Here is a 114,958-nt window from a genome sequence, read left to right as displayed (position 1 = left end):
GGCCACAGTGGGCGATCAAAGTTTTACATAGGAATATATAGGAAAAATCTTTAAAAATCTTCTTCTCAAGAACAGCAAAGCCATGATTGGTCATATTTACTTGGAAGCATCCTCAGATAGTGTACATTCAAATTTGTTCAAATCATGACCCCTGGGGTCGGGTGAGGCCACAATGGGCGATCAAAGTTTTACATAGGAATATATAGGGAAAATCTTTAAAAATCTTCTACTCAAGAACAGCAAAGCCATGATTGGTCATATTTATATGGTAGCATCCTCAGATAGTGTAGATTCAAGTTTGTTCAATTCATGATCCCCGGGGGTCGGGTGGGGCCACAATGGGCGATCAAAGTTTTACATAGGAATATATAGGGAAAATCTTTAAAAATCTTCTTCTCAAGAACAGCAAAGCCATGATCGGTCATATTTACACGGAAGCATCCTCAGATAGTGTACATTCAAATTTGTTCAAATCATGACCCCCGCGGGTCTGACGGGGCCACAATGGGCGATCAAAGTTTTACATAGGAACACATAGTAAAAATCTTTTTTAAAAAAAAACTATCTCTTAAGAACAACAAAGCCATGATTGGTCATATCTATATAGAAGCATTTTTAGATAGTGTACATTCAAGTTTGTTCAAACATGACCCCTGGGGTCAAAGTTTTACATAGGAATACATAGGTTAAATCTTTAAAATCTTCTACTCAAGAACAGCAAAGCCATGATTGGTCATATTTAGATGGAAGCATCCTCAGATAGTGTACATTCAAATTTGTTCAATTCATGACCCCCCCCCCCCCCCTCCGAACCACTTTTATATTTAAACTTTTTAACCTTTCAAGACTGAACTGATTTCTGCTTTTTTCCTAGCCATAGTGATCAGGTGAGCGATGTGGCCCCTGGGCCTCTTGTTTAGCTCACCTGAGCTGAAAAAGCTGATAACCCGTTGTATGGCGTCCGTCCGTCTGTCTTTCTCACCGTCCGTTCGTCTGTAAACTTTTAACATTTGAACTTCTGAAGAACCACTGGGCCAATTTTAACGAAAGATACATGTAGTACAAAATATCCTTGGGTGGTAAAAGGGATTCCAAATTGTTAAAATGAAGGACCAAGCCCTCTTCCAATGGGAGATAATCAAGAAACGGCAAAAATAGGGTGGGTCATTAAAAAATCTTTTTCTAAAGAACCACTTGGCCAGAAAAATTGAAACTTAGGTGGAAGCTTTCCGATGTAGTGTAAATTCTAAATTGTTCAAATCATGACTTCAGGGGGTATAGGATGGGGACACAATAGGGAATCAAAGTTTTACATTGAAATAAAAAGGAAAAATCGTTGAAAATCTTCTTCTCAACTCAAAGAACCAATGACTATAAGAAAAGATGAAAATTAGTTAAAATTATATTGAGATACTGTAGTTTGTAAATTTTCAGATCATGATCCCTGGGGGTAGGGTGGGGTCACATTAGGGAGTATATAGGAAAAAGCCACAGGCACTTGTTTCGGTATTTTTTTAACCCATAGTATAATAATAACACAAGGTATCCAGCTCCGAATTACATGGAGTACCTCTCCCCAGAATCGCACTCATTTACACTTATAGAGGAAATGCACTGGCAAACTGAGCTGTTTATTACCATTGTCGTCTACGCTTAATTTATCTACACAACCATATATAAGGCATGTTTGTCTTTTATCTCCGTAAATAGCGTCAAAACTCTTCTCGAATTACACAAAATGGTATGTGCTAATCCCGGGCAGAAATTTTGATTGGATAAAACTCTCAGTGTCTCTAAAATTACATCGGAAAAATATCGTAGTGTTTTTACAGAAAATGAGACTTAAACACATTTTATTTATTTACTGCAAAATATAAACACTGGAATTGAATTTTAAACCCACTAATTTTTTTTTACTTTTGCTCTCTGTCCGGGATTAGCACATACCATTTTACGTTTTGTTTTGACGCTGTTTATGGGGAAAAAAGAAAATAAAGACAAACATGCAATATATGGTTGTGTAGATAAATTATCGTAGAAGACAATGGTAATAAACAGTTTGCTATAGTGCATCCTCTAAAAGTGTAAATGAGTGGGGAGGGGGGTACTCCATGTAAATCGAAGCTGGATACCTTGTGTTATTATTTTACTGTGGGTTAAAAAAATATTACCGAAACAAGTGCCTGTGAGAAAAGCTGTTAAACTCCTCTTCTCAAGAACAGCAAAGCCATGATTAGTCAGCCCGCGGGCTGACTAGTTACGGTGGGATGAAACTGCAAGTGCGCTTGCGTAATTTGGAATTCTGGGAAAAAAGATGTACACGACTTGTTCTAAAGAAACTCGTGCTATTTGCTCCAACCAAAGGGCGTGATTCTTCACAAACACCCTCTAAACAAAGACGTCGTCGTTCTCGACGAAAAATTAAAGAAGAGATTGTTCGAAGTGGGAAATATGATACTATGAAAATATTTCAGTGCTTCTTATAGAAGATGAGAAGTTTATATGCAGAGCAATTTAACACTTGATATATATACCCTCAATCGCCGTTGCAAGTTCACGGATTCGTGTGTATTCCTCTGAATGCCTGATGCAAGACTCCCTCGATCAATACCTTGCATAAGACATGTACGGGTCGGAATTCACACAATAATCCACTTGCACAAAAGGTCCCAAAACAGTGAAAAAAAGAATTTCTTTTCACTTTAATGATGAAAGTTATGAAAACGTCAGAAGATCACTTAAGATGTGTAAAGTCTTATAATTTACACGATGATAGACATGTAAGTGCCGCTTGTGCACGTGAACTGCGCCCACAGGTGAGAAACTGACCACAGTAGAACTTGAGAGAAACTGCGCGGGTTTATAGACACCCCCCCCCTCCCCAATTAGAGAGAGTAAGCGAGATGGAATCCAGTATCATTTTAGGGTATACGTACTGTATGTATAAAATATTTTGAATTTCCAGTTTATTACTTTATTTTGGAAGCAATTCTTTTCTTTCCTAGTAACACTAAAATGAATGCTTAAATTTAGAAATTGAATTAAATATACATAGAGTATGCACCTCTCCCCCTTCCCCTATCATGCATTGCCTCAAACCTGCACGATTAAAAACTTTTATCTAATAAAAATTAACACAATCTAACCCAAGGTCTACCTTCCTTTTAAGCATCATAATCGATATCATTTAAAGAATTTAACAGTAAAATTGAAAATGTATACATTCTTCAACGTTCAATGATTGGGATCATAGTGGCTTTGTTCATTTCTGACACGAACTTTATCTCATGGTCGTAGGAACTGGGGGGGGGGGGCACGGGGGCCGTGCCCCCCCCATAATTTTTCCGATATATAGACTACTACAGAAAACATAGCTTCTATATGTTTGTGCCCCCTCAATAAAAACGTCTGATGACCTTTTTTTTTTTTTTTATTTTTTTTTTATTTATTAATTTTTTTTTGCTTGTCAAGGAATTTTTTTGGTAGTTAATAGTGCCCCTCCAACTGAAAAATGTATGAATGTGCCCCCCCCAACTGAAATTGCTTCCTACGGGCCTGTATCTGATGTCCGCGCCCAAGAGAAATTAATATTGGAGGTCATCATAAAGATCACGATGTACTCTAACTAAAATTATTCTATGCTTTATCATTTATTATGTACAGCATTATGTTACAAATAAGAAAACGACTGGGCGAATTTTAACTTAGACGACAATGACTTTTAATGAACACAACATGATGGATAAAACAAATCATATACCATCACAAAACAAGAAAGAATCTTTATGTATTCCAGTGGCTGACTCTCAGCTTTTTTTTTAAAAGCTAACCTTGTGAATCATATTAATGTGGAAGCATCCGGCCTCTGGTAGTGTATTGGAGGGGGATCTGATACAGAACAGGGCCAAAGTGTTTCATGTGAGCATTGTGGCTTATGGGCCTCTTGTTCCCCGGCTTTTCCTACACCTATGAGGTCACGGTTTAAATATATTAACCAATAGGTATTATAACACGTGACTTCTCCGACCAATAAGCTTGTTGTATTTAATGCTTACAAGGCAAACGTAGAAGGAACGTTTTGTATCGTACAAAAGAAGTGCGTAGTGAAATACATCATTATAACGACGAAAGAAAGAGTAGAGAGAGGTGGTGTTATAGGTAATACAAACTTGGGGCGATTGACAGATTGGTTGTTTAAATAATTTTAAAAGATTAAACTAAAATCTGTTGAGTATTCTCATAATAAAATCTTGCATAATGGAATTCAATTTGGATGGGTCTGGTAACGATGTTAATTGTTTATTAAATAATTTTATGGAAAGTGATATTTTGGTTGATGACGTGATCCTGGGTATTCCAGAAGAGAACGAGTATACAGAACTCTCTCCTAGTCATTCATCGGACAGCGGATACAGTGGAATGACCAGTCCTTGCTACTCGGTGACCAGTGAAGAAGATGGCGACGTTTCTGTGAAGAATGAGGAAATGTCTCTGTTCCCAGACACCCTGGACCAGGAAATCGCTGGATATCTGTCCAGTGACAATTCTAACGATTGTGTCGATATTGTTTCGATAGCATCGCGTCAACTAACCACACCTGTGTGTGATTTTGTGTCTGAGCAGGAAAATGTTCCAAATGTGGCAATAACTGTTAAAGCCATTTCTCCTTTTGAAGTACCAAAAAGAGAAACACGAAACTCAAAAAAGGGAAAAGTGAAAGCTCTCTCAGAAAATGACACAAACCAACAGAAGGTTCAAAAGACTGTAGGAAAGAGGGGGCAGGATTTGAACACCACGAGACTGCCACCAATCAAAGTAATTAAAGTCATTAAAACGCCAGCAGATAGTTCTCCCAAGGAAACGCAGGATCAAATTTATGAAGCAATGGAAGAAAGAAATCGTAAAAATGCAGTCCAGGCCAAAATTAATCGTGAAAAGAAGAAGGCTTACATCAAGAACTTGGAAGATGATGTAGAACTATTAAAATCAGAGAACAAGACATTAAAGGAGAATTGTGACAAACTTCAGATGTCACACAAAGTGATGGAAGAAGAACTCGATTACCTGAGAAGTGTCCTGGCCAATCAGAGTGCTCTCTCAAACCTACTTCAGAACATTCCAAATGTGAAAAACGTGGAACTTTCCTCTTCATTCTCAAGAAAGAGGCAATCTATTGATAGAGATCATGACTATCCTACAAATAAGCGACCAAAGTCGGTATCAGCTGGAGTTTGTCTTCATGTTCACCAGGATAAAGTGTCTCTGGAATTCTGTGCTAAATGTTCTAGTGCTGCTGCCTCACATGGAGAAAATGTGTGAAACCTTGTGATGTGTGAATGAGCAACTTGCCCAAAAGTGCATAAATCTACCATGGGATGGCCAGTCCCAATTATGGTGGTATAATGTATCAAAACTTGGCTCAAATCCAAACAGCATAATAAGGTTTTAAAATGGTTACTTAACTTTTGTTTATTTCACTGTTCACTTTGTTATGCTTGGTTGGAATTGGGCCACAAAGTAAATTTTCTGTAAATATTGGTAACTTTGACAAAAAAAAAGAGAACAAAAAAACCCCCTGACTATACTACAGATCCAACAAGAACTTTCAAGTGGAAGAGGAAACTTTTTTGTAACTTTGATTATTGTTTTTTTTTCACTCGTTTTATGACAAGGTTTAAACAATTACTAATGATTTACAAGTTTCTTTACAGAACAGTTTGGATTTGCACATCCCATCCAAGCTGAGATCTGAAGTCACCATCCACCAGACCACTTACCAAATTTGGTAAGGTGATATTACTGCATAAGGTATTCTGGGTTGAAAGGTTAATCCAGGGTGCCTGAACTATACAGCTTAAGCTGTACATATGATATTATTTATGTAATGTTATTAATATCTTTTTTTAATAAGTCAAATATACGTTGTACATGTATATATATGCAAGATGTGAAAATTGCACTGGTATTGCAGATTGACAATTTTGTAATATTTGTAGATAATAATCATCTTGTTTATGAATTACACAACACTGATCATACATTTTTACCATATTTAGAGAGAAATTGGAATCGTCCTGAAAGAGTTACGGGTCCCAAGAACATCCTTAGTAAAGGCTGGGTAGTATAATGTAAACAGGTAGTAGGTTACAGGTACTGTATGGGAGGTCAAGCGAGGGTTAAAGGGCATTTGGGTATTATGGGAAAGATGTTACTTCTGCATGATATCAAGTGAAAACTATACATTTTTGAATGTATTAAATATGTAGTCAACATATTTTTCATAAGAACATTTAGTATGTGTTTTGTATACATTCGATGAAGTGTAATTTGTAAATATTTTTTCATATTTGACCATACTTGTTTGTATTCTTGCTCTTCATTTTTAAGGGAATAAATGAGTTCCTATGATTATTTCTTATTTTTCTATGCACTAAAAGCTATCTTTTCAGTTGGCCGTTGACTGGTAAGGCAGAGCGATGAAAAACTAAAAAAAAATCGGTGGCAGATCTCCAAAGAACTGTGGCCTGCTTTTGAAGGCTGTATTCGTTTAAAAAAGGGCTACCTGGGAATTGGAAATGTTTCACTCTTGTCCTGGTTTACACAGAGATGGTTTGCACTGGGATGTTTTGCTTAAGAGATGAATTCAATTTTTGAGAATTCATGAGGACATGAACTATGACGCTTCACGCCAGCATATTAACGCGGTTCATGATAAATATGCAGGCCTGAAGCCTTATAGTTAATGTACCTGATGAATTCTCAAAAATTAAATTCATATCTTATATTTACATTATATTTTTGATGACTTGCCTCATTTTTGTCATTCAACGATCTTTTTTTTTTTTTTCTTCTTCTTTTTTTTTTTTTTTTTTGAAAAAAAAAATTTTTCTCTATTTTTTTACTTCATCCCACGGTAGTCCATGATGTCCTGTGTGATTTTTACTTCGCTGAATATTTTTATCTTGAAATATTTAATAGTTTAAGGTGAATTAATGTTTAATATTGTTAGCATATTAATTTTTATAATCTTTTTATATTGATTGGCAAGGTACTTGTTCAACAATAACTTACAGGGATAAATTACAAGCTATGGAGGCATGGCTTATTGTCAACCATGTAGGAAACCCTTTATGGCAAAGATAAAACATGGAATTTTATATATCAGTATGAGAAGCTTTGTCCAATGGGATGGTTTAAGATTATATGAAGTAGGAAGTTCAGGAATTGTGTATGGTCACAAAACTTCTCAAGTGAAAAGTAGAAATAAAGTGTAAAGAACTACTTTGCCTCTTTCAAAAAGTAATCCACCTCAAAAGTAAGGTACTTGAAAAATTCTTTAAAATGTTTAAAACGATAGTATTGATCATCCATAAATGAATGTAATTTAAAGTGCAGCTGACAAACATTCAGACAGTACAACTGAAAATTTCCCGAAAAAGTCCCAACTTTTTGGGAAAGAAAACATATTTTTGGAAATGTCCTCTTTTTTCATGGTTTATGAAATAGTGATAATCCTTATTTTTCTCGATCAAAGACCTGTTGAAAAATGAAAAATTGTTTAAAATCATCTCGTGCAATACCAACAGAGTGAAACATCCTACTGTTTACTTTGTATTGATGCAACACACACCCTATTGTGCATTTGTTGTTTCATTGAGGTTTGTTGCTTAGCATGAAGGCTAGACTAAGTGAAATTTAATACATTGATGCTCAGAAAGTGCAGGATCGTCATTTACAGTAGGGTTACTGAACAACATTGGAATTGAGATGACCAGGCATCTTTCCTACAAGGTGTTATTGTGGTGTTTTAATAGGTGTTCTTATCCTGAAGGTGGCTATTTTTTGTGATTGTGCAACTACATTGTCGAGTTGGGCTTGAGGCTGAAATTGAACATGGTTTATTTCCTTCTAGTCATTGTAACTTTTTGAACAACAATGATGACAAGTAAAATTTTATTCAGATTGATGATGACTTTATGTGGGATAAGTTTGCTGAATGTTATCGAAGAAGTAATTCCAGCGTCATTGGAGAGTATACCCTGGTAGTCGAGAGATTTTGTTGGCAAATAAAAACCAAGCCCGGAGTATATATTATTGGTACATGTATAAGATTTTGCACGATTGACTGTCCAGATGATCTGCCAAAGTTAAAGCAATGATAAATTGAGGTGCCAGTACGGAGGTACTGTATATACTCACCTATAAGTCGGTTGTATTTTTTAAGCTAATATTAGAGGGCTTGACCCTCCAAATTCCAATCTTTTTATAACTTGCCTATAAGTCGGACAAAGAGTTTTGGACCAAAGTTAACTCCAAAAAAACCGACATAGGCGAGTATATACGGTAGTTAAAAAAAAGGATGGACATCCCGATTACTATAAACCCCCAACTTTTCAATGAGAACTCAGAAGGGGGGGGGGGGGGGGGTGACTTTAAATAAATTCTTTAAGGAAGCTGTAAACACTGCACACTAAAGAGTTCTATTTGTAGGGTAGTTTTATTGAGTTAGAGTGATCTGCCCTTAGAAGAAAAATAGTAGAAATGGGAATCTACAGTTAATGGTACAATTTGTTATGAATTAAAGTATTCTTAATGTTATGTTAGGCCAAGATTAAGTAATTGAATACATTATTTCCATTAATTTTCCCGATGCAAGTAAACAACAGTGATTTCTGTTCACAGATAGTTCATTGTCTTTGAACATTTTTCCTGCAGAAATAAGGCAGGCACCCTATGTTGAAAATGAACTAGATACACTGAATATGTGCACCTTTTTATGGTATTTTTTTCTCAAAGCCCAAAAAGCATTTTTCATTAGTGTTTAGAGCTTCCTTAAAAATCTTCTAGGTATGTACGTAGCAGTCAAAATGAGTACATGGTTATGGAGAGCAAGGACACCTTAAATTGTGAAATGCAAGGGTTCTGGTGTTAAAGTCAGCTTTATTGATCATGTACTGAAAGTGCAAAAAATCTTTGAAGGTCTGCTCCCAGGTACATTGTATTAAGCAGACGAAGTGCATTGTTGTAATGACGAACAATGCTACCTAAATTATGGAATTCGTGACCCCGGTGTCAGGGATTCTGATGTGAAGTAGGAGGTTCTGTTGATCAAATGGTAAAAAAAAATTGATATTTCTTTGAAAATCCTCTTTTGCTCCTGGGTAATCAAGATAAACAAAGTGCATAATTATAATGAGCAAGGGTGCCTCCACCTAAATTGTGAAATGTTTGGCGCCTGGATCAGGGAATCTGGTGTTAGGGTGGGGCTCTGTTGATTATGTGAAATTGCATTAAAATCAAATATACATGTAGTTTCATATATGTATGTATGTATTTAAAGCACTAAAAACGAACAATAAAAATTGTCAAATTTTCGGGACGACCTGTCCCTTCCTCGGGACAAAAAAAGTTAAGAAGTCATAAAAACAAAGGAAACGGAGAAACAAACACAACTAGCATTACTACTAAACTACCATACACTAAATATTTACAGTGTTACATGTTTAATTTGAAGTTTGTAAACAGTTGTGAAGAAAGAAATCCGGAGCGCTATGAATTGCGTCCGGTCTATCGGGTGTACTCTGGTGAAGTGCGATTTACATAATTGAACGAATTAATTATCGTTAATTAATTACGACCATGCAGTAAATCGTACACTGTCTTATTCTCTCAAAATAGTATAACTATACATGATAAAAAAGAAACGAAAGAAAGATAATGTGGAAGGGCAATGTTAAATTATGAATTTGGATATATTATAAATTTGGAAATCGGATAAAAGAAATAAACAAAAATGTAGGATGGATGGATATATATATATATATATATATATATATATATATATATATATATATATATATATATATATATATATATGTTGGTTATTACATGAATTTTTGCTTGATAGCCCCCCCCCCCCCAACTTAAATTACTTCCTATGGACCTGACCCGTTTCTGTCCGTTAGACTCAGTAGAGGTTTTGTTTACTGGTAGACATGTTCCAGAAAGCAGACCTATATATCCAATCAACACTGGATAGTAAATTAAATGAAGGATAGTGTATACACTCCGTAAAATAAGATGCAAGAGAAATATCCCCACACCCACCCACACACACACAAAACAAGCTAATTCAGAGAATTTGTGTCCCCCACTTCAGAAAAAGAAGAGGGAAGAAGAACTGAAAAAATCATACAGATGGAGGAAGAAAGAAGGAAACTACTGTTATCATCTTGAAAATGTTATTTGCAATGTTTGAATTTCTTACCTTGACCTTTAAACTTTTGACCTCAAAGTCATTAGGGGTTTTCCTTAGGCCAGAAGGAGTTGTGATATTTAATGAAAACTAAAGTTATCATCTTGAAAATATTTGTAAAGTATGAATTTCTGACCTTGACCTTTGACCTCAAAAACAATACGAGTCTTTTTTTTAATGCAAAAAAGAGTTGTAATATAAAATTTCATTGCAAAAGCTCGGGCTTTTAAAAATATCGCCTGGAAACGAAAGTGATACACATAAAACAGAATGTATGACCTTGACCTCAAAATCAATAGGCGTCTTATTTAGGTCATAGGTAGTTGTGGTTTAAAATTTCATTGCAAAAGCTCAAAGACTAGAGATATCGAATATTACACACAGACAGACACGAATTAATATCCCCCACTTTCGGTGAAAGTGGGCAATAAAAACTGAGGTTATTTCAATATAGATGGACTTTAAAAGACAAACAAGGATAAAAGTTCAAAATACATGTAGATAGATTCTGTAAGTTAAAATTATTCTCAACAAAATACTTTTTTCATACTGATAGGTGTAATTATACAAGTAGCAGATACTGATACAGATTTAAATGAATTTTTTTTTCTATACTTTGAGTTCTTCTGTATACGGAGATGTTGCACAGGGTACTCTGATGAAATCGCAAATTTTTGGGTGAGTTAAATTTTCCTCGTATGAAGAGACCCATGAATTCACGTACCTCATGATGTGTTAATTTGTTATCAAGATTGCAACACAAAATAAAATCCCTAGGAACCAACGTTTACCCCTAAAACCTGCCCTGAGGCCATGGATTTCACATTTTGAAGCGGTTCCCTTGCACATCATAATTAAACATTTAGTTTGTCTATTACCCATGAGCAGAGAAGAAAAGTTTCAAAGAATTAATGCATTTACAGTATATGATGAATAGAGCCCTTCAGGCTTGCCCTAACTCAAGAACCCCTGACCCAGGGGCCATAAATTACACAATTTTGGAAGAGGCGTCCTTGCTTTTCATGATTTTGCACCTAATTTATCGGTTAATACCCAGAAGCAAAGGAGATTTTCAAATAATTTAAAAAACTTTTTCAATATGATAGATAGAGTCACTCTATAAACATCAGAACATCTGAACCTGACACCATGAATTTCAGATTTTTGGAATAGGCACCCTTGCTAATAGTATCCATGCACTTGTCCCATACTCAGGAGCAGAGAAGAATTTATGCATTTTCACTATATGATGAATATAAGAGCCCCGTCCTAACCCCAGAACTCCTGACCTACGTGTAGGGACCATGAATTTCAGTCTTTTAAAGAGGCACCCTTGCTCATCATACTTATGCACTTAGTTTTTCTAATTACATATTGTTTTAGACCAAAACACTCATGTGAAAGCACTCTTATTACTGTAGTAGATCATGATCATGTAGATATGAATGGCTTAAAATACTGATGAAGGTAAACTTACATTGTACGAGTGTACTTTTTATAGACTTCGGAAAGCATTTGACACTGTCAATCACAAAGTTTTATTATACAAACGCGTGTTTTGGCATATTTAATGATACATTTGAATGCATGGTTTTAATCTATCTAATAATTCGTGTACAGAGAGTTAATTACACTAATTGGGAAGGCAATCTATCGGATGAAAAGTAACTACATGTACGTGTATACATGTATTGCAGTTCCACAGGGCTCTATTTTAGACCCACTGTTGTTTTTTTTAAATCCTGTATACATGTATTAATAACTATCTACAAGCACTGTTCAAACATTCTCATGTAAATATGTACCGGGTATGCAGACGTACGATTCTTCACAAGATGTAACAGATAATTCGGTAGAAACATACAGCCATGCAAAGATGTGTGAAGAGATATGTGAAGATCTACAACGCAGTGTGTGTTGGATTGAGCAAAATAAATTACTAGTAAGCATAAATTTGTATAAAACTCAATTGTATGCTTGTTAGGTCTATACAAAGAGCTGACTACATCACATACATCTGAATTTTGCACCAGTTTGCCAACAGTAGCATAAACATGCTTTATAGATTAGTAAAAACTTTGTAACCTAAAGACATATTTATTTATTGAATTCAACATCATATCAGTAAATTATCTGCATCAAAGTCATAGTACTTCATGATATGTCCAGGGGAGAATCCAGGATTTTTCTAGTAAAATATCCAAACATGAAACAGATGTGTCAGACTCTGTCGTATCTTTTATTTCAAGCTCACTGCATGGGATATACATGTATCGTGTCGACATATAAATGGAAATAACTATTGTTAATTGATAATACGTCGTCAATATATCTAAATGTCGAGTTGAAGGCCACAACAAGAGATTTCTTTTTCTCATGTATAAGATTTTGAATAAATTCTGCTTCATATAAATACAAAAATAGGTCTGCTAACAACGGGGCGCGATTGGTACCCATGGAAATTCTAACAGATTAATTGTTGGAAGATCTGGTCTCCAAAAAACACATAGATACTGTCAATCAGAAACTCAAGCATCTTTTTAATATCAACTTCAGAGTACTTGTGTGTACAATCAGAATGTTTTTTAACAAAATAATTTTGCAAATGACCAATGACAAGGTATGTAAATTTACGAGTTCCATTTTTATTGAAAAGGCAGCTGTCAATGAAGTCAAAAATCCTGGATTTTAATTTATTGTGGGGAATCGTAAGTTTTTATGTTATTGATTTTGGTAAAATTTTGTGATTTCAAATTTTCAAAAGTTCTTTGGGGGTTTTAAGTATTCACATCTGATTTACACCACCGCTCCTCGAATATATTTGTTGCACAGTACTCCTGAAGTTTCTCCTTCACTGCTGTTAATATTTTAGTGAGGAGTAAAGAAAGAGGCTAATGGTAGAACATTTACTGGAACCTGCTACATGTATCTCTCTCTCTCTCTTTCTCTCTCTATATATAAACTTTTATCGGAATATTCGGGCGCAAACGGTCGGTGGGGCGAATCGTCAATAGGGGGCGAAACGTCCTGTTACCTTTAAATCTGGTTCTCTTGAGCTGGTCTCCGTGAACTATCACAATGGTGACATGAATGTCCTACGTCGTCCGCTATCCAGCATTTCAACATTAACGTGCTGTAAACCTTCGAATCAGTATGTTTTACTCCTTTGACTTTTGACATTTATAAAATTTATTATTAGGTAATATTGGGAAAAAAATTGTCAGTGCATCGAAGTGAATGAACGATGTTTTAGGTTGCAGACATGTGTCATGTAGGCCAAACGGAGTTCCCTTTATGTTATTTGTCAAGAACAGCGAAGTTATTTTGAATGTCTTTTCGCCTTAAATGCAGATTATGCAATAATTCTGATTATTTAATTAGCAATGTTTTTATATTCTTTAAAAATAGAATTATTACAAAAGGTGTATCTTTTGAAAATCATTTGAAATATTTGTTTATGGTGCTAATATATATCTATTGAATAAATCTTTTATTTATTGGGGTTTAACTGTTTAATGCATTTATTTAGTTCTATCTTCATAATTTTTGCAGACGTCCAAGAATCTATCGTTGGTTAAGTGTGAGTGAAGCAGCTACAGCATTGCGTCCTTTTTACTTTACCGTCCATCCTGATCTCTTTGGACAGCACCCCAGAGAAAGGGTAGAGCTGCAGTGATTTAATTAAGAAATAAATCTGCAATTTCATGAATGTTGCAGGATAACCTCAGAGGTCTAGAAATGTTTGAAATATAATAGCCGAAGCGTTAGCCAAGGCTTTTACATTCCAAACAACATTTCGAGACCCGAGGAGGTTATCCTGCATCATTCACGACAATAAGGACTTTATTAGCTCACCTGAGCCAAAGGCTCAAGTGAGCTTTTCTGATCAAAATTTGTCCATTGTCTGTCATTGTCGTTGTTGTTGGCATCGTTGTTCTTGTTGTTGTCATAAACTTTTCACATTTTTATCTTCTTCTCCAGAACTACTGGGCTAATTTCAACCAAACTTGGCACAGAGTATCTTTGGGTGAAGAGATTTCAAGTTTTTTCAAATGAGGGGCCACGCCTTCTTCCAAGGGGAGATAATTTGTGAATTCATGAAAAATTTATGGCATCTTTCAAAAATCTTCTTCTCAAGAACCACTGTGTTAGAAAATATGAAACTTATGTGGAAGCGTCCTCAGGTAGTGAAGATTTAAGTTTGTTGAAATCATGACCCCTGGGGGTAGGGTGGGGCTACAGTGGGCAATCAATGTTTTACATAGGAATACATAGGGAGCATCTTTAAAAACCTTCTTCTCAAGAACAGCAAAGCCTTGATTATTCATATTTACATGGAAGCATCCTCAGGTAGTGTAGATTCAAGTTTTTTCAAATAATGACCCCCATGGGTAGGGTAGGGCCACATTGGGTGATCAATGTTTTACATATATATTATTATAACAGTAACTTGATCCGAAGAGTTGTATCACGTCGAGTTGACAGGCGCGGATCATCAGATCAAACGAGACGCGAAGTGTCGAGTTTGATCTGATGATCCGCGCCTGTCAACGAGACGTGATACGGCTCTTCGGATCAAGTTACTGTTGTAATGATAAATTTATTATATACCTATTTACAACCAGCAAAATATAATAAAAGGAAACTTTTTAGATCAATTACATAACTTTTATACATTAAACAAACCATTTTGTCAAGGAACTTTTTGATGCGTGAGAATAAAGACGTCATTTTTCTGTGTACTACGTCATCAGTTTCAGAGAGGGGTGATATGGATTCAGAAAACCACAGTGTGGTGATCCGGAACGTCGGATCACACCGTTACGTGATTGCGTAAATTCAACAGTAAAACTGAGTGACAAACAATTGGGTATATAATAAATAGGAATACATTGTGAGCATCTTTAAAAATCTTCTCAAGAACAGCAAAGCCATGATTGGTCATATTTATATGGCAGCATCCTCAGATAGTGTAGATTCAAGTTTGATCAAATCATGACCCTCAGGGGTAGGTAGGGGCCACAATGAAAGTTTAAACTTGTAGGAAAAAAGTCACAGTTATAGTCAAAAAAAATATGTCAGCATCCTTAGTTAGTGTAGATTCAATTTTGTTCAAATCATACCCCCTCCCTTTTAGGGGTAGGTCGAGACCATTTATGCATTTAAGCATTGCAATACTAAACTGATTTTTGCTTTTTTCCTAGCCACAGTCTCAGATAGAGTGATGTGGTTCCTGGGCCTCTTCTTTCTATTCTACTAACAGCTCTAAAATACAGCTGATTGTTTCCTCTATAGAGAGACGAATTAGGTCACCATGTCACGATTACGCTATTCCATTTAACACCAGAGGGTCAATTTTTTTGTTTACTTGTGTATCCATTGCATAGAATGCAGATGATTTGAGCATTTGTTGGGTTAAAAAATCCTTTAATTATTTATAAATTTGTTTGTAACATATATTGATTAATTTTTGTGAATGTAAAAGAACAAAATCAGTTGTTTATTTCATTACTTTATCAGTAAAATCACAGAGTGTGAATGGTGTGAGGAGGTTCGTGGGACAGCCTTACTTAGCTATAAAAGACCGACATTTTTCAGCTGTTTTAGGCATTACACACTCTTTAGACTGCGAAAGATGACACATATAGTCTAAATAAGTATTAGGTTGTACACTGAAATATTCCTTTCAACTGTACAGGTTTGATATTCGTGTTTTTTATTTGATACATGTAAGTTTTTGATGAAGTTCGTGATTTATTGGAGAATAATGTCCGCAGCATTTCTTTGATCTTGGCAATAACTGTGGTAGAATACATCATATCATATATATATATCTATATATATCTATATATATATCTATATATCTATATCTATATATATATATATATATATATATATATATATATTCAATGATGTTTTAATCCTTTCAGATCTTGATATATGGGCAATGCAATGGGTCCATGAATATTATTCTCTTTTGAAAAAAACAATATTACATACACGTCTCTCAAAATCTCCCAATATTGCAACCCCTTCTGCACCTCCCGATTAATTTTCAACTCTGCTGTGTTTTGAAAATCTTCAAATTGAATATTATTTGACCTAGGCAACCACCTCTGGAATTATTGGGGATCCATGTTTTATGCCTTGTTCACAGATATGAATTGTTTGTAGATTTTTGAGATATATCACTGTTATCTTCATCTTTCTCACTGAAATGTTATCTTGTTTCATATAATTAACCAGTGTAAAAAAGGAAATTAGATAACAACTCCAGTGCTTTGTAGCTTCATAGGAATCAACATGTTATAATGAAATTGTAAAATAAGTGATAAGACACTTGATATTCAATGACCATCAATGATTATTACTGAATGCAGAACATTGTAATTATTGTAGTTGCTAAAATTCTCCAATGCCATATTAATGCTAGAGTGCTCATTAAAAATACAGATACAGTGAAAACTGTCTAATCCGACACCTATGAAATCCGTTTCACTGTGAATTCTGACCTTTATTTTCATACCCATTTTACTATTTTCCGTGTTCTTTACACTGTACAGTCCAACATCCGTTCCATTCCGACACAAAATTTATTTCTCAGTGCATGTCGGAATACATGGGTTTCACTGTATCTTGATTAATCGTGAATAAAGCTTTACACATTCTAGTTAAAAATAGACTATAGGATTTTGCTAAAACTTGCACACCCAAAATATGCCACCTCTTTATGAGGGTATTTCCATTTTATCTATGCATATTAATGATATTGGACAACATTAAAAAAAAAATTATTTTGTTTAAAAAACAAATATGTTTAAAAAAAAAGAAAAGAAAAAAAGACATTTAATTTGGTATATGAAATCTTTGTTTTACTTTACTAACAAGTTGATAAATCAACACCATTTGGGGACTAAATTTTAACACATTAATAAACTAGCTTATTTTGAATACCAGATACCACATTACTTGATTACAAACTATGTCATGAATTTTTTTTGTTTTGTACTAGACAACAATTTGGTTAAGTTTTCCAAATTTTCAAAACCTCTCATTCATACTGATATAATTTAATTCTGATTGTAGCACGCCATTTGATTGGATAAGAAATTTACTTTATATCGTATAAATTGGGTTACCTACGTCACAATGACTTTCGTCAAAAAGGTATCAATCCGCCTGACATTATATTTAAATTTTGTACAATTTGAAGTCATTTTTTAAGGGCAGTCTTCTTTTTTCTTACACTAAATGAATGAAAATTAAATTATAAGGAATGAAATTAATAGCTACCCAATTTATACGGGATAAAGTGGGTTGGAACAGTTTACGCTTTTTTATAAACCGCTTCGCGGTTTATAAAGTGTAAACTGCCCCAACCCACTTTATACCTTATAAATTGGATAGCTATTAAATTCATTCCTTAAGTCAAATAGAAGTTAATTCTTCCTAATTTAAGGGGTAGGATGGTCCTCTGCAATTTAAAAATACATTGATATAGAAACTTCAGTTTTGAGACTCACCAGCTGAAAAAATTCAATTCTCCAGTTGTGATTGTTTAACTCTGTCACACTTTTAATATAGACACATATATTGAATCATTCTCCTTAATTTTGAGTTATTTTATTTAAAAATTAATGTAATTAAAAACATTTGGGAAAATGTTTCAGCTTTATAATAAAGGAGTTATAGAACTTATATTTGGTGAGTATTGGCACTGGCAAGCCCATGCATCTTGTGCCAAAATTCACCAATACAAGTTCAGTAACCCTGTATTGTTTAATATCATTTGTTACCTGGAAATTTAGAGACGGCTTTATTTATTTCAGTCTATAAATGAAGATTCCCTAAAGAAACTTCACCAATATATATTTGCCCTCAGAAAACAGGAGAGAGTCTCACCAACCAACCTAACATTTTTTGCCAAGAGAGACACGGATAATTTTAGTAACTATGATCCTGTTAAATCATCTTTTTTTTCAAAATTATAAATTATTTAATGTATTGAAATTTGATTTGCTAGTTAATGTTATATTGTTTTTAAAATCCTGATGTTGAGGTGTTAAAATCCATTAAAATTGTAGAGCTGGTTCTTATATTGAAATGAAAATTTCCTCAATGAAATTTAGTCCTGCTTTAAATTGTTTATTAAACATTTCAAATTTTCCTTCACAGGTTTAAACCATGTAAAAGTTCACTTAGCATCACCCAGTATTCGGGATACTGTAGCAACAGTTCTCACTTCTTGTCAGTTGCCATTGGATTACATCAACACATTATCAGATGTACCCACAACTACCAAGAGAAGGGTTTACCATGGACCTGACTTCGGAGACATTTTTGCTGGACGGAAAGGTGGTGAGGCATTTTACAGAAAAGTCAGAAAACTGAATTTGATGTAAGTGATTGATATGCATGCAAATGTATATGGCATTTTATTTTTATGCCCCATAATTGAAGATTATGGAGCATATAGTTTTTGGTCTGTCCATCCATCTGTCAGTTAATCTGTTTGCAAATCTTTAACCTTGCCCATAACTTTTGAATGGTAGATGCCAGGGCTTTCATATTTCACATGTGTATTCCTTGTGAAAAGACCTTTCTTTGGGTACCAACATTATTGACCTTGAGACCTTGAAATTTAACCTACTGTTGCAAAAATTTACTAAGCTTTAACCTTAGATAACTTTTGAACTGTTGGAGATAGAGCTTTTGTATTCACATGTGTATTCCATGTATTCAGACCTTTCTTTATGTACCAACATTTTTGTCCTTTCAATCTTGACCTTTGAGTTTGACCTATTTTGAAAAACTTTAACCCAGGCCATAACTTTTGAATGATGGGTGCTAGGACTTCCATATATGACATGTTTATTCCTTGTGACAAAACCTTTCTTTGGATTCCAACATTTTTGACCTCATGACCTTAACCTTGGAGTTTCACCTACTGTTTGAAAAACCTGTAACCTTGCCTTTCTTTTTTGAATGGATGCTGCCAGGGCTTTCATACACTTATGCGTTCATTGTGACAAGACTTTTCCTATGGTACTATTAATTTTTGTTCTCATGACAGTGACCTTGAAGTATGACCTACTTTTTGAAAGACTTTAACCTTGGCCATAGTTTCTGAATGGTTGGTACTAGGGCTATTATATTTCATATGTGTATTTCTTGTGACATGACCTCTCTTTGTTAATCAACATTTTTGAACTCTTGACCTTGGAGTTTGACCTACATTTGAAAATTTCAACCTTGTCCTTGAGCTGCCATATTGTGGCATCAGTGTTTCGCAAACACATCTTGTTCATTACTCTGTGAATCAACTGGGAATCACATGATGTATGCTATCTGCCATCAGTATCATCATCATAGATATAGGTGATGTACCTACCATGTCTGCTTGTATGTCAAAGCATCCAGGCTATTTTTCCAAAAAAAGCAGCAAAAAATTCTAATGAATAAATTAATACAAAATTGTTCGATGAAAGAATACAAGTATTTCTTGACTTCACGGTATTCAAAAATTACCACAATACTGCATATTCTTAGACTAAATCTAAACTCCTAAACATTGTCAATTTCTGTGAAAATTGCTGGGTTTCTCCTCCTGGATCCACTGAAAAAGGGGGGGGGGGCTTTATATGGGCCCCCCTCCTTTTCAATCAGAAATGCATCCACATTATTTTTGCCTAGCTACACAACTTGATATGATACAAATGTACTTGTCAATTAATTAATGGTCCACACAGGAAGTGCCAGACAGCTAAAATATATAGCAGGATAAAGATTAAAAAGTGGATGTTTTAATGTTATTATCTATTGACCTTTCTTTCTAGTACATCCTCAAATGATATCAATTATATAAAATTAGGGAAGGTGTAGAAGCCAAGCATTTTGAATTACCAGAGAGATAATTTAGTGGCAGTGTAATGGTCAGTGTGACTTTTTAGCTCACCTGAGCTGAAATTTGTCCACTCTGTATTTTGTCATAAACTTTTCACGTTTTCATCTTCTACTCCAGAACCATTGTGCCAATTTTCACCAAACTTGGCACAGAGTATCCTTGGGTAAAGGGGATTCAATTTTGTTCAATAAAGGGGTACACCCTGTCCAAGGGGAGCTAATTAAGAAATAGTGAAAATTGGGTGAGTAATTTAAAAATCTTCCTTCCAAGAACCACTGGACCAGAAAAAAATGAAACTTTCTCCTTTCTGGGAAAGTGTAGATTCAAGTTTGTTCAAATCATGACCACCAGGGGTAGGGTGGGGCCACTATGGGCGATCAAAGTTTTACATAGGAATACATAGGAAAAATCTTAAAAATTCTTCTCCTCAAGAACAGCAAAATTATGAGTAGTCATACAGTACAATTCGTTTATAATCATAGTTTATTTGTCAAGCCAAAACTTTATAATAAGCGACTTTTATAATAACCATAGTCGGCTGAAATTCATGTCAGACGGCTGACGATACGACGTTTGTGTAAATTATTGGATGTAATATACATCTTACGTTACATATAATTTTGATTTTTTAGGTTTATTTGGAATACAAGTTAACTGACATATCATTTCACAATATTTACTTACTGTTTCCACTTTTTATTATAAATAAATTCACTTAAATAAAGCTTAATACGCTTCAAACTCAATCTTCTAGATCCCTTGGCATCCATCTTGTTTATTTTGATCTACTTTCATTTTTAATTTATGGTCAATTCAAATTACCAATGTTTCGTTTCGTTTCGGTTTTGTTTTGTTTTTGTTTTTGTTTTTTTGTTTTTGGTCACATATTAAATAAATTAACACAGCATGCATTCAAATTGTTTTTTTTATTCATCCAAAGTAGACATAAAAAAATACCTATTTACACTTAATGTCGCCGTATAATTAAAATCGATAGGCTGATGAGCATATGCATTCAAAGCCGCTTGGACAGACTGGTGAAAGAGTTAATTTCACTTAATCATTTCTTAATTAATCGGGTAGTTTTGTAAATGATATTAACTATGAACACTGATCCAGACACCAAGCGTAAGAAAGCTTGGGTTAATATTGACACTAATTTTAGTTTCAACACATTTGGTAAAACGTATTTATTACGAACGTACAATTCAGGATTAACATAAGAAGAAAATAAGTTATGAAAAAAAAAAGAGTTCGTGTTATCCTGTCATGTACTTCATAAAATAAACAGACTCCCTGTCAATCGCTCAGGTAAGTGCACTGAAGTGTGACTACTCTCCCCAGTCTTTCACTATCGGCAAATTTCAAAGTGAAAATCAAGCCATTGTGTATAGACAAGCGACAGTGCATGAACCACAAGTGTAGATAGGTGTTATCTTTTGTTTTGTTGATTGTCCCAAGAGTGAAAAGGTGTGAAAAAAATATTACGGACGGACATTTTCTATTATAGTAAGCGAAGTGTATACTTTTACCTATGATAATAACAGACAAAATTTATAATGAATTATTAAGAAATGGTTTTGTGTTTCAGATATCTATGATAAAAAAAGAAGTATGATATAAAACCGGTATGATAAAAAACGAATTGTACTGTATTTGTATGGAAGCAGCCTTAGGTAGTATAGATTCAGTTTTATCCAAATCATGACTCCCAGGGGTAGGTTGGGGCCACTATTGGCGATCAATGTTTTACATAGGAATACAGAGGAAAAATCTTTAAAATTCTTCTTCTCAAGAACAGCAAAGTCGTGATTAATCATATGGAAGCATCCTCAAATCATGACCTATGGGGGTAGGGGAGGCCAGTGTTGAGTGATCAAAGTTTTACATAGGAATACATAAGAGGAATCTTTGAAATTCTTCTTCTGAAGAACAGCAGAGTCATCATTAGTCATCATATTTGTGTGGAAGCATCCTCAGGTAATGCAGATTTAGTTTTGTTTAAATCATGACCCCTGGGAGCAGGGTGAGGCCAAAATTGAGTGATAAAAGTTTTAGATAGGAATACATACGAAAAATCTTTAAAAATTCTTCTTCTCAATAACAGCAAATTCATCATTTGTCATATTTGTATGGAAGCATTCATCAGGTAGTGTAGATTCAGATTTGTTTAAATAATGACCCCAGGGGGCAGGGTAGGGCCATGATGGGTGATCAGATTTTAAATAGGAATATATAGGATAAATCTTTTCTAGGGAACAGCAAAGCCATGATTAGCCATATTTAATTTAATTCTGGTTGTAACACACTTTTTGATTAGCTGAAAAATTAGTTTATACTGTATAACCTGGGTTGCCTATGTCACAATGACTTGCGTCAAAAAAGTATCAATCCGCTTGATGTTACATTTATATAAAGCATAAACTGCCCCAACCCAGGTTATACTGTATAACTTGGGTAGTTATTAAATTCATTCCTTAATTATTTGGAAGCATCTTCAGAGTTCTGTTCAGATCATGACATCTGGGGGGTAGGATGGGGCTGAGGTAGGGTGGTTCCACAATATGTTATTTTTATTTTACATAGGAAAAATCTGCTGATAAAGAACAGAAGTCTGGTGAGTAGGTGTGTCCCATCGCAAACTTGAAGGACAGAAAAAACAGAGATATTCAAGGTTTCAAGACATTGAGAGTAAAATACTTCTAGAAAAAGTGCTTGGGACTTCAAGATACTCAAGATATTTGTGTTCAAGATACCATATTTCAGTCGTATCAGAATGGAGACAGAGATTGTACTTGTACTTGTCTGTTTAAACAAATGGTGGTGGCCTGTGTGGCGCAGTGGTTAGAGCGTCAAGAATGGAGACAGAGATTGTACTTGTCTGTTTACACAAATGGTGATCGCCTGTGTGGCGCAGTGGTTAGAGCATCTGCTACAGAGTCATGGAGTTGGAGTTGATCCTTATGTCACAGGTTCGAATCCACTGCCGGACGTGGAGACCAGTCCTTTGGACGAGACTCTATAAACCAAGGTCACCTGTTGCAATAGGTGTTGGCATGAAAAAGGTCCCTCACTGCTCAATGACCCTGAGTGTCGAGCATAGGTTAAAATTTGCAGCCCTCCACCGGCAAGTAGTGGGGTCTCCATATGAGTGAAAAATTCTCAAGAGGGATGTTTAACAATATACGAACAAACACAAATGATGATATACTAGTATTTGATATTTTTCCTTATATAGTTGAACTTCGGTATCTTGAACACCGATATGTGGAATACCATGCATATGTTGAAGGTTTTTGAAGTTCCAACCCCTTATTCTTTAAGTACATGTATTTCACCCTGGATATCTTGAATCTTCAAATATCTTGAAGTTTTTCCTCTGTCCCATTGAGTTCAAAATAACAAGGCTTGACTGTAATTAGAAAATGTATTTATTTATTACAGATCATGGTTAAAAACTAATTCTAAAATCTCAAGAAAAAACACAAAGGAGTCTCAAGAATATGAAAAGGATGTTCAGGACATCACAAAGAGGTTGAACAAGTTGGTTGGGGTAAGGGCAGTTAAATGGCACACTAATTGGGGACCGCGTCGGTACACTGCCTGTTTAACCTCACTGGAAAAGGTCTCCGAGAACCACCCAGAAATGGTCAAAAAATATTTAGCTGGTAAGAGACTTTATGTTGTCAGATAAATATGAATTGTACAATGCAGTTATTTCCAATGGTTAACCACATGTACTTGAAATTTCTGCCTATAATAGATTGGAAGAAAATCTTAAAGCATGTGTGATAAAATGGTTCTGATCTCTTTATAGGGAGAGATGTTGTAATCAGTGACAGAAATGGTGTCAGTTTGTCAGGGGAGGTGTGCCTTAACCACACAGATGTCCCACAAGTCTGGCTAATGGTATGTATAAAGATCTGAATTCTTCATCTGCTGAACAGTTTTGAGAGGTGGGTGGGTGGACCCCCCCCCCCCCCCCCCTTTTGCTGCTGTACCTCAACTGTAACTCAACTAAGACAATGACTAAGATATGTTCTGAAACAATCAAAAAATAAAGTTCTTATGAAACTGTTAACATCGTGGTAAGAACATACTTTGCCATAGATTAAAAAGAGGTACCCTTTAAATGCTTCTTAGTAATGATTACATTAAAGGTAATTTTTTCTACATAGAGACATCTTACATTAACTTTAAATTTAAATATACATGTTTATTTCAAGCAATTTGAATTTTAAAAATCTTTTCTTGAAGACAAAAACATCATACATGTGAAAATATTTACATTCATTGAATATCACCTCCTTTATCACATATGAAAACCACCAAAACTTCTTGAGTTATATCTTTTCAATGCATTTAACTTTTGGGTTGGACAAACCAACACTATATATAGCAACATCTGTAATACATGTATAAGTAGAGGGAGCCCTTAAGTTGTAAAAATTTTTTTCTTATTCTTTTGATTTATTTAATAAAACATGTTCAAAACAATAGATCTCTGGGTTCTGTATATTTTCTACTAACATAATATTTTTATACTGGCCAGAAATATACAGGAGACATCTCCTTTTAAGATGCAGTTCAAATGTAGAATAAGGTAGGGGGATTAATGCCCCATGGACATAATTATTTCTATTAAACTTACTTGAAGAATTTGATAGTGCTCTTTAATTAATTATTACTTGTACTTTTTGACATTTCAGAGGCTGACTGCAGTCCCAGCATATGATGCAGTTTTAGAACGTCTTCCATACATGGAACTTGAACTGTCTCGATTATTATGTCACATTAAGATCCGTCGACGGGAACGTCACCACATTGTTATGGCAGAAGAGTATGAACTTTTGTTGAACAAGATTTTAAATACCTTGAGACGGAATCAGGATCTTGTTAGGCGAGGGTTCAAAGGCCGTGACCTTTCTTACTTAGAAATGGTAGTGGAAGGGTGAGATTTTCAGAGTTCTTTTACAATGTAACAACGTAAAAAACAAAACCAGCTGACTTATAAATGATTCTTTTCAGGAAGAGGTATTACAATGTATAAATAAAATGCATTTCAATTCTTGTTCATATATTCATACTTTTAAATTTTTAGTGCATGCATTGATCTTGGCTTTCGCATACAAACTTATTATACCCCCAGCAAACAAAGTTTGGGAGGATATACATGTATAGGAATTACCTTGTCCGTCTGTCCGTGCAATCTTGTCTGGGTTATATCTTGTAATAGAGATTTGAAATTTAAAACTTGATGAATCTCATACATGTACTTGGAATCTCATACTTGATCCAAAGATTGTTTATGACCTGAGGATATGTCATGACCTTGACCCAAGGTCATTCTGGCAAGTTCAAGGTCACTGGCAGAAAAAGTAGGAAATTCTTGAAGAAATTCTTGGAGAATCATTGGAAGCTCATACTTGGTACAAAGATTTTTTTATGACCTGAGACTGTGCCATAACCTTATGCACAAGTCAGTGTGACAAGTTCAAGGTACTGGCAGAAAAATAGTAAAATTCAAAACAGGTCTATAATAATATAATAAAGAAAGATTGGATTTCCATATTTCACTTAAAGATTACTTATGACCAGAGGGTATGTCATTTCATTTTGGCAATTTCAAGGTCACATTTACAAAACTGCAAATAGGCACTTTAAAAAAAATGCAATGGGGGTGTTATTTTGTGAGTTCACTCACAGTACCTCAAGCTGCTTTTGAAGTAATGTTTAATTTTGAATTCTTCTATTGGCAGGTCATCAGCACCTCTGACCTTGACAAATTTGGGGCAATATTTAATTCCAGTGTCTATGCCAGGCTCAATGATTATTGAGTTTATTAAGAACACTCAGCACCAAGCAGAAGAACTTCTTAGGGATTCAATCTCGTAAGTACAAAATAAATACTTATCACCGGGGAAAATGTCATATACCAGTACAATTAAATACTCCATATACGGGTACAAATAAATACTCCATATACTGGTACAAATAAATACTCCATGTACTGATACAAATAAATACCCCATATACCGGTACAAATAAATACTCCATATACCAATACAAATAAATAATCCATATACTGGTACAGATAAATACGTAATACAAAACAAAAGAAGTAACTAAGGAATGCTGTCTTGTGATTTAATTTAAAGAAATACTGTAGATCACCAAATTTTTGCAATACCTTATTTTGGCGAAGTTGTTTTTTTGTATTTATAAGCAAAACAAAATTTTCATGAATTTCGGTTATTGCTCTCTGTATTCTTTAAAAGTAGAATTATATGTGAGAATGAAATTTTCATGAGCAGACGGTCTCGCCTTTACTTACACCAAAATAAAGTTTGCACAAATAAAAAGTGATTTACATGTACAGTACTTACACATAACACCAGGCAAAAGAACTTGAAAATGCAATCTTGTAAGTTCAAATTAAATACATACATATACCGGTAATACCAGGACTCAAGACCATAAACTGAGAACATATTTAAGTCAAAATTTACATTTCAATTATCTTGATCTTTATTAAATCAAAATAATTAAAAAGTTGCAAGTTTGTATAATATTCAAGTTATTGAAAGTTATACTTATTTGAAAGTTTGACTTAAGTCTATTCTCAGTTTATGGTCTTTGAGCCTGGTAAAAGAACATAGGAATCCTTAAAACCAGCAGAACTGAATTGTATGTACAGTGATTCTGATCTGAAGAATTATTGTGCTCAGCTTTACATTTATAGTGTTATTTACTTGTTGATCATAAAAAGAATATTTTACAGAGTGATTTAATGGTTTGTTTTAGTTTGAGGATGATTGAGGATGAGGTGATAGAACAATGTCGAGATAAACTAGGTCTCTGTGACCTGGAAAAAGACCTGAATATTTCCCCCGCTCAGATGACTCAGTGCTGCGAGAGACTGATGGACCGTTCCAGTGACATTGCAACAAACGTGGAGGGTATTAGTATAAGAGTGACGCAGTATTACTCCGTTACAGATGATGGATTAGTGTGTATTCCTTGGAACTGGTCAGACGAGGATTCCTAGTGATTTTGAAATTTGAAATATAATGTAGTGCAGTATATTGTGAAAAAAAAAGCATTTATTAAATTCATAATGATATATTTTAAAAGGCTTTCTTTACATTTTTAGCTCTATTGGTCAGAGACCAGAAGAGCTTATGCAATACTGTAAATTCCTAAATTTACAAAAGTACTTATATCCTGAAATGTCTCTTTTGATGTCAAATTGCGAGAACAGTAATTCGCGAGTGGACGGTTGATCGAGATTTTACATGGATTTCATCACCATAAAAATAAAATAGAGTAATTTTATTTCGTGAGTGATGCTTCTCGTGAAATTAGGCGATAATTAATTCCTTGCGTACATTTAGGAATGTACAGTAGTAAGGTGTCCCCTGTCTGTCCATCTCTTTTTACACAATTTTTAAAAATGCTCCTACAGTTTTGGTCCGATTTCAGTAGAACTTGGTAAACAAGTAGACTACAGCAAGATACCGGTACATAATTCTAAATATAAGTTTATAATTTTGGTGAATGGTGTTGCCATGACTACCAAAAATAGAGATTTTTGTGAATTTCTTTCAGGAAACTTTCAATACAAGATACATAATTCTGGTATTGTTTTTTTGATTTTGATGAACAGTATTGCCATGGTTACTAAAAATATTTTTTTTTTTTCAAAATTCAAAATGCTTCTTCTACTACAGTTTTGATCCAATTTCAATAAGACTTGGTACACTAGTAAACAATACTTATAAACATTTTTATGCCCCTGGATCGAAAGATCCCGGGGGTATATTGTTTTTGTCCTGTCTGTCTGTTTATCTGTCTGTCTGTTGTCAACTTTAACCTTGCCCATAACTTTTGATTGGTTGGAGCTATGACTTTCAAATTTCACATGTGTATTCCTTGTGACAGGACCTTTCTTCGGGTACCATCAAATTTGACCTTTTGACCTTGGAGTTTGACCCACTTTTGCAAAATTTTATGAGACTTTAACCTTCGCCATAACTTCTGAACAGTTGGTGCTTGGGGTTTCAAACTTCACCTGTGTATTCTTTGTGACAAGGCCTTCCTTTGGATACCAACCACTTTGACCTTTTGACCTTGACCTTGGAGTTTGACCTACTTTTGAAAAACTTTAACCTTGGCCATAACTTTTGAACAGGTGGTGCTTGGGATTTCAAACTTCACATGTTTATTCCTTGTGACAAGATCTTCCTCTGGATATCAACTTCTTTGACCCTTTGACCTTGATCTAGGAGTTTGACCTACTTTTGAAAAACTTTAACTAGCTTGGCCATAACTTTTGAACAGTTGGAGCTAGGGCTTTCATACTTTACATATGTAATCCTTGTGACAAGACCTTTCTTTGGATACCAACCACTTTGACCTTTTGACCTTGACCTAGGAGTTTGACCTACTTTTGAAAAACTTTAACCTTGGCCAGAACTTTTTAATGGTTGATGCTAGGGCTTTCATTCCTCACATATGTAATCCTTGTGACATCACCTTCCTTTGGATACCAACCACTTTGACCTTGACGTTTTACTTACTTTTACAAAACTTTAACCTTCGCCCTAACTTTTGAACAATTGCAGCTAGGTCTTTTGAAATTTCACAGGTATATTCCTCGAGACAAGACCTTTCTTTGGGTACCAACATTTTTTATCTTTTGGCTTGGATTTTGACTTGCATTTGAGAAACTTTAATCTTCACCATAAGCTGCCATAGGGGGGCAACAGTGTTTCACAAACACATCTTGTTTTTTATCTGTTTTTTTTAGGTCACCTGAGTCACTCAGGTGACCTATTGCTATCTGTTTTCGTCCGTCGTCGTGTGTCGTCCGTCGTGTGTTAACATTTGAACATTTTCAGCTTCTTCTCTGAAACCGCTGAACCAATTTCAGCCAATTTTTGCATGTGGCATCTATATGTGAAGGGGAACAAAATTTATGAATTTCATGGTCCCTGCCCCCCTGGGGCCTGAGGGGTGGGGCTAAAACCATCAAAATTAATGCAATCTTTAAAATTTTCTTCTTTACTCCTGGACATCAAGCAGTCAAACTGTTGACATGATTGTAATAAGCATTGAGCCCTCTACCAAAATTGTGAAATTCATGGCCCCAGGGTCAGGGGTTCTGGTGCTAGGGCGGGGCTATATAGATCATATAGTGAAAGTGCATTATTTCTTTGAAAATCTTCTTCTCTACTCCTGGGTATTATTGAAACAAATTGAATACATAGTTATGATAAGCAAGGGTGACTCTACCAAAATTGTGAAATTCATGGCCCCAGGGTCAGGGGTTCTGGTGCTAGGGTGGGGCTATATAGATCGTATTGTGAAAGTGCATTATTTCTTTGAAAATCTTCTTCTCTACTCCTGGGTATTATTGAAACAAATTAAATACATAGTCATGATAAGCAAGAGTGACTCTACCAAAATTGTGAAATTCATAGCCCCAGGGTAAGGGGTTCTGGTGCTGGGGGGGGGGGGGGGGGGGGCTATATAGATCATATAGTGAAAGTGCATTATTTCTTTGAAAATCTTCTTCTCTACTCCTGGGTATTATTTAAACAAATTAAATACATAGTTATGATAAGCAAGAGTAACTCTACCAAAATTGTGAATTTCATGGCCCCTGGGTCAGGGGTTCTGATGTTAGGGTGGGGCTCTATTTATTATATAGTGAAAATGCATTAATGCTTTAAAAATCTTCTTCTCTGCTTCTGGGTATTATTTAAACAAACTAAGTACATTATTATGATAAGCAAGGACACCTCTTCCAAAATTGTGAAATTCATGGCCCCAGGGACAGGGGTTCTTGTGCTAGGGTGGGGCTATATAGCTCCTACAGTGAAGGTGAATTATTTCTTTGAAAATCTTCTTCTCTGCCCCTGGGTACTATTTAAACAAACTAAGTACATTGTTATGATATGCAAGGATGCCTCTTCTAAAATTGTGAATTTCATGGCCCTAGGGTCAAGGGTCCTGGTCAAAAGGTGGGGGGGGGGGGGGGGGGGGGCTCTATTGATTATATAGTGAAAAATCAAAATTTCTTTGAAAATATTCTTTTCTGCTTCTGGTTAAAAAGCAAAGAACTAAGTACATGTATATACAGTAGTTATGATGAGCAAGAGTGCTTCTTCCAGAGTAGTGAATTGCATTACCCCTGGGTCAGATGTGCTGGTATAAGGGTGGGGCTGTTGATAATGTAGTGAAAATGCATAAATTCTATTAAATAATCCTGTCTGCTCCTTAATGTTAAGCAGTTAAACAAAGTGATTACTTATGATGAGCAAATTTGAAACTTCTGGTCCCAGGGTGAGAGACTCTGGTGTTTCTCGGTGGTGAAGGGGGGGGGGGGGGGGGGGCTCTATTGATAATATAGTGAATCTGTAGTGAAATGCATTATTTCTTTAAAAATCTTCTCTGCACTTCGGCATATCAGAGGCAAAAAGTGTAAAAGTTGTAATAAGGAAGGGTATTTTTACCAGATTTTTGAACATCTGGACCATTTGGTCAAGTGTTCTGGTCCTAGCCAGGGCTCAATTAATTTGCATTCTACTGAGAGGAGTTATTCCCCTTTGCCGTTTACTTTTGATAATTAATCATTGTAAATAATGTACTTGAAAAATTAATAGAATAAGAGGATTATGCAAGAATTTTTATTGTATAATACAAAAAGTATTTTCATAGTTTTAATGATCATGTGGACTTGTAAGTGATAGATAAATAAAAATGAGACAAAAATAACTTGTCTTATTAAATGTTCATCAAAGACCAAGAGAGGCCAATGTAAGAGATTACAACAAGGAATTAAAATAGTACAAAAGCACTGACAGTTTGTTAATATACTGTATGGTGATAGTGATAAATGGGGAACAGATTAGAACCTAATTAATGAACTGTTAATGAATAGTAGACTAATTATTTTGTTGATCCTGATCACCCTATTTTTCTTGCTTTTGGGCAACAAAGCTTCACCTTTCATTTCATTTTAATTAATACTCTATGGATCCTCTAAATTGTTGTATTGTACTCAGGTGACCGTTAAGGCCCTTGGGCCTCTTGTTTTTTATTCTGATGAATGGTCTTGCCATAATTACTAAAAATTGAAAATTTTGTGAAAGGTTTTCAAACTGCTTCTCCTCCTACAGTTTTGGTCTGATTTCAATTAAACTTTCTACACAAGTAGAGTACACTAAGATACAAATTCTTTTTATAGGTTTTTGATTTAGATGAAAAGGGTGTTGCAAAGGTTACTGAAAATAGCAATTTCTTTCAAAATGCTACTCTTCCTACAGATTTGGTCCAGTTCAATATGGCTATGTATACAAGTAGAAGGTACAAAGATACATTATTCTTTTTAACAGTTTTTTGATTTCAATGGACATTGTTGCCATGGTTACTAAAAATAGAAAATTTTGTGAAATTCTTTCAAAAGTCTACTCCTATAAGTTTATTCTGATCTTATTAAGACTTTTTGTGCAAGTAGAATAGGAATTCTTTATATTGGTTTTTGATTTTGACTATTAATGTTAATCCTTAAGTTGAAAAATCATTTTCCAGAAATTAATTAATTTAGAAAATTGTCTTTTGAGGTGTTTTAGCTCACATGAGCGGAAGGCTTATTTGAGCTTTTCAGGTCACATTTTGCCTGGCATCTGTCTGTAAACTTTTCACATTTTTGATTTCTTCTCAAGAACCACTTTGCCAGTTTCAAACAAACTTGCCACAAAGTATCCTTGGGTAAAGGGGATTAAATTTTTTTCAAATAAAGGGCCACACCTTCTTCCAAGGGAATAATTATGAACTAGTGAAAAATTACTGAAATCTTTCAAAAATCTTCTATTCAAGAACCACTGGACCAGAAAAGATGAAATTATGTGGAAACATCCTCAAGTAGTGTAGGTTCAGGTTTGTTCGAAACATGACCCCCGGAGGGTAGGTAGGGCCACAATACGTGATTTAAGTTTATCAAAGGAATACATAGTAAAAATCTTTATAAATCTTCTTCTCAAGAACAGCAAAGCCATGATCGGTCATATTTATTTTGAAGCATCCTCAGGTAGTATAGATTAAAGTTTGTTCAAATCATGACCCAGGGGGTAGAGGGAGTGGCCACAACAGAAATCAAAGTTATACATGGGAATATATAGGAGATATCTTTGAAAATATTTTTGTTAAAAACAGCAAAGCCATAATTAGTCAAATTAATTGGGAAACATCCTCAGGTAGTGTAAATTCAAGTGTCTTCAAATCATGACCCCCAGGGTTAGGGTAAGGCCTACAGGGATGATCAGTTATACCAAAAAATCTTCTCAAGAACAGCAAAGCCAAGATTAATAATCTTAATAAAGAAGCATCCTCAGGTAATGTAGATGTTCAAATCATGACCCCCTAGGGTAGGGAGGGGCCACAACAGGGGATCAAAGTTATATATGAGAATATATAAGAAATATCTTAAAAAATCTTCTCAAGAACAGCAAACTCTAATTAGTCATATTTATATTAAGCATCAAATCATCCTTTTGGCTAGGGTGGGGCAACAATAGAAGATCAAACATATGGGAAAAAATCTTTAAATATCTTTTAATGCCATGATTATTCAAAGAAAGATAGAAGCATCTTCAGTTAGTGTAGATTTAAGCTTATTCAAATCATGCTTCCCTTCCTTGGTGTAGGGTGGACCCACATATATCACATATATTTAAACTTTTCTATACTGAACTGTTTTCTGCTTTTTCCTAGCCAAAAGTGTTCAGGTGAGTGAGGTGGCCCATGGGCCTCTTGTTCGTATTTTCAAAATATTGTATCAAAGATTAAAATCATATCTCTTGTTAGATAGGTAATTGTAACTTATTTAAATCTGAACAATCTTTTCCTTGGTAACATGATTGATTCACGATTTGGACCTTTAATTTTTTTAAAATTATTTTTTAGTTGGATACACTTAAAATCAATACAATTATTTTAAAAACTTAAGAATATATACAACCTGAGATAATCAAGTAATTAATGCATTTACATGTATTTTTAAATTGAACCCTTTACAACAAATACAGATTAACACTATATTAAACATGTAATTCAATGATCAATAAAATTTATTTTGAAATGTACCCTCTTCACATATCTTTTAGAAAGCTGAAGAAGTACTTTTAATTATATTGTTGTTCTTGAAGACGGAAATTCTGCACTTTTCAGACTTTGTACTTAATGGAAATCTGAAATGCAATTGTCATTCTTAATGACATTATATCTTCTTTTAAAATGTTTCATGCGGGTTGAAGAGATGGATCTAAGTTAAAAGTGAGTAAGTATCCAGTACAAATAATAATATACAACTGTGCTCACCCCAGCAGTCACATCGTCAACTCTTAACTACTGTGCTCTCTTGGAAAAAAAAATACATCAAATCAAATTCACATACCAACTCATCGAATGAATATTCGTTGACATCCCCAATATTAAAGCATTCTATAAGACTTGTTCTTAGATTATTCATTCTGTGATCAGAGATGGGCCTGAAAAATTGTCAAATGTTTTACATAATAATGTTGGCCTCATTTTGCTTTTTTAATTACATTTTTGATACTATGGCCCTTAATTATGACAGAACAGGTGGAAAGGTAGTCAGTGTTTGTTTTATATTAGAGGAGTCAGTATGATCTCAAGAAGAAGACTACAAGTTATCAGTAAGAAAATGGCTTCAACCATTGCATTAAGTTAAATTTGCTCATGTTACAGCTACATTATGGCTGTCAAGTTTTACACAAAGAAAAAGATTGTAATTTTTATTTTCTCATATTGTTAGATGAGTTTGTACATGAATAAAAATGACAATTGATTGCGCCCATGACAAAAGGGCCTTATGGCAATTTTGCTAAAACAGAGAAATAACGTCATAAAGATATGACGTTGCAGACGGTGAGCGTCGACGCAGATTTTTTTTTATCCACGTGTTTTACGTTTTGACACGTCTAGCTCACTTTTGTCGTTGTTCTCAACATTGAAATAATTATTTATTTTCATTTATATCTTTAACTCTAGTCCACTGATATTAATTAAAATATTTAGAATTTTTAAATTATTCGAGACCCGTTTCTTTACTACATGTTATTGTAGCTTAATAATTTATACGTCTCTGATCTGGGCTATGTATTTCCATGGAATTATGGATGTTTCGGGACCGCGATGTTTCGGGACCCCGACGTGCTATATAATAATTAGAATAATATGCTATATCACCATAATAAAATAATTTGTTTAGATCCCGAAAAAAATTAACTCAAGTCCCGAATCGTCTTTACCCAAGTCCCGAACCGTCTTGTTGCTAGTCCCGAAACGTCGTATTAGTCAGGTCCCGAAACGTCGTGGTCCCGAAACATCGTGCACCCTTTCCATGTATAGAAGCTTCAGACAAGGTGATTTTCTGGATAATTGAATATGGATGAACGAATGCGATTTTGATATATAGACATATTGAAGTTATTTGTTAGACACGGGTATATTATCAAAATATCGCAGAGGAAATCGTTTTCCTGTATAAGATCCGCCCCACCATTCTCAACTCATCGATCATGTAAACATTGCAGCAGTGGTACATCGTGCATAAATTTTTGTTGTAAAATGCTTTAATTGCCAAAAATTTGAAACTGATCACACTTCTTCCAACAAAGAAAAGTATTCTTGTAAGTTTTCACAAAAGTACGAACCAGAGACATATATGTCTCTGTACGAACGAATGACAGACGTGATATTAAATTTAAGACCTAAATAAAAACAAGAGAGGTAACTCTGACAAGCGAGATACTAGAGAGGTACCAGAGAGGGACTTTCTTTTTTTTTAACACCATTCAAAATCAACATACTCATACAAATTTGCTCCCGTATTATAAAAAAAATATTTTTAAAAATCTTACTTATCATCAGTTAAAAAAACGTTTTAATTATAAGTATTATATTTATATTTTCTTTAAAAGTATTTTTGAAAGCTCGTGGAACTAGCTGCTGTCAAAGTGAAAGAGAAAAAAAAAATAGAATAAGAAATAGATGCTACATTAAACCAAACTTTCATTTATTTTTTAAGTCTGTTACAAGTGCATCTATTTATTTTAACATGAAATTATTTTTTAAAATAACTTGAATTTTCATTTTTTTTCAGTAATAATGATAATAAATTTAAATAAAATAAAATGAAATTGAACAAAAAATTGTTTCGTCTTATTTTTGTTGTTGCCACTTCCGATGTAAGTACTTGAAAACAAACAAAAACTACCTAATGAAATAAAATTGTTCTAATTTTTCTAGCTGAAAAAAAAGTTTACATGTATGTATACCTGATGTGTGTGTGTGAGAGAGAGAGAGAGAGAGAGAGAGAGAGATGTTACATTAAATCCAGTTTATGAACACAATGTGAAATGTGAAACTTTAATGAAGAGGCGAATTTTCAAAAACACAACAATATTGTATTATTAAAAGAAATCTCTATCTCTTTATTTTTCTTTTGCTGTCTATTTATTTTCAGTAACTCGAAAATATAACATTTTGGTACTCGTGTTGTGCATAAAAAAGTTCAAAGGTTTTAGCTTTATCTGCAGTTTTTAGTCACTTAAAAGTCAAAAATATGTAATCCTTGTCATTTATAGAATCTCAGCATTGTATGTCATTACAGTTCTATTATCAATCTAAAACTCGTTTTCTTATTGAAATAATAATCTCAGTTATCGGTTTAGTATGATATTGCTTAACTTGCTGTTGAATTATGTTGTTATTTCGATTTATTGAAATAAATCTTGTTAAGATCAAATTGTATTGAAACATCCATTGTATAAATTAAATTAAATGCTAAAAATATACTGCACAAAAGACTAAGAATATGTTTGCAAGTTTTTATTTTTGTGGCAGTGCAGGAGACCGAGGAAGAGGGCCAGGGTTATTTTGTATTACCGGGACCTAACTACTGTACAGTGTATCTGTAACACTTTACAAGGATAAGCATATCCAAGTCTCTGGCATGGGGCCAGAATGGAATTTTTATATTGTAAAACTTCATATTTAATAACATTTGAAAACAATATCATTAGAATTTCATACGATAAAGAAGCCGCGAGAAATGGGGGGGGGGGGATTCTACACACACTATCACATAACAATATTTACATGTACCTAAATGTGTGCCACATTGTAAAAATTTGTCATTTAAAAACTCAGCTAGTCAAGGAATATTATGAACCAGTCGCATTTTTGACTGGATATATAAAACTTTCAATTAATTTTACACACACACCCCCAGCCGAAAAAATTCTATTAATTAATCTGCATGTCATTGATTCATAACGACAACATACATATAATTATTTATTTCTTAGAAAAATCTATTTGATATTAATTTAAAAAAAAATGAAATATTTATTTCATTCAAAGTTCGGATAAAATTTGTTGAAATGACAATAAAATACCCGATATCTATTAATACCCAGTGTATACATGTTCTTTTAAAACCATTTAATTTTACAAAATCAGACAAAATCGTTATTCTAGGATGCAATTTTTCTCATGATTAACTAGATTTGATAGCAGTTAAGTTTCCAGTTCCAGGCATGTGGAGCTCATGATCGCAGTTTGTTTTGAAAATGACCCTGCTCATATACATGTACGTAAGGAGAGAGTTCAAGGTGCAAAAATAAATTGAGGAATTATTTCAATATTATTTCAAACCTAACCAAATGACGTATTTGGAGGTTATGGGGTTGGTGGTGGGAAGGCATCCCCCCTGCACACCTAAAATGTAGGAAGATTTTAAAAATACGACAACCCTCGTATGCTATTAAACTCATGTTAAGTACAAGTATTGCATGTTTCTGTCATTTAACTTTTAACCCCCCCCCCCCCCCACACACACACACAATCCAACCACTGGTCATCCTGGATCTGTTCTTTTCATTTCAAATGCATGTGAATTATAATTCATCCATTATCCATTTGTTTATAATTTATCAACCTGCTTACTTAAAATTAATTATTCAAAAATTTTCCTTGCTGTGACTGAAAAAATGTGCATCATTTTAATTTAAAAAAAAAAGTTTTGTTACCACATGCGGGCAGAAGTCCTTCTGATTTTTTGTTTGAAGATTTTTTTTATTGGTCGAATATTGCTTAACATGCAGTGTATCAACTAATTTCCATAAATTGTTGTACAGCGTATACGGTAACTCACTACATTTCACAAATTTTCTGCCTAATTATATTTAGAAAACAAAAACAAAACAAAAAAAAAAAAACAACAAATTTTCACTACCCAGCAAAATCTATTTTATTGTTGTTCCCGATAATTTTTTTTGAAATATTTTTTAACTTCACATTTTGAAAGAGATATCGTTTATACTGGATTCAACCCCCCCCCCCCCCCCCAAAAAAAAGACATCTTGTCCTATCGAGAGTTATGCTTAAAATGAGATGATTTTCGAATGAATTCTACAGGTTTCTCAAACAATTATTACATGAGATAAATACTTTGGTTTTGAGAGAATAAATCGATATTGAACAGAAGCCACTTGCTTCTCGGGTTTTCCTGACATTCCAGCATAGTGAAATGTAAAACAAACAAACAAACAAATACTCATAATTCTATACACCACTACATGATGGATACTAGTTAATACAACTATTTATTATCATATTATACAATTATTAAAAGAGACAATGACTCAAAAATGTTTCTGGAAATGCTCAATAACATACATTTATTACCGTAGTAACATTACAATGCAAAATGAAAGTCATGTTCACTCTGAAAACTTTTGACGTTGGTGCGAAAGTAATATGACGTCATTGTTTACCTGTAAAAGTATCACTGATATAAATGAAGATAAAACCTACTTAGAGTTGACGTAGGGCCATAAAAATTCAGATTTGGCAACTTCTTACCTTGCTCTATTAATATCCATGAAAAACTTAAAATGTGTAAAAATTGCCATAAGGCCCTTTTCCCATGGGCGCAATCAATTGATGATAAATTTAAAAAAACATTGATAATAAAATATGTGATTTAATAAAATTAAAAAAAAAAAAAACAAAAGTAGACTTTCAATTCAGTAACAAAAAAAATAATGACATCATCATGTATATATATGTAACAAAATTAAAAACTTTATAATATTACAAATATTGAGGCTAACAAACCTCATAAAAAAAGGAATAATCTACAGTACACATATCAAAATCAAATTTCTAGATACATGTGTCTTTAAAATATAAGTAATATTTTCAAAAAAATACTTATCTATTCATGCGTTCATTATGCATGTATATGATGTTTTCTAAATTTTGGAAAGAAATATCATGCATAAAATCTCAGATATCAAATATCTACGTATGTGGAGGACATGATATTGTCTTTCACACAAGTTGCTTTTGACTGAAATGTATCAAATGCCACTGATGTATGATGTAACAATAATTGCATGAGGATCCACTTCAACAGGAATGTGAAGGTCGTGAACCATCAAATTTTCAGGATGTCACTAAATGTGACTAAAAGAATTATCTCCCTTAGAAGAACATTATTGATATTCATCATGGAAATGCTACACCATAATAATCATGTCCAGAGGAGTTGAAGCATCGATAGGAGCACAGTAACGCACGCACTGGAATCAAACCGGACAGATTGTTTAGCTTTAAGTCCTAAAACAAATTGAATATATTGTGTTACAGTATTTGAGATTTTATTATACTTCTCTCTGAAAGTACACCTGCATTAGAAAATATGTACCTGTAAAAACTTCAAAAATGGAATATTTAATAAACATGGAGTACTTATTTTTTTATGAAGAAAACATGCAAATACATTGTTTATTTTCACATTCATTTTTCACAAATTAGTCCAAAGTGAATTATAATTAAATGACTATAATATATTGCACAAGTAAACCAAGGTTGTAGTGTGTCAAGAATAATTCTACCTCTTTGGCATCCACAAAACAGACACATTCCAGCCAGGTGTTGAGGAAGGACTCTCCACACACCGCACATTTACTGGCCTGGGCCAACATCTCTTTAATCTGGGGGTAATGACGTATAGCACGACGCAGGTATGACCATCTACAACAGAGAGTAGGTTGTATATTATTAGGGAGAGATAACATTAGAGTTTTTGGCTTGACAAGGACCAATATGTCAGTCAAAACTGTCTATATTTTGAATGGAAAATTTGGAAAAGTTTATTGACAAATCTGGTATGGCATGATAGAAAATAATTTATATGTGACTGAAAAATGGAAGAAATAAAAATTTTGAATAAAAGAACATGGATCAATCTGTTTGTATATATGTTTATGGGATATCTGAAATGTAGATGTAAATTGCAATATATCTTGTCAATGATGAAGTTTGATTACAAACATTCAATAGTCAATCAACCTAATCACCCCAAATAGAAACCAGATATCTTCCTCTTGTTAAATATTTTACTTTCCCCAAAGCATAAACAACATTTAATATTACATAAAGATACTGAAGCATATTTGCAGGCCTGTACAAACAACAAGCATGTTATCAAGAGGGAAAAAATCAGAAAATGCAGTTTGGCAAAGGGGAACAACTCTTGACAAGCATCCATTAAAACATGAGACGTAGAATGCCAAGTTAAAAATATCACCTGTCTTTTCCTCCAGCAGGACTGAAATTTACATATTAATTAAAGAAACAATCACAACTAAAAACAAAAGACCAATAAGCCACAATGCTCACCTAAGCAACATTTCTTTGGTAAATAAATTATAAAGAAAAGAATTAAACTCTTTATAGTAAGGTAAAACTATAATTCAAATGACCTATTGTCAACAATTATTTCTCTCTCTCACTTGTAAATCAATTCAACAAATCACATAAACTTCTGATCCCTTTTTAAGGCCCCAACCTGGCTTCTTAAGGGGGGGGGGGGGGGGGGGGGGTATCGCATATCTGAATGCACACTAGATATGTTACTCGAGGTCCCATCTGGCTATAGATTATCAGCCTATGATACATGTATATACTGAAGCTTTTTCATAAGTTTTGACTTTTCTGGTTTAATGATTTGGGAGAAAAAAGGTATTTAGATGACTGCACCATATGTTTTTTTCACTTGTAGGTAGCTTTTATTTGAAGAAATTTGAATCCCATAGTTTTACCAAGGTTTCTTTTTGGTTGAAATTGGCCTAAAATCTCTGGAGAAGATGTTGAATGGCAAAGAGTTAGCTATCAAACAACAGATGGAATATAACAAACTTTGATCAAATATGCACTCTTGAGCTTGGAGCTCAGTTGAGTTAATATCATCACATATAACTTATACATGTATATATTACAATTGCTTATAGGCAAGTAAGAATATCTTCAAAATAGAATACAATAAACTATTTACCTATCCTTCAGTTCCTTCATTATGTATCTTGCATTGATTTCCTGTGAATAAGATTGAAATCAATGTATTTCATTTTAGAAGCTTTTATATAATTTAATAGAAAAACAAGTTGGTCTATATATTTTATTACCTTTAGTGATAGAACTTTCTCCTCTTGTACAGAGTGGACAGGGATATATTGTAAAAGAGGACCTACCGGTATATATTTGATTTTGTCCTACCTTTTAGTGACAGAACTTTCTCCTCTTGTACAGAGTGGATAGAGATGTATTGTTAAAGAGGATCTATATATTTGCTTTTGTCCTACCTTTTAGTGACAGAACTTTCTCCTCTTGTACAGAGTGGACAGGAATGTGTTGTGAAAGAGGATCTATATATTTGATTTTGTCCTACCTTTTAGTGACAGAACTTTCTCCTCTTGTACAGAGTGGACAGGAATGTGTTGTAAAAGAGGATCTATATATTTGATTTTGTCCTACCTTTTAGTGACAGAACTCCTCCTCTTGTACAGGGATCTGTTGTAAAAGAGGATCTATACATTTTATTACCTTTAGTGATAGAACTTCCTCCTCTTGTACAGAGTGGACAGGGATATGTTGTAAAAGTGGATTTTCTTCACAGTACATCTCCTTCAAAGGGAGAGCACTCAACTGTAAAAAAAAGTATACATGGAAGACATAAGCATTTTAATATATATGTGACAAGACAAAATCTGGAAATGAAAAAAAATAGAAAAAAGACCCACTTATGCATTTAATAGTTAGATTTGGACACACACGAAAACAGTTATTTTTGTTTGTTTCAGATAATTCAAACAGTTCTGTAACTGACACTAACATCTTATAAAACACAATGAATTGTCATATTTTTGTCTATGGGGATGAATTAGTATTGCACTTTTTAAACTACCTCTGTTGGAAATATCCTGAGCTCATTGGCAGCAATATCTAGAGTCCTCAGTTTATAACACTTCCCAAGACTCTACAATAGATGACAGTGTAATTGCCTCTTCAACAAATTGTCTGTATTATGCAACTTCTAACTGAAAGAACACAATCAAACAAATCCTTTCCTTAGAGGAAGTCTTCTCTGTTCATTTAAAATATATTACCTCTGGGAGTTCTCTAATTTTATTTTTCTGTAGGTGAAGTTTCTCTAGGTTAACCAGAAATCCAAACTCCAGTGGCAGACTTGTCAGCTGATTATTGGCAGCGTGAAACTCTTCCAGGCGGAGTAATGCACACATTTCTACAGGGAGCTCTGTTAGCTGGTTATAATCCACAGAAAGGTGTTGGAGACTGGACAATCTGAAGAACCCAATAAATATATCAAAATACAAAAAAGCAAAAATAACTGGAATAGGTATAAATTATTCTGAGCATATAATGCATTAACTTCACAAATTCTATTCTAGATGATCTTCATGAACTCTGTTCTAGATGAAATTCACAAACTTTGTGCTAGATGAAGTCTGCATAATTGATAAAGTACATCACAGCAGAGTTCAACCCTCAATGCACAACATTACTTATTTTAGCATATGCAAAAGATCTTTAACATATCTGTAGGTAATAATTTTGACAAGGTAGCATATAATCATCAGTGGTGTATTTTCTTTTCTGTTTATGTGTAGACTTAAATGAAGTTGAGGACTTCACCAGAGACATGACGCACCTAATAATGGGGGTAGGTGTTGGAGGGGGTTGCATCTCCCCTCTGATTAGGGTATAATGTAAGTCATTTATATGCGATTCAGCCACTATGTTTCTCACAAGGGTGGGATTATTATATTTTTTTAATGTAGACATAAAAATTTCCTCGAAAAATACTCTAATTTTCTCTGTCATATACATGCAAAGCTAATTAAGCTTATATTTTTTTAGTTGACATAACAAATCATGGACATAGTAATGGGGTAATTTTGATTGTCCTGAAAATCCACTATCGCTTCTCACACTATATATGAAAAAGAAATTACTTACCTACATATTTCAGGTGGAAAAGTTTTCAAGTTGTTTGAATTTAGATTGAGGAATGTTAAATTCCTGAGGTTTGCTAAAATATGAAAAAAAATATAACCATTTAAATTGAGAAACAACACTGTATTATCAAAAGAAGCATTAACAATTAATGAATTGGTATATTAAGCAGTGTCTAAAAGATATGTATTTATGCCCATGCTTTCTTGAACCTATTACACTTACTGTATATCAATAATGTGTCGAAATTTACTGTGCTGATCACCAATTACTATGTTGATGAGCATATCTATTTTCTTTTAATGCTACTAGATGAAATCCCGCGCAAGCGCGGGGAATTGAATTTATACCATTACCGACAGAAAATATATCGTAGTTTCTACTGACAGCCTATAGGCTTATAGCAGAAAGAAAAACTTGTTCAAAATCCCGCATGAAGTAGATGTACATGTACGTCTCCACCCCACCACCCCCTTTTTGTAAAAAATTGAAAAATAACAATTTCATTAATTGACGTTTATTATGAAACCTGCTATACTATGTTATGGATATTGTACTTCAGATGCTCTTATTACATTTCCGCCAAGGATAAAATCAGCGAATGTACACATTTTACTGATAAATTTATTTATTTATTTTGGGGGGGGGGGGGGGGGGGTAAAAATTCACAGGTACTTGAGTCTTGGTTCATAAATATGTATGTACCTTATTGATATGTAAAAAATATACTTTTATTTACTTTTTTTTACATATCAATAAGGTACATACATATTTATAAACCAAGTCCCAATTAAGTTCAGGCTGTGTAAAAATTAGCTTATAACGCCCTATGAATAGGCCAAGTATTTGATACAAAGACTGTATTCAGAAAAAAAAACAACTGAAATGTATTGAATAAAACACAAAATTTTACAGTTTTAATTGTATTTGAACAACACCTTATTCATTAATTTTCTCTTTTAATGTAAGCAAGTTTATTACGAAGTACAAATTGTACTTCGAGTTCGTTGCCACGATGCATTTAGTAAGGAATATAGGAATATAAATTATTTATACAAATTTTACCGATAAATTTTTTAGAAAACCTACTACATACATGTAATAGTGTTTCGATATATAAATACATGTATATCACAACTTTTAGTGTTATCAATGATTTGCCATTTTTTCAATGACCATTCACACAAAAGCTTTTTTTTTTATGTTCTTGCAGCTATAATCGACTGGTTTTTTCTTTTTAACATCGGGCTCGATGCTATATGATGTTCTAGAAGCTTCCTTCAATATTAAGATCAGTGAATGACAAAAATAATTTGGACATTTCCCTTTTTAGATGGTTATCACAATCTTTTTCTTTTATATAATTTAAATCAAGCTTTGATTGAATAATTCAGTGTTGACGTTTTATGAAATAAATAAACAATTGCTTGTTGTCAGTTTCATTACAAATTTCCAGTAACCTAGATCCGCCAACCGGAAACGCCACCGTACTCACGTTTTTGCTATTTCATGGCTGTTTATAGAAAATAAAAGTAGACTTTTAATTTAAGGAGGCTGGGGGGTCAACAAATTAACCACAAATTAACCACCAGATTTAACTTAATAATTTTTAGATATGATATCTTAAGCTGTCAACTATCATTTGGCAAAGAAAAATTTCAAAAATTTTAGTTTTAAAATTGATCATTTTCTATATCTTCATATGGAGCTCTTCTTCTAAAGGAGATCAATATAGTCTAAAAATGGCCACAACCCCCCAGCCTCTTTAATGTCCGGTACTTACTATGCGGGTGAAATCTAAATATAGTTTACGGACATCATCTTGTATCTAGTGTATTGTTAATTTGTTACAGGAGTAAGTAAGAACTCTGGTGCACCCGTTTCGGAGTTTATTTGCAAAATTTATTAATTTATAAGTATAGATTTTTTCATACTTAGCACTTTTGGAGACAGTATCCTGAGCTTGTTGTTAAACAGATGGAGTTTTTCCAACATTGTTAGGTATTCTAAAGCTTCTGGTAACTCCTCAAATTCATTGTTTCCTAAATTTAGGATCTGTAGCTGTAGAAAAAATAGACATTTATAAGACAAACGTATGAATATGCCTATTTACTCTTGATTTGCGGCTAAAGATCGCGCAATTTTTTGTTATTGAAACGAAATTTGTCACATTATGTGCATCATCTTGTACTTCTTTCGACATTTTAGAGTTGAATAGAGGTATTTATTTTACAATATTTCAGTATAAATTACCTGAAACAAATGACTCAGTTCAATTGGTAACGTTTTTAATTTGTTCCCGCGGAGCTGTAGATGTAAAATACAGTCTAGTTTACCAATAATTTTTGGGACTTTGTCTAGTTTCTTATTGCACAAGTTTAGCGCTTTTGGTTTACCCTTCAGTGCGGGGATAAGTATCGCATCCGCCATTTTGACGCTGTTTTGTTGCTATACAACTCGAGCCAGTCGAGGGATTGATGCTTGGGCTTATTTTACGTGATTATACATATACTAAACGAATTGCCAAAATGGATAAAAATATACATTTTAAAGTATGGTAACCAAAACATTCCTTGAGAACAAATTTATACACAAAGTGTGTAAATATTTGTTTATTCGAAACCATTTTCACGTGCTGGCTCCTTCTGACGTTAGTTACTAAGTTGTACATATACTCATTCGAGCAAGCATTATTATGTTACGATTTTATTGTTACTTTTAATAATTTAACTTTACTACCCAAAAACGACAGTATAAACAGGAGAACATTTTCCAAGATCTTTTTTCAGGCCCTGATGATCTATTTAAATTGTTGAAGGGAAAATCTTATCGTCCTATTAGTCAAAGAATATATATGATGAGTTTGGAGAACGCGGATAGTTATCTGAGACGACAGCCTAAAAATACGAATAATTCGAGAACGGTATCCACTTTCTTCTGCATGATTTATATATATTTTGTTTTTTATACATAGAACTGTAGCTCTCTGATCGTCCCATTTATTTCTGTTTTGTTGTTTGTTTGTTTTGTTTGTTTGTTTTAAAGTGTTTAGAACTGTGAGCTGCAGCCAGACATGATTACGACTACACGGTACATTCATATTTTTTTGTACAAAATTAAACGTCAGTTACAACGGGTGAATTATTTATATAATATTACCCCTAATGTAGCGTTATCTTGATATTTGTGAAAGATATAATAGTCTAAAAATAATAAATGACAACTTATCTTTTTTCATAAATCTTATCTATTATATTAAATTTCTGTAAAGCGCATAAATAAATGTAGACCATTTGATTTCTGAAAGTTTTAATTATACATTGATAAGAAATTCTGCTTTAATTTAGTAGAAAGTCGTATGCTTGTTATGTTACCCCAAACATGAGAAGACAATTACTAGTTACGGCATAGTCGTTTTTCTTTAGTCTGTCCGTCACCATAGTGTCTGATCAATAATTCTAACAACTTCTGTTGGAAAGTGTTCAAACTTCAGTATGTTTTCTGCTCATGACAGGCACGGCACGTCACGTTCCGGTAGTATCATTTTTGAAGGGGTGCAGCCAGAAAAAAATTGAAAATCTTGAAAATCTTTGACAAGCCCCCCCCCCCCCCCCACACACACACACATACACACAAATGTCCAAACTGACAGTCCTATTTCGGAGGAGGGGGGCTTCGAACTTTTTCCACAAATTTTATTAAAACATTACTGTCGGACGATATGACTATACTGCAACAAGATGGGAGACCAGCCTTTCAATGAACATTTTCAACAGTAATGATCCCCCCCCCCCCGGGATGCTACGTGCCTGCATGACCTAATAATTATTCATGATTCTCAATGAAGGTCAGATCTCAAAATTCAAGGTCATTTGCCAATAAAATGTTTCTGCCATGCATATACTCTCGAACCACGGATTGGAATGGTTCAAACAAAGACCAAAAGGTCTATGGTTTAAACTATTTGTTGTTTTTATACACTTATTTACTTTGTAATAAATCACACCAATGGCAGATTATAAATAATAATATCAGAAACACTTTAAAAAAGACTGCACTTCGATTGTTCAAAATATTCTAATTCAGTTTAAAGTAGTTTTAAAGCAATATTAATTTCATTAGTTTGACATAACATTACACCACTCAAAGTTTTTACTGAAAACATTCCTTTCAATTATGATGCTTTGGTTTATTCCCCGATCAGAAACCTATACAATGGATTATTTTTCTTATTTACATTTTCCTCAGAACAATTTAATACATGTATTGCCAATATTACTCAGTATTCTGTGCAAAATATAAGTACCTTATAAGAAAAAAAATCCATTAGGTTTTTGAGTTAGGATAAAACCCAAGCAATTTTTAAAGTTCCGATTTATATCTTGACGAAAAAAATGAATATCACGAAAAAAAAAAAAAGATTATCCATTAGTTTCTGCCACCATTTGTAAATCTTTATTTTCTTCATCTTTTTGATACACAACACTTTAGCATGTACTAGTTTATTTTTATCAAAATTTATTATGATATGTAAATCATTTATAGAAAATCAACTTAAAATTTTATTTAAAATCACCAATAAATAACAAAAATAGATACATGCACACTGACAATTAATTAAACATTTTTAATACATATACATGTAATCTGACACAACTTTCAGGAATGTGTGATTTTCTGGGTTCCTCCGCGCCAAGAGCCATTTTCTGCTCCGAACTTTTATGTCATTAGCAGGCACTAACTCTGTCAATTGGCAGTTTCGAAAATATATTTGGGAAAATTGTTGAGTACGTTGAGGCTAAAAATCAATCAGGAGAACATGTATTCTCGCAATCCGTTGCGTATAAGATCCTTGCTGACAAATTCATTATGCCTCATTTTGAAAAGGAGAGCGTTCGATATGGAATGTTCTGTTTCGGCCAATGAGATCATTTCTATGAACTTCGAGAGGGACATCAAACCTCGTATAGCTGGGTTTATGTCAAGTCCTGAAATAAGATAAACTTATAATGGACTGATCGTTCAAACATCTAGTAAAAGTCACTCATGAAAACAAATAAATGTTTGCTGCAACATTTTTGCATCTGTCTTGATAAAAAGTTTTAATTCTTTCAAAACCTGTAATAAATACTTACCTGTATGAAAATTAAATGATAAGGCCGCCTCTCCCTCCGCTAGTACAAATGTATCACAGTCGTGGAAGTAGGCCACTGTTTCGCATCTCTGGGAAAGTTTTATCTCAAAAAGGCGGGGGCTAAACTTCATATGGTTCAGGGCGTAGGATTCACTTAGTGACTGCTCGTATCCCATCTTATACAGGTTGAAGCATTTCAGGAAAATGTTACGCATCATCTGTAATAAAAATATAAAGCTTTATCTGTATTATACAAAAAAAACTTATGATTATATCATTTATTCATCATTATTGAAATTTGTTGCCATTGGGCGAACATGATTTATAACATTAATACAAAATCAGAGCTAGATTTAAGGAATATCTGTAGCTGCACACTGAAGAGTTCTAATTTCATAACACATATATGAAGTTAATGAGTAATTTACCCGAAATTAGAGTAAGTTACCCATTGATTTAAAATTGAATGAACTGAAATCTACGGCGCAATACACAGTTAATTACAATTAATTAAAATATTCTTAACATTAAATGAAGCCAAGATAAAGTGCATACTATTTTAACATGTGTTTTCACATACAAGAAAGCGACAGTGATAACCCGTTCATCAATACTTTGTCTTTGAAATTTTTTTTTTCTGGGGAGAATGGCAAGTACCCTGTGTTGAAAATTAAATAGATCAACGCAATATTTTCACCTTCAAGTAATATTATTATTATTATCTCTATATCCCAAAACATTTTTCTGTTGTGTTAATACATGTAGGGTTCTTTACCCGTTCAGACTACAAGACAAAGATGATGCGTGTACACGTATTTCACAAGTTGCTGTTTTACTTTACAGACATATCGTGAATCCCGATCAAAGCATTATCAAAAATCACCATTTTCCGCCAACACAATTTTAAGATAAAAATCCACTCCGTGATACCGAAGAAGGGTTCACTTGCATTGGCAATGGCGACATGAGATACTTGATACCAATGCCTTACCATCTGTTGATAGGGGATACTGCGATTCATCTGACGCAAACAGCGAGAAACACGTCGATACACGCGTCAGAAGGGTCTTAACAAGATCTCGGAGCCACCGAAATATGCCACCTAAACAGGAGACATGTCGTTGTAAGATCAAAGGAAAAAAAAAACTATTTGCATATAACAAAAATCGGCCAGAAATTCATCATTTCATCACCCTTTTGGTAATGTCCGAATCCACAAAATAAATTTTTAAAAAAGCTAATTTAATGTCCGAATCCTTGAATTTGCCAATTTGCCATCTTACAACATCAAAAAGTGGAGGGGGAGGGGCAACCAGCAACTAAAGGAAAATTTACTATAGCAAAATACTACACTCAGAGAAATGTGCCCCCCCCCCCCCCCCGCGTTCTACGGGCCTGACCACCATGAATTACGATTTACATGTATATGATATATAAAAAGACAACAGAATGATATCAATTAAAAAGATCGAGGATCCAGAAAACACCATTCACCACTTGTTCAGTCTTGATAAACAATTATGAAACTTTGAAATTAGGAAAATAACTACATATGTACATAAATGTATTTCAAAAGCCTAAAGCAAGGCATATACACATGTACTATAAGTAGACGACGAGACCGACCAAAGAACAGTGCACTCCATTCTTTGTTACCGTACTCGTATGTATAAACATACAAGTTCTCTCGCCTCAGTTTCAAAAAGAATTCTTGGTTCAAGTTCGACTCATGTTTTTCACTTTTCAGTCAGCTTTTTTGAAATGTACATGGAAACAGTTTATCATACCTCCGAGATAGAAGATCGGGGTTGGTGGTTTTTGGATGGATGAGGTGGGTGTCATGATCTGTCTCTGTCATGCTATATCTGCAACATAGATCCCTGCTGATAATTTAAGACTTAAGAAACTTTTTACTTTGTCAGATGGCAGCTTATGACAAGAGTCCCAGAAATCCCTTTAAGTTGTCTTGTACACAGATCAATGTCACAGGAACTGGAAGTGTTAAATTCGTGTCGTAATCTATGTCTTTGTGACAGAGAAGCATAATAAGCTCGTTCTTGGCACCAGAATAGCCAATGCTTTGTCCTGAAACCGCAAATCAAGTTCATATGGATATGAAGCTTCAGGTCTATATCACAAAGTAAGCTAATGATCATGGGGTGTGTAATGACTTTAAATACCACGGTATTTGGAAGCATAGGATTTATGACTGCTTTATTGTGTTATAATGGAGAAATAATAGCTCATAATATTTTAGTACTTTGCATAAAAGTATAGTTTTTAAGGGTATATGATTACTCGAAGCCAAGGTCATTTAAACAATGTCGCACACCAGGAATTGAATGTGTAAAACTGGTCTTTCTCTTGAATCGAAGCTTACATTTGACATAAGAACTGCTTAAGATCATGTGATAAAGTGCAATTTAACACCCAAAAACATTAGACAAGATCAATGGAATGTGTAATATTTATGTTTGGTCTTTAATTTTGCAAATATATTTTGCAGATAAAGGATCATTTTTCAAATAAAGACTGATTAATTCGGGAGGATGTATCGGGAACCTACATGTAAGTCAAGATTATATGATGGTCACAGATTATCTGCATTTTTTAAAATATAAAGTTTGAGTTCTTTAGGATTTTTTTTTCAAAATTGCAATGTTCTGAATGTTCCCCGCAAGAGTTAGCAGTCCTGTTAATATATCAGTATTAGTTTGGTGTAGGTACATTAGACCCAAATTACAACTGACTATGCTCGGGGACTTCTCTGTTTTGTTCTGTTCTGTTTTTTTTTTTTTTTCATTTTGAAAATAAATAGCAAATGTTATGTACTAATTTTCATATCTGAGAATTAAGTCGACAGTTAGACCATTTTCATGGTAAATGTTTTTACTTGGGAGTAGGACTCCCTAATGTTGAAAGTTGAACTGATGACGTTAATGGAAAGACCACTTAATGATATGTAATACTGTATACAGGGTTATTTTCGCCCCGTGTTATTTTCGAGATTTTACACTTGCAAACAATTTTGGCCCCTTTTAAATTCGCCCAGTCACAATTCTGTTAAAGAAATTATACCGTGTTCTTTGAATTGGTTCTGTTTTAAATTCACCCAACGAAGAGTAGGGCGAAAGGGCCGAAAATAAACAGGGACAAAAATTTCACTCTTTACAGTATATGATATACAGTGTATGTCCTTCACTCTCAGTACATCTACACCTCCACTGTCCTACAGTAATATATTTTGCACAGGTAATAACTTTGTCATTAACTACATGTATGAGCTATTCATAATATTTCCTATTTATTATAATTAGGTTACTTATCAAATTACCATTTTTGAGAGATGGCATTTTTTTATTCTCTGGTATACAGACACGTAGAGTATCAGGGGGTCTGGCACTTTTTTTTCAAAACATGTTTTAATTACTGTTAATGTATCAAATTTTCATTGAAAGGCCGGTTGCCCCCTTTTTTGTAGTAAAGTCAAATCCCCCATGCATAAATGTATTCAAAAAATATTTTTTAAAAAAAATATGTGAAAAGTTGGAACCCATCAAACCCTTAATCCCCCCATAATTTTAAATTTGGACAATTTCTTTCTTTTTTGCTAGTCATATTTGTGTAAGTTGGAAATTATCCCCCCTTTTCAAAAACGATGCTACGTGCCTGGTATACTATTGGGTAAGTGATATTCTTCATCATAATGTTATAAGAAGACAGATAAAAAAAGACATACTTCTTTCAATCATTCAATATACTAGAAGTTACATCGATACTTCTATCAAATTAGTACACCACCAGTGTGGCGATTTAAAAAAAAAAAAAAAAAAAAAAAAAAAAAAAAAAAAAATCACTTGCTTTATAGGAAATAATATTTCAAAATTAAAAGCCGACTGCTTGCCAGTTTTATTTTATAGGGCGTACGTGTAGCATTATCGCTAATGGTCATAAGTATACTGATGGATCGATGCTATCTATAGTATACCTGCTGAGCTATATTTTTTCTCCTGCTCAACACTTCCTCAGGCAAATACTTGTCCTTACCTATGTTTGAGAATCGGAATATACTCATCAGTTATAGGCTCTATCAAGTGAGCCTTAGAATCAAAATAGATCGATACTTACCGATCTATCGAGAATCGTTCTGAGGGCTTTAACTACTGGTGATTCACATTTGGAGATGGCTAGTGATATATATCGATGTTTGCTGTTGCCGAACACTTTGAGACTAAATCCGGGGGAATTATCATTTTCGGAATGATATGCGCCATAAGCTGATAAATCAAATGTTAAATTATGAACTCTTTTTTCTGGAGTGGGAACATCCCTCGCCTCTGTGCGTTCTATGGCTGCGATTGCACCGTAGGCGTTACAGGAATGTTGTTCTGAAAATTCATCCAGTCCAAGCAGTCTGGATGCTTGACCGTTTCTGCCATCACATGCTATCACAAGTAGTCGTCCTTGTATTTCATCCAACTCCTTACACGTTTCTTTGTCAAACTACAAAATAAAAGTAAATGAAAGTCAGTATACCTTTATGAATTCCTTTATCCGTGTTTTATGAAAAAGTTATATAAATTTTGTACATGTACATGGTAAAATAAATAGATTTGTGCGTGTAATAAATTGCAATTTTTTTTAAAATCCAACTTCTTGATTACATTCTAATAAGATACAGTTCCCCTCTAGGTAGTCCAAAGTATCTGACGTTTTCCAGGGTTTTTTTTTTTTTTTTTTACGATTTTGATATTTTACGTGCCATGTTTTCCTGGCACGTAAAATATCAAAATCGTGAAAAAAGCCTTTGAAACGTCAGATACTTCGGACCACCCTCTAGGCAGAACACAATCTCTTGACAATTGTTTATTTACCCTCCATCAAAACCATATATTGTGATGAATTATTTAGCATTCATTTAATTACCAACATGTAACAATAAAATTGACCATCTATAATAAAGAGGTTTTTTCCTCCATGCGGTCAGAGTATAACCACATTAATCGTAATTATTCCCGATATTTCAAACCACCACAAAACCATCAACCTTCTCGATCCTTAATCTTGTCACTTAATTATCCCGTCGCAACGAAGTTGGAGAAGATATGGTAATGTGCTTGTGTGTGGGTGGGTGAGTGAGCGAGTGCATAACGGAAGTGAGGCAAGTAAAAATTCATATCGGGATCGAAGTCCTCTTTTGCGAATTGCTGCTCTGCTTTGCGGTGCCCTAGTTAATCTAACTTTTGCTTTAATAATGTGCTTTTTGGCTTCAAGTATTTCCAAAAATTTGTAATAATATCTTATTAAAAGAAGAATCTTAAACATGAAACATATTTTCCTTAAGGACGACGGACCTAATTCTAAATTTCACGCCACTGCGCAGAAAACCGCGCATATGCCTTGAATCAAATTGACTTTATTATGTATTGCAAAAGATAAAAAAAATATACATTTTAAATTCTTTTAAAGATTCAAACGTTTCCTCTCAATTCAAAAATGTTGTAAATATTTCGATTTATATTCATAAATAAATGATTTATTTGGCCAAGGTATTTTCATTGAAAATTTCCCCCAAAATGTGCCCTACACCTGAGTTTGACATGCCCCCCCCCCCCCTGAAAAATCTAAGCCGATGATCCATTTATTTTTTGGCATAATTTGCTGGTAAATTGTCTTGTTAATATTGTCTTTTAATATGAATAAAAATTCTATTGCAGAATTTTTTTCATGATCACTCTTATACCCTACACTGCCAATTTCCCATTACTTCCTATAGTAATTATCGATTTTCATTGCCAACTTTTGAAACCGCTCCCCATTAAAAATCTACATCGATGACCATATGTTTTTTTTTTATTGATTTTAACTCACCAAAAGCCACATTACCTCATATTAAAATTTGAATAAAAAATCTATTGCAGAAATGAATTATTGGTCCGTCTTCGTTAACAATAAAGCGATGAATTGACCTTTTAAAATGTGTCAAAATTTTGTAAGTTGAAATCAACTCAATCTTCAGAAAATATAGTTTTGTGAAAATGCCAATTTCAAACTTTAACTATAAATGCGTTTTACAACTTAATCGGGAAAACTGAACTGTGAAGCAATTATATAAATGAATACCAAAATCCAAGCATTCCACGATAAAATTAAAATGTATTTTCATTGCATACACATTTTAAAATGCTAAGAAGATAAGAATCTCTCAACTAGAAAAATCTTAAAGAACTCGAGATAAATGTAGCAGACATAAAACCTATATATGACGTCTTCTTGTTTAATTTGTGCTTGTCAGAATTCAGTAACCGGAAGGAGTACGGAATAGGCAAGCTGTTAACAGCGGCAAGAGAACGCACCACTGTTTCAAATAAAACCTGGTTTGATTTTGTCAAATAAAAATATAATAAAATAACATAGCAATGCCTTGTTAATCATTTTATCAAGCTTACTGCTTCATTGTGAGAGCAGCGAGTATGGAATATATTTGAAAATCCTTCATTAATCGAGTGCCCAAAGTTTAGGGCTAAGAAGATTAAAATTTCTGCGTGTGCTTAGAATACTTGTGAATGAAATTGATAGTCCGTATTACTTTAAAATTAAATCTAATACAACACCAATATTAATCGAAGTAACATATTAATCTTCTTTAATTAAGCGAAAACAAACCATTCCTTTTTAATGTACAAACAATAAATGTACGTGTTCAATCCCATTTGTTTTGACAATGAAAACATTTCAGACACTACATGTAACACATATGATGATAAACAGATTTCACAGTTTTTCCTCTTTTTGTTGTTGTTTTGTAAATAACTTCTTTCAGTGCAGACTTTATCTTTCATTTGTCTCGAAATTCTAGTTATGCATGATCACATCGAGAAAAAATAAATTCAATAAAAACTGTTTTTCTGAAGTGGGTTATGTAACATTGAATATTTTAGGTGATTAATGAAATTGATTCGACACCAAAATCTCGGCATGTTTAATGGTTACAGCATATGATTTATGATCAAATATATGTTTTTGACACTTATAGCTACAGGAAAGATTATCACTGTGTTTCAAGTACGCATATGAACTATTATATTGAATACACATAAATATATAAATCTTCGAAAGTTAATATTCCTGAAAAAAAAAAGAACATGTCTGAAGTAAAATGAATTTTATAAATCATTGCATGGTGTCAGAAACATCGTGTGACGTGGATTGATCCCCTCATTCAATAAAACCTCTGCAGACTTTTTTTTTTAAGTCTAAAACACTAACTTATCATATACAGTATATTTAAAAAAAAAAACATATTATAAAAAGAAAATAAATGCATAGCCCAATTGCTTTGATACGTACTTGCTTTTGTTTAAAAAGTGAAAAATGAATGATGATGGAATCGCGAATTACGTAAACATTTTGCTATGGGCACTCAACCATTAATGTAAAAGTCAAACTCAATTTAGTCAGGTTCCTTTTTTTATCTGGTAATTTAAAAGTCGTTTGAAACATAAAAACTGTCATAATATATTTAAAAGCTGAAACATATATATGTGTCTCAGGTGTAGAGTCATTGTAAGATCCTATTTGTGCCCACTGAATATGACGGGCATCAGCAATATATTTCAACACATAATTTTACTGTATTCTTTTCAGATCGACTGTGGGCTAATTGTAGTCCAATCTCTTACAAGTATCTGGAACCAGAAACACGGGGTGTAATTGGTTCATAAATAGTAAGAGTCCCTATACAAAAATTTACAACGCCCTGAATCCTGATAACAAGTACAATGTGGTACCTGCATTTACATCTACCAACACATTAATGTATTTACATAATTCTTTAAGTGATATTTTTTTTTTTGCTTAGAACAAATCAAAATTAATCTTCTTGTAATTATGTGTATCGGACACTGAATTAAAGACGTATGTCTGCCGTAATCACAATTTAAACAAAAATGAGAGATGCCACTGAAATATTGTAGGTATGTCTGGCTTTTAACTTAAATAAAATTTCATCACTAGTAAACTGGTGGCTGGTATAAGTAAAAATAAAATCCCATGTCATGTTTTATACAAGCCTACGTATGTTAGATCTTGTCCAATTCACACTTCGTAAATAATAGTGCACAAACAACCATTGTGTAAACAACTAATGCACTCAAAAATTCGAAGTGAATTGTATCTTCATATCTATTTTGAATTTATTTAAAAGTTTCTTATATAATGTACATGATGTAGTTCAGTTGTTTTTTTCTGATGTGTCCTACAGTTTAATTCTACATCTCATTTCTTTTGAATTTATGTCTATTTGTCTACAGACACACAAAATAGTCCTATTCTGGTCAATTCTTAAGACGCCAAAACATTTTGTTCGAAGGAAATTCAGTATAACAGAAGGTGATCACTTGTTCCCTTAATCTAAACCAAAAATATGTTCAAAGCAAATGAGAAAATGTTTACTCGTGAACTATACATGTACGGGGGCAAGGGTGTAAATTGATAAAATCATTAAATTGTTAGCGATGAAATCATAACCTCTGAGGTACAGTTTATCAGGTTATGAGCTGATTATATACACCTCCAAAAAAGTTCAGCCTTTAATTAAAGCGGTAACGATATTGGAAGTTTGTGAAGGTCAGTCTCGGTATTTAATTTTCCATGTCAGGTTAACAGCCATTATTGTACAATAAAGAATTAGTCGTACAATGCATACTTAGACGTTATGTCTGTACGATTTTCTCCCCAAAGAGACGTGAATGGTAGTGTAACATTTCTGTCTAGCAGTTATTTTAAAGTCTTATGAAAGTAGAACATTTTCTAATACAAGACTGGTACAGAACAAGTAAGAAATGCATTTCAATTTTGGTACGACCTGATACTTTGCATCAAGGCATATTTCATAAAGCACGTATAAGCAGTCTGACTGCAATTATATCGCTCCTCATCGACTGTATAGTTCAGGAAGATGTGAGATTAGAGTTTCTTCAAAGGAATCTCGAAGAGATATTACATCTTATTTAAATATTATCTCATGATAAATGATGTAAGGACTTTCGTAGCTATCTTCTTTAAAACTTCTTGTGTCGAATTACTGTCTTATGAAGTTACTAAGAAAAGGTAATAGGTTAAAGATTTAAATATATACATGCAGATGTACTAGTAGATATACCTTTATAATTTAAGGTTTATCGTATTACAAGTACATGACAAGGTACAAGAAGACAAGAGTTCTTGGAAACAGTCAGGTTAATAAACATGACCAGAAAAAGTTCAATCTAAACAGAAAGAGACAATATATTTCTTATTTTTAAAGTTGTCCAAATTAGGTAGAGTGTAGCTTTACAAGAACCTGTTCGAAAGAAAAGAAAATTGTTGTTACCTTACAAGAAAAGCGCACACTGACCCTTGGAGATGAAAGGTGGTCAAGTATGTACTCCAGAAAAACACCAACTTTTGTTGTGAAACAGTTATCATGGCAACAACCTTCAATGTTATCAAAATCAATTCCACACCTTTTCAGATAATCTACACTTTGGATATCAAATGTCAATTGATATGGGCCATTCAATAATGTTTTTCTGTCTTTTTCTTCGAAGATGACAATTTTTGAAGCACGGTTGGATTTTAATGCCAGAAAAGCAGATAACAATCCCACTGGGCCACCACCTATAACGACAACCGTCACCTGACATAGGGTGCGTTTGATCCTTTCATAGAAAGCCCTCCATCCCGTGAACAATGCCAGAAACAACACTGTGATCAGTATGTTTTGTTGAAGCTGATAATCATGTACAGAGTCCATTGTAGAATTACAAGTCATACCTCAGTTTGAGCTGGTTAACATCATCTATGCTTACAGGTAAGGGAAATCTTCTTAATAGAACCAGGTAATAAGATATTATTGCATATGATTATGCACGTAAATGTCATCCTGTTAATTAAGAACCTAAGTTGATATGGAGTCTCCAAGAAAATAATACCTTATCAATAGGAATCAGATGGTGATGCACGTAGAACCAATATTTGCGGTGTATTCCGTATTCTGACGGTTGGAGGGGACAGTAAGTGGTGTTATCCCGTTGACTTGCAGGTGATCAATCAATAGTTGTAAATAACAGATTGGTCCACCAGGAATTCTGACCGCTGCATATTGCTGCCAGACTTAGAATACAGGTCCGTCTTCCATCCTAAATGGTTTAACACAGAACTGTGATATTACACGACCAACCATTTAAATACACCTTGTTCCTTAAATAAACCACTTGTCGTGTGACTGGTTTTTAACTAAATTGAATATTGACAGATTGTTTGTTTTTATCACCTCTTAATCTGTAAACCACAGGGAAATACAGGAATAAAATACAGAAGAAAGCGCTTCGATGGAGTTTAATTGACAATAATTACCACCACGGAGCTCTGCATCACAGAGATTACAACCAACGTGTGTAGCAAGCACCCATTTCCAGGAAAGATTACACAACAAAGATTCTCGTATCTATTGCTTTGTTCATTTGTTTGATAAGAAGTCCCGGTTAATGAGGTACTTCTTGTTTACTAACATCTATAGCTTGTTGTTTGACGCACGACAAAACTTCTCTGGGTCACATATGGCGACATGCTTAGTGTCGCATACGTTCATTAAATATACATTAATTGTATTCAGGTCGGCTTAATTAATAACAAGAATATTGTATTCCATTATCTCCCTTCATTGATACAAAATATTAAGTTCTATATCGACTTTTATAAAATTGTGAACATTATTGTATGTTAACAGCAATGAAGGACAGAAATGCACGTATATTAAATTGCGTTAAATTTGTCAGTTCACTAACCACTTCCTTACATAAGCTGTAATTTAAGTAAACTGAAAGTAACACGAATTTTAATATAAAAATTGTATATACAATGTTGGTATTCTTATAGACTGTCAAAACTCTAAAGAGTTAATGGTACAAACGCTGAATATATTAAGTTAATGAATTAATTAACAGGTATATCTGACCAATACCTTCATTGAAAAATTAAGTACTTAGAAAAGATAAATGTATGAAAGGTGTTTAAATTAATGATGATATTCATTTTCACGAAACCAGTTCTTTTGGAAATTAACCTGCTCGTTAACTTTATGTGTTTAACTTCTAGGCTTTTCAAATTGGAATGGTTGGATATTCTACTACTGTTTGGTTCAGTATTTTTCAAATTTACATCAAGTTAACTTGGCATACTGTGTTTTTTCCGTCTCTTTAAAACTGAATTAATGTTACATGGCAAAGCTCTCAAAATATTGCTGTTATTTTCCACGAACATGTTGTCATCTAATTCATTTCTATCTCGGTTGTGTGATCTAGACTTTCTGAACGGTATTCAAATTCCAGGGGCCATTATGTGATTTAGATTGAATTTCTCTTGATGCAATGTATCAACAACCGACCATATACATCGATACAAAGTCACAATTAAAGCAGAAAATCCGTAAAAACCTGAATCACTGATTGATGTGGTAGTACAGCGTGTTGAGATGTCAAAATCCTGATCTAGACGTTTCCTTAATACTACCACTACCGCTAATATAAAATCCAATATAATAGACCACGACGTTAGGAAAAATGTCCAACAGCCAATAGAGAAATCCAGGGATTGATATGGAATAACAAGACATAGGCCACAAATCAGCTCATGATAAAAAAACTGGGCCCATTAAGTTGGGATGACTTCCACGTGCCGGGATCTAATACACGGACTGGATATTTACGAGGGTAGTCGAAGCTTCATAAACCTCGTTGAAGCGATTTGATATGAAATATGGCCATAATAAAAACTCCTTGTTAAAGCGTGATAAATGAGAGGAAGACCTGCTTCAGAATGAATAAAAACCTTGATCTTATTTATAACCGTATCTATTTCGATGACAACCTATAAATGTAATCAATGCAGCGTATAATATTTTATACCTGAAGAGAGCCCCTTTTCCAAAGGGTTGACGGGACGTTAACATCAAAGAATCAAACGTACATAGAGAGAGAGAGAGAGAGAGAGAGAGAGAGAGAGAGAGAGAGAGAGAGAGAGAGAGAAAGCACTAAAAGTGACCAACGACACGAACAATTATAATTGTCAAATTTTCGGGACTCTGTCCTGTCCCTTCCTCAGGACAAAGAAGGGGTTAAAAAGTCATTAAAAACAGATGAAAAACATCTAGCACTACAACCTAGCTACTAAACTCTATTTAATCACAGATTTAAATTTTAATGTTAATATCTAATTGATTTGAAATGAATCTAGACCACCGCGAGGCAGATCCGGTCAGTCTGGTCTCCTGTGGCGAATTGTGGTTTACCTAAACGATTGATCATTTAGGTAAATCATATTTTCTGGAATTTCATATAGATCTGTCCTGTTGTATTTTAAATTCAGAGCAAAAACCAAGCTGCGGTGAGCTGCTTATTTTTAGGAAGAACAGTGAGAGATATCATATATATATATATATATATATATATATATATATATATATATATATATATATATATATATATATATATATATATATATATATGCAATTTAATTTCGTAATTTATTTTTTCCACACTAGAATTTCTTTTTGTCCATTAAGATTTGTTCTATACCCCGCTCTCTGTCTCTCTACCACAATCCCGTTAATTTCAGCCTTGACTACTTTCTTCTATTTCTTCATTAGAAAAGTGTAAAATAATGAAAAGCTTACAGAATTACTTCTCCCCTTCACCAAATTGGCAAATTGATGACGATTTAGAGACGAACTCGCTCTGGCAAAATCAATTATTTCAGCATATTAGACCCCACAATTAAGGTCTTGATAAAAAACGAACCTGATGAGAGCACATTGATCAAAAGCCCTAAAACCTTGCTGGGCAATCAAGGGATTTCCTCTAACAAGACTGCCACTGTACCCGCTTCAATTAAAACTACTGATAAAAAATTACTATAATTATTTTTCACTTAATGTATCTGTTTTAGAGTTGTTGTGGTTGACTTAAATTTCATACGAGATGATGTTCGTACAATATCATGTTATAATATCATACAGGATCCTGCAAAATTGGACACATCACAAATGGTTCCACTGACAAAGCAAATTAACAAACCGAGGAGGACAAAACTAGAGGAGAAGATGTCAAGATAAATTGTAAAAAAAAAAAAAAAAAAAAAAAAAAAAAAAAAGAACTCGATATAATTATTTCATGATATTGTACAAACTGACAGCACATTTCCGTGAAGAATTAAAAGTTGATAGTTCGTATTTTGGGGAAAGATATCAATAAAATGAATTACGCCATCAGCGGGACAGTTATTATAAAGATGTATTCCTACATACATGTATATTAACTCTGCATTTATTTACCAATTGAAGGCACCTGGATTATAAAAACCGAAGACATTGAAAATAATTGAATATATATAGTTCATGTGTTTCCTTTATCTTGCATTGTACTGACAAGAAGCCTTCCAATTCTTTGATAAAAAACAAGGACCAACTCGATTAGGAAGAGAGAATTGTTAGCAAGCATTCAGTATTAGCAGCAAGCAATATTTCATAGCTATGCTAGCATTAAAATTATACCTACATGTACCTCATCTACATGTACATATATGGCATTACTACCAAGTACGCTAGTGTTTTTGGATTGATATTTTCGGCCCTCAATTTGGTCCGAGGATGATAATGTCAATTCTGTTACCTTTTACACACACACAGGACAATCAGCCATATTCTAAAAGATGATTTGGCCACTGTGTAAAATGTAAGAGGAGTTCTGGAAAATGGTTTTTGTAAGATAAATAAATGAATGAATGAATGAATGGATAAGTAAATAAGAAATAAATAAAAAGCAAACAATCAAGTGGACAGTTTTGTTTTTCTGACCCGAATTGGCCTCCATGTGAAAATTAAAAGATTCAGTTACTAATTTTAGTGAAACAAACATAAAACAACTTTGAATTTGTCTCTTTCTATCAAAATGTATCCTATAGAAAATAACCGTGCCGTGACAAAATTATACGATGGGCATCGTATCACCCTTTAATTCAAATACTCTTCTTAATGCAGGCGGAGTTCAGACGACGAAAGAAAGATAACTCGATGTGCTATTTTTTGGATAATTTGTTAGCATTTAGAGTAATCTTTCCTCTGTTCTGTAATTTTATTTTACTGACAAATAATGATTCATCAATTTTAAAAATTGAATAAACAAATATCTATGGAATCCGGATAGTATGGAATTGGATAGGGCCATGTAGATCACCATCGCATCATCGTACCATAGAGGTTTAGGTTGATAATGCGATGATGATGAAACGATGGTGCGATGATGAAGCGATGGTGCGACAATGCGATGACGATGATGCAATGGTACGATGAAGCGATAGTGATGACACGATGGTGCGATGACGATGGCGCGATAGTACAATGACGATGAAGCGATGTTCAGTATCGCTCCATCGCCATCGCATTGTCGCGCCATGCCATCATCGTCATTGCACCATCGTCATCGCACTATTGCGCCATCGGCCCTTTAGTCGATGCTCGATGGTGCGATAGTGAACTACTTGGCCCTATCCGGATTCCATAGCGTAGTTGAATACTACCATGATAGCAGTATTTACGTTTGTGCTCGATGTGCCTGTTAAATTGAATATTATATATTTGATATTTGACTAAGTCCGCGAATACTTCCAGATCAAGTAACATGAGAAAAAAAGATGCTTTGAAAGAATCACATTATTGAGTAATCTGAGTACGTTTATTTGAAATTATTTTTGATGAATGTATCTATTTCTAGCATTCAACATGTCGAGCTTTATGCAATTATTTATGACATCATTGATCTCATGAAGACTGTTTATTCTAAGATACAAATGTATCATTGACATCACATTACCGCTCCACTCAATACATTGAAAGACAATTGTTTCCGCAAATACCCCAATGCGATATTTATATCCAAATGATGTTATACAAATGTTCAGATTTTACAGTAAAGACAAGAATGTGCAGGTATTGACTTCATATTATACTGTTATCAGTTCAGTAGATTAGAAAACCACAAAGAGTGCACATCTCTACCAAAAAAGACGTGTCATTGAACTAGGACATTGCACATGTATATTTGATAGCACCTAACAAAGTCATAGAAGTACTGGAAGTCTGAGGTTGAGACATATATAAATGTGCAATTCAATCACTTGGTGCACACGTCAAATTGATTATATTCACTGTATATGAGACATAATTCCGTCGTATGTAAGAGATTCAAAAAATATCAATGCTTCCAAGAGCCTGTATGTTAAGGAGGAAAGAAAGGTTTCAGAAACTCCTGAACATGATTGATATTGATTGATATTTTTGTAGGATTGATATAATTATGATTGATTACAAAGATTGTCCCAAACCTGCAAGACAAGCGTCGTTTTATGGGAATAAGGTGTCACAAATTAATGAAGCTTTAGAAGAATACAACTAGTAAATTTATTGAAAAATATTAACTATTATAATAAATTTATGATAAAATTGAAGGGAATATGGTAAATTACTTCAAAATAGAAACTTATCTTTATCCCCGAAATTATGATTTAGAAATACCCGTAACTTTTTCAAAAGATTTACTAGTTAACGCGCCTTCTCTTTATATCGGGCATTGCAATCTCAAGTTTTAATAGGGTGCATCTGTGCAATTGCTGAAATTTGCAATAAATTTATGATTGTTGCTTCTATCTAATAATTTTTTTTAAAGTTTCATGAATTTATGAAACCGAATTCCCACAAAACGGCACTCGTCTGAGGAAGTTTGGGACAATCCTCGGATAAATCTAAATTTTCAAGGTTTTCAGATTCGAGTGCCAAATAGTTTATAAACTTTAACCTTCCTAAAATTGAAATACACGAATTTATGTTACATTTCGTCGATTACAAGTGATTATAACTATCAGTAGTACAGCATTGATTGGGTCAAAACTGACAATGCTTCTGATCAATGCTCGTAAAGTGCGGAGGTTTTTACGACACATCGTGTACATTTGCATTACAATCGAAGCGGCATTAGTTAAACACAGAAATGTGGATTCTGAATTGTCTCCGAAACTGGAGAGTTCTGTCATGCCAGGGGGTGCAATATGAAACAGGAAATGGACCGTCGAACGAGGCAGATATCATGAGCTGTTGCTACATTAATTGGAAGAAAAGAAAATTGATGACGTGGAATAGAGCCTTTTAGTTTTGGGGGATAAACGAGTTAAATGATGATCGCATTGACAGTAAATTGCAATAAATAGGAATGCAAACCTTTCTCCTTCTGACGGCGAGAGCTGCTTATCAGAATGTATTAAGAATCCAAAGCTTTCTGAATCGAGAAAAGTTACTGTGGGTAAAACAAGTTAATGATAGATTATAGTAAACCTCTTTTCACTGGCAAATAAATATACGATAGACTGGTGAATGAAACTTCATTATTGTTCGTTTAAAGGAGCATGGACACAGATTTGAAGTTTAATTTCGGTACAATTTCTGATATGACTTACATACTGCGAGCGCGTTTCAGACCGATATATTATAAAGACCTGTTCAGAAACTTCTAAAAATTACCGAAACTACGAATTTCGGGCGTGTTGAAATGTCATACATCGTTGAAACTTTAATGAAATAATTTTTTTTATTAGTATTCATTGAAAGTTGGAAATCTGAGATGTATTAATAAACAATATTAAAACTATAACCAAGGGGGGAAAAGTAAGAAAGCAAAACTAACACACCAGTGTTGTCAGTTTGAGGTCAGTGATGCGAGCAATGTCAGCCAATCGAACACACTGGTAACAATAACAGAGCTCGTGCCAATGTTTACAAACACAAGTGTTTGATGTAAGGATATGGAAATTATTGTTCTCATTGAGTACCAAGAATTTTATGCAAGCTTTTAAGTCATTTAATTAATTTTTTTTTCAAATGAATTAATAGAAATTTAAAGTTGTAAACAAAACAGCAATAAAAATGTATCCATTATCACTTAAAGTTTAGATACCTTTATTTTTTTTTAATTGATAACTCAAAGCATCTGAAATTAAGGGGAAAAAATGGTACTAAACTTTTATTTCGTCAACTTCAACTATTTTAAAAATTAGCTATATATATAAAGATCATGTCCAAAGAAGTACTCGACGTGACTATACGCATATCTTAAAACCCCATATTGTACATAGATTATAATATGTTCATAGGTTGTATATCTATATCCTCACATAATACAGCACATATGGAAAACCAAGCATTTATTTTTCATGGAAGTATTTCTGATTTACATAAGTATCAAAAGTAAATGAAGAATGTTTACAGAATGCTATATACCTGACCATTGATTTCCCCACTGATTTCTAGACACTGCGCTAGAGGTCACCACAAGCTACATTCCATTACGTTCTACATGCCAAAGACCTTTGGAAAAAGAGTTTTTTCTCTCAATGAACTCGGGGTATTCATACAGTACAGTGAAAAAAATAATGATACGATAAATTACAAATATGAAGAAAGTATACACATATAGGAATCTCAGCCTTAAGCCTTATATGTACTCGAGACGCAGAAGTTTTTTTTTTTTTTTTTTTTTTGAGACAGGACGTGTCAGGGCCTAGTTCAGCAAAGGGAAGGGCGCAGCTGAACAGACCGAGAAAAAATGAGATTCATTATGCTTCGTTCTTATCAAAGTGAAAACTAAGACCAGCCATCCGATTAGTGTATACAGTATTAATATAGAGAAAATTAAAAAAAAATTGGAAGATGTTATAGAAAAGAAAAAAGAATGATTCGCTGTAAAATAAAAAGCGGATAAAACTTTTTGTTTGATAAAGAAGACGTTGAAAACGTACACTCTCGACAATTTTTGATGATGGACAACACTAGGATTAGTGACACGATTTGTTACTTTGGCTTGTCAACCAGAAGACAGAAAAATATAAATCCTAATTATTGAAATGTTTGAAATTATGACAAACAAAACTATTCTGCAGAAAAAATCTCTCGGAAAAAGGTCTTTGATAAAAATATATATATATATATTTTTAAATCCAGAAGTCTCTGAAGAGACGGTAGCTTTTCTGTTTTTACTCAACAAAGGTAGCGAAAAGTAGTACTTTGGACTTGGCTATGGCAACAGCAATAAATAACATAATGATCCTTGGTTTACTCTCCTTTTCTGTCAAGTTTAGTTGTAATTGGACAAAAACTGTAGCCTTCTGAAAGAATTTCACAGAAATTTTTTATTTTGAGTAACCAACTTCGTTTGTCCAAATCAAAAACTGAAAATTAAAGAGTATTATGTATCGTAGTGAAGTTTACTTGTGTACCAAGTTATATTGAAATTGGGCCAAAACTGTAGGAGGAGTGGCATTTTGAAAAATTGTTTACAGACAAACAGACAGGGGACGGACGACGGACACCTTACTATCGCACTATAGTCTTGGACCAGTAGAGCTAAAAATTAAGGATTTCTTGGTATCTGAACCCAATCATGAGTATCAGATTTCTCGCATAGACCTGACACGCTTACCACTATACCACACAACTCATTAAAAGTATGCGCATTTAAATTTTGTTTGTGTTATGACTCTTGGATAACTGGACTTCAAATTTCTCTCGGAAAGATAGGAATTTTGTGTAATAAAAGTGTACTTTTTTTAAGGTAGAGTGGGCCCTTGCTCCATGTTTTTGAAAAAAATGTATGCTTGAAAAAAGATACTTTGAAGATATACTACAATTAAGCGAAGACCAACTTATATAAATTGTGTTACAGTACTCGTATGAAGAAAAGATCCATTTTGCCCTTCACAAACAAATAATTTTAACACTTGTGAAATTGTTGCAGATTCTGGAGATTTGAATTAAAGTATACACTAATGTTAATATCAAAGCAAATTGTGTTATAACTGAGATTTATTTTTTTAACTCTCTTCTTTGCCGAACACAGGCATTTTTCTCGGCTTTATTGTCCCAAATAAGTACTGCATAATCGAGGAACACAGTTTTCCATGAAATATTACAGATAAAGTGTTCAGATAAATCGAAAATCATTTCTCTAAACATCATGACTTATATGTTGCTAGAGCATTTCACACCGAAATATATTAAAAGTGTGTTAAGAATGTTTTAATCTGGAAATTAATAAAAATACGATTTTCGGGACGCGTTTGATTGATATATATCCTTACATTCTCACAAAGAAAAAATTATCCATGATCCTTAAGAAAAATAGAAATTTTGTTGTGTATTAATGAAAAATATGAAAACTACATCCAGAAAGTTCAGAGTTGAAATGCAAGAAAGCAAAAACCAACTCACCAGTATTGTCAGTCTGTGCTCAGTCATATGTGCAAACTAAACAAATCGAACACATCCGGTAATACATAAACACTAACGATAACAGAGACCTACTTACAAACACAGGTGTTTGACGTGATGTTATGAAGAATGTCGTTGTCTTTGAATTCTTATAATATTCATGTAAGTTAAATCATTAAACTGAAGTTATTTTTTAATAAAAAAAGAAATTTGAAATTGTAAACAATGCAATTGTGTACAGGCCCCAGAATCATGAAACAGACTTTGACTTAAGTCAAAATTTATATTTTTTATAATGTGAAACGAATCTCTTAATATACCGATAACAGTAGTTTAATAATACAATGTTGAAAAATATTTTTAGCTCACCTGAGCCGAAGGCTCAAGTGAGTTTTTCTGATCGAAATTTGTCCGTTGTCTGTCGTCGTCGTCGTTAACTTTTCACAATTTCATCTGCTTCTCCAGAGCCACTAAGCCAATTTCAACCAAACTTGGCACAGAGTATCCATAAATGTAGGGGATTTAAGTTTGTTCAAATGAAGGGCTATGCCCTCTTCAAAGGGGAGATCATTACAAAATAGTGAAAAATTATTGGAATCTTTTAAAAATCTTCTTCTCAAGAACCAATGGGCCAGGAAAGATGAAACTCATGTAGAATCATTGTCAGGAAGTGTACATTCAAGTTTGTTCATTTCATGACCCCCGGGGGTAGGGTGGGGCCACTCTGGACGATCAAAGTTTTACATAAGAATGTATAGGGAAAATCTTTAAAAATCTTCTTCTCAAGAACAGCAAAGCAATGATTGGTCATATTTATGTGAAAGCATCCTCAGGTGGTGTAGATTCAAATTTGTTCATATCATGACCTCCGGGGGTAGGGTGGGGCCATAATGGACGATCAAAGTTTTACATAGGAGTACATGTATATAGAAAAAATCTTTAAAAACCTTCTTCTCAAGAACAGCAAAGCTATTAGTCATAATTATATGGAAGCATCCTCAGGTAGTATAGATTCAAGTTTGTTCAAACCATGACTTCCGGGGTAGGGTGGGGGCACAATGGACGATCAAAGTTTTACATAGGAATATATAGGAAAAATCTTCAAAAAATCTTCTTCTCAAGAACAGCAAAGCTATGAATGATTAGTCATATTTATGTGGAAGCATCCTCAGATAGTGTAGATTCAAGTTTGTTCAAATCAATACCCCCGGGAGTAGGGTGGGGCCACAAAGAAAGTTCAAACTTGTAGGAAAAAAGCCACAGTTAGTCAAAGAAATATGCACGCATCCTTAGTTAGTGTAGATTCAATTTTGTTCAAATCATACCCCCTCCCCCCTTTTTAGGGGTACGTGGGGACCACTTATGCATTTAAGCTTTTCAATACTGAACTGATTTTTGCTTTTTTCCTAGCCACAGTGCTCAGGTGAGCGTTGTGGCCCATGGGCCTCTTGTTTGACTTCTTTAGATTTTAACTTAAGCTTAAGATGTTTCTTGATTCTGGGGGAAGGCCACTTTAAACCTGATATTGTTGCTTACATGTAATATACCAGTGTTTGCTTTTGTGGTCTCTTGTCTATATGCAACATCTCTCGGAAAGGTACATGTTGGCAAACCTAAATGCATTCACGGTTTGTTACTTACGCATGCTTATAAAGTTTAAGATACAAATACACAGATTATTTGATTTATAGACATAACTAGAATCAAGTACGTTTTCCTTCATATTTGTTCACAACAATTCAAATGATAAAAATTTTGAAAACTCTGCATGTTAAACATAGCACACGTTTATGACAGATAGCGGAACTCAAAAAGATGGCGAATCATTGATTAAGAATTGGATTTCGAAGAAAACGCTTTAGACGGTAAACACAGTGTCTCATTTCTCAAATGAGCTATGTCAAGTTATCACGAAATCTTGATAGACAGTCAGTAGCAATGTCAGTAGCAATGTAAATCACTGGGTCTGTGCAGGTTCCTGGGACATTATCAGGCTGTTATCGCCATGTCGCTAAATGTATATTTTATTGAACATTTTAAACTTAGGGGACGACCATTTGATTCGGGGGGGGGGGGGACAAATTTTTCAATTTTTCCGAGTTAGATCATTTATTTTCATGTCGCTGAAGGGCGTACAGTTTGTATATTTCAAAGATGATGGAGGACAGATTATTTATTTTCCTCTTCATTGAAAAAAGTCTGACAAGCCCCCCCCCAAAAAAAAGCCAAATTATAAAACTCCATTGGGGGGGAGGGGGGTAGTAGCACTAGTCAAGGACAGATTATTTATTTTCTTCCTAGTCGAGGACAGACAGATTATTTATTTTCAACATTTTCGAGGACAGATTATTTACTCCCCCCCCCCCCAGAGATTACGGAATAAACTTACTTCACAAACATTTTTGATTGAATTGAAACAATGTGGAATTAAAAAAAAATCTCTCGGGTTTATATTCATTTAGAAGCAATCTCAGCTTAGCCAAATCCAACTAAAAGCATGTTAAAACTATCACCTATATAGCTGGGTAGTGTTTATTATGAAAATGCATGAGTCTAAGACGATCGAGATGGAACATGATGGAAAGGTACATGTACTTTGTATATCTAAAGGTAAAAATAAGTATGGCCGTGACAGCATGGAAGTATATTATTTTATCTCATTAGGATCAGCTTTTATACAGCCTATTGCTTCTTCACAAGAACATTCCACACAAATAAACAATAAATGTGTGGAATTTTTTTGTCAAGTGCCTGTGACATGTTTATATACAGTTGAAGTGCCATACAAAAGTGGAATAGATGTGTACATCTATTTGTTCAAGAGTTGATGCAGAAAAAATGACATCTTGTGTAAGTAAAATTTAATCTACTTGCTTTAGAAGGCAAATAACAAATTCAAAATAATGATGTCAACGAGGCGTATACGATCAAATTACGAAAATAAGGTCTAATATTTGTAGTTGGGGTTGCGCAGTTTATCCAGTATTTTATCAGTATGGTATTTGTTAGCAGTATTTTCTTTTTAAATATGAAAATATATCAAAAGGTAGAGGACCACGACATGAATTAATTCAAAACCCACAGTTCATTGCATACGTTAAATTAGTGTGAATAAACTTAAAGCAGTGAACAGGTACTCTCTGGTGTCTTCTGAGTATTCGTGAATTTACATTAAAATATCCTTATATATCTAGTAAACTCTAAAAATATCCAAACCACTGCGTCAAATATGTAGTTTTCAGATTGATGAAAGAAATCTGTATTTGAAATAGTTTATGCACAAATGTCTATGGATTTCTATCAAGATGGAGATGAAATCACACCCGATTCTATCCGCTTGTACATAGCTGAATTAAACTTTTACACCAAGTCCACAATACAGCTATAAACAATATTTAGTGAAATGCAATTATGAAAGTACGTATTACCAAAGTCGGATCCAGCGCCGGCGCGCCGGGCGTGCCCCCCCCCCCCCCGTTTGAATTTTCTTTTGACATTTTGTTTGTATTATCCTAAAATCAAGGGAAAAACACCTCTTATTTGTTAGAATTCGTCAGTTCCAGGGGGCTTCGCCCCCGGACCCCCACCTGGGCTTTACCCTGGACCCGCTGGGGGCTTCAATGCAGCCCCCAGACCCCCTTCCCCCCGTTATGAAATTCCTGGATCCGCCGCTGATTACTTATTCCAAATAAATCAGTGAGTTAACCCAAATAATTTATTTTTCCTACTAATGAGTCCATGAATATTGCATAATAGTAATTGATTAATGCTGTGGATCATTTTAACTTTTTAGCTAAATAACGTAATGCCATTTGCATTCTGTCCAATGGCACACTTCATACTAAAAATGCTATGAACAACATCACCAGCTTCAGCTGATAGTCTACGAACTTCTGGTCATATTGTAAAGTTAACCCATTCCGATTAGTGTAACTTCTGTTTGTGAACAAGAACTTTTCAAAGGTTTCTTTAGTTCTGTATTTATACGTTGGAACATCAGTTTGATATGAAGAATAGAGAGGAAATGTAGAAATTATTTGTCAACATTTGATTATTGATAGTAATTGTGCGTGGTTAGAATTTAAAATGTAAGGTTTATGTGAATGGCGTCTATTTACAGTTTATTGAACTGCCTTTTTGTATGTAGAGTACAATCTTAGGTGTAGAAAGTAAGTCATACAATACATTGAACTCTGGTAGTCTACATTCTATAAAAATTAAAAAAAAACAAGATGTGTTTGTGAAACACTGATTCCCACGTATGGCAGCTCAAGGCCAAGGTAAAAGTTCAAAAAGGTCAAATGAAGGTCAAACGTGAAGGTAAGGAGTTTAAAAAATGTTTGTACCCAAAGAAAGGTCTCGTCACAAGGAATACACATATAAAATATAAAAGCCCTTGCACCAATCGTTCAAAAGTTATGACCAAGGGTAAAGTTTTTCAAAAGTGGGTCAGACATCAAGGTCGAGGTAAAAAAGTTTTTCCGGACAAATAGACAGACCAAAAACTATATGTCCCCAATCTTCGATTACGGGGGCTTAAAAAAAAATAAAAATAAATTTTAAAGAAAACGTGTACTGCGTTAAGTGGTATTACCACTGGTGTTCACTAACATGTCTTTGAGATAACTTTTATTAGTTCACATTATCTGTTGTTCGCCCGTCTGTCTGTATGCATCCTTCTCACTTGGCCTATTGCAACCAAGCTTATCACAAAGCATCAATTTGTAAAGGGGTTTCGAATTTGTTCAATGAAGGGCCTCGCCCTTTTGAAGGGTATATATACTTTTAAAAACTGAAAGCTGGGTGGGATCTTTTAAATCATGGCCCCCAGCGTGGCAGCAATAGGGGATAGCATCTTAAATAGGAATATATGTTATAGGGAAAAATATTTTTTAAAAAGCCATAAAAAAAATTAATATGCAAGCATCCCATTGTAGTGAAAATTTGTTGAAATTATAACCCATGAAGCTAAGATCAAAAGTTTAAAAAATAATTTTTAACAAAATCTCTTCTTATTAAGGAAGCTCTAAACACTGCACACTAAAGAGTTCTACTTGAAGGGTAGTTTTATACAGTTAGAGTGATCTGCCCTTAGAAGAAAGATAGAAAAAATGGTTGTTTACAGTTAATTATACAATTTGTAATAAATTGAAATATTCTTAGCGTTATATTACATCAAAAATTAGTAATTGAATTCATCATTTCTATTAATATTCCCAATCTAAGTAAACAACAGTGATTTCTGTTCACGAATAGTCCATTGTCTTTGAACATTTTTCCTGCGGAAATAAGGCAGGTATCCTATGTTGAAAATGAACTAAACAGTCCCATATGCACAGCTTTATATAATATATTTTTCTCCAAGTCCAACAAGTACTTTTTGTTAGTGTTTAGAGCTTCCTTAAAGAGCAGCAAGGCTTGAGTCAGAATATGTAAAATACAGCCATCCTCACAGGCACTTGACTTTACATATTTGTCTTATATAAAACAAAAATATAATATTTATATATATATATACATTTGTGGTATCTCTCTGTTATATAAACATGCAGAGAGCAAATATCTTCATACCTGTATGAAGTTTTTCGAAGGTCATAGGTCATTACGTGACCTAATCACACAGCGCAGTAATATCTACATAAAAAGACTTACTCCACTAAGCAATATAGCATGTTTTTTCATGCATAAAAATGTACAAAACACGCAAGTAAAATAATAATCATTTTATTTACAATGTAAACGAGTATTTAATACAGTTCTTGATCGATTTTACATAGAGAATAGAAAACTACGTGTTATAAGTTTCATGTCTGAGCTGCATAGTCTCAACGTTTACCCTTATTTTTCTCGTAGACCTCTGAATGCTATAATTTTTTTTCATTAAACTTTACTCACAATAAATTTGAAAATCTGTTGAAAAATATCAATGTAATGCAATCACGCCACAAACAGCTGACAAACACTGCACTTTGGAAGTTCGGTAGGCACACCTCCATCATCGAGATGACGTTGTCTTAACAATGTAAGCTGTCGCCAGTGTCTCCGTGTCAACATCATAAATTAATAAATATGCCTTACTGAAATCGTAGATTTTATGTTTTTGATCAAATTTTGTACTTGATTTCAAGTTATCTGGTCTGGACAAGTGTCTCCATCCATCCCTTTCCGACCGAAATTCCTCCAACTTTTTATTATCAAACATCGGACGTGTTTCTTGTGTTTTTAACATCGAATATCGGTTCTCATGAATACAAAAATTCCCAGACACCAATATGCTCACTATAATTGATCACAAGTAGCCTTTCACATAATATTCCCTTCAAAACAGAATCCTTTGCTAGAGGAATTTGAAGCGTAACCGCTTTTCAAGCCGATTTACACCTAGCGTAATTTGTCAAAATCTACGACGCACAGTTAGTGCAATATTTATATTCGATTACATTCATTTGTCCGTCTCAAATATATATATAAGAAATAAATAACAAGTTTAAAAACTTCAATGGGAATTGAAGTGGGTCGGTACGTGATCAAATCTTCTGAGAAGGCCTTCGGCCTTCACAGGATTTGATCACGTGACCGACCCATTTCAATTCCCATTGAAGTTTTTAAACTTGTTATTTATTTCTTAAATAAGAAAAAATACGTAACTTCAAGTGCCTGTGATCCTTATACATGTATAGTATACATTGTAGATTGTTCAAATCATGGCTAGGATACGGCCACCATAGGAGCTCAATTATTTAAAAAGAAATAAAATTGTGCAAGAACATTTAATTTAATTGTATTAAAGATTTGTAAGCTAAAATGTAGACTTCAAGCCTCAATATATAAGTACTTTAAATCAAAATTGTTGACATCATGGAATCAAAACTAATGCTACAATAAGGGGATTTCTCTACATATTTAAAAAATGTCAGGTTGTGGATCGTGAGTCTCGTGTTTTATCGTGTCTTTTGCCATCCATTAGCGAGTATATCACTAACGTTCAGTACTAGCATCCAATATTTATCATAAGATGTACCTTAGCTATGGCTATACATGTACATAATAACATATTATCACAATTCATTAAAATGATAATTATTTTCTGTTAAAGGGGCATGGGCACGATTTCGGTTAAATTTTATTTTTCGACTTTTACTGTTTATAATGCTTTAATTAAGTAATTTTAATGGACAGCTAAAATTTTGTGTCCATGCCCCTTTAACATCTAAATGCAGCCCATACCAAACAAAAAAAAACCTTGACAAGCAAAAGAAAACAAGTCTCTTCTCAAGCAAAAGTTATGGCCAAGGTATAAATGTAATGTTAATTTTTTTTTAAAAGTAGGTCAAACTTCAAGGTCAAGGTGTCAAAAATCATACAATGCTGACATTATGCTGTAGTATATCTGGAAAGGTCTTGTCATAGGTAATGTACATGTGAAATATGAAAGCCATATCTTTTCTCACTCAAAAGATATGACCAAGGTTAAAGTTTTTTTTGGTTGATAGACTGCCAGACGGACAAACTGCCAGACGAATGAGATTTAATGTCCCCTCGCTTTCGCGAAGGTGGGGGACAAAAAGGGGGTGTCATCAGATGTATTTACTGAGGAAGCACGTCCATAAAGTAGCTTAGTTTTCTTTTTTTTTTTTTACTATGAATAGGCAAAGGATAACTGCACTTTACTATGGGTTTTGGGTCTTTTTCGATCGCTTCTGTTGCTTTTATATCTTAAACTAATTTCACTTTTGTATATTTACTAAAGAAGTCATTTTAGCACCAAATTTAAATGTTAAATTGATTTTATACTATTATACATAAAAATTCAATTGTTTTGTCCTTACTTCTTCCCAAATATAGAGAATTTACACTTACCTGTCTTTGATTGAACATTAGGTATGTATGAGAGGTGGAGCTAACATTGTAAGGAGGGGTCTAAAACTAGTCTAGATTAATTACAATGATATGTATTTAAAAAAAAAATCCGAGATCACTCTTTCCCATCTCCCTCTTTATTCTGTATGGCATAAGTACACTATTCAATTACAAATGTTTCAAAACGAAATTAACAATATGAGCATGTCCATTTGAGTTAAGAAAATTTTAAATCTCACGTGTTCGAGCACAGTGTCATAGTTAGCACAAAACAAGCTACCTTGCAAGTCACGTGACGGAATTTAGAATTCACAGAGTTACCTGAAGTACGAAATCACATGGTAAACTACAATATTCAGCATGTCACAGCCCTTGATCACAGGTACTTGTGAACAGGACCCCCCCTCCTCCCCCCCCCCCGATATTCAACCACGGGGTTGTTGGGCATTTTTTCACAAATTATATTTATTACACTTATTAATCATGTGTACCATAGGAAAAAATCGTGAAAACCCCAAAATAATAGTTCCACACAAAAATACCACACTATACATTATAAGAGAGACTCTCTTTTTATGTATAGTGGGGTATTTTTGTGTGGAACGATTATTTTGGGGTTTTCACGATTTTTTCCTATGGTACACATGATGAATAAGTGTAATAGATATAATTTGTGAAAAAAAATGTCCAACAAGCCCCGGGGTTGAATATTTCGGGGGGGGGGGGGTCCTGTCCACAAATACCTGTGCCCTTGATTACAACAGAGAGAACTAATGTAAGAAAAAGCAACTTTTCTCTTTGAAACCTTTAGCGCATATTTGTCTATTATCTCCGTTTGACACAACATTAAATTTACTGTGAAAAAGGAGAACAATAGCCAAACATGCACTGAATATGTATAAAGTCGTTAAAAAAAGTGGGCGTCCTCATTATCGTACGGAGATATAAGAAATTTGGATGACTCCCGCTTTGAAAACCGATTCGTACTTCGTTAATACACTTTTATTTGGTGTAATTACGTTAAGTTGTAGATTAGATGTTGACCTTTCCTGCAATTAAAAGAAAAAATGCTTGTTTTGAGAATTTATTTTGTCGCAAATTTCGCATGTCCTTAAGTGCATTCATCCTTTATTGGGAGGGGGTGTCCCCTACCCCAGCTCCTACGGGCCTGAACTGTACTTGATAGATAACCGGGATGTAGAAAAAAAAGGCGGTTCGTGTTGAATGGGAATCGGATTAAAAAAAAAAAGTTTTATTTGACTGTCAACACAGCGAGTCTTTTCTTGATTGATAATCGCGTTCTCACGGAATCTGGAAAGACAGTCAGAAGCTGTATGTATATTATTCGAAGAAAAGGATGCAAATTGTTCCACAACGTTTGTGCAGGTCCTTGAGACGGAACCTGTTATCGAAAATATGCGAGATATTTGCTTTATATTTTGATTGATCTCCGCCAGATATCGAGGTAATAGAGTAAATTTATTTTATGCACGTCTGACAGTCATATCTAATAACTTATCATAGGGTTCTGTGCAAATAAAAGTGCACAATAAGTGCTGCAAGCTTATGGCATTTTAGAAAGGGGTAGGGGGTTGCAAATTGGTTAAGACATGTTGAAATAAAATTGATCAAAACTAATGTATATATATCATTACTGATTTTGTTATAATTTACACTTAAATTAAGGCATTACACTTGTTTAATGACGAACAACATTGCAATATCTGTGAATGAAAATCAACCCGACTGCAAATTTGGAACCGAATACCATCTTCCGCGACCAGTTAATCGGTTAACAAATGCCATCTCTATAGAGATGTTGGATGTATATTGCTGCTGCATATTTATAATCATTACAATGGCACTGAATTAAATTTCATTTTCAAGTGTTTAAATAATCCGTGGTTTCTTGTATACATTGATAAAAACTGATATGCTGACTAGAAAATTGAATTTCTTTCAAACTAATCTTCTCCGACATACCAAATTGCCATTTTGTCGGTACTTCCATTTTAACAATCTCAAGGAATAGACATGAATTTGTGGTGACGAGAAAATGTAAATTGTTTTAGATTGATTGACCATTATCTTACGTGTTATTGTCTCCAAGTAAACTGATTAACACCATTTGCATTCTTCCCAACTACGTTTTGTATTATAAAGAAAGATATCGTGTAAGCATCATCGGCTTTCGGCTGATCCTCTAAGAACTTCCGGTTAAAAGAGAGGGTGTCCCTTTGTCTGTCAGAAACGTTATATTAATAAATATTTCTCCTTTTTGAATTTGAAAGATGTTGCTGTTTGGTTGTTTCTTTGTTTATAATCTTTGAAGACTTGTTTTGTAAATGCATTACAGATATAGCATTATTTTGACATCATATATTACATTCAAAACATGATACAAGAAAGGAATGCATGCAAGATTTAAAAAAAAAAAAGCTTTCTGGGCAAATATATAAAATACTAACTGAATTCTGAATTCTCTAAAAAAGATCCTTGCACGGGAATATCTATATACGCATTTATGAATACATGTAAATGTGATTCCTACGAATGGTTTGAGACGAGACTGTTTTTCAAATTATAGATAATTTGCAATGGTACACAGATTGAGATTCATACTTTTAAACAAGTGTTTGTAAAACACTGATATTCCCGTATTGCAGCTTATGGCCAAGGTTAAAGTTTCTCAAATGCAAGTCAAACTCCGGGTCAAAAGATCAAAAGTGTTGGTACCCAAAGAAAGATCTTGTCTCGAGGAATATACCTGTGGAATTTGAAAGTCCTAACACCAACCGTTGAAGAGTTATGGCGAAGGTTAATTTTTTTAAAAAATAAGTAAGGTCAAGGTCAAATGGTGCCCAACAGAAGGTCTTGACACAAATGATACACATGTACGTGAAATATGAAAGCCCTGGAACCAAATGTTCAAATGTTATGTTTTTTAAAAAGTAAGTCAAAGTTAAAGTCTGATAAAATTTAGCAAAAGTGAGTCGAACTCGAAGGTCAAGGTCAAAAGGTCAAAGATGGTGCTCAAAGAAAGGTCTTGTCACAAGGAAGACACATATGAAAAATGAAATCCATAGCTTTAACCAATCAAAAGTTATGAGCACTTAAGGTTAAAGTTTTTGCGGACAGACAGACAGGGCAAAAACTATATACCCCCGAATCTTCGATTACGGGGGGCATAAAAATGAACGAGTATCTATAAATCTTGCAAAATGCTAATACACAAGGAACTATGCGGATATGATTAAATTGCTTACTGTCGTTTTCATTATTTTTGTAAATCATTTTACACATTTATTGCCTTTCTTCTGCTGAGTGAAGATCAAGGTACAATGTATCTTAGTATGCGCTAGAGAAACCAAAACCTGTACGTCATTACTGAAACATCTATAACCACTTTGTTCAATCCTTGGACTTAATGACATCTACAGATAATCATCTTGTTCAAAGTCACGATTTTATTTTGATGCATTGCCATATTTGTGGTTGCAATTGGATCCCTTGTTTTTAAAAAATACTTTTTTTTTGTTAGAATAATTCATCATTTTTAAATGGAAGCTTGACTTTGAAGTTCACTCGTAATTATGAATTCTATATAAACTCTGTTCATTTTATCAGGAATTCTGATTGATTCGTAATTCATTAAAGCATTAGAAATAGTTATTGCTCCTTTCATTCATTTAGGTATAGGCCATGCACTCTGCTTGTTTAAGAGTGCATTGAAATCCTTTCAGTATTTAGGAGGGATTCTTCTCACGTTTCTTCTATTTAAACATTAATGAAATTTTCATAGATTCAAGAAGACATTATCATTAAGTAATGGTATCTATTAGATTAAATTTGACCGTTTTATTTTAAAAGGAAGGTCAGGTCAAGGTCATTATATTTTTCCTTGACCTTAGGAATGAAAAAAAATACTGTTGCCAATCATGCAATGCCTACTTCTATTTCAAAAGATTAAATGTTTTTCTTTTTGCATAAAAAGATATTACCATATAGGGTCTATCAGATGATACTACCAAACTGACATAAATAATTTAACTTGCATAGATATTGGCTAATCAGAAAAGGAGATATTTTCATACGCCGCTGTTCCGCCAAAAATATAGTCCCTGCTAGATTTCAAACTCAGTTTACCATTTCTATTTAAAGTTGTACAATTATGATGAGGAGAGAAAAATATGATCTTTTAAATCTCTTACATCTAATTATATAAGACATATAACCAAATATACTTTGAATATTTCATCTAGTCAAAAACCAGACAAGAATGCCTCCTTATCGAAAGGAAAAAGACTTGAATCGTTAGGAAGTTTTAAAACGGTTTTCTTTGACCGTTATGTGTTAAATGGATACAAGCAAGTGGTAATTGTTGAGAGATATATGTATACCGATTTACTACCTAGATAGAACGTTTGTGCTTGTAAATAAAAAAAGCATTCGTTGAATTTTTAATTTCAACTTCTTAACAGTAAATTTTTTAAATGCTTCTATTTCTCTCCATCGAGAGTATTGAGTGTGTAATAAATCAGTAACTTCCTTACCTTACATGAAAACTTTGTGATGGTATTTTTGCTACATCGTCGTAGCATTGTCAACATGTACTCCAGATAGATTCCAACTCTAGTGTAAAAACATCTATTGTCCCAACACCCCTCTAAATTATCAAAATCCACGCCAGCTTTCCGTAGGAATGAAATGCTTCTCTTGTCTATGGCGATTTGATAATCCTTCTTAAGATTTGAAATCTTATCATTTGCTTCGTAAATAGTAAGTTCTGAGACCCTCCCAGTACGTAGAGCCAGCAGCGCTGCGGTCAAACCGATGGGTCCCGCACCTAGCACGACCACAGAAACTCGGGCCCTTTCGTGGCGTATCCTATCATAGAATGTTTTCACGGAGGCGAAGAGAAGAACCACCACAGCGGTCATGATAACGTTTGGTTGAATCTGGGGAAAGAATGGCGGTGGGGCAGTCTCATTACAAATCATCTTAGAGTGTGGATTAAGATGAGTCCTGTCCAGAATCTGGTCAGCAAAGTTCTTGAAGGCGTCGTTTACGCCGAGCCAATACCAAACGTGTGTGTATTGTCAAAAAAAACCAAATAGTCATTTTCTGCACAAAACATGTCATTTAGAATTTTTCTACACCTTGTTTAAAATGACTTGTAAAAGCTCTGCTCGACAAAAATCCTGAGATCAATGCTAACGGGAAAGACTCAAAGAGGCTGATATGGAAGAAGCATGACTCGGTATTGAGCGCATCGATTCTCTTCAGCACCACTTCCTATGAGTATATATATGTTGATCTTTAACAATCTGTAAATGTAATGAAATATTATTGATATCTGCTCACTGTAGATTTTTCTTTTGGTTCTTTATGAATATTTACCTGTAATAGTGTGATAGAATCCTGACGTGCTATTCTAACTACTTGATAAACCGTTATGACGAGCAAGAAGTTAATTAATATATCGACATGGAGTAATGAACAACACAATTAGAGACCCGTTATCGCCATCGCCTTATATAGACTGGCTAAACCAGATGACGAAAATAATTGGAACATCATAATTATTGATACTTAATAATAATACAATCTCTACAATAAAATATTCAACATACAAACAGGCATTGGTGAGATTTTTGTACTACAAATACACGCAAACAATACTTATTAAAAGTTTTGCATACACGGCCATATAGTTTCATTTTAAAATGTATTTAAATAAGCGGTTAATGCATTCAAACGTGCCAGTTTATGCTCAGTAAAATCAAAATGAAAACAATGCAGCTTCTGTTTTTGTACTCTAATCACTGAACGACATATTTAGAAATCTAAACTTTAATGTTAAAATAAAAAAAATTAACATTATTTTTATCATTACCCTTTGTATTTTCAAAATGGACTAGCCATGAAACAGGTTATACTATAAGAGACATAATGATTAAGATAGAAAACAATATTTCTGCATTATAAAAGAGTTATTTATATATATATATATATATATATATCTATATCTATCTATATATATATATATATATATATATATATATCTATATATATATATATATATATATATATATATATATATATATATATATATATATATATATATATATATATAACAAAATCTGGTCAAAAATAAATTGTTTGTGAACAAAAAAAATGCTACCGTTCTATTTGGCTATAAAAATTTGAAAGGATACAATCAAACACGTGGAACGTGGAACGAAACGATAAACAAAAGTCGGAATAATGTAAAACATTAATAATGATGATTATAGTAATTTATCGCACATTACAGCTCTTTCATATCGCAGTAGTCCTGAAGAGATAAATTATTTTAAGGTCATTCAGTATCTATAGTGAAGCACATGCTTGGACTCCGGATCAGAATATGGTTTACATCGCGTATTAGGCATCATTTGATAAATCCCCTCCTTTACTGTAAAAGATTAATTAATTAAATCTGACCAATCACATAAAAATCGATCGGAATATTAGCCAATGAAATTGAACTCACGCTTATAGTCAATTTTTAATTCTAATGAAGTATAATCTTTCTGATTTACTAAGTGAACAATATATAAATACTGCATGTAATTGAGGGTATCATTGAATTTTCACCCCAAGAAAAAGCCTCGGTTGACAGTGGTTTTCTTGGGGTAAAAATTTTCAATGTTACCCTTAATTACATTCAGTAATTATATACTGAATGTTTTATACAAATACAAATAAAGGTGAAACGCTCGCGCATAGATTCCACGCATTTTTTTTTTTTTTGAAATATCAACCGTCGTCAAGCATGCAATACTGACTGTTATTAAGTTTTATCGCGCTAAAGTTTCATCATTCAAAGGGTAACAGTTTTTTATAGCATGTTTCACGACGAATCAAATTCAAGTAATTTACATGAAAGTGATGTATTTATTATTATCTAAGTTTGTTCTCGGGTCATACAGACTCGTAAAACTAGAAGATTTGTAAACATTAAGTATCACATTGTGTTATTACATCAGACTTCACCATAATTATGCTAAAACAGTCCTACAAAAAATGACCATTACAATCACATATGCCCATCAAACACTACTCGTACATAGGCGCACTATGCCATTACACGAAAACAGGTCTACAAAAAGAATGTAGGTACATGTAACGTACCATTGCATTATTTACTTCAATACACAACAAGAATGCCACATCTATACACTAAAACAGACCTTCTTGAATATTGCAGTAAACATACCCATACATGACTCTATCAAACAGTTAATTTTAATAACGTTGACAAATCACACATAAAATTGAAAAAAAATAAATCAGTATGTTACATTTTTACACTACATTGATGTTAACACCATAACGAGTACAACACCATAGACGCATACCGCACTATTACATTACACACACATAAGGTCTACCACACTGTAACACTACATACGACTACCACACTATGATATTACTAAGAACACCATCAATCGCCTTGTCCCAACATTTCACATTGTAAGTCTACCACAACTTAACATTAACAATTGGGCAAAGTTTAAAAATTCTATGTTTGCAGTTGCCAACCCATGAATTTTAGAGTGGGTGGGTAGGCAGGTTTTTTTTAAAAATATATTTTAGTTTTCATGTCCTTGTTGGATAACAAATCATAGGGATATTCATATGATGACTAACATAAACGAGCTCCACTTATCATAAGCCAATATTTGATGAAAACAAAAGTAGAAATATCTTTGGGTATCAACATATCTGACCTCATGACCATGGAGTTTGATCTTCATTTGAAAAAAAACTTTAACCTTGTCTATAATTTTTGAACGGTTGCTTCTAGGGCTTTCATACTTCACTTATGCGTTTCTTTCCTTTTGTCCTTCCTGATATACTTTATTTTGACAAATAGAATATACAGCATGACTATAGTCATGATGTATATTTTATTTGTCAAAATAAAGTATATCAGGAAGGACACCTTGGTGCCATTATTTCTTGACCTCATGACATTGACCTTGGAGTGGCCTATTTTTTGAAAAAAAAAACAACTTTAACCTTAAGCTTAGCCATATTTTCTGAATGGTTAGTGCTAGGGTTATTATATTTCACAAGTGCAATTCTTGTGACAAGACCTTTCTTTGGGTATCAACATTTTTTTTAACTCTTGACCTTAGAGTTTCGGTAGAGCTCTCGCTCCGTGATCGGAAGGTTGTTTGTTCGAACCCAGTCGAGACTGACCTAAGTCGATAAAAAATAGGTAGCAGCTGTTCCTTCACCAAGCCCTCGGCATTTTGAAGTGAAAGTTGTGAGTTCTTAAAAATCGAGGCCCCGTGTCACGGTAGGCGTTGGCACGATAAAGATCCCTCACTGCTCAATGGCCCTGAGTTACTCACCGAGTAAAGATCTAAATTTGATGCCCTTCACCGGTATATGGTGACGTCTCTATATGAGTGAAAAATTCTCGAATGGTATGTAAAACAACATTCAATCAATCAATCAATTTAACCTACATTTGAAAAACTTTAACCTTGAGCTGTCATTCGGGGCTTCAGTGTTTCACATCTTGTTAAGGTTTAAAATCTGGTCATATACAGTGTACGGTATTATATTTTATACCGTATATAAATGGCCAAATTTTAAACATTGATAAAAGTACAACCGTTTGCACAGTATGCCAGAGATAGAATTGGCGACAAAGCCACATAATTTCGAGAAAACAGAGTCGTTATATTTTCATTGGGGGCATGGTTATGAAGATGTGTATGTTATCAACGCTTCAGGACTACCATGCACACTATAACATGGGCCCACAACAAAGGACTACCACACATGTATATGTAATTAATGTACAATGTATATATCAAAACAAAGGCCTATCTCACCACATCTTAGGTGTGTCGATTCCTTATACTAACAGACAGTGAGATTATAGACAATATTTAATATTAACATTTTGTCCTCAATGATAAAGCATGTCAGGGTAATTTTAAACATTGTAAAGCTCTAAGACTTGCAGTACACCTTGATAAGGAGCTTTCCTGCACAACGTCTAATACACCCATTGCATTCCAAAATTCGATAGCACCATTTATCTAATTGCATAAAGAAATTAAAGCAGGGTTTATTAAACAAGAATTTGTCGGCAGTAATTTTTTTAAGGTTAAAATTAAACCAAAGTATGCAAATGCTACAAGATTTTTAAAATCTGATGACGAAACTTATGATGACCGGAGAATCGATGAGACAGAAAGATTTACTACCATTTTTTTTTTTTGTCGAGATGAATTCATAAGACAGAAGACAGAAATAAAATCTATACCTAGTGAGAGGTCTGTCATGTGCTAATTTCCACTTTTGTTCCCAGCCACCGTGATATGCATAATCGTTAGATAGAAGCCATTCTTCACAACATCAAACACTGGGATAAGACATCAATTTATAGCCTCGTTAAATCTTTTCTAAGGATTGCAGACTTCACATTATAATGGATTCTCGAAAGAAGGTCTGTCAAACAAAAATGCAGATAAATATACAATTCTAAAAAGTAAACAAAGAAGGGAAACAGAAAAACTTGCTTTCTTTGTATATTTTACAATATGCAGGTGCGCTTTGTCTAGAGACGAGGCATGTGTCTTATAACCCTCTGTAAGTACGATAAGCCATTGTCTCGAATTGTTAGTCGTTTATCGATAACTTACCTACAAGCATTTCAGAGAGCAAATTCAAAGATTTTCTCCGAAAAGAAAATGGCAAGGGTTTGTTATTTTTATATAATCATTTCCGAATCAATAATGCTTTTGTTTACCTACATATATAGATGGTTAAAAAAAATCAACTTGAAAGATCTTCGTCATTCATAAGATTTATTAAAATTTTATACAGACATGGAAACGTAATTGAATCTAAATCAATCAACTAACACACTGAGAGAGAGAGAGAGAGAGAGAGAGAGAGAGAGAGAGGAAATTGTCTATCAAAGATTTTAGATTTTGTCACTTAGACTAGTCATGAATCAGTAGGGTAACATTTTTAAAGATGAAAAGGACCCTGCTCTGGGAATGTCCCATAGTAATCAGTTTATTCCTATGTTCGTCGGATATTTGGTCTATTTGACAAATCTTGATTAAACTTACCCACTTTGCCGTGGGGGGAAAGTGTGCTGTAACCTTGAACCAATTTTTTAGATCGAAGAGTTAAGGTCAGTTACCTTGGAAAAATTACCCTGCGTTATGGCAAGATACTCTCACAAGCAACCTCGCTCTCATTTGAGACCCCCTAACACTTCTAAGAACATCTTGGTGTAAAAACCTTTCATAGGGCATTTGGTCCTGTCTGGCTCATACTTCACCCATAGAGTTCTACTGGGTAAAGGATCTTCAGCGACTTTCAACCAAGTTTCTAGGTCAGAAGCCAAGGTCATAGCAGATCCCTGTGTAAAATTAGATTTTGATTTTGCCTCTGATTACAATCTGAGCATACCAGTATCTCCTTTACCTTTGGTATCATCTGACTCATATTTTACCCAAAGAGTGCAGTATATGGTGGCATATTTCTTCCCCCTACATGCAAGATAAATTATGTTAGCAGTGAGTAAATTTGTAAGTCATAGGTTAAGATCAATGTAGATCTGAGGTCTTTAAGTAAAGTTCTTGTTGTGGGAATTTTTCTTCGTTTTTCTAACCAGGATTTGACTTTAACTAGAGCTCTCGTGAATAAGATATGTGCAATGCCCTTAAACTAAATGTCCAAGTCAAATGTTGCGGTCAAAGCAGACCTCTGTGTAAATTTGTCAGAATTCAATATCAAGCAGGCCTTTGAGTAAAATCTTTGTATGTATGGTAAATATTTCTGCCCTTGGACCATTGTGGTTCATTAATTCTTCATAAGTTCACCGAGAGAGTGCTTTTGGGCAAAGGGTTTGAATTTTAAACAAGTGAAAGGTCAAGATTTTTTTAATTTGTAGGGATTACATGTACATACCCCCTTCCCCCTTATGTAAGTGCATATCTGCAAAAACACTGATTTTATCTATTGCCTCTCTTACTAGGGCTGTATCAATATATTGATATATCGATGCGTATCGATACTCAAGAATGTATCGCATCAAAAAAAATAACTTCCAATACGTATCGGGCAGGCAGGTTTTGTTATAATTCTGTGAAAAACTTGGGAATCCAATCCCCAAAGGTTATATTTTTCACCATGTTCACTGTTTTGAATTTAAATTGATCAATAATGATATGATCATCAAGGAGATAGCATATCTTAGATAAATATATTACAAAATACATGTACATTGACAACTTTATTTTAACATGTTGATTTTACAGTTGTTAAAAGTTTGAATTTGAAGTGTAATTTGATATGACGGTGAGACAAGAACTTCGAAATGGGTTATAAAACAATTAGTTTCTATAAAATTCATGCATTAAATGACTTTTTTGATAGACTTGTTAAAGAAACCAATATATCGCTTACCGCATAATAAAATATCGTATCGTATCTAATTTTTTTGCTCAATACACAGCCCTATCTCTTACAGGTAAATCATTGTACCATTTCATTATCTTTTCACTTACATATAATTCTGGTAGTCATTAACCCAATAAAATGCTGTCTTTAAATCATTATGTTTATTTTTAAAAATCTACTTTTTCCTTTTACTTCTTTCAAAAAAAAAAAAAAAAAAAAAAAAAATGCAAATTGCAATTTTTCTCTCCTTAACATTGAGACAAAAACGTTTCCAACTACAAAATGATCATCTCTATGTACAGAATTTAAAAGTTCCTTTCAACCTAATGTCCTTTACTAAAAGCAGGTCCTTTGAAATCATCATATCAATGACCATAATATGTATATAGTAGGTCCATTGATTATGAAGGACGTATATATAATGAAATATGGGAATAACAAGATTTAATGGATGTACAGTACTCTATATAATAAACCTGTAGCCAGCCTGTATATTATTTCTTAGAGATTGTGGCACTGCATATCTAGCTGCCAGTACATACTTGTCAGACGTTATTTAAGTAACTAGAAATAATATCAAAGGCTGAAATTGATCATTTTCAACATTTCTAGCTAATTAAGTTAATTCTGAGTGAAACATTATCTATCAATAATTTGAAAACTTAAAGTCATTTACAGTCTATAGGCATACATTAATTGTATCTTTAATCTTGCAAGAAAATCTCGAAAAATTGTATTAAGACATATCGGATTTTAAGTGCTCTCTGTCTAAAATGTCTTACATGTACATGCTTTATATTTGAGTAAAGTGATAATAAACTCATCATATTTGAAAAGTATACAACTTAATCTAATATCTAATAAATAACAAAGGATTGTTCACATTCAAAAATGGCTCGGTGCTCATAGTATGTTTTCAAATATACATGCACTGACTTCAATACGTAAATTTTGCTTTTACCTCCGTCAAAATTTTCAACAAGACACTCATCCCCCAAATTTCCATTGCCTTATACAACCAAGAAAAGGTGTCTTTACACATTTTCCACAAAAAGCAACAATTGAGAGAGAGAGAGAGAGAAAGAGAGAGAGCTTACATTGTTCAACTGTATATATATTTTCCTTAGTTCCTGTTTATCTTCATAATTTCTAAGGAATGATAATCCAATAAATAATCTCATGTAATAGCTGTAAAATAACGTTACATCTCAAAAGGCACTCCTCTGCAGAGGGACAGTATGGCTTGTATGGTCGTAAGATGCATGAATGACTTGGGCGATGTTTACCTATTTCTGAAGTAGAAACAATATCCCTGTAGTATGAAGGGGCAACAGGAAATACTCTCTTCTTGTATGCACGCAGAGTCCAGGCAGGAAACTTGTTAAATTTAGATACTTTAAAAACAGGTCCTGTGTACGTGAAGCTTCCTTGTGTGGAGAACATAAATTCATTAACCCAGGGGGACAAGGTGAGGGCCACATATTGAGGTTAAGAAATTAAAATGAAAAAGATAGGCCGGGAGATCAAAATTACATCTAGCAATAATGGTTTTCCCTTGGATAGGAGATGCCATAAAACCATTGGAAAACTAGAGTGTTCCAAGGAACGCATGTGTCCCCTGCTTTGTAGCTTCATAGAGTAAATAATTAAATCTAAGAGTGGTCAACTATTTGTTTGCTTCTAGCATTAGAGTAATTGATGCATTTGCCTGCAAAGAAAATAAATCCACGGATAGTATGAAACTATTTTAGTATCTGACAATCAAAGAAAATATAGTTCCCCAACCCTCAAACGAATAATTAAGTTGAAATTATTAGAAACAATTATTTTTCGTTTTATAAAAACGTATTTTCAACAACCCCTAAAAGACATTTCAGTCTGTCTTTGCTGCAATTGTCAGTCTACACGATCCATTGTGGAATTAACCGATCCCGGGTGCATTTTCATAGCATTTAAATATAAGTTTATGTGATAACTGAATATCATACAGTTTCAAAGTACAGTAAATGTATAATGAACTCATAAACATATATAAATGCTAATTAATATCTAACCCCTGCCTCTCAAAATTCAAAAGACACAAGTAAAATTAAAATGTGCTGGGTATTTTTTTTTTTTTTTTGCAAAGTAGGTCAAACGTCAAGGTCAAGTAGATTGTAACATTGGTATTTTTCATGATGTTTTATGACAAACAGTGCACATGCTTAATAGCATAGACTGACCTCTTAAATGTGAAAAATATGCTGCATATCGACACTAAAAGCTATTTTGAAAAGTAGGTAAAGGCCATGGTCATGGATCACCAGGTCGGCAACCATGATAAAGCCAAACAAAAAAATATGTGTGGTTCCGGTTACACCTCCAAAAGATTTAGGGTAGGTAGGTAGGGAATTTTTTTTTTTTTTTTTTTTTTTTTAACAAAATGATTTTCTCAATTTTTCCAAATAATACTTATCACTACTTTGCAAATGACATTTAGATGTGGTGTGATAATATACTAGTCAATATTGGTAGGGGACACCTACATGCTAGCTTGCTTTGGATTTAACACTAATAATCACTTGCACTATGTTGTGCAAGGGGGCGGTCATTGCTGAAACTAAAACTTAAACCGGAGCCATTGATGGAAATTGGGGAAAATTCCGGAAAAAATATGAAAATTGCCAAAAAAAAAAGTTTAGGGTCGGGGTTATAAAATAGGGACGGTCGGGTAACCGGAACCACACATATTTTTTTATTTGGCCTAATTTACAAAATCCATAGTGCCAAGCAAATTAAATTCATACCTCATACAGTTCTCGAGATATAAGGCGTGACAGACGGACAGCTAGACAGACAGACGGACAGCTAAACGGACAAAGAGACACCGGGCTAAGTGATTCCTGAGTGTCGCTCTGCTCTGCAGGCGAAACAAAAATTATATTGTAAATGTATATATACATCCCACCCCGAAAAAAAATGGCTAAGATTTTAGACTAAGAAACGAATCAACACTCTGCACGAAGTTTCATTTCCCAGTAAGAGTCGTTATATATATATATATATATATATATATATATATATATATATATATATATATATATATATATATATATATATATATATATATATATATACTTTCTGTATTATTAAAAATATTCTCTGCAGATTGGTCATCATCCCGATAAACGCCATAAATTAGATCTAAACGCTTTCCGTTTATTTGGTTTTTAAAACCAATATTGTACACACCCTTTAACTTCCTCTCTATAATTTTCAGTCCTTTAAAACCACACACCCAGTGTCACCCACATTTCTTCAAAACTACTCACTTTAGGTTTGTTTAAGAGATATACAAAGAAAGACAACTTGTAAATTTGGTTTGTATTTCCGAAACATTTTACAGGAAGTATACGGTAAACATATTTCTTATTACGGATCGGATCAATGCAGGACTGATTTCGATAGTTTGACCAAGTTATTAATACATATGTGATCGCATTGCACTCCCACTTTTCTTACACAGAAAGAATTACAAAACTCTTTAATATTTCAAACAGAAAGAATTTAAAAATATCGCTCTCTTAAATATCTAAGATATTTATTTGGTATACAGGCACATAGCATTCTTATTAAAAAGGACAGAGGTCTCCAGAGAAAAATAAGGAAAAAATGAATAAATAAAAATTCTATCTGCATGGGTAGGTCTAGTCAAAGGTACAGAATTCTTTCTTGTATGCACATGAAATAAGCTCGACCATACTACAACAAAAAGTGGAGGGGAGCGAACTTTAAAAGAAAATCTCCATACAAAATAAACAGCGGTATTCTTCTCATAAAAAGTGGGGGTTATGCTTCCGCCGGGGTTTCGTTGGTACCTCGGGACAGTTGTAATGATAAACACAAGGAACAGCCCTAAGTGTATAGTCTCAATCGACGAATGTAGTTATCTAAGATACCATCTCAAAATGAATAGTAAATCATACGCCAAATATTCACTATCAAGTTGAATATAACGCACACATAAACTAAATTAATAATGATGACGGTTAGGAGTTGAATAAGACGGAATAATATCACTGTAACTCTAGTTCACATCCTAAGACCGCGGAACATTAACTGGCAAAATTGAAAATATGCAACTTACGTCGTTTCCATCTGTTACAATGAATTTAGATTTAATGATAGACAATGAAATGGGCGGGTACAATTCGACACGGAATTGGATTGAAATTCCAGTTTGAAATTCATTTTCAATCCACCTCACCTACTCCATCGTTGCAAGCCACGGGTTTTGTGTCCATTCTATTTCCACAAACCCGTGGTTGTCTCCTACAAATTTCTCTCGTTCTCATGAATATTAATAACATATATTCACCCAATGGAATAACATCTGACGTTTCAAGTCAGAACCAATGAAAATGATCAGTCTCTCTTGTATTTGGATGTAACCATAACCACGAGCTGTACATCAACTTCGGTTCGAATTTCCTTTCTTAACGAGTAACGCTATTCAGCGTTTTCACACAACGTCTACATTCGAAACCCTGTATTTTAATGTAAAACCTTGTAAGTATTTTAGAATATACCTTACTCACCTCTGTTCTTCGGGATCTATCGTATTTTTTCAATAAATCTGCCACGCATAGCAAACATGATTTCATTATGGGCACCGCCATTTAAGGACATTGGCAAGTCAGGGCTTTCCGGAGAAAAAAGGTTTAATACATGGGTTTTTTCACTTGTAAAATAGTGATTGAGAGTGATCTCCCGTGTAGAATTCTCTAAGCGGTGAAAACCAGTAAAGCGTATGTTATAGAGGTAAACAAAAGCACGTGTACTTCCTTCAACGGGTAGAATTTTCTATACAGCAAGAAAGAAAAGTAGTAATGGCTTTGTTGTACATTGTATTCAGGGACAAAGAGCAAACAGGTCGTCATTTACCATAGTTATGCTCAGTATGCTGGGAAGGGCAAAGATGTGACATATGCTGAAAGGTAGGTCGACCATGCCGACTGAGAACAGTTCTTTGGTCGTGTGAAGGAATCAGCATTTAGTAATTACGAATAAAAGTTAAAAATAAATCCATGTCAATATTTTTATGACAATGTATTTCAATCAATTCAGTCAATTACATGATAAAAACAATCAACCAGTCACTTGACCAATTTTAGCTGTTAAGGGATGCAACTCAAAAATGATGATCGGTGCCGGTATATCCATGTCTTTTTTCTATATATACATTTTCAACCAAAATATCTAGAAGTCATAAGAAATGAAGTTACAATAATGTATACAATACAAAAACTGTATGAAATAAATGGGTTTTGAAAAAATATTATGGTGAAAATTTATGTAGGTCCCTTTTATCAACATTTTACATAGGAAATGCATTAAGAATTGTAAAAACACTAATTTAACAAAATCTAAAAAAGAATGCTGGATTAGTAGGTAAAACGATCCAGAATATAGCCTATTTAGTACATTTAAACCTACTCAAAAGTTCTTGAAAAATTCTATACAATAACCAGGAACCTTGCCAATGTCCTTAAGCGTACCAAAAATTGCTACAGAGTGATTTCATTGGTCAAGGTAAATCTGGCGTCACTTAATAAATATTCAACGATTCAGTCGCAAGAACGAGAGTGATTGACCCAGAAGAAAAATAATTTCAACTTCGGAGATAGTTTGAATTTTATATAAATCAGAATTTTCTGTCCAGTGTTTTTAAAGAAATTTAAAGGACAAATATCTGATATCTGTTTGGTTTGTGTATGTGTGTGCTGGGGGGGGGGGGGGGAGGGGGGTGCAGAACGATCTTGGAAATAAATAAGAAAGTTAGTTTTCTTTTAGTTTGAACAATCCCTCCCTGTTTTTGTTTGTTAAACATTTTTCTGTGAAGACAAAACTAAAAAAAAAAGAAGAAGACTCTTGTCATCCTAGAATACATGTATATTCTGTCATGTGAAGGCATAATCTAACCTCACAATTTTTGATCACCCCCACCCCCCCCCACCCCTTTCTAGAATCAAATGGCCGTCCCCTGAAAAAAATAATCACTCGTTCTATACTTTTACGTGTCCTTAAAATTATAGGCTAAAAAACTCACATGAATATGAATTTCAAACATGTATTTGGGAATTGAAATTATTTGTCTTTTGGATCATACATTCACACTTTAGGTTTGAAAACAGCTCAGGTGGATTGAAAATGAACCTCAAACTAGAATTTCAATCCAATGTTTTCTCTCGGACGTTCGTGTCGAATTGTACCCGCCCATTTCATTGTCTATCATTAAATCTTTTCACTGTAACAGATGGAAATGACGTAAGTTGCATATTTCCAATTTTGCCAGTTAATGTTCCGCGGTCTTATCTTAAAGCACAATTTTTTTTTTCTACATTGTAATTTACCATCCCAATGACAAAAAAGTTTATTAAGTCATGGCCATAGGAACCGGGGAAGGGGGAGGGGGGCTTTTCGAAATATAGTATACTATAAGAACAAAGCTACTTTATGGATGTGCCCCCTCAATAATTATATCTGACAACATCCCCTCCCCCTTTTTTGCTTAATTGTCAAGGATTTGTGCTTGCTATAGAGCCCACCCAAACTGAAAATATTTGGTTTTGCGCCCCCCCCCCTTAAATGGCTTCCTACGGTTATTTCTGGCCTGTTAATTTTTTTTTACTAAGTATGGGGAAAAAGCAAAGTTATGTTACTATGTCATTATCGTCCTGTACAAGAATTGACTTCCTACATACCATTACATACAATGTACTATGTTTTTTTTCTGATAAAATAAACGCTTAAATTCGTTTTAGTCTTCTTCATTCTAAAGGTTTACGTTAAATGCAGAATTAACACAAGAGCACACCATTTTTATCAAAATATTTTTAAAAAACCATGTACAGCTCATATTGCTTTCAAAAATATAAATGAAAGGTAATTACTGCCCATTTGCTTTCCGTCAAAACCTCTACAAGGATAAATTTGTCAGACTTACGTGTGACTGTGAATTCCTTTCACGGCTGCTTTAGTGGAATTTTGAAATAAAGCACCGGTGAACAGACAATTGATATTTCACATATCAGGAAATATGGTCTTGGAATGAGATCGATTGTAATTAATTTGGTCGGCCGTTTTATCTGAACTAGCTCTGCCTTTTCCATATTCGGTCCGATAAAGTATGAGATTACAAATTTTATGATAGTACGTAATATAATGTTGCTAATTGGATGCTTGGGTATTATTTCTGTGTCCCGGAAATTAAAATTGAAGTGCTCTATGACGATATAATTTCTAATTTTCGGACACCTGCGTTATCCAGCACCATCGATGAAGAGTTGAGACCGGCCACTTGTTGACACCGTGGGCGAGAGATACACATGGCTTTATACTATAAAAATACCAATATTTAATTGATAAACGTGAGATGTTCCAATTCAATCCTCCACTACCTCACCTATCTTTATGATAAGACAAATAGGGTGCAGTCTTTATATCCTAACATCAAAATTACTACAGAACTATGCTTCAGCTTAAAATTACCATTCTCCCATCTAAAGCTGTTCAATGTCTGAAAAAAATCCTAAAATTCGCATGCATGCAGCTTACAATGTGCATCTAAAGGTGATGAGTGTTGATTCAAATTTAATTATAAAATACTAGTACTTTTGTTAATTTCTACATAAAAAACATTCCAAATACCAATAACAAAAAGTCTCATGCAATCATACAATATGCACTTTCTTGTACTTATCGATGTTGGACCCCCCCCTTTTTTTTTTTAGGTCTTTAACCACACACCCCGCGGCGCCCCTAACTATTCATCGAGCTTTTGATTTCGCCCCTCCGAACTTTATTCAGGGCCCAGGATTATGAAACGATCTAGACAAAGTCAAAATTTTCCTCAATATTGAGCTGAAATTATATAGAAGTCAAATAGTCCAAAATAAAAATATTATAATATATGTTGCATTATCAAAGTGCTGAACATTATATTTGGGAATGCCCATTTACAATTTCATTTTAAAAAATCAAGAAATTGAAAGGAAATTATCTTCAGAAAATATACCTTAAGAGTCTTCTTTTAACGAAATATTTTTGAAGGGCCAGCCTATCGCCACACTCAAAACTGCCTTGTGACCATAAATTACCATGAAGAAAAAAAACGTCATAAATGACGTCATAGAAGTGTTCATTTTCCTTCCGAGGGGTCGCACATGCCGGTTTGTGCCTCTGCTATGATCCTAGAACTTTTGGCGTGTCAGTCAGTGCTACGATTATCAATCGAGCTAGAAGTATCCGATAGACAAAGTAGGAAGCAGTGCATCACACACATCCAGGGCCAAAAAGTTCTGCCTAGGATCCGATTGAATCTCATTCTGGGACCTCTGGCAAGACAGTCTGGAGTGTCTCTACCCAAGATACAGGCGTGGATCCAGGATTTTTTCCGGGGTGGTTGGGAAGGGGGTCCATCCAGTCCAAAGAACGAAAAAAAAATCCAACTGAGAAATTTGTTGACAAGTCCCCCCCCCCCTTTTCACATATCCGTGCGAACTATGAGGGGAAGCCGTGCATCACATATGTACTACAACATAATATTTTCAGTAGGAAAATATGTTTAGCGAGGGAAGGCTTTTGATTGGTTTTTCTCTTCTTTCACTGAAAAATCTGTTTTGTTTGCTCTTTCGACGTTTTATACAATTAATTACGACAATTAAAATTCATTATAAAAGTGATAATAATTTAAAACTTTAACTGTGTACGTATCAAACTATGAAAATCACATAGAAATAATTTACAGGCCTACACGTTGTGCGGCATAGACCAGAAGCCAATTTGCTTCAGGTCTGCCCCATATGGTTGCTCTAAATAAACACAATGAATCGGTAGTCATGATATTTGATCCTTAACCTCAGAATATGACCTTAACCTTCACTGTGCATCAAGATTGTATCAGATGTAGCAGGCGCGGATCCAGGAATTTCTTCGGGGGGGGGGGGGTCCATCCGGTCAAAAAAAAATTCCAACCCAGAAATTTCTTGACAAGCAAAAAAAAAAAAAAAATTCCTAATTTCCCCTTCCAAACGTATTACTCCAGGAAAATTTCTTGACAAGCAAAAAAAAAAAAAAGGAGGGGGGGGGGTTCCAAGGTCATTTTTTATTTGCTTCAGTATATACTTTTAATAACTCTGCAAATTCCAGGGGGGGGGGGGTCCGAAACCCCCCCCACCACCACTTCCCCACCTAGATCCGCGCATGTCCAGAGCTACCATAGGCGCTCGCTTTCAGGATGGTATATATTGTGTGTTTCCCGATGTCTGTCTAAATTCAAAAATTGACTGATAATTTCAGCAATTTCGATTTTTTATTTTTATAAGTGTCAGACATAGGAAAACACACAAAACACAGAATTAAACACTCCGTCCTGAAACCAGCGCTGGGCCTATACGATCTCTACACTTCATTATCAGAGTATCTTCTTTATCCGTTATTTAACTTAAAAAAAATTTTGTACCTATTTTAGACATTGGGTCCATATTTCAACAAAAAATTAAATTGATGACGGAGAGGTTTTTTTTTTTATTTTTTATTTTTTTAAGATTGATAAATATTTTACCGGAAATATCAGATTTGTCGAATGACTCGAGATTTAGCGACATTATTTCATATCCTGCTGTCATTTCCAACAAGCCCACATGATGATGATGGAATGTGTTGAATGTCCGAATGGGATATATATTGCCAGTTTGTGATATGATCACCAGTTAACAACCTCGACACAAAGCCCTCCTTTACCTTGCTACTCCCTGAATATTGTCTGGTCAGTTGCACCAGAGACATACGCACAATTGTCTTACCAGTTCCATCGCCATGTTTATTTACCGAAAACATTCGAAATTTTTCAAACTAAGTTTATTCCCAGTAAAAATTTTGGTGTTTGATTGATGGATATATCTGTTCTTACTGTTTATGAAGATAGATTTTTAATAAATTTTAAAGCATGCATTGTAAAATAATTTAAGTATTGGTAAACAACCTCTACCAGCAGGGACCTATATACTAACTATATAGGTCCCTGCTACCAGGACCAGTACAATCAGTACATTAAGCTACGTAGCTAAAATTACCTACCGTAGCATTATTTACCTACCTCAGATAGCTTTATTTAGTTATTTCAAGCCACTTTTTCACAATTTTGCTTTTTGTTTGAAAAAGACGAAAAATCGTAAGTAAATGTCTACTAATGTTTATTCTAGGTATAATTTAAAAAGCAATCCAAAGCAGAGATAGTTTTAACATTGCTGCCTTTGAACACTTATGAGGAAAAGATGTATTTCCATTGTTTGAGTAACTGTACACATCTTGTGTGCGACGAGGCGTGGATAAGAATGATTACTTTACCTTGTGCTCATGTTAACCAAAACTGGTTTTCTTTGTTATTTCATTCAAGAAGTAACTGTTTGGTCACAAATTAACTGTTGTATACAGCCCCAAAACTTTAAGAACTTTGATTGCAATTGTGCAGAAAAAGACACATCTACAAGAGTGATTTTTTCATGAGTTGTTTTCATATGAGTTCAAAGTTGAAAATTATCACTGCTTCAAAGTGTAATTTTCTGCACTTTCTGGGAAAAATGCTCATTTAAGAAATAAGTTTGATTTAGTAGCTAAATAAAGCTACTTCAGGTAGGTAAATAAAGCTCTGTAGGTACAGGCATAGACGTTAACTTTCAGATTCACTTGCCCGATCTCAAATTTTGACTTGTCCGAATGCAAAACTTGGTTGCCCAAATAGGAAAATAATTTATTGCTGTAAATATTATGATATGAGAAAGTGTGAAAAGATACACTACTATAAATCTGGCAAATTGAGGTACCTGAAAAAATTTAGATGGTAATTTGGACATAAATGTATACTACCACTTTCCTTGTCAATTTAATCTGTAAACACACACTGCAATGCATCAATAACCATCCGTTTCCTTTTTAATAAAAAAATAATTTTGGGTAGGATTGTTTTGTGAATTTTGATTGATGCAACGCTAAGGAAGATAGTTGCTATGAAACATACATATCTTGATCAGGATAGGTCATGTTATATTCTGTCAGTGTGAATGAATTAAGTAGTTAACAAAGTTGTAATACGTAGAGCGTATTTAACATGAAATAAAAAAGAATAACGCACCCGATTTTTAATGAACGATATAATCTAGAAATCCAAGGGAGCAATGTCAGTCACGCATCTGGCGGAAATCAAGTGTTCAATCTATTGTTTTATTTATAATTAATGTAAACTAGATACCAAAATACATTTCTATCAGAAAAATTCACTTGCCCAATCGGACAAGTAAGTTGACTGTTTCACTTGCCTGAACTGAGAATTTACTTGTCCCGGGCAATCGGACAACCGTTAATGTCGATCCCAGAGGTAATTCAAGCTACATAGCTAAATCTAGTGATTGTACCAGACCTGACTACAATTCGCCAAAATGTATGAAATACAGTCCATCAGGGACGTGTTGATATGGAAATAAAATATAATTATACAAAGGTAAGGAGTATTTAAACAGTGCAAATGGCATATTTTGAATAATTTTTTTATCAATATAAATAAAGGGCTTGTTCTGATAATTTTAGTAGAGATATAAGTAAACTGACATATAAAATCCTTATTCTTGTGAGATATCACAAGACTAGTGAGAGTTTTACATCACATTTTATGATTTAGTTCTTGGTCCCTGCCAATTCTGAATAGGGTACAATTCAGTGGTGCAGTAAATATACAGGGGCTGTATTTTAAAATGTAAGTTGTTAAGTAGTCCAAAGACCTGAGATTTTAAATGTAACATCATACTTTTATTTTTATTTTTGCAAGTTAATGGGGGTAGTTATTTTACCAGTTGCTAATAAGCCGATGAGTTTCGAATAAACAGTTCCCATGCAAATCGTCCCTAGATTGAAGAATCCATCATGTACATCATCAAGTGACATGTCACCCAGTAAGTTAATGATATTTTCAGTGGTTAGAGAGAATCAGGAATCAAGTTTACAATGAGTTAAACAACAGAAAACAAATGTAGTGTTTTATTATGGTATTAATATTTGGGACAGGCAAAATGACAGCACAAAAACTATTCTAATATCTTTCAGTGTTATATTATTTAATTTTCAGCAAGGGTTAATTTGGTGCTCCATTTTAAAATATCATGCTTACTTTTGATACCGGTAGCTGAAATGTTCTTACATGTAATGTACATGCATGTAAAAGTGTAAGGTAATGACAGACGATTTACTTCAGACAAAGGTGTAGCTGTTATGGATGTGGGATTTCATCAGTATATTGGTATATATGGTGATGTTTTATGGCATGATACATATGTAATATATATATATCCTAAAATACAGGTATTTTGTACATAAGTCTGGAAATATTTCATGTCCAAACAACGGCACCCAAGCATCCAAACATGCTTTATTCTTGCATAAATACAAATGAAAAAAAGTGAAGTTATGTTATACATTATATTTCATTTAAAATCTTAGTTAAAATTTAGTGTAAAAATATGATATTATTATGGTATCTTAGGGTAGAACTGTGATATATTGTGATATGATATTTTGACGATACCCATCCCTAGCAGCAGTGGTCAGGATTTATTGCATCATTAAGACTATGTCAACTATTTCAAGTAAGATATCAAATATAAATTGATTGCCAAAAAAGTAAAAACATTACAGAATTTAAACAAACATAAAAAAGCCTTCATCCCATAGGTATAAATATATTTTTACACTTTTAAGTTTATTAATTATCAGCTCTTAATTTAAATTATTGATTATTCCATTTTTGGAACTGATCAAAGTTCGGAACTGGTAAAACAACTGTAATATATTATTTATCTCAAGTTGTGCAAGACAGCTTGTGCCATGAAATTGCTTTCTTACTTTACTTTCAGTTTTGTCCTGTGAAAGGAAAAAATTAACTACAATTTTTTAAAAATTTTTTTAGGACATGGCATCGAATTTAATAGATACCAACTGTATTCTTGATCTTATGAATATTTTGGTAAAACCAGAGTTTATACCTGCAAGAAAAAATGATAAAGGTAAACAAGACAAACATACATGCATGTACATAATTGTTTTGTTTTTATTTGTGGAATATTCAGTAACTTGGACTTAAATGACAATTATCGAAACAAATTGAAAATATCCATTAATCAATAATTTTATACATTGTAATTTGTGAAAGCAGGTTATATGAATAATTGTTTACAACTGTAATTTAAAATGAACACTCATTTATTTATTGATAGATTTTTTAAAAATTGAAAACATGCAGTTATAAAATTATTTTGATACACCTCCACCCCTCCCCCCCTTTTTTAAAAAAAAAAAAAATGAAAAAACAAACAATAGCAAAATGGACTAGAACAAAATAGAGCTAACCCAGGTCAAGCAAAATTGTGTTTGTCAAATTCATAATAGCAAGGTTATTGATTAATTTTATATTAATTGTTTAAGCTGAAAATAACTTGGAGCAATATTTGCACTGTGATTTGTTTAGTTGTTGTTTATTTTCTTATAGATGCAGAGAAAGAAAATGTGTATTCCATTTTTGATACAGCCTTAAAAAACTGTTTGGAAGCATTTTGGAAAACACTGGAAGGAGAGAAACATCTAGCATTTAGGAATATTTTTCAAGAGAATAGAAACAAATTAAAACATAAGTGCAATGCAGAATCAATAGTTCAAACATATCTCGAAGTCTGTGAGGTTTTATTATACACGCTTCATACTATCATGCAAGAAAAAATGACTGAATTTAAAAAGAGGGAGAAAAGGGAGTTAAAACCAAATGAGGCTCCTCCACTTTCCCCAGATACCCTGAGCGTGAGTCACCAAAAAACAATCCTCTCCCTTCTCCAGTTTATTGTAGTACTTGGAGTGTGTCCCCACTTACAGCCAGGTGTTGGAATTCCAATAGAGAAACGGTCCGAGTATGGAAAACTATTGTTAGAATCTTCAATGTCATCTAACATGTCTAATGAGGAGCACCACGTGTCACTCCTTCAGACATTGTGGGTATTAGTAACCTGCCTGAAATCTCCATCCTTGGCTCAGATTTTACTGTCTTGTCATTTTGGTGACATTTTGGCTGCTCTACTGCAAGTGATTCATGGAGGATGTGAGGGGAAATCTGAAAGCAGGACAACCACTAGGTTACAAACAGATATTGATCATAAAGATGAATGTGGAGCTTCTGATGAAGAAAAAGTGAAACCAGATGCAGGAAAGTGGACTCCAGCAACTGTTGTTGACATGATTACTCATAAAAGTGAAGCTTATTTCATTGACAAAACAAAGAATAGTTCTGAAGATCAGCCTTTGTGTTCATTGCAAACTGGAGAGAAAGCTACAAAATCAACCAATACTGAGTCACAAGTGTATAACAGAGATGATCACAAGGCAACAGATGTTGATTCTGAACAGTGGACCAGAGATACCTCTTTTTGTGAAGAATGCCTCAGTGATCTTTTGAAGAAAGTTCATCCAGCCCTGGTGGTCAGGGAACTTTTAATCTTGCAAGGTGCTCCCGGACCCAACTTTACTAAAAAGGTAAAAACATTCCATTTTCACATGATATTTAAACTTCTATTTTTGTTTCATATTGTTTTTTTTTATGTTTTATGGATATGTTTTACAAGTATGTAAGCTGTAGCTGTCATGGAAGAAACCAGGAATGCATTTTATTCAAACGTAAATTTTGTGATGTAAAAGATTTTCTAGAGCTATTCAAAAAGACTTGCACTACTAGTATTGCTTGTTTTAAATTGAATATTTTATCAAATGTAGTTATTTCTTTTAGATGGCAGATTTCATTATCAATTATCAATGAATTGAGTTTAATTCATTTGACATTTCCAGCAATCTGTGAATCGTAAATTTGCACTATGTCGATCACCACCCTGGTTGAGAAGAATTTGTGGCCGAATGTTATCTGATATTTTAACTGGACCTGATGGAGTTATCAACATTATAAAGGGAATGCTGGGAAATCTACCAGGTATAAAATGCAGTGATTGTAGATTCTTGTCCTGTTACAGTTATACTTATTGTACATGTAATTTGTAAAAATTGACAAATTTATTTGGTCCTTGTACATGTTATAGTCAAAGCTCTTGGGGATAAATGTATGACACTATTATATTTAAGATGACAGTAAAGTTGGTACTCCTGATTGGAGAAAGTTTGATGCTGTTGCTAAGGTGATAGCTACTTGTCCTTCCTACATGGAATCCATGGAAGAGTATTATCAGAAGATTTCTTCCCAGGTAAGGGAAAGGACCCTGGTATTTAATAGAAGGGATAGACATTTATCCAACAGCACTGGACTTGTGATCATTAAGGAGACATTAGTGTTTCTCCATGTCTGTGGTGCCTGAACTAATAAAATCTTAAATGGTTAAATTATTTGTTGCCAGCTATATGAAGTAGGGATCTTCAAAATCTTTCTTAAAGTTTTCTACTGTATATTCTAGTTAAAATATTATTTCTCCCTTTTTCTATAATTCTTATGACATGTTTAATTCAGTAGTCTGTGAATGTTTTTTTTTATCATAACATACATTGATTTTAATTTGTGGGGATGTTCCCAGCTCCCCATGTATACCATAATTCCCACTAGGGACAGTGTGACATTTAAATAATCTGGGACCTCTTACTGACAGATTTTGCAGTTGCTTCATCCCAGAGACAGACAGATAGGGCGGGGTCTTCTCCGTGTAGCCTGTACAACCATCTCCCTAATGGCAGCCCAGAACATGGTGCTTACAGAAAAACATTTAATACAGCCACTGTGTAGACCTCTCATACTGACCACAGAGTACCAGGGTAAGTCCTTTGTCCAAATCAATCATTGATCTTAAATTATTTTAATGTAAATCATGTTCAGTGTTTTAAGGTAACATTTTTACAATAGACACATTCAATTCCAGAATTGGACACCAGACATGGTGATCAGTTTATCATTGTGGATGAAAAAGAGATGAGAGAGTGTATTGAAGGTCTACACAAGGTACAAATTTCTCTAATTATGTCTCTTTGATAGAGATTACAATTATGGTGTGCATTGATACAATTTCACTAAGGTAGAACTGACTTTGTTAAATTTTAATTTGGAATGTATAGTTTCATTTGTTCAATTTACATGTACGTGTTTATTTCTTTTAGTACTTAATGGTGTTCAATATGTGAAATATTTCAGACTGTTTTCAGAAGTTGTATAAAGGATTTAGATTATTATAGAGTAATATTTACCCTATGCTGTAGGTCTTTGTTGGGGGAGCAGAACCCAGCAGTCGCCTGTATCCCTCATTGCTTCCTGTCTGTCAGCCTCTTTTTGAATTGTTCTGTTTCACAAGAGGAGGTACTTCACATTTGAGGTAAAATACATGTTTTTATATAGTCACATTTATGTACATGTACAAAAATGGAGTACTGGAAATCTACAATGAAAAAAAAAATCGTATGAATACTTCTCTTTTCACATGTAATATAGCATTCTTTAGCTTTTACTTAACACTGTAACAAAGAAATATGATGATATATGAAATGTTTTAGTGTATCTTTCTTTTTTTTAAGTTCCTCATCACAAGAAGTAATAGTATCAGTGCTGAAGAATCTGGATCCACCTCTTTGTTTGTCTGTGTTGAAATTTCTCCTACTACAGGACCACACAGATATGTGTACGAAATCTATGAAAGTCATGAGTCCAAATCTGATCTTTGCAGTCGGAGATCAAGGTGGTGTCGAAATAGTAACAAGACTTCAGAGGTATGATATGTTGGATATGTCGGAATTTATCTACCAGTATTTTATCTATTATAAAAGAATATGGCAATTGTGTTGCATTTACTTGGGCATTGTGTAAATGAAAGTCTTACTAATTATTACAGCATAGGTGGAGAATATATTTGGGAAAAAAAGTGTAGATTATTAGACTGAATCTCTTGTTCGCAGCTATGTTAAGGCTTCCCGAAGCTTCAAAATGCGTTCAAAACGTAATATTGCATTGCAAGGTCGGTTTATATTTTAATTTATAAGTTATGTACTTAAGTACAGCCAATTTATATAGAGGCTTCCCTCTTATAATTTTTTGAATTAAGGGTTACATATAAATTGCTTAAGCTCAGCCGATTAATGAAATTATTAAACATTTTGTTATATAAACAAACTCATCGTATCCTTTTGTACCCAAAATGTGTTTTGTAAAAGTCATAGCATTACTTGGGTACAAAACATTTCATAAGAAGTTCAACTTACTGACAAATGTATGGGTATTTTCCAAGTTGTAATATGTCTTAATCTGTATTAAAACAAAGCCATCATATATTTTTTCCAAGCAAGATTCAGTTAGAGAACAACCTCTTCTTACAGATTTTCACAAATTCTCATTAATCGCCTATGCAAGACTCTTTTATACACACATAATAAATTCTACCTCTAACCATGGGTATAAAACAGAGTACATTTCAAAAGTTTATTTTTTGCAAGCATTCTGAACATGCTGAATTTCAATCAACGGCACGTAGGCGATGTATTTTTAAAATATTTGGACATATAAGAGTTAAAAAACTTTTATGACCCCTGAATTTGCAATAGCACTTTAACATTTAACATGCAGTTTGAAACAAGATGTAAAGTTCAAGACACTCTCCCTGTCATAACAGTGCAAATTGGCAGTGACTTGACATTATTTTCCATTATGATGTCATGTTTTGGTAGTTTACAGAAGTGAAGGCACAGAGTGAACTGTGATATTCTATAGGAAGCCTTAACCCACTTGCATTCAAAAATCAGGGTCAGTGATCAAGATTGTTTAAGTGGACATAGTGTTGCAATTAGCTGGATGTTTTTTTTTTGTAAAATCTCTTTCTTTACTTATATACATAAAAATTGGTTAGAAGAAGACATCTTTTGAATATAGGTCTCGACTAAATGATGAAGACTATCAAATATGACTCTTTATTATATAATTGATGTGGTGTTGTTTAATCCGAAAAAGTACAACTTCTCTGCATAGGTGAACAATGGACAAAGGAAAACGCCCATAGATCCAAAGGAGATTCATTCAAAATTTAAGGTCAAAATAGTTATTTTCACATGTTCATACTTTTTGTGTTGAACAAAAATTGAGTATATTTCAACATGTAGACTTCCTTTTGAGCACACAATTTAAAAGAGACCCACACTGATTCTGAGGTCATGATCACTTTTTCTAATATCAAGATCTATTTCAAGAAAGGTTACTGACATAAGTGATCTGCAGGGCCCTGTATGACCTTATCAGTTTCATAAGAGCAAATTATAGTTTTCAAATCTACAGGATTAATTTTGGTTTCAGTGATACAGGTGAAAGGAACCACAACAGAGTAGTGAGGGCCTTTGTTGACATCCTTAAACCTCTGCAGCACACGGGGGTCACAGGGGATTTCCTCATCTTCACATTAAAGGTAAGAGTACCAGAGATGTCAAACAGAAAGTTAAGGAAGTACATGAAAGTATTGCTTATCTTTACTATATAATAGTTTTCTTAAGGACAGATGATACGTTTCTCAATAATATATAATTTTTTCTAAGATTTTGTCGTTGAAGTATTGGTACTTAAACATGTTTACTTACAAAAAATTGAGATATCTTACCAGGCATTTGTGCAAGATACCAGAGGATGTTGTTTCCTATAAAATCCTTTTGGAACAAACTTAATTTGTCAATATCACATTTTTTAGTGTTTCAAATTTTTAAAGACAATCAGAAACCAGTTTAGAAATCAGAAGGTAATTAAAATTTGGAATATTTTCCATACAATATGAAGATATACAAAACAGATATTTAAGGAATGTATCATCTGACCTTAAGACAATGCAGGACAACTTTGCCATTTGAATGTTTACTTACTTGTTTCTCATCAGTCTTGTATGTTTTACCCTTGACTATTGGATAGATGCACTTGAACTTGAGTCAAAGATACATTGGACAGCAAAATTTACAAGTCTCATTGAACAGCAGTGAATGTATATCTCTGATTAAAGAGGCTGGACACAGATTTGAAGCTCGTATTTTCTAAAAATTTCCAAATAATATCATGACTTATATGTTGCTGGAGTATTTCACACCAAAATACACAAATGTATATTAAAAGCATGTTAAGAAACTTCTTTTATCTTGAAATTATTAAAACTACGGGATGTGTTTGATTGACACATATCCTTGCACTTTCATGAAGTAATACTGTAACTTAAGAAAAGTTGAAATTTTGCTGTGTATTAAAGAAAAATATGAAAACTATAATCCAGAAAGTTCAGAGTAGAAATGCGAGAAAGCAAAACCAACTCACCAGTATTTTCAGTCCGTGCTCAGTGATGTGTGCAGAGTAAACGAAGTTAACACACTCGGTAAAACGTAAACACTAACAATAACAGAGCTCATGTCCTGTTTACAAACAAGGTGTTTGACATGATGTTATGAAGAATGTCGTTGTTATTGAATTTATAAAATAAATTGACATTTAAAATTGTAAACAATGCAACTGTGTCCAGGCCCCTTTAATGATGGCAAAATCTCTCATCAATTTACCTGACACATATTTCTGACTTAAATAGTGTGTCTACCTGTCATAAGTTGCAAGGACTGAAAAACACAAGATGGATACATCAAAACTATTTTGACAGGTGTGGGAAAGAGTACAGGAAAATGTAGTTACTCAGTAAATTAACCTCTTGTATAGAATTTTTTTCTATTTTAGGAGCTACAAAGGATAATTACAGATGAAATATCCAGTGAGGACGATACATTACCAGGGTCCTCTCCCACTCCTCATTCCTCAGACTCCTCTTCACAGTGTCTGTTGGACATTGAGGATAGACACAACAGAGAGCTGAGGTCTTATGATCAGAAAGTCTTAGTCCTTAGTGTGCTGGCACAACTCTGTGAGGATCTAGGACCCAGCTGTATCAAAAGTCCCTCCCAAACACTCAGTTTTGTGCAGGTCTGTCTGCTATCGCAAAGAAGTCAGAGATATAAAGATTTATCTATTCTTTTCTAGAAAATTTTGTTTATTGTGGAAGATTCATTTTTTTTTTTATAAAGTTAAGGTCTCTGTTACCTATACTAAATGTAACAATGATTTTCTTGCAATATTTATCATTGAAAACAAAACATCTTGTGCACCTAGTTAAAAGTCACACAATTGCTGTATCATCTGTAGGCCACCCTAGAGAGAGCTATCCAGATCTGTAGCCAATCAGAGGATGAGATGACTGGATATTTTGAGAGTGAGACCCTATCCATGGCTATGGGTCTATTGACAGCCATGCTCTCAGGAGCTGTGGAGGTATGATCTGTTTTTGTTGAATTTGTTCATGCTTGTTGCACTTTTTTGATGTCATAATTTGCAGAATTTTAATTAAGAGAGACAAATACTGCATCTCAACTGTAGCATGTAGAAGTGTTAAGATGGAAGCAATGTTATTTCAGACCTCTTTGTATATATATATATATATATATATATATATATATATATATATATATATATATATATATATATATATATATATATATATATATATATATATATATTGCAATTTGTAGATGAATGATAAAGATCGCAGTGATATGAGTTCTTTGATGCCACTCCTAGATGAAGTGAGCAGAGTACATGCCGACCCCAGTATGCAAGAAATGGCATCTGATCTCAGGATTGCAATAGCAACACATGGAGTGGTGTGGTCAGAGAAACTAAAACAGAAGGTTTGAATTCATGAATTAAGTGTCATTTAACTGAAAAAAGATGTGGCCTAGTGCCAGCATTAGAAAAGTTTGTTGCTCTTTGGCAGACCTGTCAAAAAAAGTGACCTGGTCATTTCGTAAAGATTTCAAGAATTTAAAAAAGGTAACAAGACTTGGATTTCCATTCATGTTGGGGTAAATTGGGGAGTTTGTAGATATGAAAATAAATTATTTACTATATGAACTATTTAAACAGTGAGTTGGAGTACATGTACATCTGACTCAAAACATATTTTATTTGTTGCATTTGTAATCCAATCCCTTCTTTAAACATGTAGTTAAACTTTTTCTTCTGTTAATCTCTATGTGCAATACATGTACTATGATGGTTTATAACATCAAATTGCATTCAGGCACCACAGGAGAAAGACTCATCAAACTCAGGAAAAAGTCAATCCAAGCCTCTCATTGAGGAGTTGTCTTCTACTGAAACTCAGCAACAACAGGTCAACAGAAAAACCGACAATGACAGAACTAAGGAGAAAGTTGATCAGACAGAACTGGACCAGGCAATGGAGGAAATCTGTGATCCTCTAATTCCTGTCAGGGGACATGCTCTGATTACTATGTGTAGGCTGATTAAAAATAAGGACCCTGAGGCGTTAACTAGACAGGAAAACCTCCTGAAGATCTTCCAGGAGAATCTTACTCACCCAGATTCCTATTTGTACCTGGCAGCTGTTAACGGGCTGGTGGCCATGGCAGACATCTTCCCTGACGTCATCATTCCCTGTCTGGTTCAGGAATACAGAGGCAGCTTATCCAAGATTGATAAGGTCAAATGTAACAGGTCAAAGGTCAATATGGAAGGAAAACATGATGCAGAGACAAGAATGAAAGTTGGGGAATGTTTGGTGCAGAGCTCCAGAAAGCTAGGTATGTTCTCCACTGTTAGTCACTCTGTATCATGATGTGTCTGTTTGTTGTTGTCATTCAAGTTTCACTTGTCATGTATTTACATGACAAATGGAGTTTTGAATAAAGGGATCTTCAAATAAATTCTTCAACATTTGTGACATTTTTTTTTTTCAGGTGATCTTGCTCCAAAGTACAGAGATGTACTTGTATCTGCCTTCCTAATGGGTGCCAAGGATCCAGATCCTTTAATTAGGGCGAGTTGTATGTCTAATCTAGGAGAGGTCTGCTCAGTTCTGAGGTTTTACTTGGGCCCTATTATTCAAGAGGTGAAGACATTTTGACAATTTGAAAATAATGTATATTTCATTGACTGTACATGCTGAAATATTTTTTATCACCACAAAATGAAAGATTGATGATAGTCATTATTTCAAAGGTTTATTTTAAAGGTTAAATGTACATGTACTATATATGGTCAACTGTACAGTGTATATTTTTAATTTTACAGGTTTTTACATGCTGCAGTGCATTATTAAAGTCCGATTCTGATGTGGAAGTTCGAAAGGCCTCAGCTTTGACACTAACACTGATATTAAGAGGATTGGGGAAAAATGTTTTACAGGTATTATGTACAGGAGAAAGGCAGAAAACTGTCCATTCTGTGAGAGAAAGAACTAATCGAGGGCCGTAGGCCCGAGATTAGTTCGTTCTCTCACAGAATGGACAGTTTTAGGCCTTTTTCCTACTTAAAATATGATTTCCTCTGTTCTAAGAATTAAATAAAAAATGTACAATACTGGTATCAGATATGACAGGTAGCATACATACAATGACAAGTTCATTGTTTACAGAATGGACAGTCACAGGTAAGCTGGGATGCAGAGCAATTTGTTGAATAGTCCTTGTGTTCTCAAATGCAAATGTTTTTGTCTAAAGAATGGACAGTTACAGGTGGATTTTGGGGGATACTAGTATTTATACAAGGATGCAATGCTTCAAAATCATTTTATAGTTTGTGTTGAAAAGGCATGCATGCTTTCCTCTAATGGAGAGAGTATATGACAGAAATCAAAATCTAATGAACTAAAAGATGCACAAAATCAGTGATAGTTGGACCTGGGAACAGAGTATAGTAAGAGTGAAAGAAAATATTAGCCATACTTTGACCCCAAAATGAATTTCTTCTTCGACAGATAATCAAATTCGAATCAAATCTGGAAATGTTTTATTTCAATTCAATTTTTGAGGAAATACTGACTGCAGCAGTGTAATGGTGAGATGCAAATTGTGTTCTGAGTGTTGGATTAGCCATGAGCCAAACTTCAACCTGAAAATGTATTTCAAATCAAATCTGGAAATGTTTCAATTTTAAATATTTTCTATGGAAGCAGTGTAGTGCTTATGGTGCAAACAGTTTTCTGGGTGGTGGATTTAGTATTAGCCATACTTCATTCTTAAAATGGATTCTTCTCAAGGGAATGATGTTTTCAAAATTTAAATCAAATGTGAAATTGTGTCATTTAAATTCAAGTTTTGTGAAAATTGAGTTTTAAGTATTGGAATAATGGGCATTATTCATGGATTTAAAAGTGTAAAATCGAGCGGATGCTGTGCAGACATTGTGTTCTGGATTAACTTAGATCTTTATGTTCTTTTTGTTATTTACATGTAAATTAAATCGTATTTAATTAATGTATTTGTTTTTGTTTCCTCTTGTGCACATTCCAAAGTTTACCTGTAACTCTCCATTCTGTTTGTTTTAACTGTCCATTCTTTTGGAAAAAACTGTCCATTCTTAAAAAGAATGGACAGTTTTCCAAAAAGAATGGACACTTACAGGTAACTTAATGGATTGTTTAGGGAGTTAGCTCAACATTAAGCTATACAAAAGACAACACAAACAAAAGGTTTACGTCACAATCATGTTTTAAATATACAGAATGTAATTGTATCACTTCATATTCATATTTCTATCAGTCTTGAACACCATTGAAATGAATATAACAAATTATTGAAAAGTCCAAGCAGTTTAAGCCTTAACTGGTGATTTTTTCTGTTTCTGTTTTAATTTACATGTGTTAAGTTTATACATTTGTATACATGTACATGTAACTATATAATATACATTTTTAATAGATACATGAGTATATAGAGGCAATTTTCACCCCACATGAACTGCAGAGTAAAACAATTTTGGGAATCAAGTTTTAATGTTGACTATTCAACTATGCTTCCCAATTCCATTTTTTATTTTTCACCTATTTTTTCAGGTGCTGGGGTCAGTGATAAGGGATTTGTATCAGCTCCTGAAGCTGACTGAGAGATCAGAGAAGGATGAGGGGGTACGGAGACAGATTATACTGGCTTACAACGAGTTAGATGACATCATGAGGGAGGAGCTATTTCCAAAACAAGTTCTACAGAAAAAGATTCGAGTTCTTGACTCAGAGTCCTGATAAAAAAGAAGTGTTTTAAATTGTAAATTTTGTGTGAAACTCTAAAAAAGTGGAAAATGTCAGCAAGCACACAAGACTGATCATTGAGTTTTTTTTTTGTTTTGAATTTTGATAATACATATGTCTTTATTTGTGCATGTAATTATGCCAAAAACTAAATATCTTATAACATCATTTAGATGACTTTTCCTCAATTTATCAATAACCAATTGTGAGCATTTTGAAAGTAAACAAGTACTTATATTTGTATATACATGTATAAAAGGTAATAATGTATCTAGTTAATTAAAAGGATTCTGATTGAGCAGTGCCTAATGAAACAGTGAAAGATCGAAATAAAATTCAGAAAATGTGTTGTTAGCACAATTAAATTTTATACAACTGAAATTCAGAAAGAAAGAATCATGCAACTGAAATTCAGGAAAATAGTTTTACTTTAATAGTTGAGCTATTAAAAAATTTTGATATACCTTTAAGAATTGTATACTAAAAAAGTTTAATATTTCCAATGTTTTTACTGAGCAGTCCCCCCCCCCCCCCCCCCCCCCAAAAAAATGGATGTTGTACCAATGGGCAAGTCGTTGGACCTGTTGATGAGGTGATGAACCACTATGACAATTTTTACGTCAACTGTAGGTGGAATCATTTAATCTTATTTGCATTTGGCAAAGAAATGTTATTGTCAAATCAGCAATTGTATGCAATGATACATTTATTTTTAAAGATCCCTCACTGCTCAACGATCACTACCTATGCTTACATCTTAGGTTTGATGTGTAAACTCAAACTCATATTTCTAGATTATGTTGAGGGACTTATTTCTGTAACAGCACACCTAGCTCTCTAGATTTACATGTATTTCTCCTATACCATAATCTTGGAACATGACAATTGATTCAAGTTGATGGGTTTTTTTTAAATTTTGTTTTCAGCTTTCTTTTTTAATTATAGTAAATGTACATGACTGATTCGTTTTGTTGAGGTCATTTAGCCATATATCTGCCTTCTAATACATATTTTTCTTATTTTTTTTAACCATGAAAAATACCCTGTAGTCCAAATCAGGAATTCTTATTGTACACTGCTACATTTTACATGTAATTCCTATTTTCTCTTCAAATCAGCAAGTGTTCAATATGTTGTCAAATATGGCAAATGCAGAAAAATATCGCAATGAATAATTAAAAATCATAACTTGAATAACAAATCCGAAATAAATTGTTAATCGAAACAATTTGAAATGAGTGTTGTATTTTCGATAAAATTAATTCATATTTTAAAAACACATTTTTTAATTTTTGAGGTACATACATGTATGTCTCTTAAAGTAACAACTGTTTTCAGACACATGCATAAAAATCATTTTTGATTTTTTTGTGAATTTCAAACAAAAAGACATCTGTAGATAGACTGTTTGGCTGCTATTGCGCAAGAGTCTTTGTGAGAACAAATTACTTCCGGTCCCGGATTTTTCATATCTTTACTCTTCAATTCAGATGTCTCCACTAGTTGACCATCCATCGTAAAACGCAGAACATTTTTTGAAAGGGAGTTAACAACCATGATATTGGTGTTGGGTCCTATAGCAATGCCCTTAGGAGCTTCCATAGATACTGACGTAAATACGTTTAAAATGTCACCTACGGAATTCATACAGAACACACTATTAGAGTTAGTGTCCGAGTAATAAATACAATCAGCATTTTTGACAGAGAGGTACTGCACAGAAAAACCTTTGCATTTTATGCTTCGAACAAGACTGCCATCAATGCTTATTTTATAGATATGAGAATTGCTAGCAATATACAAATTTCCTGAGAAATAATCCACCCCAAAGCAAGGGAAAGTTGTTGGTAAGAAGGATGGAAACCCCAATTCTTTGTCTGGGAGGAATTTTAAGTCTACTATCTGGATACCGGATGTGGTTGACACGGCGATTTTTTGCGCCTCAATTGTGGTCACATCCCACGGGGAATGTTGAAGCTTAACACAGTACCAGGATCGTAGACCGTCCAAAGTAAATAGACGCTTCTTGCTGTTGTCACAGATAACCAGGACATCTTCGAGGTAACACATACCTGTAATGTGCGAGAGTTTTGTGTGTGTCCATCGTCTGACCTCCAGCTTCTCTTCGCATGTCATTTTCTTCAAAGTTTCTAGTTTAATTTTTTGAAGCTTTGTTTGAATTAGGTTAGGCATTTGTTCAAGATGATTGATTCGATTCTGTTTTTTTGTTATGCTGATGCTAAGTCTGAACATATTTTGTCTCTGAGTTTTGATAAATCGTCCTTGTTCCCCCAGTTTCGCCTTTGCCTTACAATACAGCTGCAGACTTTCAGCACTGCCATAGGTTAAACTTTCCAACTGCGTTCTAGCATTTTGCAATTTCTTGCACCTTTCTTTGACATCATTCATATCGGCTTGTAATTGTTTTTGCTCGCTTTCTGTCTCTTGTATTTGAATTTTGACATTATCTTCCAGTTCTTCCAGCTTGTTCTGAACAGCAGCTTTGAACTCTTCAAATGTTGTCCAGATCTTTTTCCTTTCCTCTTCAATTTCAGCATTGTTAATCTCCATTTCATAAATCAGGCCCTGATGGATGTCGGTTAAGGAGCCCAGACTGAGCTTAAGATTGTTGACTTGTGACTCGCTTGGGATATCAGTTGCCGCCTCATGAATATCCAGAGTGTTACAAACTTTGTGGTGTATAATGGTACACTCCGGACAACATGGTGTTCGATGAGAAGAACAATAATTTGACAAAGCGTAACCATGCTCAGAGCATTTATCTAAATTGATACTGCTATAAAAGTCTGACGAAGTCGCTGCCATGTCTGAAGATTTTAGGAGGGAGTTGAAATCTAGCGATGATACTGCTGAAATGTATACTTCCGATTCATCCTCCTTATCCGGGTTCAAACCTGACTGATTTCCATCTTTGCCAGCACTACTTTCAGACAAGCTTCCTCGAGCACCTCTATTGTAACAATTGGTATTTTGTGTCCCACAATTGCAGCACCATATTTCTGTTCTTGAACAAGCCTCGCTCTGAGTATTAATCCACAGATGAGAGGTACTTCGTTTGTCTCCATCATCAGACACTTGCTCTCTATCTTGAAAAATGGTATATCTGAATTGGCAAACTACACACTGGATAGTTTTTTCTTCCACTATTTGTAAACAGTTTTCGCAATGTGAGTGATGACATGGAAGAATGTAAATGGCTGACGATTTGTGGCAAACACAACAGTCTTTCTCTTTGATAGCATTTTTCTTCACTGGGTCCATGGCTCTTCCGACACATTAATTCGTTTTCAGCTCAGTAAAAACATCACATTGCAAGAAAAGTCATACATGCAATAACGGTAAAAGGAAGTATCAAGATATATAGGGTGCAAAAATCATCCAGATGTGTTTATAAATAGGAAATCATATTCTGCAGCTATATATAGATAAATGATCAGGTGCCTCGTGTGATATCATATCTGTTTTGATCACAGGTTTGATAAAATTATGGATAAGACCAGGAAGAGAGATGTTATAATTATTGCTCCTTTTAAAAACGCAAAACACATAAATACAAACAATATGATCTTTTTTGAAAAGGTAAAATATCTACAAGTACATCTTGCATCAAATTGCTCTTGCAAATCTAGTAAATTATTCTTCCTTGCCCAAATTTGCATGACCCCCCCCCCCCCCCCCTCTTAATTTTCGGAGATTGTTGATGACTCTGGAGAAGGAAGAAGAAATCACTCCATTATTCCATATCTACAAGTTTATTCTTTTTCTACAGCGTGATCGAAACCTGTTCACTGCATTTTAAGATATACAGACTTTCAAATGAAGTTGAAAAAATAACACATATTTACCTTCCCACAACCTCGTTCATGAATGAAATTAAGTTTATGGCATAAACATCAGAAAGTAATTTAAAATAAATTATGATTGTATATCATGAAATAATCTGTACGCGATTCAGTAAAAAGTTATTATAATTTGTATTGTTGAAACGTTTGTTAATAGCAATGATGTAGATAAGTTTAAATTGATAAATTTGATTTAACATAATAGGTGGTATCACTCTCTACCATCGCATCATACATTCACCTCTATCGTTGGCTCGCGTATACTTGTATCGTTTGTTTTAATTCATTATAATTAAATTCCTGCAATAATGTTTGTCTTTGAGGTATATACCGGGGTATTTGCTAAGTAGATCTAGAACTATTAGTTGAAATAATCCTTGGAATATCCTGTTTTGTTTTGTTTTGTTTTTTTTTACCTTATATCAAAGACCATTGCAGAGTGTCTGAGAGAGGAACGAACGACAACTCTGCAAGGGAGATTGCTGCGAAGTATGAAAGGTAAAGGTTCACAAATAAGATTTGACATTTATTTT

The 114,958-nt window shown here is 33.8% G+C and overlaps 5 protein-coding genes across 6 annotated transcripts; 3 read left to right on the top strand and 2 right to left on the bottom strand.

Annotated features, from left to right (window-relative positions):
* Positions 1-4,169: 4,169 nt before the first annotated feature.
* LOC133205845 (probable basic-leucine zipper transcription factor D) lies at positions 4,170-6,411 on the top strand. The gene is made up of 2 exons (XM_061341731.1): positions 4,170-5,785; positions 6,057-6,411. Exon 1 carries the CDS (start codon positions 4,258-4,260, stop codon positions 5,317-5,319), a length of 1,062 nt encoding a protein of 353 aa, XP_061197715.1. The 5' UTR covers positions 4,170-4,257; the 3' UTR covers positions 5,320-5,785; positions 6,057-6,411.
* Positions 6,412-13,332: 6,921 nt separating this feature from the next.
* On the top strand, positions 13,333-27,292 carry LOC133172449 (T-cell activation inhibitor, mitochondrial-like). The gene is made up of 9 exons (XM_061307331.1): positions 13,333-13,406; positions 13,808-13,916; positions 18,085-18,202; positions 18,431-18,653; positions 23,604-23,827; positions 23,977-24,068; positions 24,869-25,110; positions 25,919-26,050; positions 26,964-27,292. The coding sequence occupies exons 1-9, from the start codon at positions 13,342-13,344 to the stop codon at positions 27,205-27,207; spliced, it is 1,449 nt and encodes a 482-aa protein (XP_061163315.1). The 5' UTR covers positions 13,333-13,341; the 3' UTR covers positions 27,208-27,292.
* Positions 27,293-38,376: 11,084 nt separating this feature from the next.
* LOC133171978 (leucine-rich repeat-containing protein 69-like) lies at positions 38,377-45,025 on the bottom strand. The gene is made up of 9 exons (XM_061306770.1): positions 44,829-45,025; positions 44,510-44,636; positions 42,579-42,651; positions 41,708-41,903; positions 41,506-41,577; positions 41,145-41,246; positions 40,597-40,637; positions 39,155-39,293; positions 38,377-38,876 (listed from the first exon to the last, which is right to left on the bottom strand). Exons 1-9 carry the CDS (start codon positions 45,003-45,005, stop codon positions 38,766-38,768), a joined length of 1,038 nt encoding a protein of 345 aa, XP_061162754.1. The 5' UTR covers positions 45,006-45,025; the 3' UTR covers positions 38,377-38,765.
* Positions 45,026-47,124: 2,099 nt separating this feature from the next.
* On the bottom strand, positions 47,125-84,436 carry LOC133171977 (uncharacterized). Of its 2 annotated transcripts, XM_061306768.1 has the most exons (5): positions 84,252-84,436; positions 79,474-80,247; positions 51,838-52,212; positions 47,711-47,927; positions 47,125-47,563 (listed from the first exon to the last, which is right to left on the bottom strand). In XM_061306768.1, exons 2-5 carry the CDS (start codon positions 79,918-79,920, stop codon positions 47,385-47,387), a joined length of 1,218 nt encoding a protein of 405 aa, XP_061162752.1. In that variant the 5' UTR covers positions 79,921-80,247; positions 84,252-84,436; the 3' UTR covers positions 47,125-47,384. The 2 variants fall into 2 exon arrangements, with proteins under 2 accessions (XP_061162752.1, XP_061162753.1); XM_061306769.1 differs by lacking the exons at positions 79,474-80,247; positions 84,252-84,436 and adding an exon at positions 57,083-58,170.
* An 11,661-nt stretch (positions 84,437-96,097) lies between these two features.
* Positions 96,098-110,908, top strand: LOC133205263 (transport and Golgi organization protein 6 homolog). Its single transcript, XM_061341036.1, has 17 exons — positions 96,098-96,212; positions 99,402-99,498; positions 99,981-101,011; positions 101,321-101,459; positions 101,609-101,727; positions 102,124-102,286; positions 102,391-102,470; positions 102,725-102,837; positions 103,037-103,228; positions 104,799-104,907; positions 106,200-106,442; positions 106,662-106,787; positions 107,045-107,203; positions 107,596-108,118; positions 108,275-108,426; positions 108,609-108,722; positions 110,371-110,908. The coding sequence occupies exons 2-17, from the start codon at positions 99,405-99,407 to the stop codon at positions 110,554-110,556; spliced, it is 3,543 nt and encodes a 1,180-aa protein (XP_061197020.1). The 5' UTR covers positions 96,098-96,212; positions 99,402-99,404; the 3' UTR covers positions 110,557-110,908.
* The last annotated feature ends 4,050 nt before the right edge of the window (positions 110,909-114,958 follow it).

The sequence above is a fragment of the Saccostrea echinata genome, unplaced genomic scaffold (assembly GCF_033153115.1).
Source record: "Saccostrea echinata isolate AGI-Se365-2 ecotype Australia unplaced genomic scaffold, CSIRO_AGI_Sech_v1 ptg000054l, whole genome shotgun sequence".
NCBI lineage: Eukaryota > Metazoa > Mollusca > Bivalvia > Ostreida > Ostreidae > Saccostrea > Saccostrea echinata.
The sequence above is the reverse complement of the archived record's forward strand: the minus strand, read 5'-3'. Positions and strand labels throughout refer to the sequence as shown.

Bases quoted from the DNA above. Each gene is read 5' to 3' on its own strand.
- LOC133205845 (XM_061341731.1), top strand. From the start codon at position 4,258: ATGGAATTCAATTTGGATGGGTCTGGTAACGATGTTAATTGTTTATTA.
- LOC133172449 (XM_061307331.1), top strand. From the start codon at position 13,342: ATGAATGTCCTACGTCGTCCGCTATCCAGCATTTCAACATTAACGTGC. The intron at 13,917-18,084 runs GTAGAGCTGCAG...TATTTATTTCAG, and splicing joins GACAGCACCCCAGAGAAAGG to TCTATAAATGAAGATTCCCT. The intron at 25,111-25,918 runs GTGAGATTTTCA...TTCTATTGGCAG, and splicing joins TTAGAAATGGTAGTGGAAGG to GTCATCAGCACCTCTGACCT.
- LOC133171978 (XM_061306770.1), bottom strand. From the start codon at position 45,005: ATGGCGGATGCGATACTTATCCCCGCACTGAAGGGTAAACCAAAAGCG. The intron at 40,638-41,144 runs GTAATAAAATGT...TCTTATTCACAG, and splicing joins AGGAAGTTCTATCACTAAAG to GAAATCAATGCAAGATACAT. The intron at 38,877-39,154 runs GTAGAATTATTC...AATTTGTTTTAG, and splicing joins GTTTTGTGGATGCCAAAGAG to GACTTAAAGCTAAACAATCT.
- LOC133171977 (XM_061306768.1), bottom strand. From the start codon at position 79,920: ATGATTTGTAATGAGACTGCCCCACCGCCATTCTTTCCCCAGATTCAA. The intron at 52,213-79,473 runs GTAAGGAAGTTA...TTTATTTTGTAG, and splicing joins TCACAAAGTTTTCATGTAAG to TTTGACAAAGAAACGTGTAA. The intron at 47,564-47,710 runs GTAAGTATTTAT...ATCTTATTTCAG, and splicing joins ATCATTTAATTTTCATACAG to GACTTGACATAAACCCAGCT.
- LOC133205263 (XM_061341036.1), top strand. From the start codon at position 99,405: ATGGCATCGAATTTAATAGATACCAACTGTATTCTTGATCTTATGAAT. The intron at 102,471-102,724 runs GTACAAATTTCT...CCTATGCTGTAG, and splicing joins GTATTGAAGGTCTACACAAG to GTCTTTGTTGGGGGAGCAGA. The intron at 102,838-103,036 runs GTAAAATACATG...CTTTTTTTTAAG, and splicing joins GGAGGTACTTCACATTTGAG to TTCCTCATCACAAGAAGTAA.